The sequence below is a fragment of the Odocoileus virginianus genome, chromosome 20 (genome assembly GCF_023699985.2).
Source record: "Odocoileus virginianus isolate 20LAN1187 ecotype Illinois chromosome 20, Ovbor_1.2, whole genome shotgun sequence".
NCBI lineage: Eukaryota > Metazoa > Chordata > Mammalia > Artiodactyla > Cervidae > Odocoileus > Odocoileus virginianus.
This window is the reverse complement of record NC_069693.1, coordinates 9,939,639-10,076,718: the sequence shown is the minus strand read 5'-3', so window position 1 is coordinate 10,076,718 and position 137,080 is coordinate 9,939,639. Positions and strand designations below refer to the sequence as shown.

Below are 137,080 nucleotides of genomic sequence, written 5' to 3'. Positions count from 1 at the left end.
GCTGAGCCACTGAGATGCCCGAGCCGTAAAACACAGAGGTGCGTTTGGTTCTTTCTGCAACTGTGATGCCGTTTCGGCACACAGCTTATCTATCACCTGGGTCAGCTCTTTATCTCTGAGCCCTGAGCTCCTCTGAAGGGCTGAGGTGGCCCAGGGGCTAGGAAACCCTGGGGCGGCAACGGGAGCATCTGGGGCACAGATCAGCAGGGGGCCCACCTCAAGGCCCAGCTTACCTCATAGTCCTGCTCCCCGGTGCCTCCGGCCGAGCTGCCCACCAGCACCTCCACGAAGGCCGAGCCGTCATTCCCGATGTCCACGCTGTGGATCTGTTCCTCCTTCTCCAACTGCAGGGGAGGCAAGGCCCAGGTCAGTGCCGTTCTGCCCTGCCCCCCGCCCGGCTTCCCTGTGGGACCTCGGAAGACGGACAACCCCCATCCGGGCCACCTCGTCTCTTTGCCAAGTCAATTCGGTGACAGAGGGGGCAGGGCTGCAGGCTGCCCCCGTGTCCCCTGCACACAGCACAGGATGTGGAGTCAGAGTTGGAAAACAGACACTGACCGATTGCCTACACGATAGAACCCACGTTCCCGGCTCCACCAGAATCTGCCTGACCAGCTTCTAACCCAGCACCCCGGAGTTCTCCTTGGCGGTGCTATGCAGGCAAAGGGCACACAGGATCCCATGGATGCTCCCTGAGGGTAGGGGCCTGGTCTGGTTTTGCTCACCACGGACTCCAGGTTTGAGTCCCATCTCCGCCACACCCTAGCTATAGGGCCTTGTCAGCTCAGCTCCTGGAGCCTCAGTTTCCTCATCTGTAAAGTGGGGATGATCACCCTCTGTAGGATTATGCACATAAACACCACATTCACACGGCATGGCATGCAGCAGGCACCCTGTGGCTACCAGGCAAGAAGTGTTATCAGCCACTGCTTGATGATTATTTGTTGAAAGAAGGAAAGAGATGGTGGCTCGGGGTATAAGAGTTCGCCTGCCAGTGCAGGGGACAGGGGTTTGACCCCTAGTTCGGGAAGATTCCACATGCCACGGAGCTACTAGGCCCATGAGCCAAAACTACTGAGCCTGTGCTCTAGAGCCCTTGAGCTGCAACTACTGAGCCCATGTGCCGTAACTACTGAAGCCTGTGTCCCATGCTCCAAAACAAGAGAAGCCACTGCAATGAGAAGCCCATACACTGCAATTAAAGAGTAGCTCCTGCTCAATGCAACTAGAGGAAGGCCACGCAAAAGCGATGAAGACCTGGCATAGTCAAAAATACGAGCTGACTGTAGGAAGTCTTCCCCCAAAGTTTCTGCCAGTCCCATCTGACTTAAACGCATAGAAAGTCATGTGGGGGTGGAAGGCAGCTACAGGGGCTGAAGCAATCTCCTATTTTCCATCCTGGGGCTTTTATTATTATTATTTATTTGGCTACCTCGGATCTCAGTTGTGACACTCGGGATCTTTGCTGCAGGATCCTTCGTTTGAGTGACAGAGCTTAGTTGCTCCAAGGCAACTGGGATCTTAGTTCCCTGACCAGGGATCAAACCTGTATCCCCTGCATTGCAGGAAGGATTCTTAACCACTGGACCACCTGGAAAGTTTCTGGGGCTATTTTATTTGGCTCACAGAATGACAAGTGACTATGACCCCCAAAGGTTCCGAGTCCGCCACCCCACACAGCCAGGAACATTGATCTGCAATGTCACCCCCCAGCCGGGCGGTGGCCTGGAGACACTGCTGGCACACTGCCACAGACAGGAATGTCCCTATAGCAGAGGGAGGAGCCTGGGCTTGTGGGGAGGCCAGCCTGAGTTCAAATCTAGCCCTGGCACTGCCAAGCTGTGCAGCCCTGGGTGACATAAAACCTCTCTGAGCCGCAGTTTCCTCATGAGTGAAGGGGGGTGCTCCCCACTTCTGAAAGGAGTTGACGGGACACAGGATGCTAACCATCACAATGCACAGCCACTGTGGCGGCACCCAAGTGTAAACGGTGTGGCAGACCCATAATCCCAGTAAGACATGTCGACACCTCTGGGAGCCAGGAGCTATTTTGATCTCCATTTCACAGGGAGCGATTGAGACGGGAAGCACCTGTGTAACTTCCCAGAGGTCACGAGGCCAGGCTACAGCCAGCGTCAGCTGGGCTGCGTTCCTTCTGGACATTCTTGGGGAGAATCGTTTCCTCGTCTTCTCTCCAGCTCCTGGAGTCCCTGCCCTCCTCGGCGGCGGCCCCTTCCTCCGTCTCCAGAGCCAACAGTGGCATCGCTCCAGCCTCTGCTTTCATCCCCACAGCTCCTCTGACTGGTTCTCCAGTCACCCTCCTCCCCTGATAAGGACCCCTGTGATAACACTGCTTCCCCCCAAATCATCCAGGCCCATCTGCCCACCTCGAGATCCTTACAGGGACTTCCTGCTGGTCCAGTGGCTAAAACTCTGCCCTCCCAATACAGAGTGTTTGCGTTTGAACCCTGGTCAGGGAACTAGATCCCACAAGCTGCAGCTAAGAGTTCACATGCTACAGCTAAAAGATTCCACACACTGCAACAAATCTAGAAGATCCCGCATGCCCCAACTGAGACTCAATGTGGCCTAATAAATAAATATTTTTAAAAAATCCTCACAAAGTCCCTTTATCCATGTAAAGGACACATGTACAGGTTCTGGGGATTAGGATGCAGACAACGTGCGAGCGTGTGTGTGCGTGCGCGCGTGTGTATGTGTGTGTTAGGATGCAGGTGTGTGTGTGTGTGTGCGTGCGCGCGTGCACACATGCACACTCAGTTGGCCAGTCATGTCCAACTCTTTGCGACCCCACGGACTGTAGCCCACTGGGCTCCACTGTCCATGGGATATCCCAGGCAAGAATACTGTAGTGGGTTGCCCTTTCCTTCTCAGGGGATGTTCCCAACCGAGGGATTGAACCTGCGTTTCCTGCATCAGCAGGCAGGTTCATTACCACAGAGTCACCAGCAAACACTGAGACACCTTAGGGGGCCGTTATTTTGTCTACCACACTGAGCAAAGCTCTTCCTGGGCTGGGCATCACTGAAGCCTCCAGACCACACGGGGAGGCAGGGTCAGCTGACTCTCCCAGCTTTACAGACGGGGAAACTGAGATGCAGACAGGAAAATCAATGGCTCACATGTCACACACAGTGAATGACTGGCAGAGAAATTCAGACCCAACTCACTGACTACAAGTCAACAGGGCTTTCCAACTCCACAATTTCAATCCTGGTGGTAAAACCTCAACATCTTGGGACTTCCCTGGAGGTCCAGGTTCTGACCCGGGTCCCAGTGCAGGGACCCAAGTTCCATCCCTGGTCAGGGATCTAGATCCCACGTCCAACAACTAAAGGATACTGCATGCCACCACTAAGACCCAACTCAGCCAAATAAATAAATAAAATTTTTTAAAGTCAAAAACCCCATTCCACTGACTCCTCTCCCACTGGAGGCATTCCTCATTCCTCCTAACCATGTAATTTTCTCCCCAGCACGCAGCATCTGACATACATTTGACTTACTGATCTGTCAGTCTTTCCTTGCCAATATAAAATCCCCACAGGTCTGATATGCCTGTCTTCTGATGTCTGCGGCACTGTGTGCCTACAACAGTGCGGGGCCCACAGAAGGTGCTGCTATGAATGAAGAACAGATGAATCCATCCGCTCTCAAGTCTCAGGGTCTGTTTCTGTGCTGACACTCCTACAGCTCTGCCCCGGCTCCAGGCCCATCCCAGCTGTCCCTTGGATACTGTTCCTTGAGTGTCCCAAAGTCACAGCAAACCTGGACATCCCAACCAGCGGGACCGTCTCAGGCTGCACCCCTGCTCTAGGGCCTGCATTTCAGTGACAGAGGCCACGTCCCCCTCGGTCTCCCAGGCCAGAGAAGCCGGAGGCTCGTTTGGTTCCTCTGGCTCTCTCACTCCCCACTTCCTGTCTCTCCTTGCTCCCACTCCAACAGCACTGCAGAATGAAAGGGGATGCTCCTGATCATAAAAGAGCCCAGCAGGATCATGCACTAATACACACGTGCATCCCCCCTTTACACAAACACCTGCGTGGTGACAGTGCACTTTTGCAAACATTATGTCACCAGATTTTCAAGGTAACCCAGGGCTCGGATCACATGATCTTCCATGGACAGATGAGAAAACAGCTTCTGAGAAATGAAACCATTTGCCTGAAGTCACAGGGAGAGTAAGAGGGAGAGATGGGGACTTGAATTCCACCTGAGATTAACTTGTCAGCCACCTGCATCTCTCTCTGTTTAAAATACTGGCTCTAGGCAAATTTCATAATCTCTCCGGGCCTAGTTTCTTCATCAAACAAGGGGATAATAATAGATTTGAGGTCATGGGATTTTTATGAGGATTCAGTGAACTAACCCATATGAGGCATTTAGAATGCTGACTGGCAGTTTTGTTTTTTTGGGGGGGTGGGGGGCATTTTCCCAAGTTGGGCCTTCAACCTAGGCCTCGTGGCATGGAGTGGAAACCTAACCACTGGCCCACCAGGGTATTCCCAAACAGTTGTAACTGTGAAGAAACTGTTAGCTCTCATTAGTATGATGTACTACGTTAGGGAACTATGAGATATTTAAAGTCCAAAAATAACTCACAAAATCTGTGGTTTGTGTATAATTCCTGGGAGGAGAATTCTCAGCTTCTCTCTAAGTTGCAAAAAGGTCTATGAACCAAAACATTTTCAGAGCCACTGGGTAAGACAGACAATAATATATTTAACACAATCCGGTAGGCCTAGTCCCCACCATCCTTCCCCAAACAGCCTTACATTGGAGGGATGAATGTGGCCAAAATCAAGCAGTTGAGCACTTCCATGGTGGTCCAGTGGTTAAGAATCCATGCCTCCAATGGAGCAGAGGGCTGGGTGGCAGGTTCAATCCCTGGCTGAGGAACTAAGGCCCCAAAATGTCATGTGGTGTGGGCAAAAATAAAGAAAAAAAATTTTTTTTTTTTAAAGACTGAGACATCCCAGGAGGTCCAATAGCTACGACTTCATGCTCCTAATGGAGGTGGTCCAGGTTCCCAACTCTGGCCAGCTAACCAGATCCCACACGCTGCAACTAAGACCCAACGCAGCCAAATATGAATAAATATAAAAAAGAAAGGAAGTCAACATACGGACACAAAGAAGCAAGAAAAAGGTGGCGAGAGCACCCACACTGGGGTCAGGTCTCAGCACCACCATGTGTGAGGCGTTATAACAGCTCCAACGTCATCTGACTCCCTGGAGAGCCAGATCACGCAGGGGAACACCCAGGCAGCACCTGGGAACACTCTACCTCGCTTCTCCCACAGGGAACCGCCTGCTGGGAATTCTGTCACCATTCTGGGTCACACTCCCCTCTCCCTTGGCTCCCTCCAACCTCACCAAGCATGTACCAAAGCACTGAGCAGTCCACAATGGTCTCTAGGACTGACCACTGCACTTTGGCCCTTCCCAGGCCTCAGTTTCCCCATCTTTAAAATGAAGCTGATTGGCTTAGATGATGAGACATCTTCCAGTCCAAAGCCCTTTAGAAGGCAGAATTCATGGCAATGGTTTACTGTGTTCCAACTGAGGATGATAAGGCTCTGAAAAGAGCAGCAACCAACCTGGACCACACATAGATTCATTCCTGACCTAGTCATTGGATCACCTATCTCCCCTGCTAAGGGCACAGGGACCACAAGGCTCATTGTCCAAGTGAGGTGGTGAGGACCGAAGAGAAAGTGCCTCAGCTCATTGCCAGTTAACCCCAAATAGGGTCTGGAGCCTGGACCTACAGATTTCTATTAAGGAGATGGAGGGAGGGAGACTTCTCTGGGGGTCCAGTGGTTAAGACTCTGAGCTTCCAGGGCAGGGGGCTCCAGTTGCATTCCTGGTCAGAGAACTAAGATACCTCATGCCACCCAGCAGAGAGGGCAAAAAAAAAAAAAAACAAAGATGGGGGGGCTGGCAGAATCACCTGGAGCACCACAGAGATGGTCTTCTCACCCGCCTTGGCTGCCCGCCATTTACGGTAAGTGTCTGCCTTGAGAAGGTTTTCTGCACAGTAGGTCTGAGGAGAAGAGTAGAAAAGGGAATGTTAGGGTTCAGAGATGACAGCCATGACCCCAGCTCTCAGATGACTCTGAGAGTTCTCTCAAGCCCTCTGACATCACCCAGCTTGAGGTTTCCTTATTAATCCCCACACACTCTGGGCTCTGGGGAAGAGTGGATACATGTATATGATTGTCTGAGGCCCTTTGCTGTTCACCTGAAAGTCTCACAACATTGTTATCTGGCTCTTACCCCGATACAAAACCTTCCAGTGTTAAAATAATAAATCCCCCCACACTCTACGTGGAGTCCCCTCCAACATTTTCCACTGGAAATTCACCTCTGCTCCTTCCCAGGAAGCAAAACCCCTCCTTTTCTCTCAGCAAATTTCTCTATCCCACATCTCTCCAGAATTCCCTATGGCCTCCCAGAAATTCTCCCGTGATACTCCTTAGAATTCCACAAAGTCCCCTCTGTGAAAGGAAAACCAAAACGAACTCCGCACTGCTAGAAGTGTTCTCTAAGATTGACCGGGGGGCCACTTTGGAATTCTGACCAAGCCGGTCCCAGCTACAGTGGAATCTGACCTTTTGACCACTTATTGTATTCACACAAGCATCCAGAATATGCGCCAGAAACTCCAGGTACTTATCAGACCCTTACCCTCCTGTAACTCAGGACAGTTTCTTCTTTAAAGCCAATATTTCTTTAAGTGTATCACAGTCAATTAGAATTCTCTCCACACGACTTTTAACAACCTGCTGACCTCTGTCCTCATAAGCCCCTGATTCCCTCTGCCAACACTCCGTTGATCGGAATCTGTGTTTCCCAAACTGCAATTCTTAAGAACCCCAATCAAGCTCTTTCTTGGCACCCCGCAGACGGATTAGTTTTCCACACCTTTCAGACTCCAAAAGTTCTCCTAGAACCCCTGACGAATTCCTTTACTTCTTCCACCCTCCCCCACGCCAGTCCCTCACCGAGTCCTGGCTACTGCAGGACACCACATGGCGGAGGCGGATCTCCGGCATGTCAACGTCGTGTGGGCTTCGCCTGACCCAAAAGATGCACGAAGGGCTGAGTCTGGGAGGCTCACAGGGGGTGCGCCCCGTGCGGCCTTCACTGCGCAAGCGCACGAGGCTCGGGCCTTTCAAACCGCGGCGCGCCGCCGGTTACGTCACCACTGCGCATGCCTAGTGCGTCTGTCCGGAGATCGGCCCGAGGCGCCGAGTTCCCTAGCAACGAGCTTTTCCCGCCTAGCTCGGGCCAAACGTCTCTCTAGCCCCTCCTCCTGGTCACTTTCACACCAGGATTTCTAGCCACAGGCTTGGCCTGCAGGATTGGTCCCTAGCAGAAATTCGCCATCCTCAGCGCCCCAACTGAAGCCTGGAAAGCAAGAGGCCATCAAACTTGAGTGGATTCTTTCAGGAATCCGGGAGCCTACCGCAACAAGATACCCTGCATGGCTGGCTGGCTGGCTAACTTCCCCATGCCCAGCACAAACAGACACACAAACACACACACACAGACACACACACACACACACACAGACACACACACACACACACACACACACACATACACACACATGAGAAAATCTCTGATCCCTGAAGATCAGGCCTGAGGTAGACAGAGTGTTTAAAGGACCTCAATAAAACACAAAGTATGTGCCCGAACCAGACACACACCCAGTCTTGACTGCTTCCAGCCATGCGTCACTTTTCCAATGTGAACTCTGGGCATCTGTTTCCTACCATCCCCATGCCCTGAACAAGCACCCCTCTGTTCAGTCTCCGAGAGACCCAAGTGCATCCTGGGTTGGGGTCGGAGATGGAGACAAACCAAACACAGAAAAGCGAGTATGAGCCAAGCATGCTCTGGCAGAACAAGCCTGGACTTGCTTGGCGCTCACAGGTAGGGCCTCACCCACACTGGGCACCTCCTTGGAAAAGGAGAGAACGGGGTGGGGTGGGTACCTGAGTCCTAGCACCTGCTCTACCCTAAAGGAAACAAAATGACCTGATTCTGATCTTGGGCTTCAGGGAAGAAAAAAGAGGGTGAGGGCGGGGCAGTGGGACCTGATGCAAGAGAGGATTGGAAGATGAGATGCCTGGGGCTGCGTGGAGGAGGGGCCTGGGCACAAGATGCCACTGCTCCTTTTGGATTCTGGTTCAGTCTCCCCCACTCAGAGCTGCAGAGACCTACCCCCAGGGCTTTCATCATCATTTCTTAGCCTAGGGGTAAGGTAGGTCCAGACCCACCCCTTCTTAGCTTCCTATAAGAACAGCTGGGGACCTGGGAATGCAGGGTCAGTCATCCATCCATCATGAAGCCTTCCATGAAACCTGAGACCTTCCTGCTGGCCTCTGCCCTGCTCTGCACCCTCCTGGGTCTGGGTAAGTGACTAGGGCTCTGGATTCCTAGGACCCTCAAAACAAGGAGTATGAGAGAACATTCTGCCATGTCCTCAAGGGAGAAGGGAAAGAGGAGGTGTCCTGGGAACTGAACTTCATGGAGAAGGCAGAGGGTAAAGGGCAGAAAGCTTGGGTCCCCAAGGGAGGAAGAGCTAAAAAATGTGGGTTTAAATCTCTGTGAAAGGATGGGTTTGGATGTGTCCTGCTCCCTGTATCCCAGGCAGTGTCTCAAAATAAGACACCTAAATTCTGGAAAATCAGAGTATGATTAGTATTTGTCATCAGTATGAAAAAACATGAGGCGAGGGTGAGAGATTTCCTTTCTCCCAGGACTCTAAGAAGTTCAGGTCCCTAGTGTTCTCCCTCAGATATAGGAGTTCAGGCAGCTCCACTTTCCCCAGGACCAAGTTACCTTGTGCCTGGACCCCCGCTGCCTCCTCTCTCAGGACCAAGGAGTCCAGGCCCTTATCCTCTTAGTCCTCGATCTTTCTTCTTGACCTGGGATGCAGATCCCCTCTCTGGTACCCATGCCTGAGCACCCACTGCCTACCAGACTTAGACAGCCTGGTACCCACACGGAAGGTGATCCCACTCCCGAGCACCAGGTGGACGGGAAGGTTCACACAAGTCCATGAAGGACTTCCCCTTTGCTTCAGTGCAGAATCTGCCTGCCAGAGCGGGGACACGGGTGCAATCCCGGGGCCAGGAAGCTTCCACATGCATTGGGGTGACTAAGACCCTTCACCACAACTACTGAGCTCATGCTCTAAGCTTGTGCTTTGCAACTGGAGACCAACACAAATGAGAAACCCAGAACTGCAACTAGGGAGTCGCCCCTACTCACCACAACTAGAGAAAAACCAACAGGAAGCAGGAACCCAGCACAGGCAACAAGAGAAAAATAAAATTAAAAATATTAAAAAAATTTTTTAAGTCCATGGAAAACTTCAGCAGGATCCCTCAAGGTGCCTTAGCTTTATCAGGTGGTCTAGCATCCCAAGTCCCCAGCCTTGTAATTACATAAACTTGCTCCCTGATCGGACTTGTTTCTGCCTTGCCCCAGAAAGCAGCTTTGCTCTCAGCACCATTGCATCCCTGCCGAGCTTCCAACATATCCCTATTCAGCGGCCACTGTCCTGCCCTTGAATAACCAGGGAGACCCCAGACTTTTCCTTCAGAACCCGCAACGCCATCCCCGTCTGGATTCAGAAGTCATGGCCCACAGACTACGTACAGCACCTTTCACTAGAGCCCCGTTCTCTAACTGCAGGGTACCCGCTAAGCTGTGAGGTGTGTACCAGTGACGGTCCCAACTGCAGTGGAAAACTGCAGACTTGTGCCCCGGATAAAGACTCCTGCCTGGTTGTTGTGACTGAGAGCAACGGAAGTAAGTGGGCAGGGGCTGCTATCAGATGCTGGGGAGGTGGGCGGCAGTGCCTTCAGGGTGGCAGATACTGCCATGCACTGGGAGGAACCTTTGAGTGATGATTATGTCAGGAAAGAGGGAAAGGCAATATCAAGGTGGGTGTTGAACAGAGAATCTGGTGGAATGACGGAAACCACTATGGCCAAGGATTTCTGAAGATGAGACTCCGAAGAGAGAAGGAGGAGGGGCAGATACAGACTTTGTTACCAAAGAAGGAATTAGGAAAGCAAAGGACATGGGGGAGGAATGAAATCCAGAAAAGGGGGAAATCTAATATGTAAAAGGTGAAAGGGTGGGTGCACAGCAGACTTGGATGAGTTGCAAAGAATGTGATCAGGTTGATTCTCTGGGGCTGCGAGGGGTCTCCCAGAGATGTGGGCTGCAAGCTACTGTTCCTGAAGAGAAAGAGGGAGATACGGGGGCTGGTTGAGTTGGGTGCAAGCTCAGTTGTATCTGACTCTTTGCAACCCCATGGAGTGTAACCCACCAGGCTCCTCTGTCCATGGGATTTACCAGGCAAGAATACTGGAGAGGCTTGCCATTTCCTCCTCCAGGGGATCTTCCCCACCCAGGGATGGAACCTGCATCTCTTGCATCTCCTAAATTGGCAGGGGGATTCTTTACCACTGCACCCCCTGGTGCTGGGAGCTGGCACACGAGATACCACCCATGATAAGGTCATGAGGGAGAAAACCTGACAGGCAAGGCAGATCAGGTTTTCAGGGGTTTTGAAAAGGCCAGCTCACGAGATCCCACCCATGACGAGGTCATGAGGAGAAAGCCTGACAGGCAAGGCAGATCAGGTTTTCAGGGGTTTCGAGAAGCTGCCCCCAGCGCTCACCTTAAAGATGATATCTGTCTTTCTGATGCCTGCCTCAATAGACTACTCCCTAATTTCTGTGACACAGGCAGAAGGCCTTCCCTGATCTCTTCCGAAATAAGAATCAATTTAGAACTTTAATGAATAAGTTTCCCAGGTGGTGGTATTTTATGAGATTATCCAGGGTGAAAGCAGTATTTTAATTTAAACTCCTTTGCTGGTAGTTTGTTAGCCAAATGCATTTATGCCCTTGGTACTAATATGCATGATTGCTTATAATATCCTAATCATAAAATAGCATAAAGAACCTGATTATATAAAAGCCCTAATAGACATAGAGCATTTTTGAGCAGTGAAGGAGTCCTATTAGAAAACATAAGAAAAATTATTCTAAAAGTAGCTATTGGGTTAATATTTGCTTGCTGTGTTTTGCTTGCTGTGTTTTGCTTCCTGTGTTTTTGCTGTTAATGTGCTAAGGTTGTGTTATAGAAACCATTGTTAATATAGTTAAAGATCTAGAGAAATAAGAACTTAGCCCTAGTGTGGGAACAATGAGATGGTTGTTAATTGTCAGCCAAGAGTGCTAGGCAGAAGCTGCCTCACCAAAGTCGTAGTCAGTCTGGGGTAAACTTCTTAGATAAATGCAACTGACAACTTCTGCAGAAGGATTAATTTTTGTGTTAACAAGGTTATACTTCTACTCTATACTGTTGCCCTGTGAGATTTCTACCTTTCAGTTAAGGTCACCATAGAAACAGAAAATAGGTTAACATTCACCTGACCTGCATAAAGTATTAATAGGTCCCAAGGCCAGAAGATAATGTACAAGACCCTCATAAACAAAGAAGTATGCAGAAAACACCCTGGTTTCATGAAGAACAAGCTGATGTAATGTTAAACTATCTTCCCCTGAGAAATGTACTAATTTAGGGTATAAAAGCCACGGTAAAAAAATACAGCATTGCCAGACTCTGCTGCACCCCCCGTCTAGTCTCTCTCTCTCTCCCTCGCAGACTTGGCCCTATCAAGGCTGGTCTCACGTGTCTCCTCTCTCTCTCTCGCTGACGCCGTTCATCCTGAGGGTACCCCCTGGATCCTGTCGAGGCTGGACCCTGGCACCCTGGGATTCCCAATATTGTCATAGAGAGAGAGACACATAAGGACAGAGGATCCCTGGGCACAGTCCATGAGGTCACAAAGAATCAGGCACAACTGAGCCCTACCCACCCAAGCACGTGGTGTACAGAGCAGAAACCCTGGGCCTGGAGGAGACACCCTGTCTGTGGTGGGGAAGGGGAAGGCCAGGGAGACCGGAAGAGACCACTGCAGGCAAGACCTGAGAGTAGCCAAGGAGGGCAGCAAGAGACCGTAGGTCGGAAGTCTGGGGAGTGACCCTGGGAACCTGGAAGAGTCTGCCTTAGATGGAGACGGAAACGGTGTGACAGCGGGCGGGGACGGCGGCCCCGTCCCAGCATTCGGTGGAAGGAACTCCAGGGGTCAGGGAGGGCTGAAGACTGGGAGACCATCACAGAGGACTGGGGTTAGTCACAGGTGGTCTGGAAAAGCCCACTCCAGGTGCGACCCCTGCAGGGTGGCAGTGGGGTGGCCCTGGGGTGGAAGGGGCCACTCTGGAGAGTCCAGCTCAGCCTGGGGACAGGGGGAGGATGGGGTGCATACCTGATAATCCATTCAGACGATGGCCCAGGCAGAAAAGGGGCTTGAATATGGGGAGCTGGAAGAGACCTCTCTAGACAGCAGTGGGCTGGGGTGACTATAAGGTGGGGGAGACAACCCAGGGCAAGCGTCCATACCAGGAGCCACTGAGCCTTCTGCCCACGGACATCCTGCAGAGGGCTCCTTGGTGGTGACCAGCTACAAGGGGTGTGTGAAATCCAGCGAGTGTGACTCAGGATCCTTCACCATCACCATGAACACTGAGAACTACATGGGCTCCACGAGGCGCTGCTGCAAGAACGATGGGTGCAACCAGGACCCGCTGCCCGGTAAGCCCCGGCTGAGCCCCACAGCTGGAGCCCCTCCCTGCCCACCTTCCCCCGCCAGGGCCACCTGTGAGCACCCGTTCCTGACCTGGGCTGTAACCAGGGATGAGCATCCTCCTTGCGCTGAACCTTGGTTTCTTCTTCTGTAAACTGCAGTGTCCAGGGACTTCCCTGCTGGTCCACTGACTAAGTCTCCATGCGCTCTATGCAGGGGTTTGATCCCTGGTCAGGGAACTGGATCCCTCGGGCCGCAGTGAAGATCCAGTGCGGTCAAATACTGTTTTCTGAAGTGCAGTGTGCGTTAGCAACTGGTGTGCCCTGAGTGGCTGTGATGGTGGGAAAGGAACTAACGTCTCCGATTACCTTCCCCTCCACCCTCCTCTTCAGCGTTCGTGAGAAACCACACAGAGAATGGCCTTCGGTGTCCTTCCTGCATCGCTGCCTTTACGGAAACATGCACTTCGACTCACGAAGCGGTCTGCGTTGGTGAGGAAACCCACTGTGTCGCCGTGTCTGGCCTCGCACAGCCTGGTAAGGGGCACCTGGAATTCAGGAGGAGGGCACAGTGTTCCCAGAAGGTCCCAGAACTGGAGCCTCATTCTTCCAGATTCTAAGGGAGAGAGTGGCTCCAAAGATCTGGGGGAGAAGGTGGCTGGGGCACGTGACCCTGGACTAGGAGGAGGGAGGCATTGGAGATCCTGACTGTACTCTATAATCCCCTCCTGCAGGTATCAAATTTGCTGCCCAGGGCTGTGGTACGGAGACCACCTGCCACAGCAAGCCTGGGACCCTGGTGCCCTCAGGCTCTCGTTTGTTGACCATCAAGAAAACCAGCTGTCGTCCAAGCTCCCAGGTTTCTGGCAAGGCTGAGTGAAGAACTGAGGCCCACGTGGTGTTTGGTCTCCATTCATTCTCAGCTGTGTTTCTAGAAATTTCTACAGTTCCCATGTGTCTATAAATTAAACAAGTTAACAGAGCAATCCTGAGTCTTCGCGATGTGATGCATTTCGGGGAGATGGGATGAGAAAAGCAGGGGAACCTTGGGAACACTCTCTATGGAAGAAAGAAATGGAAGATGCTACCTTTTCTTAAGGGATTACTTCCTGCCTGGTCCCCATGCTAAGTGTTTTCCATGTAGTACCGCATTTCATAATCACATCTCTGTGAAGTTCTATGTATTGCCCCCATTTTATAGAAGAACACACTGAGGCACGGATTGTGGTATCACTTGTCTTCAGTCAAACAGCTGGGAGGGTCAGACTCCAGAGTCCATGGTCACCTCTCCTAGTTAACCTGTTTTTGCCCCAGAGTTCATGTTTGTAAAATGCGGAGATAATAGCTATGACCTCAAAGGGCTGTCTTAAGAGTCCAATGAAAGAAAGCGAGAAAAGGACTTAGTGCAGTGCCTAGCATATTTAAGGGGCTTCCCTGGTGGCTCAGACGGGAAAGAATCTGCCTGCCAATGTGGGAGACGTGGTTCGATTCCTGGGTCAGGAAGATCCCCTGGAGAAGGGCATGGCAACCCACTCCATGATCTTTGCCTGGAGAATCCACGGACAGAGGAGGCTGACAGGCTACAGTCCACGGAGTCACAAAGAGTCAGACCCCACTGAGTGGCGGAGCACCCTGCACTAGCGCCTTTAAGGCAGTCTGGGTTCTGGGACAGTGTGTCTGGCCAGAGTTACCATCCTAATAGCTGCCACTTCCTCAGTGGCCATGTTTGGCAGCCACTAGACTTTGGCATCTATCAGGACAGTCTGGGTTATGCTACAGTAACAAACCAGTCCCTAAACTCAGTGGTTTAAAACAACAAAGTTGTAAGTCTGTTAATGCTGTAGTATTGTTGTATAACAAACCATGTCCCAGTTAAGACTTGTAAAAAGAAACACTCTTCTTCCTATGGGTTTGTAGGTATCTGGGTTAGCTCTGTTTCTGGCTGTGCTCTGGTCGGTTTGGTTCCAGTCTGGGAGGGGGGTTCTAGTTCACCTCTGTAGGATTCCAGAGTCTTCTGGATCTGTGACTCCCTGGTTAACGTCCTTTTCATGGCAGATGACAGGCACACAAAACCCAAGTGCACCAAAGGTCCCTGCGGAGGTTTGGGGGTGTGCAGGAATTCTATCCTGCACACAACCCCACCATCCCTCCTCTCCAGGGACCCTGGAGTCCTCACCCTCCAGCCCTCCTCCCTCTGACCCAGAAGTCTAGGCTTCCAGCTGACAGAATCCCAAGCATCTTCCACCCCCTTGAAATCCCAAAGAACAGATACACAACAGAATTTCTACTTTTTTATTCGCTCCTCCAAGAAATATCACAGGCAAAGCCACCGTTGATTATCCGGGCTTTATGGTTCCTCACCTCAATGGACACAAATATATCGTTATCCAGACAAGTAGGAAATTCAGCTAAGCTGAGGAGGCTTTTGGACCTCCTCTGCTTCTGCCAGTGACAACACCAAGATTCACCTCGTTTCTGTGAATTTCTGCCTTCAAGGGCCTGCCAGCATGCAGGTGCCCCGTAGACTCACCCTGAGGGCAGCAAGTGATCCCTGCACAACGGAGTCTTCTGTCTTTTCTGTTGGGATGCTCCCAGAGACAGATGCCTCGCTACCAACTTGCTGCCTCCAGAGCCTAAAATTCAACCCTTTGAAAAGTCATGATTTAAAAGGCAACTGTTCCAAAAGAGAGTCGTGACACCAAGGGTGCTGACACACAGCTGTGTGAACAAGATCAGCACAGTGGGCGCTGACACATGAAAACAAAGCGGGTCTTGCTTTCTGAGGTTGATCCAGGCAGAAGGCCCCTTGGCAGGAGGGTTGATGGAATTTGGAAGAGGGAAGCGCAGGGTGGAGAAGTCAGACAGGGCCAAGTCAGAGATGGCGTCAGAGAGGAGGGCATCCTGAGCAAAGGCAAATGGTGAGACTAAAGTTTGAGCTCCCTGTGTTCCAGGCTTCCAGGAGGGGTTGCAAGTCTATTACTGTGCAAGAGAGACAATGCAGGTACAGGCATGCCTATGCGGAATGCTCACGATAACTCTGCATGTAGATGCCATTTGCTGAGCCACTTGTAAAAGGTCATCCCGATTGTCAAGGGGCTGTTGGCCCTAGGGCAATGAAGATGGAATTCCTATTCCCTAAGAGGGACCAAAGGTTCTCCACTTCTCTCACACAGACCCCAATTCCCTGCTCCACATTGAGACCTTCCACCAGCCATGAAGTAAGAAGCAAGGACCACAGCCCTCTGGGAAGCCAGGAGTTCTGAGACTCCACAGACCCATCCTGTCCCCATTGAAGATTCATAGCCTATTTTGGATGCAGGCCTATCCCCCAACTCTGGAAACCTACAGCTTATACTCTTTGTGGCTCAGAAGCCCAAGAATTCCAGCTCCCTGGGGAACCCAGACTCCCCTCCTTTATGTCACAATCCTCAATGGGAAGGAGACTACCTTCATCAGCAATCAAGGCATCCACCTCCTCCTCCGCAAGCGGACTAGAAACCTATTACATCTACTCTTGAAAGACCAAGATAGGCCCCTTCGAGGAGTCCAAACCCTCAACCCTTGAGGAGTTCCGTAGTCTGATGGTCCCCAGAGAAATCAGGAATCCCATCCCCCAAACTGTGTTTCCCTTCAGGACCCAGGAATCCTGGTGACCACACATCACCCACTCTAACCCTTAGTCACAGCCCTGATTCCCTTCAAGTAACCAGGATTCTGACTGGCCGATCCCTCGCCCCATGATCTCTCAGGCCCAGACATCCCATGCTAGAGTCTGGACCCTGCGTCGTGTTGGACTCTGCGACCCCATGGGATGTAACCCGCCAGGCTCCTCAGTCCATGGAAGTCTCCCAGCAAGAATACTGGACTGGGCTGCCCTTTCCTTCTCCAGGAGATCTTCCCACACCAGGAATCCAACTTGTGTCCCCTGCACTGAAGGCATTCTATACTGACTGAGCCACCTCCTTACTAATTCCTTATATTAATTCTCTGGTAAACTAACTGGTGTGATTTCAGTCTCCTGGTGGGACCCAGACTGATACAATGGGTAGCATTGATGTTGGTGTCTGCCTTGTCACTGATTCCGGGTGGCACGGAGCTTGATTTTCAAAGGGCTCTAGGTGGTGGGAATACTTTGGCCATTGGATGTGAAGAGCTGACTCACTGGAAAAGGCCCTGATGCTGGGAAAGGCTGAGGGCAGGAGGAGAAGGGGGTGACAGAGGTTGAGATGGTTGGATGGCGTCACCGACTCAATAGACATGAATCTGAGCACACTCTGGGATATCGTGAAGAAGAGGGAAGCCTGGCGTGCTGCAGTCCATGGGGTCTCAGAGAGTCAGACAGGACTTAGTGACCGAATGACAATGTGGTGGGAACAGAGGGAAAGGGAAAGAAAGCATGGGCTCCAGCTCAGGAAGAGAGGCCTCTCAGGAGACGCCCCTGAGCTCCTGGAGTGCAGAGCTGAGCGCTCCTCCTGAGGGTAAATGAAGGGGAGATGGGCCTGGTGGGGGAGTCAGTGGGAGGCCTGAGCTCTGGGGGGACACGAGAGGAAACATGGAAACTCCTCTTGGCAGACTCCTAGCCAATACTGGCTTCTCTCGGGACTCTAAAGAATCTGCCTGCAATGCAGAAGACCTGGATTCGATCCCTAGGTCGGGAAGACCCCCTGGAGAAGGGAATGGCAAGCCACTCCAGTATTCTCATCTATGATCTCTACTGTCAACGACTTGGAGCAAAATTCCTAACTAGTCATCAGTGTGGAAAGACCCAAGTTGAAAACTCTAAGTGTTCCCATGTATGTAGTATCACCTGGTGAGAGGGCAAATCCTCTTTGGAGGAAGGTACTTCAAACCAGCCCCTCAAAGAATCTCCACTGATACATTACCCAGGAGTGGAATTCACACACACACACACACACACACACACACACACACACACACCCACACACCATTAAGCATCAGGGAATGCGATTCCATGATTAAGGGTCAGTAGAAACCACAAACTGCAGACTCAGACACACAAAGATTGCATATATTGATGGGGGAAAACTGGAAAGAGTGACAGACTGTAATTTCTGGGCTCCAAAATTGCTGCAGATGGTGACTGCACCATGAAACTGAAAGACACTTGCTCCTTGGAAGAAAAGCTATGACAAACCTACACATCGTATTCAAAAGCAGAGACATCACTTGGCTGACAAAGGTCCATATAGTGAAAGCTATGGTTTTTCTAGCAGTCATATACAGATGTGAGCTTTGGACCATAAAGAAGGCTGAGCACCAAAGAGTTGATGCTTTCAAGCTGTGGTGCTGGGGAAGACTCTTGAGAGTCCCTTGGACAGCAAGGAGATCAATCCAGTCAATCCTGAAGTAAATCAACCCTGAATATTCATTGGAAGGACTGATGCTGAAGCTCCAATACCATGGCCACCAGATGTGAAGAGCTGACTCATTGGAAAAGACCCTGACGTTAGGAGGGCTTCCTTGGTGGTTCAGATGATAAAGAATCCACCTGCAATTCGGGAGACCTGGGTTCGATCCCTGGGATGGGAAGATCCCCTGGAGAAGGGAATGGCTGCCCCCTCCAGTATTCTGGCCTGGACAATTCCACAAACAGTCAATGGGGTTGCAAAGAGTCAGAGACAACTGAGTTACTTTCACTTTCGCTGATGCTGGGAAAGATTGAAGGCAAAAGGAGAACAGGGCCGCAGAGGGTGAGAGGTTTAGACGGCATCGGGGACTCACTGACTCAAGGGACAGGAGTGTGAGCAAACTCCAGGAGACCATGAAGGACAGGGAAGCCTGGTGTGCTGTAGTCCATGGGGTCACAAAGAGTCAGACATGACTGAGGTCCTGAACAACAGCAAATTGATGTTATGGAACACACAGTATAAAAGTAAGTGGGTAACAGATTGGGTACATGAGACAAGTGCTAGGGCCTGGTGCACTGGGAGGACCCAGAGGGATCGGGTGGAGAGGGAGGTGGGAGGGGGGACTGGGATGGGGAATACATGTAAATCCATGGCTAATTCATTTCAATGTATAACAAAAACTACTGTAATGATGTAAAGTAATTAGCCTCCAACTAATAAAAAAAATAATAATAAAATATACAAAAAAAAAAAAAGTAAGTGGGTAAGAATCTCCCCGCCATTGCTGGGCTCTCAATTTCCATCCCACATGCCTCAGGGCAACTGAGCCTAACCACCACAACTACTGACAGTTGGCACCAAAAGCTTGTGCTCCGCAGTCAGCAAGGCCCCTGTGATGAGAAGACCGCACACCGTAACCAGAGTGAACGCCGCTGGCTGACACTAGAGATCGCGCACGCACAGGAGTGAGGACCTGGTGGAATCAAAGCTGATAATTAAACTGTAGTAATAATTTAAAAAACCTCAAGGGAATGGAAGACTACTGACATAACAGTTTCCAGATTCTGCAAACATAAAGGCCTGAGCCGACCACTCCACTTTTCTAGGTAGATAAGAGATGAATAATAAAGATCCACATACCAGATTAGATACAGTTTTAGCCAAAAATGCATTGACTCTTCTCGTTAAGGTGAAATTTTGATCTGAATCTGTTTGCCAAGAAGTTTTTTTCTTTTTTAAATTGCCCCAAAGACGGTTGATTTTATGTAAAATTTTAAAGAAGGACACCATTAGACTGGGTGACTCTAAAGCCTTAGGTAGCTTCAGGAAACCAATCAAAATTTAAGCAAGAGTTGATGAACTCAAATCTACGAAAATGAAATCAACTAATTGTGAATAGTCAAGTCCCTCGATTTTCCCAAGGAAGAAAATCCTTTAAGCTCCGGGGAGGTGGGGGCGGTTGGGGCACTGGGACTGACGTACATATCCTCCTGACACCCTGTATGGCAGAGATGCTGCCGAGAGCCTCCTGCAGAGACAGGGCGCTGACTCAGCGCTGCGCTGACCTCAACGGGAAGGAAACCCGAGTGCGGGGTGTGTGTACATACGGCTGGTTCACGCTGCTGCCTAGCGGAAACTAACGCAGTATTGTAAAGCAACTAACCCCAATAAAACTGATTAATTTAAAATGTTCAAGCTCAAGTCAATTAAATAATTGCTCTGCTTCCATGCTTTCTCTCCAAAAACTTCTGTCCTAGCCCACCCACAAAGCACCTCTAATCATTTCTCAGTTTTGGCTGTCTGATTTGAATTCTCTGCTTCAATGAACTCTTCAAACTATAATGTGCCTCAGTTTATCTTTTTATAACTGATAGGACCTTTATTTTATTATTATTATTTTTCTTTTTGGTCACACTGCTCAGCTTGTGGGATTTTAGTTCCCCAACCAGGGACTGATTTGAGTCTGGGCCCCTGGCAATGATAGAGTGGCATCCTAACCACTGCACCGCCAGGGAACTCCCTAGGACCTTGAGAATAAGAATGTGCGTTCAAGGACAACCTCATTGGTTAGAATGTATTTTGTAAGGTGGAAAAAGCACTTGATAAAATTCAACCCACGTCAGTTAAAAGACTAGTGGGGCTTCCCTGGCGGTCCAGTGGCTAGGACTCCGCACTTCCAATGTAGGGGGCCCGGGTCTGATCCCTGGTCAGTGAACTAGATCCTCCTGCATGTGCAGCTGCAACTAAGACCTGGCCCAGCGAAATACATCAATAAAGACTGGCAATATCAAGTATCAGTGAAGATGTGAAGCTCACTTACTGCTGAACAAAATGTAAAATGGATCAACCACTTTGGAAACCAGTCCATTTCTAATAGGTAAAACACACATCTGCCTGCATGCTAAGTCACTTCAGTCATGTCCGACTCTTTGTGACCCTACGGACTGTAGCCCGCCAGGCCCCTCTGTCCATGGGGCTCTCTAGGCAAGAATACTGGAGTGGGTTGCCATGCCCTCCTCCAGGGCATCCTCCCAACCCAGGGGTCGAAGCCACCTCTCCTGTGTCTCCTGCATTGCAGGCAGATTCTTTAACACTGAGCCAACAGGCAAGTCCTGGATCTAACTGAAGGCCCTGCAATTTCACTCTTTTAGATAGTTATCCCAAAGAAAGCTCTCTACAGAGGCTTGTACAAGAAGGTTCACAGCAGCTGTGTTCATAATAGTCAAAAAGCGGTGGGGCCTTCCTGGGCAGTCTAGTGTTGAGGGCTTTTCACTTTCACTGCTGGGGTCTGGGTTCAATCTGTGCTTGGAGAACTAAGATCCTGAGAGCCTCGAGGTGCAGACAAAAAATGCCACCAAAAAGTGGCAACAGTCCAGAGGCCAGTCAACAAGAGAATGGATGAACAATTTGAGATCTATGCTTGCAGTGAAACTCCTCAGCAGTAAGGTGGAACAGACTGCAGACGTACACTCGATATGTTAGACCCCGTGTTCCTGGCTCCACCAGTCTCTGCTGGACGGGCTTCTAACCTGGCACCACAAGCTCTCCTTGATGGCACTATGACAAACCGCCTATCTGTCACCCCTGCCTGCAATCACACAGGACACTGTGGACGCTCCCTTAGGGTAGGAGCCTGGTTTTGTTTTGTTCACTACGGGTTCCTGAGCTTGAGCCCAGCTCTCCTGCACACTAGCCATAGCAGCTTGTCGGCTCATCGTCTGGAGCCTCAGTTTCCTCATCTGTAAATCTGTAAATCACCCTATGTAGAATTTATGTGCATAAATACCACAGGCACAGGGCACAGCCCATAGTGGGCACCCTGTCACTGCCAGTCGGGAGGTCACTGCTCAATGACTGTGTTGAAAGAAGAAAAGAGCTGAACTCCCTTGATGGCGCAGTGGATTAGAATCTACCTGTCAGGGCAGGGGACAGGGGTTCAATCCCTGGTCTGGGAAGATTCCACATGCTACAGAATAACTCAGCCCATGAGCCAAAACTATTGAGCTTGTTCTCTAGAGCCCTTGAGCTGCAATGACTGCGTGCACATGCAATACCTACTGAAGACCATGTCCCATGCTCTGCAACCAGAGAAGCCCACGCACTGTAACTAGAGAGGAGCCCCCACTCCCTACAACTAGAGAAAGCCGATGCAAAAGCAATGAAGCCTCAGCACAGCCTAAAATAAGTAAAGAGATGCCTGTAGGAAGGCTTCTCCCATAGCTTCTGCATTGTTTGACATAAAGGGACAGAAGGCCACATGGGGGTGGAAGGAAGTTACAGGGGCTGAAGCACTCTGGGGCTCTTTTCTTAAATTTGTTTATTTGGCTGCCTTGGATCTCAGTTGCAACACTCGGGATCTTTATTGCAGGATCTTTCATTTGGGTGACTGGGCTTAGTTGATCCCGGACATGGGGGATCTTAGTTCCCTGACCAGGGATCAAATCTGTGTCCCCTGCATTTCGAGAAGGATTTTTAACCACCAGAACACTTGGAAAGTTTCTGGGGTTGTTTTATTTGCCTCAAAGAATGACAAGTGACTATGATCCCCAAAGATTCCTAGCCCTTAAAAACGGAAAAAAAAAAAAAATTCCTATTCCGCCACCCCACACAGCCAGGAACATCCAATGATCCGATCTGCAATGTCACCCGGGCGGTGGCCTGGAGACACTGCTGGCACACTGCTACAGACAGGAGCATCCCTGCAGAGGAGGGAGGAGCCTGGGCTTGTGGGGAGGCCAGCCTGAGCTCAAATCTAGCCCTGGCACTGCCAAGCTGTGCAGCCCTGGGTGACATAAAACCTCTCTGAGCCGCAGTTTCCTCATGAGTTAAGGGGCTCTCCCCACTTCTGAGAGGAATTGACGGGACACAGAATGCTAACCATCACAATGCACAGCCACTGTGGCGGCACTGAAGTGTAAACGGTGTGGCAGACCTATAATACCAGTGAAAGTGAAGTACTCAGTCGTGTCTGACTCTGCGATCCCATGGACTGTAACCTACCAGCCTTCTCCGTCCATGGGGTTTTCCAGGCAAGAGTACTGCAGTGGGTTGCATGTAGGACCAATCAACACCTCTGGGAGCCAGGAATTATTTTCATCTCCATTTCACAGGCGAGGCATTGAGACAGAAAGCTGCTTTATAACTTCCCAGAGGTCATGAGGCTGGGCTAAAGCCAGTGTCAGCTGGGCTGTGTTCCTTCTAGATGTTCTGGGGGAGAATCATTTCCTCATCTTGTCTCCAGCTTCTAGAGTCCCTGCACTCCTTGGCGGCGGCCCCTTCCTCCGTCTCCAGAGCCAGCAGTGGCATTGCTCCAGCCTCTGTTTCCATCCCCACAGCTCCTCTGACTGGTTCTCCAGTCACCCTCCTCCCCTGATAAGGACCCCGGTGATGACACTGTCTCCCCCCAAATCATCCAGGCCCATCTCCCCACCTTGAGATCCTTACAGGGACTTCCCTGGTGGTCCAGTGGCTAAGACTCCACCATCCCAATGGAGGCAGTCTGAGTTCGATCCCTGGTCGGGGAACTAGATCTCACAGTCTGCAGCTAAGAGTCTGCACGCAACAACAAAAGATCCTGCATGCCACAACTAAGATCTCAGTGTGGCCAAGTAAATAAATAAAAATAAATAAGTATTTTTAAAAAATCCTCAGAAGTCCCTTTCTCCATGTAAAGGACACATGTACAGGTTCTGGGGATGTGGACAACTTTTGTGTGTGTGTGTGTGTGTGTATGTGGTGGTGGCTCAGTTGTGTCCAACTGTTTGCAACCTCATGGACTGTAGTCCACCAGCCTCCTCTGTCCATGGGATGTCTGAGGCAAGATTACTGGATGGGTTGCCATTTCCTCCTCCAGGGGATCTTCCTGACCCAGAGACCAAATCTACTGTCTCCTGTACTGGTAAGTGGATTCGTTACCGTTGAGCCACCAGGGAAGCCTGTGACATCTTTGCTGCTGCTGCTAAGTCACTTCAGTCGTGTCCGACTCTGTGTGACCCCATAGACAGCAGCCCACCAGGCTCCCCCATCCCTGGGATTCTCCAGGCAAGAACACTGGAGTGGGTTGCCATTTCCTTCTCCAATGCATGAAAGTGAAAAATGAAAGTGAATTCGCTCAGTCATGTCCGACTCTTCTCGACCCCATGGACTGCAGCCTACCAGGCTCCTCCATCCATGGGATTTTCCAGGCGAGAGTACTGGAGTGGGGTGCCATTGCCTTCTCCGTGTGACACCTTTAGGGGCCCATTATTCTGTCTACCATGCTTAGTAAGTTCTTCCTCAGCCAGGCATTACTCAGTCCTCATGACCACATTGGGAGGAAGGCTCAGTAACTCTCCTGGCTTTACAGATGGGGAAACTAAGACCAAGACAGGAAAATCAATGGCTTGCATGTCACACACAGTTCATGACTGGCAGAGAAGTTCTGAAGAACTGTCTGAGTACAAGCCAACACTGCTTTCTAATTCCACAAGTTCACTCCTTTGGTAAAATCTCAACATCTTGAAACTTTCCCGGTGGTACAGTTCTTAGGACTCCGAGCTTCCACTGCAGGGGCCCAGGTTGAATCCATGGATAGGGAACCAAGACCCCACTGCTACGTGGCATGGACTAAAAAAACGAGACTCAACACCTCTGCCTCTCCCACATTATAAAGCATGGAGCCCTTCATCCGGTAGGACGTATACATTTATATTTTAATGACTGTTTCTTATTTCTCACATGGGTTCCCTTGTCTTCCTTTTTGATAAATAGAAAATTTCTGATTAAAAACATTGAAACAGCCCAAATGTCCATATGAATGGATACATATTGTTTGATATTTTCTATAATGGAACAGTGAAAGTGTTAGTTGCTCAGGCCTGTCCAACTCTTTGTGACCCCATGGACTGTAGTCCGCCAGGCTCCTCTGTCCATGGAATTCTCCCAACAACAATGCTGGAGTGGGTTGCCATTCCATTCTCCAGGGGATCTTCCAGACCTAGGGACAGAACCCAGGTCTCACCCACTGCAGGCAGATCCTTTCCCATCTGAGCCAATGGAACAGTATTTAGCTGTAAAAAGGAATGAAAGACTGATTCAAATTTCAATGTGGAGGAACCCTGATGCTAAGTGAAAGCAGCCAGACACAAAAGGCAGCATATTGTATGATCTTATTTATATGAAATGTCCAAGACAGACAAATTTGTAGAGACAAGTACATCAGTGGTACACATACACACTAGTATATAAAGTAGACAATCAAAAAGAACCATTGTATAGCACAGGGAACTTGCTAGGGTCCACAAGGGGCTCAGAGTGTATTAGTTAAAAATGTCCCACTCTTATGACCTGACAAACAAGGGATGAAGTCACAGTGGCCACACTGCCCACGTGGCATCCTGTCTTTTCCTTAAGGTGATATCCTGTTTTTCCCTGCCAGTGCCAGTTTCTCAAGACTACCTGACCACCTGACCATGAGACCCCTCCGCCTAAAGGATCATGAGACTCCAGGTACAGATTAAAGATAAACTAACATGGCTAATTCATTTCAATGTATGACAAAAACCACTGCAATGATGTAAAGTAATTAGCCTCCAACTAATAAAAATAGATGGAAAAAAAAAAAAAAGATAAACTAAGACACCTCCCCCCTTCGGGGCACGATTTCCCAACAAAAGAGTGTGAGAAGTGCTGGCCGTAAAGGGAGACACTGATTTCTCTCAAAACCAGTCACTTTCTCTCTTCCTATAATAAATCTTTCTCTTCCTGAATGCCCAGCTCACTCTCTTTTTTCTCTGTACTCGCCTTACAAACTATACTCAATATTTTGTAATAACCTATTTGGGAAGAGAATCTGAAAAAGAATACATATAAACCCAAAGGTATAACTAAATGAATCACTGCTGTACACTTGAAATGAACACAACATTGTTGAATCAACTCTACTGCAACATAAAATAAAAATTAAAGGGACTTCCCTGGTGGTCCAGCAGTTAAAACTCTGAGCTTCCACTGGGGTGAGTTAAAACTCTGAGCTTCCACTGGGGTGGGCACAGGTTTGATCCCTGGTCAGGCAACTAAGATCCTACATGCCTTGCAGCGCAGTCAAAAAACTAAAATAATACAGAAAGGTTCCACATCCATGACAGGCAATGATATGAATCATTTGAAAGAATAAGGTAGACCCTGATGCCATAACAACAGACCTCTAAGATAAGGTTACTTGGAAAAAAGCAAGTGAGAGGACCATGGACATACAACATACTTTTAAAAGTGGGGTAGGGTGCTTCTATGTGGACACAGTGACTTGAACCACCTGAGAAGCTGCTCACAGTGATTGCCACTGTGAAGACCTGGGGAGCAGAAAAGGGAGGGGAAGGGCAGGAGGGGATTGAAGCAGGTGGCTGACGAGGAGGACATCCTTTTCAGTGTATACCCTCCCTTTTGTGCCTTTCTGAGTTAAGCACCATATGCACACAACACCCATTTGAAAAGTAAAGCTAATAAAACTACAGGACTTATCTCCAACAATGGAATCCTAGCCAGAAATGAGAATGAACCTCTAGAGCCACACCCAGCAAGGAAGATGAAACTAACAGAATGAAACTAACACACAAAGCTGGTAAAGAACAGACCAGTCAGGGGCGAAAGCACTATATGCCCACTAGATACTGTGTGACTCTATTTGCATATAGGCAAAGTTAATCAGAGCTGTTAAAAATCAGGGCTATTGTTCCCCTTGCGGGGGTCAGTGACAGAAAGGAGCTCAAGGAGACGCGGGTGGGGGAGGCGGGTTCTGTTCCTTGGTCTGGTGCAGAGGACGGGGGCTGCGCTTGGGTCGGTTCCCTGGACTGTGGCCCTGCTGTACACACGTGTCCTGCCAGAAGCAGGCAGGAAATTTAAAACACCACGATGGGGAAAAGGGTGAAGAGAAAACACTGAAATACAGAAATGGAACATGTTCACTTGCTACTGAACAATTCCTCTAAGAATGTCCCTCCAGCAGGAGACTGGAGCCAAGCCTCTGGTGCAGGGGTGGTTAGCCAAGAGGCTGGAACTGCCAGCCTGGGAGCAGGTGATGGGTTGGTGAAAGACTCTTTTGGTCACTGCAAACCAAAAGAGCCCCACTGTGTGGGGCTTTCACGAGCTGAAACCCAGATGGTAATACACAGGTGCTGCGAGATATTATTTGAGGGAAAAAATACAGAGTAGAAGGAAAGCCTACAGATCAGTCTATGTGTCCTGAATTTATGGCTTATCTCTTGCTTGAAAAGAACCAAAACTAGATTCAATGAGTTTGAAGTCACCCTGTGTACTGCTGCTGCTAAGTCGCTTTAGTCCTCTGGCTTCCTCACTCCCCACATTCTGCCTCCTCTTGCTCCCACTGCAGCTATGGTGCACAATTAAATGGGATGTTCCTGATCATAAAAGAGCCCAGCAGGATCATCCAGCAATACACACATGAATCCCCACCCTTTTTTTTTTTTTCAGTTCTACCACTTTATTGCTACCAACCCATCTCCCTCCATCCTCGTGCACACATGCTCAGTCATGTAACCCCATGGACTGCAGCCCGCCAGGCTCCTCTGTCCATGGACTTTTCCAGGCAAGAATACTGGAGTGGGTTGCCATTTCCTTCTCCAGAATCCCCACCCTTTACACAAACACCTGCGTAGTGACAGCGCACTATTGCAAACATGATGTCACCGGATCTTCACGATAACCCTGGGCTCAGATCACATTATTCCCAATGGACAGATGATAAAACAGGTTCTGCGAGATGAATCCATTCGCCTGAGGTCACAGAGTGAGTAAGAGGGAGAGATGGGGACTTGAATCCAGGTATGAGAGATTAACTTGTCAGCCACCTGGATCTCTCTCAGTTTAAAATACTGGCTCTTGGCAAATTGTATAGCTTCTCTGGCTCTAGTTTCTTCATCATATAAGGGGATAATAAATAGAATTGAGGTCACGGGATTTTTATGAGAATTCAATGAATTAACCCATATGAGGTGTTTAGAATGGTGACTGGCAGGTTTTTTGTTGGTTGCAGTTTCCCACCTGGGCACTGAACCTGGGCGCTCAGAGAGTAGGGTCCTAACCACTGGACCACCAGGGTATTCCCAGAGAGTTGTAATGCTGAATAAGTTATCTCTCACTATTCTTACTGTACCATGTCAGGGAACGATGAGATATTTAAACACCTAAGGTCATTCAGTAAATCTTGGGGGTTTGTGTATTATTGCTGGTAGGAGAGTTCTCAGCTTCTAATTCTCAAAATGGTCTATGAACCAAAACATTTTCAGAACCACTGGGTAAGACAGACAATAATATATTTAGCCCAATTCCGTAAGCCTCGCACCCAGCATCCCTCCCCAAACACCCAAACATTCAGAAGGGAGGAACATGGCCAAAATTGAGAAAGCCAGGACTTCTTTGGTAGTCCAGTGGTTCAGAATCCATGTTGCCAATAGGGGGCTTGGGGTGGGGCGGGGGGCGGTGGGCACAGGAGGGAAGAGGGGCCCAGGATCACTCCCTGGACAAGGAACAAAGGTCCCAACATGTCATGTGGTGTGACAAAAAATTTTAAATGACTTAAAAAAAAAAAAAAACCAGAGACTTCCCAGGTGGTCCAGTGGTTAAGACTCCGTGCTCTCAATGAAAGGGGCCCCAGGATCCAATCCCTGGCTAGAGAACTAGGTCTCACCTGACGTAATTTAAGACCCAACACAGCCAAATATAAATAAATATAAAAAGGAAAGAAAGTCAACATATGAAGACAACGAAACAAGAAAAAGTTGGCTAGAGCACCCACACTGGTTCAGGTCTTAGCACCACCACATGTGAGGGCCGAAAACAGCTCCAACATCCGACTCCCTGGAGAGCCAGATCATGCAGGGGAACACCCAGGCAGCACCTGGGAACACATTAGCTCACTTCTCCCACAGGTTTCTTATGCCTGATGGGAACAGCCTGTTGGGAATTCTGTCACCATCCTGGGTCAAACTCTCCTTTTCCCTTGGCTCCCTCCAACCTCACCAAGCATGCACCAAAGCACTGAGATATCCACAATGGTCGCTAAGACTGACCACTGCACTTTGGCCCTTCCCAGGCCTCAGTTTCCCCATCTTTAAAATGAGCTTAATTGGCTTAGATGATATGAGACGCCTTCCAGTCCTAAGCCTTCAGACTTCAGAAAGCAGGATGCGTGCCAATGATTTACTCTGTTCCAACTGAGGATACTAAGGCCCTGAAAGGAGCAGCAACCTACACAGGCCACACACCGATGCATCCCTGGCCTAGCCTTGCATCACCTTTCTTCTCTGCCAAGGGCACAGGGACCACACTGCTCACTGAGTATGCTGAGGCCCAAAGGGAAAACTGCCTCCGCTCACTTCCAGTTAACTTCAGAGCAGAGTCTGGACCCTGGACCTTCAGACTTCTACTAAGGAATGGGGGCAGGGAGACTGCTCTGGGCAGGTCCGTGATTAAGACTCAGAGCTTCCACTGCTTGGGGTACAGCTGCCGTACCTGGTCAGAGAACTAACACCCTGCATGCCACATGGCAGAGAGGCCAAAAAAAAAAAAAAAGATGGGGTGGTGGTGCGCAGAATCACCAAGGGCACCATAGAGATGGTCTTCTCGCCTGCCCTGGCTGCCCGCCATTTACAGTAAGTGTCTGCCTTCAGGTTTTCTACACAGTAGGTCTGGAGAAAAGAATGGGAAAGGAAATGTTAGGGTTCAGAGATGAGAGCTAGGTCCCCAGCTCTCAGATTAATCTGAGAGTGCTCTCAAGCCCTCTGATATTCCCTAGGTTTAAATTGCCCTATTAATCCCCACACACTCCAGGGTTAGAGGAAGAATGGATACTTGTATGTGTATACAATAGCTAGGTTCCTTCGCTATTCATCAGAAACTATCACAGCATTGTTAATTGGCTGTACCCGAATACAAAATGTTTTTAGTGTTAAAATAATAATTGGAGAAAGAAATGGCAACCCATTCTAGTATTCTTGCCTGGAAAATCCCATGAATGGAGGAGCCTGGTGCGCCCCAATCCATGGGGTCACAGAGAGTTGGACGTGACTGAGTGACTAACATGCACCTCACCCTCACCATTATTATTGTACTTTTGAAAAGCGTAAAGGGGATGCATAAAAAGTGGGTTTATAGAGCATAAACAATACATTGGGAACACTTTAAAGCTCTTTCCATATGTGGAGTCTCTCTACCTTACGAACAAATTCTTTAAAGCTTGTAACCTCTAAGCACGTGTTGGCTACTGGACACTTGATTTCGTCACCAATTAACTGGAACTGAATTTTAAATTTTCTTTCATTTTAATTAAGCTAAATAATTTAATTTTTTCTCGTTGAAAAATAATAATAATAAATCCCCCCACACTCTGCTTGGAGTCCCCTACAACATTTTCCTCTGGAAATTCACCTCTGATCCTTCCCAGGAAGCGCTCCCTCCCTCCTTTTCTCTCTGGAAAATCTTCTGTTCCATAGCTCTCCAAAATACTCTTACGGCCTCCCAGAAATTCTCCCATGACCCTCCTTAGAATGCCACAAAGTCCCCTTGTGAAAGGAAAACCAAAATGAAGTCCGCATTGCTAAAAGTATTCTCTAAGATCAACTGGCCAGGGTGGGGGGTGGGGGGCACTGAGGAATTCTGACATTGCAGATAAGATCGTTTGGGATCTGATCAGATCAGACCACAACGGGATCTGATCGTTTGACCACTTACTGTATTCACACAGGCATCCAGAATATGTGCCAGAAACTCAAGATACTGATCACACCCTTACACTACAGAAACTCATGACAGCTTCTTTAAAGCCAAATATTCCTTTACATGTATCATAGCCAATTTGAATACTCTCCACACGACTTTAACAACCTGCTGACCTATGTCCCCACAAGCCCCTAACTGGCTCTGCCAACACTCAAGAGTTTACCGGAATCTGTGTCTCCCAAACTGCAATTCTTAGGAAACCCAATCAAGCTCTTTCTTCTTGGCACCCGGATACGGATTATTTTACTTTTGAGACTCCAAAAGTTCTCGTAGAGACCCCTCACGAGTTCCTTTATTCTTCCAACACCCCACGCCAGTCACTCAAGGAGTCCTGGCTACTGCAGGACACCACATAGCTAAGGCAGATCTCTGGCTTGTCAACGTCGTGTGGGCTTCGCCTGACCAAGAAGACGCAGGAAAGCGACAGTTTAGGGGACTCAGCTGGGGCGCCCCCCACGGACTTCAATGCGCAAGCGCACGAAGCTTGGGCCTTTCAAACCGCGGTGCTTCGGCCGGTTACGTCACCACTGCGCATGCTTAGTGCGTCTGTCCGCAGAGCGGCCAGAGGCGCTGAGTCCCCTAGCAACGAGCTTGTCCCGCCTCGCTCTGGCCAAATCGCTCTCTAGCCCCTCCTCCCGGTCACTTTCACACCAGGCTTTCCTAGCAACCGGCTTGGCCGGCAGGATAGGTCCCCAGCAGAAATTCACCATCCACAGTGCCCCAGCTGAAGCCTGGAAAGCAAGAGGCCAGCAAACTTGAGTGGATTTTTTTCAGGAAGCCAGGAGCCTACTGCAACAGGATTCCCTCCACCGATGGCTGGCTATGCTCATAATGCCCACCACACACACAGACACAAACACACACAGAAACATACGAAAAAAATCTCTGACCTCTGAAGATCATGCCTGAGGTAGACCGAGTGTGTAAAGGACCTTAATAAAACACAAAAGTATGTGCCCGAACCAGACACCCACCCTTGACTGCTTTCAACCATGTCTCACTTTTCCAATGAGACTTCTGGGTATCTGTCTCCTACCATGCCCATCCCGGTCTGATGACAACCACCCCTCTGTCCAGTCTCCAAAAGACCCAAGTGCATCCTGGAGTGGAGGCAAAGGTGTAGACAGAGGAAACACAGAAAAGGGAGCATGCCCATCCCGGTCTGATGACAACCACTCCTCTGTCCAGTCTCCAAAAGACCCAGGTGCATCCTGGAGTGGAGGCGAAGGTGTAGACAGAGGAAACAGAAAAGGGAGTATAAGCCAAGCATGCCCCTGCGGAACGAGCCTGGACTTGCTGGGCGCTCCTACAGGAGTGGGGCCTCAACTACACTGGGCACCTCCTGGGGAAGGCAGAGAAGGGAGGCGGTACCCGAGTCCTAGCGGCTGCTCTACCTACAGGGGAAAAAATGACTTGATTCTGATCTTGGGCTTTAGATCAGGAAAAAAGGGGACACAGTGGGTGAGGCCTGACAGAAAGAGGGTTGGAAGCCCAGACTCCTGGGGTCCTCATGGAGGAGGGGGCTGGGCACAAGATGCCCTTGTTCCTTTTGAATCCTGGTTCTGCCTCCCCCACTCAGAACTGTAGAGACCAACCCCTAGGTCTTCAAACACAATTTCTTAGCCTGGGGTAAGGTGGGTCCAGACCCGCCCCTTCTCAGCTTCCTATAAGAAGAGCTGGAGACCTGGAACTGCAGGGTCACTCATCACTCCATCATGAAGCCTTCCATGAAACCTGAGACCTTCCTGCTGGCCTCTGCGCTGCTCTGCACCCTCCTGGGTCTGGGTAAGTGACTAGGGCTCTGGACTCCTGAGACCCTCGATATGAGGACTATTATAGAGCACTGTGCCAGATCCTCGAGGAAGAAGGGAAAGAGGAGGTGTCCCAGGAATTTAGATTCTTGGAGAAGGGCAGGGGGTAAAGGAGGAGACAAACCCTGAGTCCTCAAGGGAAGAAGAGTTCAAAAATGTGTGGTTTTGAATCTTTGAGACAGGAGGGGTTTGGATGGGCTCTGCTCCTCTCCTCTTCGGCAGTGTCTCAAAATAAGACACCTTTATTCTAGAATATCAGATGAGAGTATGATTAGAAAAAAGAAAAGTGAGGCAAGGGGGAGAAATTTCCTTGCTTCCAGAATTCTAAGCAGTTCAGCTTCCCAGTGTCCTCCTCCCTTAGATGCATTTCAGGCAACTCCATTTTCTGCAGGACCCAGTTGCCTTGTGTCTGCGTCCCCAGTTTCCTCCTCTCTCAGGACTGAGGAGCCAGGCCCTTGTCCTCTTAGTCATTCATCAGTTTTTATCTGGGATGCAGATCTCAGCCTCAGGTACCCCTGCCTGAATTTCCACTGTCTACAAGACTTAAGTGTGGTACCCACGAGGAAGTGGGTTCTGCTTCTGAGAACCAGCTGGACCTAATGGTTCACAAAATTCCATGAAGGACTTCCCCAGTGGTCCAGTGGTTGAGAATCTGCCTGCCAACGCAGGTGACATGGGTTCGATCCCTGGTCCAGGAAGATTCCCCATGCCCTGGGGCAACTAAGATGTTTTACCACAACTACTGAGCCCATGCTCTGTGCTCTGCAGCAGAGCCACCACCAATGAGAAGCCAAAGCTCAGCAACCAGACACTAGACTATAACCGCTACAATTAGAGAAAAACCCACAGGAAGCAAGAAGACCCTGCAAATCAAAAATAGAAAAAAAAATTAAAAGATGAGAAAAAATGTCTAAGTCCATGGTAATATTCAGCAGGACCCCTCACTGTCCCCAAGCTTGCTCAGGGGGTCTCGCGTCCAAAGTCCCCAGCCTTCTAATTAGGTAAATTTGCTCCCTGGTCGGAACTGCTTCTGCCCCCAACCCAAAAGCAGCTTTGCTCACAGCACCATGGCATCCCTGCCAAGCTTCAGACAGATCCCTGCTCAGCAGCCAATGTCCCGCCCATGAATAGCCAGGGAGACACCTGTCCGTCTTCCTTCACCGCCCCCGCAGCCCCATTCCCCTCTGGACTAGGACGCTGTGACCCACAGACTATATCCAGCTTTCGCTCTCTATACCACAGGGTGCTCACTAAGCTGTGAGGTGTGTGTCAGCGACAGTCCCAACTGCAATGGAAAACTGCAGACTTGTGCCCCGGACGAGGACTCCTGCATTGTTGTCGTGACTGAGAGCAACAGAAGTAAGGAGGCAGGGGATGGCATCAGATGCTGGGGAGATGGGGGTGCTTCAGGGTGGCAGATACTGCCATGTACTGCAAGGAACCTTTGAGTGATGATATGTCAGGAAAGAGGGAAAGGCAATCTTGAGGTGGGTGGCAGACAGAGAATCCAATGGAATGACAGAAACCACTATTGCCAAGGATTTCTGAAGATGAGACTCCAAAGAGAGGATAGGGAGGGGCAGATACAGACTTTCTTACAAAAGAAGAAATTAGGAAAGGACACGGGGCAAGAGAGAAATCCAGAGAGGGGGGAAATCTAATATCCAAAAGATGGAGGGGTGGGTGTAGAGAAGAGGCTAGGGTGAGGTGCAAGGAATGTGATCAAGTTGACTCTCTGGGGGCGTGAGTGATCTCCCAGGGATGCAGGCTGCAAAAGACCTTTCCTGACAGGAGAAAAAGGGAGATACTGGGGCTGGTTGAGTTGGGTGTATGCTCAGTCGTGTCTGACTCTTTGAGACCCCATGGAGTATAGCCCGCCAGGCTCTTCCGTCCATGGCATTTTCCAGGCAAGAGTACTGGAGTGGCTTACAATTTCCTCCTCCTGGGCATCTTCCCACCCTGGGATGGACCCACGTCTTTTACATCTCCTGCATTGGCAGGGGGGTTCTTTACCACTGCACCACCTGGGAAGCCCCAATATTGGCATATAGAAAGAGTATATAAGGACAGATGATCCCTGACTCAGTCCATGAGGTCCCCAAGAGTCAGACACGACTGAGCACACTTGCACCCACACATGTGTCGGGTGAAGAGTGGAAACTCTAGGGCTGGAAGAGACCACCCTGTGGTGGGGAGGGGGAAGTCCAGCGAGAACAGAAGAGACCACTTGAGGCAAAACCTGAGAGTAGCCAAAGAGGGCAGCAAGAAGCCATAGGTAGGAGGTCTGGGAAGTGACCCTGGGAACCTGGAAGAGACCACTTTAGATGCAGAAGGAAACGGGTGTGACAGCGGCCGGGGATGGCAGCCGCATCCCAGCATTTGGTGGAAGGAATTCCAGGGGTCAGGGGAGGGCTGAAGACTGGAAGAGACCATTCATACAGGCATGGGCGTAGTAACAGGTGGTCTGGAAAAGACCACTCCAGGTGCGAACCCTGCAGGATGGCAGCGGGGTGGCCCTGCGGCGGAAGGGGCCACTCTGGAGAGTCCAGCTCAGCCTGGGGACAGGGGGAGGATGGGTGCATACCTGATAAACCACTCAGACGATGCCCCAGGCAGAAAAGGGGCTTGAATATGGGGAGCTGGAAGACACTTCTCTAGACAGCAGTGGGCTGGGGCAACTATAAGGTGGGGGAGACAACCCAGGGCAAGGGTCCAGACCGGGGGCCACTGACCCTTCTGCCCACGGCCATCCTGCAGAGGGCTCCTTGGCGGTGACCAGCTACAAGGGGTGTGCGAAATCCAGCGAGTGTGAATCAGGATCCTTCACCATCACCGTGAACACTGAGAACCAATTGGGCTCCAAGAGGCGCTGCTGCCAGGACGATGGGTGCAACCAGGACCCCATGCCCGGTAAGCCCCGGCTGAGCCCCACAGCTGGAGTCCCTCCCTGCCCACCTTCCCCCGCCAGGGCCACCTGTGAGCACCCATTCCTGACCTGCACTGTAACCAGGGATGAGCATCCTCCTTGCGCTGAGCCTTGGTTTCTTCTACTGTAAACTGCAGTGTCCAGGGACTTCCCTGCTGGTCCACTGACTAAGTCTCCATGTGCCCTATGCAGGGGTTTGATCCCTGGTCAGGGAACTGGATTCCTCGGGCCGCAGTGAAGATCCAATGCGGTCAAACACTGTTTTCTGAAGTGCAGCGTGCGTTAGCAACTGGTGTGCCCTGAGTGGCTGTGATGGTGGGAAAGGGACTAACGTCTCCGATTACCTTCCCCTCCACCCTCCTCTTCAGCGTTCGTGAGAAACCACACAGAGAATGGCCTTCGGTGTCCTTCCTGCATCGCTGCCTTTACGGAAACATGCACTTCGACTCAGGAAACAGTCTGCGTTGGTGAGGAAACTCACTGTGTCGCCGTGTCTGGCCTCACACAGCCTGGTAAGGGGCACCTGGAATTCGGGAGGAGGGCACAGTGTTCCCAGAAGGTCCCAGAACTGGAGCCTCATTCTTCCAGATTCTAAGGGAGAGAGTGGCTCCAAAGAACTGGGGGAGAAGGTGGCTGGGGCACGTGACTCTGGACTAGGAGGAGGGAGGCACTGGAGATCCTGACTCTATAATCCCCTCCCGCAGGTATCAAATTTGCTGCCCAGGGCTGTGGTACGGAGACCACCTGCCACAGCAAGCCTGGGACCCTGGTGCCCTCAGGCTCTCGTTTGTTGACCATCAAGAAAACCAGCTGTCGTCCAAGCCCCCAGGCTTCTGGCAAGGCTGAGTGAAGAACTGAGGCCCATATGGTGTGTGGTCTCCATTTGTTCTCAGACAGGTTCCCAGGTGTCTACAAATTAAACCAGTTAAAACAACAAGACTGAGTCTTTGTGATGTGATGCATTTCTGGGAGATGGGATGGAAAAGCTGGGATCTCAACCCTGGGGAACCCCCTCTTTGGAAGGAAAAGAGAGAAGAACATACCTTTTGTTAAGGGGTTACTTCCTGCCTGGTCCCTATGCTAAGTGTTTTCCATGTAGTACCTCATTTCATAATCACAACTCTGTGAGGTTGAAAGTATTGCCCCCATTTTACAGAGGAACAAACTGAGGCACAGATTGTGGTGTAACTTGCACTTTTAAGGGGGCTCCCCTGGTGGCTCAGATGGGAAAGAATCTGCCTGCCAATGCAGGAGATGGGGGTTCAATCCCTGGGCTGGGGAAGAGCCCCTGGAAGAGGTCATGGCAACCCACTCTAGTATTTTTGCCTGGAGAATCCCATGGAGAAAGGAACCTGGTGGGCTACAGTCCATGGGGTCACAAAGAATCAAACCCAACTGAGTGACTGAGCAAACGCACTGTTAAGACAGTGGTGGCTCCAGAGACAATGTGTCTGGCCAAATATTTACATTCGTAATAGCTGCCACTTACTGAGTAGCTATTTCTGATCAAGCAGGTCTCTGCCACAAAGGAATCTGACCTTTAGACTACTTACTGTATTCGCACAGGCATCCAGACTACGTGCCAGAAACTCAAGATGCCTATCAGACCCTTACCCTCCAGTAACTCATGACAGCTTCTTTAAAGTCAAATATTTATTTGTATCAAATATGACATGTATCACAGTCAATTATAATTCTCTCCACACAATTTTAACAACCTGCTGACCGCAGTACTCATAAGCCCCTGACTCCCTCTGCCAACACTGTTAAGTTTTACGGGAATCTGTGTCTCCCAAATTCCAATTCCTAAGAACCCCAATAAACTCTTTTTTTCTTGGCAGCCCAGATACGGATTATTTTTCAACACCTTTAATATTCCAAAAGTTCTCACAGAGCCCCCTCATGATATCCTTCACTTCTTCCAACTTCCTCCACGCCAGTCTCTCACCAAGTCCTGGCTCCTGCGCCGGACACCACATGGCAAAGGCCGATCTCCGGCATGTCAACGTCGTGTGGGCTTCGCCTGAGCAAGACGCAGGAAGGTCTGAATTTAGGGTGCTCACAGCGGGTGCGCCCAGGGAGGCCTTCACTGCGCAAGCGCACGCACGAGGCTCCGGCCTTTCGAACCGCTGCGCACAAGGGGCTACGTCACCACTGCGCATGCCTAGTGCTTCTCAGCAGAGAGCAGTGAGAGGCGCTGAGTTCCCTAGCAACGAGCTTTTCCCGCCTCCCTCTAGCCAAACAGCTCTCTACCCCTTCCTCCTGATAACTTTCACACCAGGGTATCCTAGCAGCCCATTCGGCCTTCAAGATTGGTCCCCGGAAGAAATTCGCCAATCTCAGCGCCCCAACTGAAGCCTTGTCATCCCATAGAAGAGAAAACAGAGCAACCAAGTGTGACCAAACCCATAAAGTGACTCAAGTGGGCCCATCCCCGCCCAGCCCCCTCGGTGCCACACCAGCCCTGCCCCCGCCCCCTGCCCGGAAGGCACAGATCCTGTGCTCCCCTCCCAGAGCCGAGCCAGGGCCCCGGAGTGGGTGGCCTGTGTGCTGTGTCCAACAGAGGGTCCAGGGGGCGACCAGCTTAGAACTCGGTCTGCACCCCCGCACTGTCCTCGGTGGTGGTGTGGATGGGGGGGGGCAGCCGCCTGGGCCGGACACCTGCTCGCCGGTCTCCTGGTCACTGGCCTTGGGAGGCTGGAGGCCCACGAGCTTGAAAGCGAGAGGACAGCAAACTTGAGTGGATTTTTGCAAGGAGCCAGGGGCCTACCGCAACAAGATCCCCTCCACCTATGGCTGGCTACCCACCCACAGCCACCTTCCCTACCCTGCCACACACGAAAAATTACACCCAAAAAAATACACACACACACGAAAAAATATATATACACATGTTAAAAAATACACACACAGACACAAAATCTCTGATCTCTCAAGATCATGTGCCTGAGGTAAAGGATCTCAATAAAACACAAAGTATATTTCCAAACCAGACACACACCCAACCTTGAGTCCTTCCAGCCGTGCCTCAGCTTTCCAATGTGGTTTCTGGGCATCTGGTACCATGCCCATCCTGGCCCAATGACAAGCACCCCTCTGTTCAGTCTCCGAGAGACCCAGAAGTGCATCTTGGGGTGGGGTCAGAGCTGGAGACAGACCAAACACAGAAAACCGGGTATTGAGCCAAGCAGCAGAACAAGCCTGGATTTGCTGGGTGCTTCCCGGTAGGGCCTCAACTGCACTGGGCACCTCCTTGGGAAGAGAGACAAGGGACAGGGAATCTGAATCCTAGCACTGTTCTATCCTGCAGGAAACAAAATGACCTGATTCTGATCTTGGGCTTCAGGTAAGAAAAAAGGGGGGGGGGGCGGGGGGATGAAGGTGGTGAGACCAGATAGAGGGTTGGAAGCCCAGATTCCTGGGGTCCCCATGGAGAAGGGGGCTGAGCACAAGATGCCCATGTTCCTTTTGGATTCTTGTTCCACCTCCCCCACTCAGAGCTACAGAGACCTACCTTCAGATCTTACATCATCTTTCTTAACCTAGGGGCAAGGTAGATCCAGATCCGCCCCTTCTCACCTTCCTATAAGATGAACTCCAGACCTGGGACTGCATCTTCACTCATCCAACTATCATGAAGCCTTCCACAAAACATGAGACTTTCCTGCTAGCCTCCATGCTGCTCTGCACCCTCCTGGGTCTGGGTAAGTGACTAGGAGTCTGGACTCCTGGAATCCTGAAACGAAGACTATAGGAAAGCATTTAGCCAGGTCCTTGAAGGTGAGGGGGAAAGAGGAGGTGTCCTGGGAATTCAGATTCATGGTAAAGGCAGAGGGTAAAAGAGAGAAAGCCTGGGTCCCCAAGGGAGGAAGAGTTCAAAAACATGTGGGTTTAAATCTCTGAGAAAGGAGGGGTTTGGATGGCCTCTGCTCCCCTCCCTCCAACAGTGTCTCAAAATAAAACACCTGAATTCTAGGAATTCAGATGAGAGTATGATTAGAAAAAAGGAAAGTGAGGTGAGGGGGAGAGATTTCCTTTCTCCCAGGACTCTAAGGAGTTCAGGTCCCCGGGGTCTTCTTTCCTTAGATGCAATTCAGGCAACTCTGCTTTCCCCAGGACCCAGTTCCCCTGTGTCTGGGCCCCAGTTGCCTCCTCTCTCAGGACCAAGGAGCCAGGCCCTTGTCCTCCTAGTCCTTGGTCTTCCTTCTTGAGCTGGGTTGCGGATCCCAGCCTTAGATACCCCTGCCTGAGCGACTATACTGTTTACCAGCGTTAAGTGTGGTACCCACAAGGAAGAGGGTCCCGCCTCTGAGAATCAGCTGGACCTGAAGGTTCACAGAAGTCCATGAAGGACCTCCCCCGTGGTCCAGTGGTTGAGAATCTGCCTGCCAACGCAGGTGACATGGGTTCGATCCCTGGTCCAGGAAGATTCCACATGCCTTGGGACAACTAAGCCCTTGCGCCACAACTACTAAGCTCATGCTCTAGAGCCTATGCTCTGCAACAGGAGGAGCCACCACAAGTGAGAAGCCCAGGCACTGCAACGAGAGAGTAGCCCCCACTCACTACAACTGGAGAACACCCACACGAAGCAAGGACAACCCAGCACAGTCTAAAACAGCAAAAAGAAAATTAAAGGATAAATTTTTAAAAAATGCATGGAAACCTTCGGCAGGACTCCTTACTATCCTCCAGCTTTCTCAGAGGGCCCTAGTGTCCAAATTCCCCAACCCTGTAATTAGGTAAACTTGCTCCTTGATGGAGTTGCTGTCCACCCCTGGAAGCAGCCTTGCTGGTGGCACCATAGCGTATCTGATGGAGCTTCAGATAGTTCTCTGTTCAGTGGCCAATGTCCCACTCGTGAATAACCAGGGAGACACCTTTCCCTCTTCCTTCAGATACCCCTTCCCCATCTCCTTCTGGACTTGGAAGTCATGGCCCAGAGACCACACCACTTGGACTAGAGCCTCTCTCTCTATACCTCAGGGTACCCACTGAGCTGTGAGGTGTGTATCAGGAATGGAGCCATATGCACTGGAGTAATGAAGACTTGCGCCCAGGACGAGGACTCCTGCATCTCCGTCATGACTGAGACTAACAATAGTAAGAGGGTAGGGAATAGAGTCAGATCCTGGGGAGGTGGGGGATGCCTTCAGGGTAGCAGATACTACCACGCACTGGGAGGAACCTTTGAGTGAAGAGGGGGCGGGAAAGAGGGATAGGAGGAAAGAGAATCCAGTGGAATGACAGAAACCACTGTTGCCAAGGATTTCTGAAAATGAGACTCCAAAGACATGATGGGGGAGGAGCAGATATAGAGAATTTCTTAGGCAAGAAGGGATTAGGAAAGAACACAGGGGAAGAGTGAAATCCATGGGGGGGGGGGAAATCTAATATGCAAAAGTGTAGGGGTGGGTGTAAAGAATACTGGGGTGAGTTGCAAAGAATGTGACTAGGTTGACTCTGTGATCAGGTGTAGCCTGTCCATGGGATTTTCCAGGTAAGAATACTGAAGTGGCTTGCCATTTCCTCCTCCAGGGGATCTTTCCAACCCAGGGATCGAACCAGTATTTTGTGTCTCCTACATTGGCAGTGGGGGTTTTTACCACTGCACCACCTGAGAAGTCCAAGTATTGGAACAGAGAGAGAGAGAGAAAGAGAGAGACAGAGAGAGAGATAAGGACAGATAATCCAAGGACTCAGTCCATGAGTTTGCAAAGAGACAGACAGGACTGAGCACCCACCCACCCAAGCACTTGGGGTACAGAGCAGAAACCCTAGGCCTGGAGGAGACCACCCTATCTATGGTGGGGAAGGGGAAGTGCAGGGAGACTGGAAGAGACCACTTCAGGCAAGACCTGAGAGTAGCCAAGGAGGGCCACAAGAGATCATAGGTAGGAGGTCTGAGGAGTGACCCTGGGAAATCTTAGATGAAGGAGGAGACGGGTGTTACAGGGTGGTGGCTGAGGGCTGCATCCTAGGATTTGGTGGAAGGAATTCCAGGGGTCAGGGGAGGGCTGAAAGTTGGAAGAGACCATTTCACACAGGTCTGGGGGTAGTCATAGGTGGCCTAGAAAAGACCTCTCCAGGTGTGACCTTTAGAGAATGGCAGTGAGGTGGCCGTGGAGCTGAAGGGACTACTCAGGAGAGACCAACGCAGCCAGGGGCAGAGGAAGGAAGGGTTGGGTACAATACTCAACCCTCCAGGCCTTGCCCCAGGCAGTTAAGGGTGTATAACTCTGGGGAGATGAAAGAGGCCTCTCTAGACAGCAGTGGGCTGGGGAAGCTGCAAGGTGATGGAAATACCCCAGGACCAGGGTCCAGACCAGGGCTCCTGAGTCCTCTGTCCACCCTCATGATGCAGAGGGCTCTGTGGAAGTGACCAGCTACAAAGGGTGCTCGAAATCCAGTGAGTGTGACCCGGCATTCCTCTCCATCACCGTGGCTCCGGAGAACTACATGGGGTCCGACACTCGCTGCTGCCAGAAGGATGGCTGCAACCACAAACCCCCGGCCGGTGAGCCCCAGCTGAGCCCCACAGCTGGAGTCCCTCCCTGCCCACCCCTCCCCCCGCCAGAGCCAGCTGTGAGCACCTGTCACTGACCTGCACTCTAACCTGAGACAAGCGTCTTCCTTGCGTTGAGCCTTGGTTTCTTCTCCTGTAAACTGCAGTGTCCAGGGACTTCCCCGATGGTCCAGTGACTAAGACTCCATGCGCCCTATGCAGGGGTTTCATCCCTGGTCAGGGAACTAGATTCCACAGGGTGCAACTAAGATCCAGTGACATAAATATTATTTTCTAAAAATGCAGTCTAGGTTAGCGACTGGTGTCCGCTGAGTGGTTGTGATGTTGGGAAAGGGACTAATGTCCCCGTGCACCTTACCCTTCACTCTCCTCCCCAGCGTTCAGGAGAAATCTGACAGAGAATGGCCTTTGGTGTCCTTCTTGCTTCAGCGTCTCTACGGAAACATGCACCCCAACTCAGGAAGTGCCCTGTATTGGCGAGGAAACCCGCTGTGTCACCGTATCTGGCCTCGCACAGCCTGGTGAGGGGAACCTGGATTTCAGGAGGGCGCAGGGTTCCCAGAAGGTCCCAGAACTGGAGCCTCATCCTTCCAGATTCTAAGGGAGAGAGTGGCTCCAAAGAACTGGGGGGAGGTGGCTGGGGCATGACCCCTGGATTGGGGTCATGGATTGGGGAGGCATTGGGGATCTTGATTCTAGTCTGAAATCCCCTCCCACAGGCATCAGATTTGCTGCCCAGGGCTGTGGCACAGAGGCCGCCTGCCACAGCAAGCCTGGGACCCTGGTGCCCTCAGGCTCTCGTTTGTTGACCATCAAGAAGACCAGCTGTCATCCAAGCCCCCAGGCTTCTGGCAAGGCTGAGTGAAGAACTGAGGCCCATGTGGTGTTTGGTCTCCATTCATTCTCAGCTACGACTTCCCATGTGTCTATAAATTAAACAAGTTAACAGAACAGTCCTGAGTCTTTGTGATGTGATGCATTTTGGGGAGATGGGATGCAAAAAGCAGGGGTCTGAATCCTTGGGAACCTCTCTTTGGGAGAAAGAAAGGGAAGATGCCAACTGTTGTTAAGGGATTACTTCCTGCCGGGTCACTATGTTAAGTGTTTTCCATGCAGTACCTCATTTCATAATCACAACAACTCTGAAGCTGAAAGTATTGTCCCCATTTTACAGAGGAACAAACTGAGGCACAGATTGTGGTGTCACTTGCCTTTGGTCAAACAGCTGGGAGGGTCAGACTCTGGATTCCATGCACAGTTCTCCTTATTAATTTCTTTTCGGTTACCAACATCAGTATCTATGTTTGTAAACTGTGGATACTAACAGCTATATCCTCAAAGGGCTGTCTTAAGAGTCAAATGAAAGAAAATGAAAAAAGGACTTAGTTCAGGGCCTAGAACCATTAATGGGGCTTCCCTGGTGGCTCAGATGGGAAAGAATCTGCCTGCCAATTCAGAAGACATGGGTTCAATCCCTGGGTTGGGAAGATCCCCTGGAGGAGGGCATGGCATCCCACTTCGGTATTCTTGCCTTGAGAATTCCAGGGACAGAGGAGCCTGGTGGGCTATAGTTCATGAGATCACAGATTCGGACACAACTGAGTGACTGAGCACACACACTACTGACTTTAAGACTTTGCTGGTTCTGGAGACAGTGTGTCTGGGCAAATAGTTACCGTCCTAACAGCAGCCACTTACTGGGTAGCCATTAGTTAGAAGACACTAGACTTTGGCAGCTATCAGGATAGACTGGATTATGCTACAGTAACAAATAAATCCCCAATCTCAGTAGCTTAAAACAACAAAGTTGTATTAGTTGATGCTGTAGTAATGTGTAACAAACCATGCCCAAATCGAGACTTGACAAGAAGCATTCTTCTTCCTAAGGGTCGGTAGCCATTCCTAAGGGCAGCTCTGTTTCTGGCTGTGCGCTGATGGGTTTGGCTGCAGTCTGGGAGGGAGACTCTAGTTCTCCTCCGTGGGGTTCCAGTCTTCTGAGATCTGTGGCTCCCTGGCGAATGTCTGTCTCATGGCAGATGACATGGGGCACATAAACCAAGTGCACCAAAGGTCCCTGCGGTGGTTGGGGTGCTAACCTTCCGTGGAGTAAAGTAAATCATATGGTTAAAGCCAGCCTCAGTGGAGCAGGGAACTATAGTCCACTTCAATGACCCTAGCAAACCCCAGGGGGAGGGGCACAAGAAGAGCAGTCTGGCCCCCTATGGCCCCGCCCGCACCCCTGCCAGACAGGTTTCATTACCAGCATGACCTCTGAGGGTCATGAAAGGAAAATAACAGATTTAATCTTCACCACTACTCCTTGTGATAGGCACTATTATTCTCATCCCTGTTTTCAGAAGAATCTGAGGTTCAAGAAGGAATACCACATTGGCGATCGTGCGGCTAAAAAGTGGCAGATCTTCAGATTTTAATCATTGAGTCACGTTGAGAAGGAGAAAGAGACCACATCCCGGAGAGAGGGGACACGCCTGTATCAGTATGGATACATTGCTACATAACAAGCCCCTCCAAACCTCAGTTGCTTAGAATAATTGCCTATATAAACATCCTTATATGCATTTATTTGGCTGCATTGGGTGTTAGTTGTGGCAGACAATATCTAATAAGTCATGCAGGATCCCTTTGGTGGTGCATGGACACTCCAGTTGCAGCTCCCAGGCTCAGATGATGGGCAGCATCTGGGATCTTCATTACCCCCCAAGGGTTGAACTTCAATCCTCTGCATTGCAAGGCAGATTCTTAACCACTGGGCCACTAGGGAAGCCTCTAGAATAATTGTCTTGTATTTACCTCATTCCATGGGTTGGCAATTTGGTCTAGGGTCAGCTGGAGGATGGTTCAGCAGCTCCCTTTCAGAGGGGTGACATTGGTTGGGGTGTCCTGGCTGACTGGGCCACATGTATCTAATCACCCTGCAGGTTAGCCTGGACTTCCACATGTGGTCATGGTGGAAGGGGTCCCCAGGGCAGCGAAAGATCACCCCAATCCATGAGTACTTGTCAAGCTTCTGCTTGCATCACATTTCCTGTTAGTCCAGTAGTCAAGCAGATCCAAAGACCAGGTCTAAAGTCGGGATGAGAAGGGTCTCTCCAAGGCCATGGCTGCAGGAATGCTGAACAGACTGGGGGCATTAATGGGCCATGCTAGTTCGAGAGCTAAGAAGTTTACTATCACAGCCCCCAAGGTTAAACAATTACTAGTCCACCCGACCTCCTTCAGGGTGGCAATACTCTATTAAAGTCACTGGACTGCAGCCCAGGGAATTCTAGCCTGCACACACCCCCACCATCCCTCTTCTCCAGGGACCCAGGAGGCCTCACCCTTGGACCCCTCCTCCATCAGACACAGGAATCTAGGCTTCCAGTTGATAGTCAGAATCCCAAGCATCTTCCCCCTCCTTTTAAACCCAAAACAAACACACACACACAATGGAATTTCTACTTTTTTATTCACTCTTCCAAAAAGCACCACAGGTCAACCCACCCCTGAATCTCCCAGCTTCATGGTTCCTCACGTCAATGGACACAAGTCTATCATTATGCAGACAAGTAGGAAATTCATCTAAGTTGATGATGTTTGTACCACTTCTGCTTCTGGCGATAACAACATTAGGATTTATCAGATGTTTTCTACAATTTCTGCCTTCAAGGGCCTGCCAGCCTGCAAGTGCCATGTAGACTCACCCTGAGGGCAGCCAGTGATCCCTCCACAAGGGAATCCTCAGTCTTTTCTGTTTGGATGCTCCCAGAGACAGATGCCTCACTAGCAACTTGCTGCCTCCAGAGCCTAAAATTGAATCTATTTAAAAGTCGTGATTTAAAAGGCAACCACTCCAAAAGAGAGTCGTGACACCCAAGGGTGCCGAAATACAACTACTTAAACACAATCAGCACCCTCCACGAGGGACAGTGACACAAGAAAACAAAACTGGGTCTTGCTTTCTCAGAGTTGATCTCAGGCAGGAGTCCACTTGGTGGGAGGAGAGAGGAAATTTGGAACAGAGAAGCATAGTGTAGAGATGTCCGACAGGGCCAAGTTAGAGATGGTGTCAGAGAGGAGGGCACCCTGAGCAAAGGCATGGGGGTGAGACTAATGTTTGAGCTCCCTGTGTTCCAAGCTTCCAGGAAGGGCTGCAAGTCTATTACCATGGACCAGAGAGAACAAACGTGCCTACATGGAATGCTCACGATAATCCTGTGGGTAGATGCCATTTGCTGACTCACTTGCAAAAGACCACCCTATGGTCAAAAGGCTGTCTGGCCCTATGGCAACGCACACAGGATTTCCTGTGATACTAGCGCTGGGTTATCCAATACTGTCAATATTCAGTACCTGTGGCTGCTGCAACTGGGAAACTGAAGTTTACCTGTGAATTACTTCTGATTGATTTAAAAATTGCTCTTCATCATCCTGACTAGTAAACTATTCAACATCATTGGGACGACCTGGGTACAGGAATCGACTTCTCCAAATGTGAGTTTCATGAAATCTAAACAGAGGCCAAGTATTTCAATGAAAATTTATCATCTGAATTGAGATATGCTAGGAGAAATATGCACCAGATTTCAAAGACTTAGCATAAAAAAGAATGTGGGATATCTCATTAGTACTTTCCTATATTGATTACATGTTAAAATGACAGTATTTTGGATATATTGACATGAGACATATTAGAATTGGTGTCACCTATTTCCTTTTCCTTTTTAAAGTGACTACTAGAAGATGGGAATGACCCATGTGGCCTTTGGGCTCCCCAGAAGGTTCAGTGGTAAAGAACTCACCTGCCAACGCAGGAGAGCCAGGTTCAATCACTGGGTTGGGAAGATCCCCTGGAGATGGAGACTGAAACCCACTCCAGTATTCTTGCCTGGAGAATTCCATGGTCAGAGAAGCCTGGCAGGCTACAGTCCATGGGGTTGCAAAGAGTCGGACACAACTGAGCGACTATCACATACATACATATTTATATGAAATGTCTGGGATAGACAAATTCATAGAGACAGAAAGTACATCAGTGGTACATATACACACTAGTATAAAGTAGACAATCAAAAGGACCTACTGTATAGCACAGAGAACTACAGTTAATATTTTACAATAACCTATAAAGGAAGAGAATCTGAAAATATATACACACACACACATACACATAACTGAATCACTATGCTGTACACCTGAAACTAATAAGACATTGTAAATCAACTTTACTTCAATATTTTAAAAAATCAGAAAAGGTGAGTTTAAACTAAAGTAATAATACAGTTTTATCTCAAGGATTTAAAAATTAAAAAGGTTAATATCATGTTGATTTACAGATGACATGATCCTCTACATAGAAAACCCTAAAGACTCCACCAGAAAATTACTAGAGCTAATCAGTGAATAGAGGAAAGTTGCAGGATATAAAATTAACACACAGAAATCCCTTGCATTCCTATACGCTAACAATGAGAAAACAGAAAGAGAAATTAAGGAAACAATTCCACTCACCATTGCAACAAAAAGAATAAAATACTTAGGAATAAATCTACCTAAAGAAACAAAAGACCTATATATAGAAAACTATAAAACACTGATGAAAGAAATCAAAGATGACACAAATAGATGGAGAAATATACCGTGTTCATGGATCAGAAGAATCAATATAGTGAAAATGAGTATACTACCCAAAGCAACCTATAGATTCAACACAATCCCTATCAAGCTACCAATGGTAATTTTCAGAGAACTAGAACAAATAATTTCACAATTTGTACAGAAATACAAAAAAACCTTGAATAGCCAAAGCAATCTTGAGAAAGAAGAATGGAACTGGAGGAATCAACCTGCCTGACTTCGGACTACACTACAAAGCTATAGTCATCAAGACAGTATGGTACTGGCACAAAGACAGAAATACAGATCACTGGAACAAAATAGAAAACCCAGAGATAAATCCACGCACCTATGGACACCTTATCTTTGACAAAGGAGGCAAGAATATACAGTGGAAAAAAGACAAACTCTTTAACAAGTGGTGCCGGGAAAACTGGTCAACTGCTTGCAAAAGAATGAAACCAGAACACTTTCTAACACCATACACAAAAATAAACTCAAAATGGATTAAAGATCTAAACGTAAGACCAGAAACTATAAAGCTCCTAGAGGAAAACATAGGCAAAACACTCTCTGACATAAATCACAGCAGGATCTTCTATGACCCACCTCCCAGAGTAATAAATAAAAGCAAAAATAAACAAATGGGACCTAACTAAACTTAAAAGCTTTTGCACAATGAAGGAAACTATAAGCAAGGTGAAAAGACAGCCTTCAGAATGGGAGAAAATAATAACAAACAAAGCAACTGACAAAGAATTAATCTCAAAAATATAGAAGCAGCTCCTGCAGCTCAATTCCAGAAAAATAAACAACCCCATCAAAAAATGGGCCAAAGACATAAACAGACATTTCTCCAAAGAAGACATACAGATGGCTAACAAACACATGAAAAGATGCTCAACATCATTCATTATCAGAGAAATGCAAATCAAAACCACAATGAGGTACCATCTCACACCGGTCAGAATGGCTGCTATCCAGAAATCTACAAACAGTAAATGCTGGAGAGGGTGTGGAGAAAAGAGAACCCTCTTACACTGTTGGTGGGAATGCAAACTAGTACAGCCACTATGGAGAACAGTGTGGAGATTCCTTAAGAAACTGGAAATAGAACTGCCATACAACCCAGCAATTCCACCACTGGGCATACACACTGAGGAAACCAGATCTGAAAAAGACACGTGTATCCCAATGTTCATCACAGCACTGTTTATAATAGCCAGGACCTGGAGGCAACCTAGATGTCCATCAGCAGACAAATGGATTAGAAAGTTGTGGTACATATACACAATGGAATATTACTCAGCTATTAAAAAGAATGCATTTGAATCAGTTCTAATGAGATGGATGAAACTGGAGCCTATTATACAGAGTGAAGTGAGTCAGAAAGAAAAACACCAATACAGTATATTAATGCATATATATGGAATTTAGAAAGATGGTAACAATGACCCCATCTGCGAGACAGCAAAAGAGACACAGATGTAAAGAACAAACTTTTGGACTCTGGGAGAAGGTGAGGATGGGATAATTTGAGAGAACACCATTGAAACATGTATATTAACATATGTGAAACAGATCGCCAGTCCAGGTTCAATGCATGAGGCAGGGTGCTCAGGACTGGTGCACTGGGATGACCCTGAGGGATGGGATGGGGAGGGAGGTGGGAGGGGAGTTCAGGATGGGGAACACATGTACATCCATGGCTGATTCATGTCAATGTTTGGCAAAAACCACTAGAATATTTTAAAGTAATTAGCCTCCAATTAAAATAAATTAATTTTTTTAAAAATCGTGTTGATTTAAATGTACACCAGCAGCGTTAAATGCAGATTAAGTTCATTTGAGTAATAAATAAATAAATAAACAATTGAATTCCCTATTAAAAAAAAACCAAACAAACATCAACAGTTGCCAGGGAGCAACGTGGGGATAGTGGAATAGGGAGTGAATGCTTAATGGTTCTGGGGTTTTGGGAGGTGATGAAAGTGTTCTGGATTAGACACTGCAATGAATGCTGAAGATTGTACATATACTACTACTAATGCTACTGCTACTGCTAAGTTGCTTCAGTCGTGTCCGACTCTGTGCGACCCCATAGACAGCAGCCCACCAGGCTCCGCTGTCCCTGGGATTCTCCAGGCAAGAACACTGCAGTGGGTTGCCATTTCCTTCTCCAGTGTGAGTATACTAAGCCCCTTGAATTATATACTTTCAACGGTAAAAATAATTCACTTTATGTTATGTGAATTTTATCTCATGAAGAAAGAAAAGAATGTTCGAAAAAAAAAAGAATGTTCGGTGTTCAGTAAGTATCAGCTGTTAGGAAAAAGGCTTAAGGACACGCTGACTCATCTGTGGCCCAGGTCTGTGTGCACCTTTCTCAGGAAGACAGGATTCACAACAGTGGAATAAATGAGACATGAAAGATTTGCAAAGTCTCCAAGACATCTTGTTAAAACAGCTGTTTCAAGATAAATATCACTTGATATTGTTTCCATGCAGAATCTAAAAAAAAAAAAGAAAAATGATACAAACGACTTATTTAGAAAACAGAAACAGACACACAGATTTAGAAAACAAATCTATGGTTACCAGGGTGAATGTAGTGGAGGGGGAGTGACAGATTAGGAGTTTAGGAACAGATAACCAACAAGAACCTACTGTACAACACAGGGAACTCTACTCAGGACTCTGCAAGAACATGAGTGGGAAAAGAATTTGAAAAAGGATACACATATATGTATAACTGAATCACTTGGCTGTACACTTGAAATTAACACAACACTGTTAATCAACTCTATTTCAAAATAAAATAAAAGGAAACAGGACTTCCCTGGTGGTCCCCTGGTTACGACTCAGAGCTCCCACTGTGGAAGAACAGGTTCAATGCTTGGTTGGGGAACTAAGATGCGCATGCCACCCGGGGCAGCCAACATTTTTCAAAATTAAATTAAAAATTTTAAAGAAAGGTTCCACATCCATGAAAAGCTATGTCATTCCTCATTTGAAAGAGTAAGATAGAACTTGACACCATAAGAGACCTCTAAGATACAGCTTCTTGGAAAAAAAAAGCAAGAGAGAGGAACATGTACATACTATGAACTTTTAAAAGGGGGGACGGGTGAATACATACGCTTGTATATGGACAGAGTGATCTGGGGAAGCACATGAGAAACTGCTCACAATGACTACCACAGGAAGGAAGACCTAAATAGCAGGGATGGGGGGGGGGGGGCGCTGGAGGGGACTGAAGCAGGTGGCCTGTGATGAGGACGTCCTTTTCAGAGTATACCCTCCCTTTTGTGCCTTTTGAGTCGTGTGCCATATGCAAATAACACCCATTTGAAAAGCAAAATTAATAAAAGCACAGTGGTTACCTCCAACAAGGGAATACCATGCAGAAATGAGAATGAGCCCTCTAGAGGCACACCCAGCGAGAAGGATGACACTGACTGAATGAAACTAACACACAAGGCTGGCGAAGAACAGACCTGCTGGAGGCAAAAGTACTATATACTGAAATGATCATATACCATGTGACTTCATTTATATACAATTCAAAACCAGGCAATCAAAGCTGTTAAAAATCAGGGTTAGGAAGGAGCTCAAGGAGACGCGGGTGGGGGAGGCGGGTTCTGTTCCTTGGTCTGGTGCAGAGGACGGGGGCTGCGCTTGGGTCGGTTCCCTGGACTGTGGCCCTGCTGTACACACGTCCTGCCAGAAGCAGGCAGGAAATTTAAAACACCACAATGGGAAAAAGGGTGAAGAGAAAACATTGAAATACAGAAATGGGACATGTTCACTTGCTACTGAACAATTCCTCTAAGAATGTCCCTCCAGCAGGAGACTGGAGCCAAGCCTCTGGTGCAGGGGTGGTTAGCCGAGAGGCTGGAACTGCCAGCCTGGGAGCAGGTGATGGGCTGGCAACAGAGCCTGTCTTGGCCACTGCACACAGAAAAGTCAGGTGAGGGCTGTAACGAGCTGAACCCCAGATGGTAATAGACAGATGTTGCCAGGTATTATTTGAGGGGGAAAAAAAAGGAGTAGCAGGAAAACCTACAGATCCACCTACATGTCCAGGTGTCCCAAAGCTTCTGCTCATCACTTGCTAGAAAAGAGCCAAAATTAGCATTCGATGAGTTTGGAGTCACCCTGTATACTGGCAGCTGCCAAATGCCATCAGCTTGTCGGAAGGATCTCAAATGTGAAACAAACTGACAAGTGAGGTTGCAGTGCTGCTTCTCCATGCACTTTCCCCTGCGGTTTATTCTCAGCCGGGAACCCTACAGAGGATTATGCCAGAACCTGACTCAGAGTCTGTGCTCCTCTGCTCCGAAGCCTTCCCCAGCTCCCACCTCATGCAGAGCAAAAGCTTAAATCCTCACGGTGGCTTTCAGGGGCCTCTACCCCACTGTGTCGGCTCCCGCCCCCTCCCCCGTCAACTCCGCGCACCCACACCAGCCTCCGGCCTCCGTGCAGTCCCTCCAGCCCAGCAGGCACCCACCCACCAGGCAAGACACCAGCCCGCCAGGCACCAGCCTGCCTGGGAGTCTGTTTCCATCCCAGACATTCGCAAAGCTCGCTCTCCTTGAACGTCAGCTTCTCAGGAGGCGTCCCATGACTCCCTATTTAGGTAAAACAACCTCTTGGGATTTTCCTGATGGTCCAGGGGCTGCGCCTCCACACTCCCAATGCAGGGGACCCAAGTTTCATCCCTGGTCAGGGAACTAGATCCCACCACCCACAACTAAAGGATACTGCATGCCACCACTAAGACCCAACTCAGCCTAATAAATAAACATTTTTTAAAAAATGTCAAAAAACCTTTGCCACTGTCTCCTCTCCCACTGGAGGCATTCCTCATTCCTCCTGACCGTGTAATTTCCTCCCCAGCACTCGGCATCTGACATACATTTGACTTACTGATCTGTCAGCCTTTCCTTGCCAATATAAAATCTCCACAGGTCTGATATGTTTGTCTTGTGATGTCTGCTGCACTATGTGCCTACTTGATAACAGTAGATCAAGGTCATGGGTTTTTAATGAGGATTCGATGAATTAACCCATATGAGGTGCTTAGAATGGTGACTGGCAGGGTTTTTTGTTTTGGTCACAGTTCCCCAACCAGGTATAGAACCCGGGCCCTCGGACTGTGGAATCCTAACCACTGCACCACCAGGGAATTCCCAGGCATTTGTAGTGCTGAATAAATTGCTAGCTCTCATTATTCTTACTGTACTACGTTAGGGAACTATGAGATATTTAAACGCCGAAAATCATTCAGAAAATCTTGTGGGTTTGTGTATTTTCCCTGGGAGGAGAATTCTCAGCTTCCTTCTAATTCTCAAAAGGTTCTATGAACCCAAAGTTTTTCAGAACCACTGGGTAAGACAGACAATAATATATTTAACACAATTCCGTAAGCCTTGCCCCCAGCATCCCTCCCCAAAATCACCTACTTTCAGGGAGGAATGTGGCCAAAATTGAGAGATTCAGGACTTCCCTGGAGGTCCAGTGGTTAAGATTCATGCGTCCAAAACAGGGGCCAAGGTTCAATCCCTGACCAAGGAGTTAAGGTCCCAACATGTCATGTGGCAGAGCCAGAAAAAAAATTTTTTTTTTTATTTTAAAGAGACAGACTTCCCTGGTGGTCCAGTTGCTAAGACTCGATGCTCCCAATACAGTGGGCCTGAATTCCCATCCCTGGCGAGGGAACCAGATCCCAATGCCGCTACTAAGATCCAATACAGCCAAATAAAAATAAATATAAATAAGAAAGAAAGCCAACATATGAAGTCAAAGAAGCAAGATAAAGGTGGTTAGAGCATCCACACTGGGTTCAGGTCTCAGCATGGCCATGTATGAGGGGTGATAACAGCTCCAATATCACCCAGCTCCCTGGAGAGCCAGATCATGCAGGGGAACACCCAGGCAGCACCTGGGAACATGCTAGCTTATGTCTCCCACAGGTTTCTTACGCCTGATGGGAACCGCCTGCTGGGAATTCTGTCCCCATCCTGGGTCAAACTCTCCTTTTCCCTTTGCTCCCTCCAATCTCACCAAGCATGTACCGAAGCACTGAGCCATCCACAATGGTCGCTAAGACTGACCACTGCACTTTGGCCCTTCCCAGGCCTCAGTTTCCCCATCTTAATTTTTAAAAAAATTTTTTTAGTTCTACCACTTTATTGCTACCAACCCATCTCCCTCCACCCTCATGCACACATGCTCAGTCATGTAACCCCATAGACTGCAGCCCGCCAGGCTCCTCTGTCCATGGACTTTTCCAAGCAAGAATACTGGAATGGATTGCCATTTCCTTCTCCAAGTTTCCCCATCTTTAAAATGAGGTTGATTGGCTTAGATGATATGAGACACCTTCCAGTCCTAAGCCCAGGGCTTTTAGAAGGCAGGATGCACGGCAATGATGTTCTCTGTTCCAAATGAGGATACTAAGGCCCTGAAAGGAGCAGCAACCTACCTGGGCCACACACGGATTCATTCCTGGCCTAGTCCCTGGATCACCTTTCTCCTCTGCTAAGGGCACAGGGACCACACTGCTCACTGTTCAGGTGAGGAAGCTGAGACTCAAAGGCAATGTGCCTCAACTCACTGCAAGTTGAATGCAGAGGAGAGTCTGGACTCTGGACCTTCAGACTCCTATTAAGGAGACAAGGGGAGGGAGACTTCACTGGGGATCCACTGATTCAGACTTCAAGCATCCACTGCAGGGTACACGGATACCATCCCTGGTCAGAGAACTAAGATCCTGCATGCCACACAGCAGTGAGGCAAAAACAAAAACAGATAGGGGGCTGGAAGAATCACATGAATCCCTACAGAGATGGTCTTCTCGCCCACCCTGGATGCCTGCCATTTACAACAGGTGTCTGCCTTGAGAAGGTTTTTTTGCACAGTAGGTCTGGAGAGAAGAGTGGAAAAGGGAAAGTGAGGGTTCAGATATGAGAGCTAGGTCCCCAGCTTCCTGATTATTCTGAGAGTTCTCTCAAGCCCTCTATCCCCCAGATTTAAGTTTCCCTATTAATCTCCCCACACTCTGGGGTTTGGGGACAGAATGGATACATTTATATGTATGGATGAGTCCTTTTGCTGTCCACCTGAAACTCTCACAACATTGTTAATTGGCAATAGCCCAATACAAAATGTTTTTGGTGTTAAAAATAATAATAATAATAATAATAATAATAATAATAAATCCCCCCAGACTCTGCCTGGAGTCCCTTACAAAATCTTCCTCTGGAAATTGACCTCTGATCCTTCCCAGGAAGTGATCCATCCTTCCTTTTCTCTCGGAAAATTCGTCTATTCCACATCTCTCCGAATTCCCTTATGGCCTCCCAGAAATTCTAATGACCCTCCTTAGAATCCCAAAAAGTCCCCTTTGTGAAAGGAAAATAAAAATGAAACCAATGTTCTCTAAGATGGAGCCGCTGGAGGAAGGGGGGAACCACTGAGGAAATCTGACCATCAGTCAAAATGGAATCTGACATTTTGACAACTTATCACATTCACACAGGCATCTGGAATACATGCCAGAAACGCAAGATACTTACTGAACACTTACCCTACAGTAACTCATGACAGCTTCTTCTTTAAAGTCAAATATTTCTTTACATGTATCAGAGTCAATTATAGTTCTTTCCAGGTCCATGAATCAAGGTAAATTGGAAGTGGTCAAACAGGAGATGGCAAGAGTGAACATCAACATTTTAAAAATTAGTGAACTATATTGGACTGGAACATGCAAATTTAATTCAGATTACCATTAGATTTACTACTCTGCGCAACAATCCCTTAGAAGAAATGGAGTAGACCTCACAGTCAACAAGAGTCCAAAACGCAGTACTTGGGTGCAGTTTCAAAAACGACATAATAATCTGTCAGTCTCCAATGCAAAACCATGCAGTATCACAGTAATCCAAGTCTATGCCCCAGCCGCTAATGCCGAAGAAGCTGAAGTTGAACTGTTCCATGAAGACCTACAAGACCTTCTAGAACGAACACCAAAACAACATGTCCTTTTCATCATAGGGGACTGGAATGCAAAAGTAGGAAATCAAGAGATACCTAGAGTAACAGGCAAGTTTGGCCTTAGAGTACAAAATGAAGCAGGGCAAAGGCTGACAGAGTTTTCCAAGAGAATGCTCTGGTCATAGCAAACACCCTCTTCCAACAACACAAGAGATGACTGTATACATGGATATCACCAGATGGTCATTACCTAAATCATATTGATTATATTCTTTGCAGCCAAAGATGGAGAAGCTGAATACCGTCAGCAAAAACAAGACCTGGAGATGACTGTGGCTCAGATCACCGGTTCCTTATTGCAAAATTTAGGCTCAAATTTAAGAAAGGCCATTCAGGTCTGACCTAAATCAAATCCCTTACCTTTATACACTGGAAGAGACAAACAGATTCAAGGGAGTAGATCTGATAGAGTGCCTGAAGAACTATGGATGGAAGTTTGTGACACTGTACAGGAGGCAGTGATCAAAACCATCCTCAAGAAAAAGAATGCAAAATGGCAAAATGGTTGTCCGAGGAGGCCTTAGAAACAGCTGAGAAAAAAAGTGAAAGGCAAAGGAGAAAAGGAAAGATATTCCCATCTGAATTCAGAGTTCCAAAGAATAGCAAAGAGAGATAAGAAAGCCTTCCTCAGTGATCAGTGCAAAGAAATACAGGAAACAACAGAGTGGGAAAGACTAAAGATCTCTTCAAGAAAATGAGAGATACCAAGGGAACATTTCATGCAAAGATGGGCACAATAAAGGACAGAAATGGTATGGACCTAACAGAAGCAGAAGATATTAAGAAGAGGTGGCAAGAATACACAGAACTACACAAAAAAGCTCTTGGGATTTGCCTGGTAATCCAGTGGCTAAGATTCTGCGGTCCCAATGCAGGGAGCCTGGGTTTGATCCCTGGGCAGGGAACTAGATCCCACATGCTGCAACTAAGAGTTTTCATGCCTCAACGAAAGATCCCATTGTGCCAAAAGTAAGCTACGGTGCAGTCAAATAAATAAATGCTAAGAAAATAAAAATATTTATATTTTTAAAAAAAGCTATTAATGACCCAGATAACCATGATGGTGTGGTCAGTCACCTAGAGCCAGACATCCTGGAGTGTGAAGTCAAGTGGGCCTTAGTGGCCTTAGTGGTCCTAAGTATGAAGGAAATTAGTGGAGGTGATGGAATTCCAACTGACCTATTTCAAATCCTAAAAGATGATGCTGTGAAAGGGCTGCACTCAATATGCCAGAAAATTTGGAAAACTTAGCAGTGGCCACAGGACTGGAAAACGTCAGTTTTCATTCTGTCCCAAAGAAAGGCAATGCCAAACACTGTTCAGCTACCACACAATTGAACTCATTTCACCCCCTAGCAAAGTAATGCTCCAAATTCTCCAAAGAAGGCCTCAACAGTAATGTGAACCATGAACTTTCAGATGTTCAAGATGGATTTAGAAAAGGCAGAGGAACCAGAGATCAAATCGCCAACATCTGCTGGGTCATAAAGCGAGAGAATTCCAGAAAAACATCTACTTCTGCTTTACTGACTACGCTAAAGCCTTTGACTGTGTGGATCACAACAAACTGGAAAATTCTTAAAGAGATGGGCATACCAGACCACCTGACCTGCCTCTTGAGAAATCTGTATGCAGGTCAAGAAGCAACAGTTAGAACTGGACATGGAACAACGGACTGGTTTCAAATTGGGAAAGGATTACATCAAGGCTGTATACTGTCATCCTGCTTATTTGACTTACATGCAGAGTACATCATGCGAAATGCTGGTCTGGATGAAGCACAAGCTAGAATCAAGATTGTGGGGAGAAATATCAATAACCTCAGATATGCAGATGACATCACCCTTATGGTAGAAAGTGAAGAGGAACTAAAGAGCCTCTCGATGAAAGTGAAAGAGGAGAGTGAAAAAGCTGGCTTAAACTTAACATTCAAAAAACGAAGATCATGGCATTTGGTCTCATCACTTCATGGCAAATAGATGGGGAAACAATGGAAACACTGACAGACTTTATTTTCCTGGGGTGACTGCAGTCATGAAATTAAAACACACTTGCAAAAAAAAAAAAAAAAAAAAAAACACACACTTGCTCCTTGGAAGAAAATATATGAGAAACCTACACAGTGTATTAAAAAGCAGAGACATTACTTTGCCAATGAAGGTCTGTATAGTCAAAGCTATGGTTTTCCCAGTAGTTATGTATGGATGTGAAAGTTGGACCATAAAGAAAACTGAACACCGAAGAATTGATGGTTTTGAACTGTGATGTTAGAGAAGACTCTTCAGAGTCCCTTGGACTGCAAGGAAATCAAACCAGTCAATCAAGGAAATCAAATCTGAATATTCATTGGAAGGACTGATGTTGACTCTCCAATACTTTGGCCACCTGATGTGAAGACCCAACTCATTAGAAAAGACACTGATGCTGGGAAAGATTGAAGGCAGGAGAAGGGGAAGATAGAGGATGAGATGGTTAATGACATCACTGACTTAAAGGACATGAGCTTGAGCAAGCTCCAGGAAATGGCGAAAGACAGGGAAGCCTACTGTGCTGCAGTCCATGGGGTCTCAAAGAGTCGGACACGACTGAGCGACTGAACAACCGCCACCACACAACTTTAACAACCTGCTGACCTTGGTCCTCAAAAGCCCTGACTCATTCTGCCAGCTCTCTTTCAGTTTTATGCGAATTAGTTAGTTAGTTAGTTAAGTCACTCAGTCGTGTCCGACTCTTTGCAATCCCCTGGACTGTGCCCACCAGCCTCCTCCGTTCATGGGATTCTCCAGGCAAGAATACTGGAGTGGGTTGCCATTTCCTTCTCCAGGGGAATCTTCCCGACCGAGATAGAACCCAGGTCTCCCGCACTGCAGGCAGATGCTTTAACCTCTGAGCCACCAGGGAAGTATCTCTCAAATTGCAGTTAAGACCCCCCAGGGAAACTCTTTTTTCTTGGCAGCCCGGATACGGATTATTTTTCAACACCTTTGAGGCTCCAAGGTCCTCAGAGACCCCTCTCACGAATTTCTTTACTTTTTCCACCCTCCCCCACGCCAGTCTCTCACCAAGTTCTGGCAACTGCAGGACACCACATGGCGGAGGATGATCTCCGGCCCGTCAAAGTCGTCTGGCTTCGCCTGACCCAGAAGATGCAAGAAGGTCTCTGTTTAGGGCGCAGAGAGCAGGTACGCCGTACTCGGGCTTCACTGCGCAAGCGCGCAAGTCTTGACCATTTCAAACCCAGGCGCGCCTGCGGCTCCGTCGACCACTGAGCATGCCTACTACGTCTCTCCGGAGAGAGGCGTGAGGCCCTGACTTCCCTAGCAACGAAGCTTTTCCCTCTTCCTCCAGGTAACTTTCACCAGGCTATCCTAGCAACCCAAGCGGCCTGCTGGATTGGTCCCCAGAAGAAATTCGCTGTCCTCACCGGCCCAAATGAAGCCTGGAAAGCAAGAGGCCAGCAAACTTGAGTGAATTTTTGCAGGAAGCCAGGAGCCTACCGCAACAGGATCCCCTCCACCGATGACTGGCTACCCTCCCCACGCCCACACACAGGAAAAAAAAAAAAAACAACTCACTGATCTCTGAAGATCATGCCTGAGGCAGAGAGAGAGTGTAAAGGACCTCAGTAAAACAAAAAATATGTGCCCAAACTAGACACATGCCCAGCCTTGAGTGCCTCTAACCTTGCCTCAGTTTTCCAATGGGACCTGTGGGCATCTCTCGCCTAACATGCCCATTCCTGCCCGATGACAAGCCCTCTCTGTTCAGTCCCCGAGAAACCCAGAAGTGCATCTTGGGGTGGGGTCGGAGCTGGAGACAGACCAAACACAGAAAAGGGAGTAAGAACCAAGCATGCTCCAGCAGAACAAGCCTGGACTTGCTGGCGCGTCCAGGTAGGGTCTCACCCACCTAGGCACCTCCTTGGGAAGAGAGACAAGGGAGAGGGTATCTGAGTCCTAGCAGCTGCTCTACCCTACAGGAAACAAAATGACCTGATTCTGATCTTGGGCTTCGTGTCAGAAAAAAAGGGGGTGAGGGCAGGGGTGGTGGGATCTGATGGAGGAGAGGGTTGGAAGCCGAGACTCCAGGGGGAGGGGTTGGTTACAAGGTGCCCATGTTCTTTTCGGATTCGAATTCTGCCTCCCCCACGCAGAGCTGCAGAGACCTACCCCCAGGTCTTACATCATTTCTTAGCCTGGGGATAAAGTTAAGGTAGGTCCAGACTTGCCCCTTCTCAGCTCCCTATAAGAACAGCTGGGGACTTGGAACTGCAGGGTCACTCATCCATCCATCATGAAGCCTTCCATGAAACCTGAGACCTTCCTGCTGGCCTCCACGCTGCTCTGCACCCTCCTGGGTCTGGGTAAGTGACTAGGGCTCTGGACTCCTAGGACCCTCAAAACAAGGACTGTGAGCCAGCATTCAGCCAGGTCCTCGAGAGAGAAGGGAAAGAGGAAGTGTCCTGGGAATTGGAATTCATGGAGAAGTCAGAGGGTAAAGGAGAAAAAGCCTGGGTCCCCAAGGGAGGAAGAGCTAAAAAAACGTGTGGGTTTAAATCTCTGAGAAAGGAGGGGTTTGGATGGGCTCTGTTCCCTGTATCCCAGGCAGTGTCTCCAAATAAGACACCTGAATTCTAGAAAATCAGATGAGACTATGATTAGTATGATTATTATTTTTCATTAATATGAAAAAACATGAGACGAAGGCGAGAGATTTCCTTTCTCCCAGGACTCTAAGCAGTTCAGGGCCCCAGTGTCCTCGTCCCTCAGGTGTAGGAGTTCAGGCTACTCCACCTTCCCCAGGACCCAGTTTCCTTGTGTCTGGTCCCCCGGTTGCCTCCTCTCTCAGGACCAAGGAATCCATGCACTTACCCTCTTGGTCCTTGATCTTCCTTCTTGGCCTGGGATGCAGATCCCAGCCTCAGGTACCCCTGCCTGAGTGCCCACTATGTATCAGACTTAAGTGTGGTACCCAGAAGTAAGAGGGTTGCACTTCCAAGAACCAGCTGGACCTGAAGGTTCACGAAAGTCCATGAAGGACTTCCCCAGTGGTCCAGTGGCTGAGAATCTGCCTGCCAAATCAGGGCACGAGGGTTCGATCCTTGGTCCTGGACAATTCCACATGCCTTGGGCAAACTAAGCCTTTGCACCACAACTACTGAGCCAATGCTCTAGAGCCTGTGCTCTGCAACAGGAGGAGGCGCCACAAGTGAGAAGCCCAAGCACCATAGCGAGAGAGTAGACCATACTCACTGCAGCTAGAGAAAAACCCCGGCAAGCAAGGAAGATTCAGCATAGCCAAAAAATAGAAAAAAGAAAGATAAAAAATTAAAAAAAAAATCTCCATGGAAACCTTCAGCAGGGCCCTTCACTGTCCTCAAGCTTTCTCAGAAGACCCTAGTATCCAAAGGCTCCATCCTTGTAATTAGGTAAACTTGCTCGCTGGTGGGGTTGCTGTTTATGCCTGGAAGCAGCTTTGCTGGCAGCACCCTGGTGTCCCTGCAGGAGCTTTGGAAAATTCCCTGTTCAGCAGCCAATGTCCCGCCCTTAATAACTAGGGAGACATGCGTACCTCTTCCTTCAGACCCCCCACCCCATGCCCCTCTGGACTCGGAAGTCGTGACCCACAGACCACACCAGCTTTGACTAGAGCCCCGCTGTCTTCTGCAGGGTACCCACTAGACTGCTGGGTGTGTATAAGCCCTGGTCCTTTTTGCCAGGGAACGATGCAGGCTTGCGCCCCCGAAGAGGACACCTGTATGGCCGCCATATATGAGACCCATAGAGGTAAGAGGGCAGGGGATAGCATCAGATCCTGGGGAGGTGGGGAGTGCCTTCAGGGTAGCAGGTACCACCAGGCGCTGGGAGGAACGTTTGAGTGATGAGGGGGCAGGAAAGAGGGAAAGACAATCTCAAGGTGGGTGGAGGAAAGAGAATCTGGTGGAATGACAGAAACCACTGTTGCCAAATATTTCTGAAAATGAGAGTCTAAAGAGAGGATGGGGGAGGGGCAGATTTAGGGACTTTCTTAGGCAAGAGGGGATTAGGAAAGGACATGGTGGGGGTCGGGGAAGATGGAAATGGGGGGGCATCTAATATGCAAAAGGTGTAGGGATGGGTGTAGACAAGACTGGAGTGAGTTGCAAGGAAAGTGATCAGGTTGACTCTCTGGGGGCACCAGGCATCTCCTAGGGATACAGGCTGGACCAAAGGTTTCCGGACAGGAGAAAGAGGGAGATATTGGGGTTGATTGAGTTGAGCGTGAGCTCAATCGTGTCCGACTCTTTGTGACCCCATGTACTGCAGACCGCCAGGCTCCTCTGTTCATAGGATTTTCCAGGCAGGAATACTGCAGTCACTTGCCATTTCCTCCTCAAGGGATCTTTCCCACCCAGGAATCAATCCAGCATTTCTTGTGTCTCCTGAATTGGCAGTCTGTTTCTTTACCAATGCACTACCTGGGAAGCCTCAATATTGGGATAGAGAGAGATAGATGTAAGGACAGATAATCCCTGGACTCAGTCCATGAGGTTGCAGAATCAGACACCCCTGAGGACCCACAGACCCACGCAGGTTGCATGAAGAGCAGAAACCCCAGTGTTGGAAGAGACCACCCTGTGGTGGGGAGGGGGAAGGCCAGGGAGGCTGGAAGAGACCACTTCAGGCAAGACCTGAGAGTAGCCAAGGAGGGCAGCAAGAGATCATCCGTAGGAGGCCTAGGCAGTGACCCTGGAAGAAGGAGATGGGTGTTACAGGGTGGTGGCTGGGGGCTGCATCCTAGAATTTGGTGGAAGGAATTCCAGGGGTCGGGATGAGGGATGAAGGCTGGAAGAGACCATTTCACACAGGCCTGGGGGTAGTCACAGGTGGCCTGGAAAAGACCTCTCCAGGTGTGACCTTTAGAGAATGGCGGTGAGTGACATGGGGCTGAAGGGACCACTCAGGAGAGACCAACACAGCTGGGGGCAGAGAGAGAAAGGGTTGCTACCTAATAAACCGTTCAGATGATGCCCCAGGCAGATAAGGGGGTCTGACTTTTGGGAGCTGGAAGAGACCGCTCTAGATCACAGTGGATTGGGGAAGCCGTAAGGTAGGGGAGACACCCCGAGGCCAGGGTCCAGACCAGGGCCCCTGAGCCCTCCGCCTGCCTCCATCCTGCAGTTGGCAATGTTTCAGTGAGCTCCAAGAAGGGGTGCACGACATCCAGCGATTGTGACCCGGGATTCCTCTCCTTCAATGACGGCCCCGAAAGCAACGTAGGGGCTACCACACACTGCTGCCAGACCAATGGCTGCAACCAGGACCCGCTGCCCGGTGAGCCCCGGCTGAGCCCCAGAGCTGGAGTCCCTCCCTGCCCACCCCCTCCTCCACCAGAGCCAGCTGTGAGCACCTGCTCCTGACCTGCGCTGTAACCGAGGCCAAGTATCTTCCTTGCGCTGAGCCTTGGTTTCTTCTCCTGTAAACTGCAGTGTCCAGGGACTTCCCCAATGGTCCACTGACTAAGACTCCATGCACCCTATGCAGGGGTTTGATCCCTGATCAGGGAACTAGATTCCACAGGCCGCAATTAAGATCCAATGCAGTCAAGTAAACATTAAAAAAAAAAATGCAGCGCAGGTTAGCGACCTGTGTCCCCGTGTCGGCTGTGAGGTTGGAAAAGGGATTAATTTCCCATGCACCTTACCCTCCACCCTCCTCCCCAGCGTTCAGGAGAAATCTGACAGAGAATGGCCTTCGATGTCCTTCCTGCTTCGCCTTCCTCAAGGAAACATGCACCCCGACTCAGGAAGCACTCTGCGTTGGCGAGGAAACCCGCTGTGTCACCATGACTGGCCTCATGCACCCTGGTGAGGGGAACCTGGATTTTGGGAGGAGGGCACAGTGTTCCCAGAGGGTCCCAGAACTGGAGCCTCATTCTACAAGATTCTAAGGGAGAGAGTGGTCCAGAGAAATGGAGGAAGGTGGCTGGGGCATGACCCCTGGATTGGGAGCGGGGAGGCATTGGAGATCCTGACTCTAGTCTGAAACCCCCTCCCACAGGCATCAGATTTGCTGCCCAGGGCTGTGGTACGGAGAACACCTGCCACAGCAAGCCTGGGACCCTGGTGCCCTCAGGCTCTCGTTTGTTGACCATCAAGAAGACCAGCTGTCTCAAGCCCCCAGGCTTCTGGCAAGGCTGAGTGAGGAACTGAGGCCCATGTGGTGTTTGGTCTCCATTCTGTCTCAGCTACAGCTTCCCACGTGTCTATAAATTAAATGAATTAACAGAACAAGCCTGAGTCTTTGTGATGTGATGCATTTCAGGGAAATGGGTTGCAAAAAGCAGGGGTCTCAACCCTGTCGAACCCCTCTTTGGGATGAGGAGAGGGAAGATGCTACCTTTTGTTAAGGGATTACTTCCTGCTGGGTCCCTGTGCTAAGTGTTTTCCATGAGAGTGCTCATTTCATAATCACAACTCTGTGAGGTTTAAAGTATTGTCCCCATTTTACAGAGGAACAAACTGAGGCACAGATTGTGGTGTAACTTGCCTTTGGTCAAACAGTTGGGAGAGTCAGACTCCAGAGTGCATGATTGCCTCTCCTGGTTAACCTCTTTTTGCCTCAGTTTCATGTTTGTAAGCTGTGAATATTAATATTTATAACCTCACAGAGCTATTTGAAGGGTCGAATGAAAGAAAACTAAAAAAGGACTTAGTGCAGTGCCTACCATCTTAAAAGGGGTTCCCCTGGTTGCTCAGATGGGAAAGAATCTCCCTAACAATGCAGGAGAGGCAGGTTCGATCCCTGGGTCGGGATGATCCCCTGGAGGGCATGGCAACCCCAGCATTCTTGCCTGGAGAATCCCGTGGACAGAGGAGCCTGGCAGGCTACGGTCAGTGGGGTCACAAAGAGTCGGACACGAATAAGTGATTGACACATGGACTAGCACCTTTAAGACAGTGTTGGTTCTGGAGACAACGTGTCTGGCCAAATAGCTACTGTCTTAATAGTTGCCACTTACTGAGCAGGCATTAGCTGTCAGGTGCTAGACCTTGGCATCTATCAGGATACACTGAATTATGCTAACGTAACGAACAAGTCCCTAAACTCAGTGGTTTAAAACAATGTTGTATTACTGACAAAGGTCTATAAAGTCAAAGCTATGGTTTTTCCAGTAGCCATGCTGGATGTGAGAGTTGGACCATAAAGAATGCTGAGTGCCAAAGAACTGATGCTTTTAGAGTGTGGTATTGGAAAAAACTCCTCAGAGTCTCTTGACTGCAGGAGATCAGACCAGTCAATCCTAGAGGTAATCAACCCTGAATATTCATCGGAAGGACTGATGCTGAAGTTCCAATATACTGGTCACCTGATGTGAAGACCTGACTCACTAGATGAGACCCTGATGCTGGGAAAGATTGAAGGCATGATGAGAAAGGGGCGACAGTGGATGAGATGGTTTGATGGCATCAATGACTCAATGGACATGAGTTGAGCAAGCTCCTGGAGATGGTGAAGGACAGGGATGTCTGGAGTGCTGCAGTCCACGACGATGCAAAGAGTCGGACACAGCTGAGTGACTGAACAAGAACATTAGTCAATTAACGCTGTAATAATGTTGTATAACAAACCATCCCCAAACTGAGACTTGTAACAACAAGTATTCTGCTTCCTATGGTTTGTAGGTATCTGGGGCGGCTCTGTTTCAGGTTATGAACTGGTGGGTTTCGCTCCAGTTTGGGAGGGTGATTCTAGTTCTCCTCCATGGGGTTTCAGTCTTCTGGGATCTGTGGCTCCCTGGCTAATGTCCTTCTCATGGCAGATGACAGGGGCACAAAACCCAAGTGCACCAAAGGTCCCTGAGGAGGTTGGGGATGCTAACATTCCATGGAGTAAAGTAAATCATATGGTTTAAAGCCAACCTCAGTAGAGTAGGGAAGGATGCTCCCCCTTCCATGGCCCTAGTGAACCCCAGGGGGAAAGGCGGAAGAAGAGCAGTCTGGCCCCCTTGTCCCCACCCCCACCTCTGCCAGACAAGTTTCATAACCAACATGATCTCTTAGGGTCGTGAAATGAAGATGATCCACTTTATCGTCACAGCCACTCCTTGTGATAGGCACTATTATTCTCAACCCTGTTTTCAGAAGAATCTGAGGTTCAGAGAAGGAACATCACATTGGCGACCATGCAGCTAAAAAGTGACAGAGCTTGAGTTTAATCACTGGGTCCTGTTGAAAGGGAGAAAGAGACCACATCCCGGAGAGAGGGGACATGCCTGTATCAGTTATCCATCCTTTGCTACATAACAAGGCCCTCCAAACCTCAGTTGCTTAGAATAATTGTCTATATAAACATATTTATATAGTTTTATTTACTTGGTTGTATTGGGTCTTAGTTGCAGCTCACAAGGCCTCTGTCGACTCTTGCAAGATCTTTTTTTTTTTTTTGGCAGATCTCATTGCGGAGCATGGACTCTGTAGCTGCAGCTCACAGGCTCAGCTGCTCTGCGCCAGGTGGGATCTTAGTTCCCCTACTAGGGACTGAACTTGAATGCCCTGCATTGCAAGGCAGATTCTTTTTCTTTTTAAAAGAAAATTTATTTATTTGGTTATTTATGTAAATTTATTTACTTTTTAAAGAAAATTTGTTTGGCTATACCAGGTCTTAGTTTTGGCATGTAGAATCTTTAGTGATGGTATTTGAGACCTATTGCTGCAGCGTGTGAACTCTTAGTTGTGGTATGTGGGATCTAGTTCCCTGACCAGGGATCTAATCTGGGCCCCCTGCATTGGCAGCACAAAGTCATGCAGGATCCCTTTTGCAGCACATGGACACTCTAGTTGCAGCTCCCAGGCTCAGATGATGGGCAGCATCTGGGATCTTCGTTACCCCCCTCCCCCCAGGGATTGAGTTTCAATCCTTTGCATTGCAAGGCAGATTCTTAACCACTGGACCACCAGGGAAGCCTCTAGAATAACTGTCTTGTATTTACCTCATTCCATGGGTTGGCAATTTGGTCTAGGGTCAGCTGGAGGATGGTTCAGCTGCTGGTCAGCTAGGCAGCTCCCTTTCAGAGGGCTGATACTGGTTGGGGTGTCCTGGCTGACTGGGCCACATGTATCTAATCACCCTGCAGGTTAGCCTAGACTTCCACATGTGGTCATGGTGGCAGGGGTCCCCAGGGCAGTGAGAGATCACCCCAATCCATGAGTACTTGTCAAGCTTCTGCTTGCATCACATTTCCTGTTAGTCCAGTAGTCAAGCAGATCCAAAGACCAGGTCTAAAGTCGGGATGAGAAGGGTCTCTCCAAGGCCATGGCTGCAGGAATGCTGAACAGACTGGGGGCATTAATGGGCCATGCTAGTTCGAGAGCTAAGAAGTTTACTATCATAGCCCCCAAGGTTAAACAATTACTAGTCCACCCGACCTCCTTCAGGGTGGCAATATTCTATTAAAGTCACTGGACTGCAGCCCAGGGAATTCTATCCTGCACACACCCCCACCATCCCTCCTCTCCAGGAACCCAGGAGGCCTCACCCTTGGACCCCTCCTCCATCAGACACAGGAGTCTAGGCTTCCAGTTGATGGTCAGAATCCCAAGCATCTTCCCCCTCCTTTTAAACCCGAAACAAACACACACACAATGGAATTTCTACTTTTTTATTCACTCTTCCAAAAAGCACCACAAGTCAACCCACCCTTGAGTCTCCTGGCTTCATGGTTCCTCATCTCATTATCCAGCCTATCATTATCCAGACAAGTAGGAGATTCATCTAAGTTGATGAGGCTCTGTTCTTCCTCTGCTTCTGGTGATGGCAACACCAAGATTCATCATAGGTTTCCTAGAATTTCTGCCTTCAAGGGCCTTCCAGCCTGCAGGTACCATGTAGACTCGCCCTGAAGGCAGCCAGTTGTCCCTTCACAAGTGAGTCTTGCGTCTTTTCTGTTTGGATGCTCCCAGAGACAGATGCCTCACTAGCAGCTTACTGCTTCCAGAGCCTAAAGTTCAATCCCTTTAAAAGTCATGATTTAAAAGGCAACCACTCCAAAAGAGAGTCGTGACACCCAAGGGTGCCAAAATACAACTACTTAAACACAATCAGCACACTCCACGAGGGACAGTGACACAAGAAAACAAAACTGGGTCTTGCTTTCTCAGAGTCGATCTCAGGCAGCAGTCCCCTTGGCAGGAGGGCAGAGAAGCATAGTGTAGAGATGTCCGACAGGGCCAAGTCAGAGAGAAGGGCACCCTGAGCAAAGGCACGGGGATGAGACCAATGTTTGAGGGCTCCCAGGAGGGGCTGCAAGTCTATTACTGTGCACAAGAGAGAACCAGGTACAAACGTGTCTACATGGAATGCTCAGGACAAGCCTCCAGGTAGATTCCACTTGTTGACTCACTTGCAAAAGGCCAGTCAAAGGGCTGTCTGGCCCTAGGGCAGTGCAGACAGAATCCCTGGTGATTCTAAGGTGGTGGTTGTTGTTTTTTTCAATGTTGTGCCTACTCACCATGTTTGGCTGGTGCAACTGGGGAAAAGTTTACCTGAAACTTACTTCTGATTAATTTAGAAAATGCTTGTCATCTCCATTATTGGAAAACTATTCATCATTGGGACAGCGTGGGTATAGGAAGAGACTTCTCCAAATGTGAGTTTCATGAAATCTAGAGGTCGAGTATTTCTGATGAAAATTCATTATCCGAATTGAGATGTGCTATAGAAATATACACCAGATTTCAAAGATATAGCATAAAAAAGTACTTTCCTATATTGATTACATGTTGAAATACTATTTTGGATATATTGACATGAGACATTAGAATTGATGCCATCTGTATCTGTTCCCTTTTTGTTTTTCACTGTGGCTACTAGAATATTTTAAGCTACCTGTGTGGCTCATGAGCTTCCCAGGTGGCTCAGGGGCCAAGAACCTACCTGCCAATGCATGAGACGCAGGTTCAATGCCTGGGTCGGGAAGTTCCCCTGGAGAAGGAAATGGCAACCCACTCCAGTATTCTTGTCTGGAAAATTCCATGAACAGTGGGGCCTGGTTGGCCACAGTCCATGGGGTTGCAGAGTCAGACATAACTGAGTGATGAAACATGTGGCTGATGTTCTGTCTCCACTGGACTAGCTGCTCTGTGCATTCCTGTCTCTGCCCATGGCACGCAGGCTTGATGCAAAGGCTTGAACTGCAGTTGAGGTGGGGAGACAGTGTTGAGCTGGGTATCTTAGAGACGGATGAGGAACATTTTCCTAAGGCTGAGAGAGCTTTGAGGACAATGCCTGGAGCCATTCAGTATAGTGTGAAGTGCTTTCCTCTATCTGGGCTATCTCAACTTTGATGGGACAAACGGTGCCAGTGGTGGGAATTTTAGTTAGACCTGGGGGTACCACCCCTTAGCTACCTGCCCCTCAGATTGGTTACCCTTGTCTTCAGCTGTCAAAGGAAATAAGGCCTCAAGAGTGTTTATGCTTGTTCTCCGGCCCTTTCGTTTCACAGGTAGGAACACAAGGCACTGGCTCAAGTCACCCAGAGTGACATGGCAAAGCCGTGCTGGCTTCCCCTGACCTCTGACGGGCGCTTCCTCTCCTAGGAGATGCTTGTTTCTCCTCCATCTCCCACCTTTTCCCTGTCTCGGAGCAAGAGGCCGATGACCTAAATTCCAGCCCTAGTTCTGCCACTGATTAATGAATTAAATATTTACTAAGCACCTTCTGTATGTCAAGCACTATTCGAGGGGCTCAGAGTGCCGCATGGGGATAACAGCCAATACACAGGTAAATAAATAATTTTCTAAAATCATAATTGCTGCAAGGAAAAGAAAAAAAAATTCAGTGGAGATGAATAATAAGGGTGGGATGTGAGCTACTTCGGTTACAATGGTCAGGAAAGGTCCCTCTTGAGGGGACATTTGTGCTGAGATCTGATTGGCAGGTAGATCTGGGAGCAGAGCATTCCGGGCAGAAATAACGGAAACTATAAAGGTCCTGAGGCATGGCCCCAGGTGGCCCACTCAAGCATCAGAAGGAAGATGAGGACGAGACGGGGCAGGAAAGGAAAACAGGCAGGGAGGAAACTTGCTGTGTGCTGTTGGGCCTAGAGCCTGCCCCCTCTGTGTTTCCCTTTCCCCATCTAACGTAACAGAGATTCTGCTGGATGGCCTCTCAGCTGCGCACCCCCCCTCCCCCCTGCCATTCTCTCTTCTTGGCATTAAAGAGTTCTGTGACCTGTCGCTTCTCTTCTACTGGTAGCTGGCAGCCTAGAACATTCCAGGCACTGTGGTTTCTGCCTTTGCCTCCCTGCGGCACAGTCCCATGGTCTGGAACACCTGTCCGGCTGTTCTGTGGGCCCCTGGCTCACTGCGGCCTTCTCTGTGTCTCTCTTGGGGACACCTGAGGGAGCCAACACAGAGCGTTTGGATTAGTCCAATAGTACGGCTGCTTTTCCCAAAAGGCGGGTATACAAAATAGCAAGGCCGAAACGGTTCAGGTTTAATGACAGAAGAAACCAAGACCCAAGAAAGATAGAAACCCCTAAGGGAGAAAGGGACAGAGTCCCCACAGAGCCCCATAATTGCCCAGCACCTAGAAAATGGGGTCAGTCACATCCCCTTCCAGTCAAACTCAGAGGAGGGCAGCCACCAGGATTCCAATCCACTAGGGATTCTGGGGAGTTCCCTCTGAGAGAACCTGCCCTTCCACAGTCAGAAAACCTCATTCCTGGTCTCTGGCTATTCCCCAGCCCAACCATGCCCAGAACACTCTTGCTTCCTCTCCCGTTTTGTGGTGCCATCCTCCCCTACAACAGCTGGGAAAGAAATCTGCGCCCCCAGGCTTCTGGAGGGGCAAATATTACACCCCTCTACTTCCCAAGAGGGACCACAGAGTCTCCAACTCTCTCACACAGCACCCGATTCCCTCCTCTACATGGAGACCGTCCACCACCCATGAATTAGAAAGCAAAGACCACAGCCCTCTGGGGAGCCAGGCGTTCTGAGAGTCCAGAGAACCGTCCTTCCCCCACCCCCGGAAACCTACATCTTATACCCTTTGTAGCTCAGAAGCCCAAGGATTCCAGCTCCCTGGGGAACACAGACCCCCCTCCTCCATGTCAGAATCCCCAGTGTGAAGGAGACCACCTTCATCAGCAATCAGGGCGTCCACCTCCTCCTCCACAGGGGGACGAGACACCTATTAGATCTAGTTTCTACTCTTGAGAGACCAAGATAGCCCCCTTCCAGAAGTCCAAACCATCAACTCCCTTGAGGAGTTCCGTAGTCTGATGGTCCCCAGAGAAATCAGGAGTCCTGAACCCAGAACTCTATTTCCCTTCAGGAGCCAGGAATCTTGGTGACGAGACGTCACCCACTCCAACCCCTAGTCAGAGCCCTTCAAGCACTCAGGATTCTGACTGGCCAACCCCTTGCCCCGTGATCTCTCAGGCCCAGACATCCCATGCTAGAGTCTGGACCCCGCGCCCTCTCCCTCTCACCGGGTCTTGAGTCCTCCGCCTGGCAGAGCCAGGCAGGTGGGACCCTGGGCACACCCGGAAGCCCCGGCCCTCAGCCCAGCTCTCACTGCGCAGGCACCTGTGGCGCCAGCACTGCCTCCGCGTCCGTGCACATCTCGTCCAGCGCCTGCAGCAGGACGCCGTGCGCCGCGCGGTAGCCCAAGCCCCCGGTGGCCGCCGCGCCGCCCGCCGGCCACAGGAAGGAGAGCGCGCCCAGCGCCGCGCCCCCGGCGGTGCCCTCGCCCGCCCACGAGCCCAGCCTCGCCTCCACTTCGGCTCGCGTCACCGGGCCTGGGAAGCTTGTCCGCTGGGCCAGCTCCCCGGGCGCCAGGCCCAGCGCGCGCTCGCGTCGAGCCAGCGCCGCGGGTTCGAGCCCCAGCGCCCGCCGCCACTCCGCTAGCTGACCTCGCAGGAGCGCCACGTCACACGCCCAGCCCAGCCCTGGGACTGGGGCCGCCGCCGCAGCCAGGCTAGCCAGCAGGGCCGGCCGCCAGGCCCCGGCCCGCAGCGCCGCAGCCTTGGTCCGGGCCGCGCGGGGAGACGCAGGCGGCAGCGCCAGCAGCAGCGCCCCCGCCTGGGCCGCGGGGAGCGCGCGCCGCAGCCACTCGCACAACCCCGGGAGCCCGCCCGGCCGCAGCGGGAACACAGGCGGTGGCGCCTCTTCCAGCACCTCCCAAGTCTCGTCCTCGGGGCTCAGGGCGGCCGCGCACTCCGAGTCCCCGCCGCCGGATTTCTTCGCGCCGACGCCCACCGGCTGCAAACTCTCTGTGCCTGCTTCCTCTGAACCTTCCCCACTCCCTCCCTTTTGCAATCCGGGGCTGCATTTCTCGTTTCCATCACTGCGGGAATTCTCAAACCCCTCTCCGCCTGCGTTCTCTAAGCTCTCGCCGCCAGACTTCTCTGCCTTTTCCTCTTCGTCCAGAGACTCCGGGTCCTCGCCCTCGCCGTCTGTTCGCACGCAGACCAGCGGTGTATCCGGTAGCACCAAAGGCCGGACCTGGGCCCAGTCCTTCTCAGTGGGAGCCCCAGGGGTGACGAGGATGAGAGCGTCGTAGTGGGTGGTTGGGTATGGGGTGACGGTGGTGTCCGCGGAGCCCAGAGGCACGCTCCAGAGCACCACGTTGGGGCGCTCTGGGGCCGGGTAGGGCGTGGGCCCCGCAGGCGCCGCAGCAGGCACTGCACCCAGATCTTCAGGATCTAACCCGAGGAGCACGTCCAACACAAGGCCCACGTCAGCCCTACCGGCCACGGCCAGGTCCAGGCGCGCGCTGCCCAGTCGCTCCAGGCCTGCCCGAACCCACGACAGGGCCGCCTCCAGGCCCCCTGTCTCAAAGGCCTCCCGCACAGCCTCCAACTCCGCTGCGCCCAACACCTCGAAGCCATCCTGAGCTGGTGGAAGGAGCCTGCGGGGACAGGGAGGGATAGGGTCAAGGGCAGAAGAGGGTCTAGAGTCTGGAGAGCTAGTCTAGGGGGTCAGACCAGGCTAAAATGACAAGGTGGAGTTTGAAGCAAGAAAAGGAGGGGCCACATCAACAGCACCTAGGCTAGGCAGGAAAAGTTGAAGTCACTCAGTCGTGTCCGACTCTTTGTGATCCCATGGACTGTAGCCTACCAGGCTCCTCGGTCCATGGAATTTTCCAGGCAAGAGTACTGGAGTGGGCTGCCATTTCCTTCTCCAGGGGATCTTCTGACCCAGGGATCGAACCCAGGTCTCTCTCATTGCAGATAGACACTTTACCTTCTGAGCCACCAGGGAAGCCCAGGAAGGAAAGGTAGGGGCCTAAAGCAAGGGAGGGACGATGGCTGGATTGAAATCTGGCTTCCAACAGAGCTGAAAATGGGGAACCGGCTAAGTCTCCCCCCACCCCGCCCCTGCCCCGAGGTTACACTTTTTGGGAGCTGGGCCTTCCAAGGGACCTGCAGGATTAAGAAAAGGCCATGCTGGGCGGGGCAAAACTCAAAGTGAGTGAGCCTTAGGGCCAAAGAATGAATTGAGGGATTAAATGAAAATGCTCTAGGAGGGCAAGGTCACCAAGGGCGCTTTTTTTAGAGCAGTCCAATGAGGGGAGAAGCCTCATCTAATAGTTCTTAGCAAGGGCATGAGGCTAAGGAAAAAAGATGGGTGGTGGGCTTGGAGGAGCGACTGCCCCTCCCTGAGCCTCTTTCATCCTCTACTAAAGGAGGCCAGGCCGCTTAGGGTGGGGGGAGAAAAGACAGGAGATAGCCAGCAGGTGGGCACAGAAAGAAGAGGGAGGGGATCAGAGAAACGAAATGGGGGAGGGCCCCCTAAAGGACAAAGCTCACTAAGGGTGTGGTTCTCTGGAGACTCAGATCCCTTGAGAACCAAGCAGATGGTGAGGAGGAAAGTGAAGACTGGAGTCTTCGGGTACAAATTTTATGGGGATAACCAGTTTGGAAGCAGACAGCAAGCCCTCCTTCACACCTTGGCTTGGGGGCAGCGTTTGGGCTTTTAGGTCCGGGCCCCTCCTAGAATTCTGGCGGGGAAGCAGGACTTTTGACCTCAGAGTGCTAGCAGGAGCAGGCTGGGACTTCTAGCTGACCCTTGGATGGGGCCTAGATGACAAAAAGAAAAAAAAGCACAGAGCGCTAGCTTGAGGTGGAGCCTCGGGGACCTCACAACCTGCACTGAAGGGCAGGATCTGGAGCAGGGCTTTTAGCAGAGATCTCTTTAAGGTTGGTCCCAAACTCGCTGCGGGCTGACTTCAAAGAGCACCTTAGGGTGGAGGTATCGAGTAAATAAAGCTCCAGGCCTCTTCCACCCACCCAGAAGCTCCGCGCTTACCTCTGCAGCGCCTCGGCCTGGCTCCGCAGCGCCGCTCGCAGGCGCTCCAGCTCCTCGCAGCCGTCGGTGCTGAGGCAGTCGGTCCGTGGCACGAAGAGAGCGGCGGCGCCCAACCCGGCGCTGTCCAGCAGGGCCGCGGTCTGATCCCGGGCCTGGGCTTCATTCTGCGACTCCTCGGGTCGGAGGTTCCGCACAGCCAGCAGCGGAGTCCCTCGGGCCACGGCGGCCCGTGCTGCCTCCCCCAGCGCCGGGGCCAAGGGCTCCTCATTGCCCTCGGGGCTTGGCAGCACCAGTACCAGCACGTTGGCCTCCGCCGCCCAGGGTCCCGGCTCAGCGGGGGGGCAGCTCAGCTCGCCCAGGAAAAGGCCTGGGCCTGCAGCTCGCAGGCTGGGGAGCCCGGAATCCGGCCGGCCGTCGGGGATCTCGACCGTCTCCACATCTTTATCGCACAGCGCTGCGATCAGCGCAGATTTTCCGGAGCCCGGAGGTCCCAGGAATAAGACGGTCACGTCACCTCGCGGCGGAGGCATAGCTGGGAAGCAAGGAGAGAGGAAGACCTGGGTCACGGAGCACCCAATCTTATTCTTTCCTAGCTTCCCTACTCCGGTCTCACATTTCAGCCGATTATTCTGTCCCTTTCTTTCGTTCTCGGGTACCACTCCCAGCCAGCCAGAAATCTGGCGCCCAGCCTCTATTCCCCAGGGACCCGGGAGTGCCGTCCGCCCTCCTTCTGGATGGCTTTCCTTTTCCGCCTCAAAAACTCAGAAATTGGCCTCCAGCTCCCAACCCCTCTGGGATACAGATGTTTTTAACCCCTCACTCCTCCCTTCCAAATCACCAACCGAGCAAACAGCCGGCACAAGGGACGGCGCAGTCGATAGCAGCCGGTCTGCCGCTGAGAAGCCCCCGCTCTGGGGTCCGGGGACTGAGGCCCAAGAAGCTACAGCGCCGGGATTCGGGGACGTCCAGACGCTTTCCAGGGGTTCTAACCTGACGTCATTCCCTTTAGTAGGGGGTGTGTATTGAGAGCGTGACCTCAGGGAGACGGCCCCGTGCGGCGCCTGCGCAGAACGACCGATGGGCCCTCCCTCGCTCTCAGCGGTCGCAGGGCGTAGAACAATGAGGAAGCCAAAACGCGTGCGCGCCGGGAGCGCCTAACACGCTTGCGCAGTAAGCACAGGTCTGCAAAGCGAGAGTTGCTTGCAACGTCATCATTACGCACCCTAGTGCGGGGAAGGACCCCTCGCGTTATTTTGAGGACCGAATTCGTGGGACTGCATCATTGTAATCGAATGGCAATCCAAGATCCGGGCTCCGAAAGGCTCATCAGGCGAAAGGCCGTGGAAAAGCTCGTGACTTTGAGACTCGGTGGGCCCTACCCCGTTTCCCTTCGGGTGACGGCGCTGTGACGAGCAACTGACTGGCGCAACGAAAGGCAGCCCCTCTGCTGTCTTGGAGAAAAGCAGAGACCTGGGCTACTGGCCTCGGGAGGGAGCCGAGGGCAGTGCTTGGGGGCAGCGGGTCACAACGGCTGAAAGCGCGCGTGGGAAGCAGGGTCTCAGAATGGAATGAGTTTCGGGATGTCAGAGAAGTCTCCCGGGAGGAGGCGGGCTAAAGCGTGGGTACCACTACCTGCCTCAAGACAGGTGGGAGAGAAGGGGATGAAGCTGGTGTCCAAAGATCAGGAGTCCCTAGCTCTGTATTCAGGGAGTTAGTTTGATGTAGCAGGCATAGGTCAGAGGTCTCACGCAGGTGCGAAGGCGCTAAGAGAAGTCACAAAGCTGGGGAGTTGAATCTTTTAGAAGATTGATTTCTTCTCTAGTGAGAGCTCTCAGGTTATAATTCAAAGAGATGTTATCTCATGCAAGTCAAAGACTGGCAAAGTAAGCCTGTCAAAGGTCACAGGATTAGCGGGCCCTCTAAATTTGGTTATAGATAAGCGACTTCACTTGATTTACTATTCTGCCATGCGTGCTCCTCTCTCGACCAGAGGGGTCCCAGTCACCATGGAGGACCGGCACTCCAAACAGACCATGGAGCAGCAGGATTCGTCCAAGGAGAGAAGTTCCCGAAGTCCGGGAGGTGACATCTGTGAGTACTGCTGACCAGAGGAGGGTGGGTTGCAGGTTCTGTGATGCTAAAAGGATTTCTATAGCATCTCAGTGTTCAAAGCGTTGTGGGGACTTGCCCATTAGGAAGGAGCTGTTAATGGTCCCTGAGCTGCCCTCTCAGGACCCCCAATCCTTGTTACCCTCAGAGGTAACAGGAGCAGAGCACCCTGCTCTGTCCACATAAATATGAAAGGGATGCACTTCAGAGGCCAAGAGTGGCATCCAGAGAGGCTTGGAGTGGGAGAGTGGGAGAGATGACTAGGAAGAGCAGTGAGCCCCAGTCCCAACCCTGCCCCAGACTTTTAGTGTGCCTTGGACCTTGGTGTCCCTCTGTCAAAAGGGGTGTTCACTCCTCACCTCACAGGGCTGGCTGGTATGAGGATTAGTGGCAGAAAAGGGGAAAGCTTAATAATAATATAGTCAATTTGACATAGAACAGCAATAGCTTCTAACTGAATGCTTATTATGTGTTAGGTGCATTCTAAGATTTTAACAGTTGTCTCAGTCTATCCTCCTAACAAACTCTATGAAATTGGTAATTATCCCTTTCATACGAGGTGAGGGAACTGAGGCAAAGACAGGTTAAGTATTTAACAGTGAAAGCCACACTGTCAGGGCTCTCTAGCCGGAGCCCTCCAGGAACACACGTGGAGTTGAACAAATCAGGCATATTGTTCATTGTGCTGAGGAAGTACACACACTGTGGGGCATCTCATAAGAAAGGACTTATTATAGAATCTGGGTTTGTGGTAGGTGCATTGGGGAAGAGTTTGAAAGGTTGTTGCTGAACGATAAGACGTGGGATTCTTGGCCTCCAGAGGAGACGAATTCAATCCGGGGCCAGAGACGAGGCTGGATCTCTCAGAGCTTTTTGTGTAATAAAGTTTTATTAAAGTATAAAGGAGATAGAGAAAGCTTCTGACATAGGCATCAGAAGGGGGCAAAAGAGTACCCCCCTCCTAGTCTTTAGCAGTATGTTATATAGTCACTCACAGTCTGTTAATGAAAAGAAAGGAATGTCATAAAATTTAGAATGGCACCAGATAATTCATCCCTGGCCATAAAACGATTGACTTGAATCTTGTAGAAGGGCAGAATACCAACAAATAGTTTCGTTTACATAGATTAGGGGAACAATACCTGAGTAAGTAAGTTAGGCCGTTTGGCGGAACCAACTTGAAGATAAGAGTCTGGGGTTCATTAACATATCTTAAGACAACATTTCCATAGGAAAAAGAAATGTATTGGTTAACTCAAGGTTTGAGGGTAGTTAGCTTTAGGTGAGACCAGGTGTCATGGCAACACAGCTTGTTAAGAGAAACCTCCTTTTAAATTTGTGTAGAGAAGGAAAAACATATCGCTGGTTTGTTTCTTCCTGCCGCTTAAGAGAAATAAAAATGTCTGGCACCTGCAGCCTCTTTCCTCCCTTTGGAGACCTCTGGCCTTCCTGCCTGTTACCCTCTCAGGTTCAAGAAAGGGGTTTTGCTCTGGGTAGAGGTTGCCAGGAAGCAGGGCTCTTAGATGGAGGGCTCACTTAATAAATCTGACCTAGGAGGAGGGAGGAACAAGGGAACGCTCCAGCTCTGACTGGCCAAGCAGCAGCAGGCACTCATGTAAGCCAGGACAGGGGGCTGTCTGGCCATCTCTCGTGGCCATTTCACATTTTGTCTGTTGTCAGAATGGCACCATGGCGTGGTCTTGATTCGCTTCAGTCACAGCACGGCCTTGTTTGACAGTGTACTTTGGAATTGTTTATGCTCACCAGGAGAACGCCAAGGCCTAGCTGTGAGTGCCAGGCCAGCCCCTGGCTGTGGGGTTTCTTCTTTCTCAACAATAATTATTGCAAAACATTGTGTAGCACCATTCTAAAGACTATAAGTTCATCTATTCCTTCCAACAACCCTATGAGGTGGATACTAATATAGTGATTACCCCATTTTCCAGATGAAAACACTGTTTTTACTTGCCAGGGGAGTCAGTTCCAGGCAGTCTGGCTCCAGAGGCTGTGCCCTAATCATACAGCTCTGTAGGAAAGGCAGACTGCCTGGGTTCCAGTCCTGAATCCACCATTTCACTTCCTAGCCTCATGAAAGTCAGCAAGTTGCCTAACCTTTTTCAGCCCCGGTCTGCTCATTCACAAAATAGGTCCAGTAAGTCTGCTGTCCAGGCCTGGCATAACACCTGGCACAGAGCAAGTCAAGCCCTGCATGCTGGTTGTTGGCATGATTCTGGGGCTGGGAGAGGCCCTCGCCACACCTGCTGGCCTCCCCCAACCTCTCCCCCACATCCTCAGGCCACCTGGGGGCCCTGCAGTGCACCCGCTGCCTCATCACCTTCGCCGATTCCAAGTTCCAGGAGCGCCACATGAAGCGGGAGCACCCAGCGGACTTCGTGGCCCAGAAACTGCAGGGGGTCCTCTTCATCTGCTTCACCTGCGCCCGATCCTTCCCCTCCTCCAAGGCCCTGATCACCCACCAGCGCAGCCACGGTCCAGTGGCCAGGCTCTCCCAGCCGGCAGCACCCACCACCACACCGCCCACCTTTCCCTGTCCCGACTGTGGCAAGACCTTTGGGCAGGCTGCTTCTCTGAGGCGACATCGCCAGGCACATGAGGCCCGCACCCTTCCTGGCCCCTTTGCCTGCACAGAGTGTGGTCAGGACTTTGCCCAGGAAGCAGGGCTGCACCAACACTACATCCGGCATGCGCGGGGGGAGCTCTGAGAGTGGCTTATACCCGCCCCAGGGCCATGGGAGCTCTTTGGCTGGTGGGACGGACGTCTGATATGGGATGGGAGCCTTGGACTTTCCTCCCTGGAAAGGCAAAGGACTCCTGATAAACAGGACCCAGAAGATGCTCATTTGGAGCTTCAGTCTTTGGAGGACATAAAAGACTTCAGGGAAAGTCAAATCAGACAATAATGAGGTCTATTGTTTAAAAAGAAATTAACAAGAGGGAAAACTGTTATTTGTATCTCCCTCATCCCCAATTAAAATAGTCTGAAATTGCAACTAGCTGCAGATTGTGTAACCACCTTTAATTCATCCCAGATGGATGCTGTGGGGCTGTAGGTGCCGAGTGACTGGATTTGGGCCTGACTGGGGGCAGGGAAAGTGAGGCGTTGCCCACCTGTAACGCCACCACAACACAGGTCCCACACACGGAGCGACTTGGGCCTTTGAGGATGGGACAGCAAAGTCAGAGTCTGTACTGAGTCATGTGGGGGGTTGCAATCTGAGCTAGTATCTCTTCCCACCCCCCTGCCAGTCTTTCCCACTCAAGGAAGGCCACAGCATTGGACAGCTCTGCCCCCCTCCTCCCCAGATGACTTACTGTTTAAATAATTTTATGTACCATTCTGGTCATGGATTATTTTTCTATATGTGCAGGTGAGATGGCATGAATAAACTAACAGAAATAGTATCTAAAAACAAAAGGTCCGTGGGACTTCCACTGGTGGCCCAGTGGTTAAGACTCCGTGCTTTCAATGCAGGGGATATGGGTTTTCAATCCCTGATTGGGGAACCAAGATCCCACATGCCTCACAATGCAGCTGAAAGATTAAAAAACAAAAGGTCCACATTAAACTGTCTAAGCACAGACCTCTGGCTTTTGAGTAGGAATTCCCAGAGAACAGAAAGGCACAGGGGGGTGGGGTACGCAGGGTAGAGCTGGCCCTGTAGGGGAATTGGTTTGGAGTCAAACAGAGATACCTTCTGTTTCCTGTTGTATTTGGCCAGCACTGGGAGATAATTCTATTAAGATCCTATTTTCAGCTCTTAAAAGGTCCCATTCTGGGCTGAGTTCCCTCACATTACCTGCTCTGCCCCAGAGACAATGGTCAATGCTTTACACACAATAGTTAAAAGACTCTGAACTGAGGGATATTTTGAAAGCCCACAGAGACTGAACCATCTCCCAGTTTTTAGCTAGGCACATGCTGGCTACAAAGACAGCATCTCCCACATTTCCTTGCAGCTAGACGTGGCCATATGATACAGTTCTGACTAAATTCCTGGGTAGAGTCTTCAAGCTTCAGAAAGGAACCTACTTCTCCCTCCACCTTCCCACCTGGAATGTGGATGTGGTCTCTAGCCATCTTGAACCAGGAGAGGGGACCCCATGGTGGCAGAGCAAGAAGACAAAAGGAGGCAGGTTCTCCTATTATTACTGCTCCCCCCAACCCCCACCTCCCAGTCTCTTTACTACAAACCACCCATTGTGTATATGGAAATCAGCTTACATCACTCATTCAAAACTCTCCAACAGGGGACTTTCCTGGTGGTCCAGTGGCTAAAACTATGCTCCCAATGCAGGGAGCCTGGGTTTGATCCCTGACTGTGGAACGAGATCCCACATGCTGCAGCTAAGACCCAGCACAGCTGAATAAATAAATATTTTAAAAATTAAAAAAAAAAAAAAAAAAAAAAAAAAGGAAGACTTTCTGAGGCACAGACCTGGGGCAAAGTGCCTGCATGTCCAGGTCTAAGAGTAGTAGTTTGGGGAAGAAAAAAAAAAAAGACTTACCCTCCAATGGCATCCTGTAACTAACATTGAAAGACCTTAACCAGGACCACAAAACCTAACAGTGCCAAGGCCCCAGCCCCCAAAGCAGCCTCAGCTCCAGGGATGGAGCTGTCGTCTTCCCTCCACTCCAGCCACACTGGCCAGGCTGACATCTGCCTCGGAGCCCCTGCACTCTCTGCTGCATCTTACCCAGAACTTGGCCAGGCTGCCTCCTTGTTACCCAGGTCTCAATGCCTGCCACCTCAGAGAGGTCCTCCTTGGCTGCAACAGCACCTCCAACCCGTACCCTGATTCAGTTTCTTCCCAGCACACTTCACCACTTGGAACTGTCACCCCTGTGTTTATATCATCACCTTTGTCCTTCCTCTGGAATCGGAGCTCCTGAGGGTGAGTGTTGGGTCTTCCTCACGGCTTCATCCTCAGCACCTAGGACAGTGCTTACCACTGCAGCTCAAAAAAGAACTCCCTGACTGCCCACTGGCTTACTTCACGCTCAGCCTCAGCCCATCCTTCCACACTGTTCTGTCAGCCTGGGCTTTTGGCAGCTGTACTTCCCAGACTCCCTGGAGAGCTGGCTTCCTTCATCCCATAAGACCTAAGGGCAGAAAGAAGGTCAAAGAGGGAAGAAGGGGTCCTGCTGGGGCCCTTCCAAGAGCAGTTCAAGCTCCAGTATCTCCTCACACACTCAGCCAGAGCACTGTGCCCCACTTTGGGTTTAAGCAGGAGCTGTGGGGTCATCAACCCCTGTACCAGCCACACACGTGGCTCCCACTGGGTTCCGGCCATTGTACTTCTCTTTCTGCATCGCAGTCCTAGAGGTGGGAGCTTCTTGCAGACATTAATTTCTCAGCTACCATACTTTGAGCATAAGTTTGTGCTCTTAGCTTTCTAGTACTTGTGTGACCAACTCCCAGTACAGAATCCTCCGGGATTCCTCACTTGGCCTCTATTTCCTCTAGGCTCTGAAGAACTGGAGGACTCCGCTGGCAGCAGACCAGGTCTCCTGATTCCCAGTCTCTCATGATCCTCAGGAACTTTTGCTGATGAAGGGGTAATTCTCTACTTCTGTGTTTAGAACGCCCCGTCTTAAGGCAGAATAGGGCTTAGGCATGCTGCCCCCAGGAAATAAAATCCATCTGTGTTGTTTTAATGAGCTGCAAGTTTCTACTGAGTTGGCCAAAAAGGTCATTAGGATTTTTCCATAACATCTTGGCTCAGCTACTGAGATTCTGAGGTGGTTCTGCGGTGGTGGTTTAGTCGCTAAGTTGTGTCCGACTCTTTGCAGACCCCATAGACGGTAGCCCACCAGGCTCCTCTGTCCATGAGATTCTCCAGGCAAGAATACTGGAGTGGGTTGCCATTTCCTTCTCCAAAGGATCTTCCTGACCCAGGGTTTGAACTCTTGTCTCCTGCACAGCAAGCAAATTCTTTACCACTGAGCCCCTAGGGAAGACCTCGTAACATCTTACAGAAAAACCTAAACGAACTCTTTGGCCAACCCAATGCTTTGATGATTCTGAGACTCACTGATGTTAAGCTAGAGTGGTTATGAAAGTCTCAAAGAGTGGATAAATGTCAGATTCTGAGCTTCCAGGATGAACAGTATTGGGTTTTGAAAGATGCTTTGGTCATGATCCTGTAACAGACATCAAAACATAAAATTACCTTTTGGGGCCAAGCAGGGACCACAAATTGGTGATGCAAGCTGGGTATGAGGGGTCCAGATGCCAGATGGTGGGGACGGGCATGCAGGATGGAATGCCTTGTTAATAGGAGGTGACCCCCACTCGACTCTAGCAAACTATCACCCCGTGGGATTGTGAGTTCAGCCATCAATCTCACAGGGATGCCGGAAACTTCCATTTCTATTCCAGATCTGCCCAGTTTTTCCATGTTGTTGACCAACATGATTTTAAAAACCTCAATAACTCTGGAGACCAAATGCACTCCTGCAAGTCAGATGATGGCTGTGGACAGCCATTTCTGGTGTGTGGCTTAGTGGCTAAGAATGTGTGCCCTGCACCCAGTTGTCTGGATTCAAACCTAGCCTCTGCTTCTTTCTAGCTGTGTGACCTCTTGCAGATTACTCAGAGATTGAGTAATCTCAATCTCTGTGCCCCAGCTGTAAAATGTCATGATCACAGCCCCTATAGCTCTAAGGATTATGAAGACAGACTTGGAGAGAAAGTCAAAGTCGGTATTACACCCTATGTGACGTGGCCCTCTGCCCCTACGCTCCCACCAGTCTCCCCACTGCCTTCCTCAGCAACAGCCTCTTGGCCCCAGGTGCACTGCCATGAACATCCAAAGCAGGATCCCACCTCGGGGCCTTTGCACCTGCTGTTCCCACAGCCACATGGCCTGCTCCTCCTCCTCTAGGTCTCCTCTGATGTCACCTTCTTAGTGGAGCCTTCCCTGACTACCTCATTTGAAACTGCTTCACACACAAGAGCCTCCCATTCCTCTTCTCTTTTCCTCCACAGCACTTATAACCTCCTAACACTCTATACATTTTTTCGTTGTTGTTTGTTTTGGCCATACTCAGTCTTAGTTGTGGCTTTTGGGTTCTTTCAGTTGCAGCATGTGGGATCTAGTTCCCTGATCAGGGATTCAACCTAAGCCCCCTGCATTGGGATTGCAGAGTCTTAGCTACTCAACCATCAGGGAAATGCCCATTCTATACATTTTGCTTAAATATTCAAGTATCTGTTTTCACTGTTATAACCACCACAAGGGCAGAGATTTTTATTGTGTTTACCACTCTGTTCCCCGCTCCCCAAATAGCACCTGTACCACCTACGTGCTCAGTAAATCAGTGCTGAATGAATGGGAATAAATAACAGTCCCTACCACATAAAGGATCCGATGCGATTGTCCCTATAGAGCGCTTAGCCCAGGGTCTGGTCCGTCATGAGCCATTATGGTAATTCAGGTTCTATTCTGGAGGGTTCTTAGTTGCCAAGCTTCTGTGAGTTAACACATGTAAAGCGCCTTAGGACAGAGCTTGGCACACAATAAATGGTAGCTATTATTATAATTAAGCTTCTATTTTCAAAGAAGCTTCAGTGCCAAGCTTCTGGGAATTCGTATTTCCCATCTCAGAGCGAGAGCTGGTGTTTCCACACAGCTGTCACGAGCTGACCCTCTACTCCTAACTCTGACCTCATCCCTCCAGTCACTCTGGCCTCCTTGATGCCCCACCCCCTCACCTAGATGGCTTCCTTCCTCCCCTTCTCTGATCTCTGTTCACCTCAGGGAGGTGACACCACTGTTTAAAACTGCATCCTCTTCCAGAACTGTTCTCTTCTCTACTCTAGTTTCCTCCACAGCGCTTAGCCCCATCAAGCATGTTACGCCTTTCTCGTCAATTTCTTGTTTACTACCTGTCCCCACCAGGGGCCCCTTCTCACTTCCAGGTAAGCTCCATGAACACAAGGATTTTATCTTATTCATTGGTGTGTTACAAATGCTTAGCACACAGCCAAGGATTGAAAAGATATTTGTTAAATGAATTAATGGCTCACAGTCCCTACCTTGCAGAGTTATTCTAAGGGCCTGATGATCTCATGCAGATAAAATGCAGCACTCTGTTAAGTGCTGGGAAAACGGCAGCTGTAATTATAATTAAGGTTCTATTTTTGTGTGTTCCTAGATGCACAACTTTTCTGAGTCAATACACTGAATACATAAAGCTCTTGGACTGGCGTTTGGCACTCAGGAAGCGCTCAGGAAGCAGAGCTATGATTATAATTAAAGTCCTCTTTGTGAAGGTCTTGGATGAAGTGGCAGAGCATGCTCACTGTCTTCCACAAACGTTTTCTGCTTTCTGGGCACTTGGCGAGAACGCCTTTCCCACACTCCCTTGCAGCAAGCTGTGGTCATGTGATTAATCTCTCAGCCATAGAACGTAAGTGGCAGCGGTATGTGCCCCTTCTAGGCTGGGGCTTCTAAGTAAGCATGTGTACCTCTCCTCTTCCACCCACAGAGCTCCAGCCAGGGACATCCAGCCATGACCATGTAAATGACAAAAGGATGGCCGGTGTCTCCCTAAATCACCATATGGAGATTACCTGCCAACCTGAAACACCCGCCCTTGGACTATCATGTGAGTGAGAAACAAAATCCTCGTGTGTCTGAGCCTGCACATCATAGGGTCTGTGATAAAATACGTGGAAACCACATTGAACTATGCACTTAGTAAACATTAATTATCGTGGTAACAGTGATCCTAAGGTTTCCCCAAGAAGGAGCCTGGGGATGGTGAGGTAATGTCCAGGCGCATGCCTCACACACTTGAGCTTACACACACACACAGGTGCATGCCTCACACACTTAAGCTTACACACACACATATACACACACTGGACCGACACACAGAATCTGGCTTTTATTCTGGCCCTCACATGTCTACTGCTAAGACGACACAGACTGGAGGCGCCCCACCCGCTCCCACCCCAGGGTCCTCAGCGCCCGCCCGCCCCTCCCGCCTCTCCCAGGCGCCCGTGGGCTCTGCCTACACCTCCCCGCGGGCGTGCAGCATGAAGTGCCCGTGCAGCTCGCCCAGGCTGTCGAAGCAGTCTTCGCACTCTGTGCAGTGGTAGGTGCCCTCCTCCTCCTCCTCCTCCTCCCCCCGCCCGGCGGGTCGGCCCTCCCCAGCCCGAGGCGCCCCCCGCCCTTCCTCCCCGAGGGCCCGGCTTTCAGGGGCTGGTGCTTCTTGGGGGGCTACTGCAGGGCAGCAGAGCCGGCAAGGTGGGGTGCCCGGCGGGGCCTCCCCGAGGGGCGAGCGGCCGCAGAGCTGGCAGGGCTGGGCTGGGGGGCCGGGAGGCTGGGCCGCACGGGGGGCCCGCCGGGACGGGCCCCCACGGCCCCCACCCAGGCGCTGCTTCACCTTGTAGCCGGGGTCATACTCGGGGTCGTCAGTGGTCTCCTCCTCCTCCTCTTCCTCCTCGTCTTCCTCCTCGGAGTCTGGCTCTGAGAGAGTGTATTCGGAGTCAGAGGAATGCTCAGGGCCTGCGGGGGTGGTGGGTAAGGAGACAGTGCGTCACTGGACAGAGTGCTGCGCCTCGCTGTCCCCTCGCGGAGACCCATGCAGACTCGCCGCAGTATTGGGCCCAACCCTGCTCTCCGCACCAATGAACCCTCATCGCACAAAACAGTCCGGCACACCAGAGGTGCTAGGAATCTGTGCATCAGGCAAATGCACATCTTTTAAGAACTGCATCTTAGGGGGTTAAAAAGAACAAAGTAGGAGCGGTAGGAATAGTAAAAACAACAGTGATAGTGTCCACTGCTATTTTAAGAACTTTGGGGTTTTTTTTGGCCATGCCATGCAACATGCCGGATCTTAGTTCCTTGACCAGGGATCGAACCTATGCCCCCTGCAATGGAAGCACTGAGTCTTAACCACTATACTACCAGGGTATTCCCAAGAACCTTATTTTTTATAAATACTAACTCAACTCATCTTTACAACAACCCTGAGGGAGTTACTAGTATTATCCCTAAGTGACAAATGCGGAAACCGAGGCATGGAGGTGCAGTGACTCACTGGCCTCCAATCACACAGCTAAAAGGGAGAGCTAAATGTGGGTGATGGCCTAGCATGGCTCATTTTAGGGAGGCAAACACTCGAGCAGATACTTCAGCAAATTAAAACACATACATATACATACTTTGAAATACATGGTTTTATATTAATATATATGCATGAGTGCATGCTCAGTCACTTAAGCTGTGTCTCTTTGCGACCCCGTGGACTGTAGCCCACCAGGCTCCTCTGTCCATGGGGCTCTCTAGGTAAGAATACTGGAGAAGATTGCCATGCCCTCTCCAGGGGATCTTCCTGACCCAGGGATCGAATCATATCTCCTGCATTGTAGGCAGATTCCTTACCGCTGAGCCTCTGGGAAGCCCAAGAATACTGGAGTAGGCAGCCTATCCCTTTTCCAGGGGATCTTCCCTACCCAGGAATCGAACCCACATCTCCTGCACTGCAGGCAGATTCTTTACTGCTGAGCCACCGGGAGGCCCTTTATAAATAAATAAATACATACATACATACATACATACATACATATATATAAGCCCTTTATATACACATACATATATATATGTATCTATGTATACAAAAAACATCTAGTAAAGTGAGTTAAAATATGTGTAAAAATAGGTGTATTACTGTGACTTCATGGGTGTGAAGGACATGCCTAGGACAAATTTACGTTTAAATAAAGTAAGAAGTGTAAAGTGGATATACAGGGGAGGGTGACACCAACAGCTGTTATGGGGGGGTGTGGACCCCAGCCCCAGAGGGAGCCCCTACTGTGGTAGGGGTGGCAGTGTGGGAAATACCGGCTGCTTTAGGAGTGGTGGCCTGAGCCTGCCAAGGACATCTCCTAAGACTGCGACAGCTCAGCCCTGCATCCATGGCCCTCCGCCTTAGTTTACCCCAGCAGCGTACAGGGGCCCCATTACAACTGGGCCAGCCACATTCCTCACATCCCTCAACACCCAGGCCAGACCCCAGCTCAGGGCCGTCACCTCCCTTTCTGCAGATGAACTAAGGCTTGATCCCTCCCTTCTGTCACATCTCTGCTCAGGTGTCATCTCGGTGAACACCTGGTCAGTAAGTCTGACTGGCAGTCCCTCCCGAGCACTCCCTATGCCCCTCACTCGGCTTTATCTGTCTCCTCAATTTACCGCATGCAACTCTTGCTATGTGTTTACTGCCTGTCCCCGAGAGCAGGGGCTTTGTCTCATTCATAGCTGTGCCCCTAGCATCTAGAACACTTTCCTTGTGCCTGGCATACAATTTGACATCCTTTTCTGTGGCTTCCCCATGTGCTGAGAATGTCTCCTCTGTTAGCCTTAGGACCTTCCTCTCTGATGAGGGCACCCCAGATCTCCTGATCCCAGGCAGCCAGTCACTTCTGCCCTCTGGCTATCCCAGTCCTGAATCCTCAGGGGGGTGTCCATCCAAAGTTCTTCCCCACTGATCAGCGGACAGGCCTGGGCTGACTCACTGCTGGGTCCCCAGCATCACCCAGCTTGGAAGCCCAGGTTATGAATGTCTGTCCCTCCCTGCGGCTCCCTCCATCTCTTACTTGTTCCTGCCTCTGTCCTGCTGTCTCTCTGTCAGCCTTGGCATGGGCTGGTCCCTCGGCCTGGAATGCTGTTCCCACTCTGTCTGCCTGGCGACCTCCTGCTCATCCTTCAGGACCCAGCACAGGCTCCGTTCTCCCTGAAGTCACCACCCTGATGACTTCAGGCGGGGGGTCTCTGCCCTGTTCCTTCCACCCTGGCTCCACCTCCCCGTCACTGTCCTAAAGGCTGCAGCCAGCTGGGCCCCAGCATGTCTCCCCGATCAGGCTAGGAAGCCCTGGGGCAGGGCTGACTCATCTGGGGTCCTCAACAGGACGCGTGGGTGGGATGAACAAGGGCCGCCCTGCTCTCTCCCCTCCGGGCCTTTGCCTCTGCTCCCCTCCCACCTGGGACAACCCTTTCCTTCTTGACTAGCAAACTCCTGCTCCTCTTTAAGGCCCCAGCTCCATGTCACCTCCTCTGTGAGGGCCTCCTGGACTGCCCAGGTGGTCAGTGCCTCTCTCGTCTGGGCTCCCCCTACCCCCAATATACCCTGACCGCCTGGCCTGGGCAGTGACCATCTGGGTGTGGAGACTGGAAACTCCTGGAAGGCAGGGCCTGGGTCTCATCGCTCTCTGCATCCTCTCCTTATCCTGAGCATAAGGCAGCCTGAGGAGGCATATGCTGAAGAGCTGTGAAGCATACTTCCAGCTTTGGGCTGGGGGGCTGGGGCCCCACCCCTCTTTCTCCTCCCACCTCTGACTTCACACCACCCCTCCAGGGTCTTCACTGCCCACTGTGACTTCACAAAGTTGGCTTGAGCAAGGCAATCAGGTAGTAACCTGTGGCTACCAGGCCTTTTGTGTCCACCGTGACTTCCAGGCCCACGAGCCCTTTCACGGCCACCATGCCTTCTCCACCTACGAGAGCCCCAAAGCCCAGCACATCTCCGGCACCCACTGGACCCCCGATGCCCGCAGAGTCTCCCAAGCCTCCCGCCTCCTTGAAGACCCCCAAATCAGCAGTGCCCAACAGCCCCTCGGCATCCACCAAACCATCCACAGCCCCCAACTCGGTCACAAGCCCAAGCAGTTCCAAATCTCCCAAATGGGCGAAGACCAAGACAGCCCCTTCTAACCAGCCCAGCCACAAGTCGCGAGTCCACAGCCAGGCACGCACGCCCAGCAAAGCCAGCACTGACACCCGGGCCAGCACTGACACCAGGGTCAGCAAGGCCAGCAAGGCCAGCGGGGTAAGACGCCCCCAGCACCAAGGCACCCGCAGCCGGGGCAGAACTCCTGGCAGAAAGGGAAGCCGCAGCTCCAAGCGGTCAGCCAACAGGGCCAGCACGCCGAGCAGGATACGAACTCACGGTGCCAAACCAGGCATGCCCAGCAAGGTGAGAACTACTTCCCAGCAAAAACAGGGTAGGGGGAAGAGTTACAGCAGGCCTAGAACCAGCAACCAGGAAAGGAGTGAGAGCCAGCCTAGAAGTGTGAGCCGAAAGAAGAGCAACAGCCCCCCAGGAACCTCTGATATGGGAAAGAGTTCCAGCCCGGCTGCAGCCCCCAGCAGGGCAAAGAGTTACAGCCCCACTCGAACTCCCTTCAAGGAGACAGGTTATAGCCAGTCTCCCTCATTGTCGCGGAGGGTGAAGAGTTACAGTCAGATGATTACCCCCAGCAGGGAATGGAGTTACAGCCCGACTGAAGCGTTCAGCAGGGTCGAGAGTTACAACCAGGGTAGTATGCCCAGCCGGCCCCAAAGTCACAGCAGGTCTAGCAGCCCCAGCCGGCCCCAAAGTCACTGCCGGTCTAGAACGCCGAGAAGGGCAAGAAGTCACAGCCGGGAGAGGGCCCACAGCAGGGTGAGAAGTCACAGCTGGAAGAGAAACCACAGCAGGGCAAGAAGTCGGACCCGCAAGGGAACTCCCAGTCAGACGGGAAGACAGAGTCCGTCAAGAATCCGCAGCAAGGGGAAAAATTATACCCAATCTAGAAGCCCCAGAAAGGAAAGAAGTCACAGCCAGTCTAGAAGCCACAGCAAGGAGAGAGGTTATAGGCGATCTAGAACCCACAGCAAGGAGAGAGGTCGCATATGGTCTAGAACCCCCAGCAAGGAGAGAGACCACAGCCGATCTAGGACCTCCAGTGAGGAGAGAGACCACAGTCGATCCAGAACCCCCAGCAAGGAGAGAGAGTACAGCCAAACTAGAACCCTCAGCAAGGGAAGATATTACAGCCGATCTAGAACCCCCAGAAAAGAGAGAGATCACAGCCGATCTCGAACCTCCAGCAAGGGGAGAGATCACAGACAACCTAGAACCCCCAGCAAGGAGAGCGATCACAGCCAAACTAGAACCCCCATCAAGGAGAGAGATCACAGCCGATCTACAACCCTCAGCAAGGAAAGAGATCACAGCCAAACCAGAACCTCCAGAAAAGAGAGAGATCACAGCCGATCTCGAACCTCCAGCAAGGGGAGAGATCACAGTCGAACTAGAACCCCCAGCAAGGAGAGAGGTCACAGCCGATCTACAACCCTCAGCAAGGAAAGTGATCACAGCCAAATCAGAACCTCCAGAAAAGAGAGAGATCACAGCCGAACTAGAACCCCCAGCAAGGAGAGAGATCACAGCCGATCTACAACCCTCAGCAAGGAAAGAGATCACAGCCAATCTACAACCCTCAGCAAGGAAAGAGATCACAGCCAAACCAGAACCTCCAGAAAAGAGAGAGATCACAGCCGATCTCAAACCTCCAGCAAGGGGAGAGATCACAGTCAACCTAGAACCTCCAGCAAAGAGAGAGATCACAGCCAAACTAGAACTCCCAGCAAGGAGAGAGATCACAGCCGATCTACAACCCTCAGCAAGGAGAGAGATCACAGCCAAACCAGAACCTCCAGAAAAGAGAGAGATCACAGCCGATCTCGAACCTCCAGCAAGGGGAGAGATCATGGCCGATCTAGAACTCCCGGAAAGAAGAGAGACCACAGCCTGACCAGCACGTCCAACCAAGAAAGTGACCCCAACAAGGAGAGCAATTCCAGCCAATCTACAACCCCCAGCAATCTCAGCAGGAAGGGATCCCATAGCAGAGCACAGAGTCCTAATGAGAACACAACACCTAGCGAGACAAGGAACCACTCCCGGTCAAGATTTCTTAGCAGAGCCCCAGGCCCAAACCAGGATGATACACAAGCCGACACTACCGCCTCTAAGCCCATCTCACCTGGAGAAAGGTCCTCGTCGTCTTCTTCCAAGCTGGCGTAGCCCCCAGTCTCAGCTGGCTCACGGGTCTCTGTCATGGCCGGGGGAGGGGACAGGAGACAGGAGCAGAGCAGAAGCTGGGCAGTGTCCCTCGCTGGCCAGCTTTCCACAGCCACACCTCGGCCACAGGTCCTCTAATGCGGATGTCGGCTTGTAGAGAGGGATACTGGATCGGGAAGGAAAGACCTGTGGCAACAATAAATTTTTACATAGCATCTGCCTCCGCAGGACTCCGTGTGCTCAGTGTGGGTAAGGCAAAGATGATCCCAGCTCTGTCCTAGGCTGTCTACAGGGCCTTGACTGCAGGCTCTGTCCCTCTTATAGGCTTTACTTTCCCCATCTGGTTCTCATTCAATGGAGTGTGAAAGGGTAATATTCCAAATTATTTAACAAGGAGTACTAACACGAGCGCCAATCAGGACTGAGAATGGAACACGGACCTCTTGCCAGGCATTAATCCTTTACTTGCTGGGCTCTGGGTAAGCCTGGAGTTGGAAGAAGACTCCAAATTGGCAAGCAGGATTACTTGGTATACTGGTAATACACCAACCAGTCTAGAAGTCATTCTGTATTTAAACAACTAGTATGGCTGCACTGAATTTGTGACTATCAGCCCTAATTCTTTACCAGTTTACACCTTGGCAAGAGGATGTCTAGGTCTGAATCGTAAATCTGCCACATTCTAATTGTGCAGCCTCAAGCAAGGGGCCTACTTTCTCTAGTATATTTCCTCCTAGGTACAAAACAAATCTTCCAGAGCTTAATTTATGTACTTGTAACCATACTGAGACAGATTACTATCTCCTTTGTACAGATGAGGAAACTGAAGCACAAAGAGGATTAACAAATAGCCCAAGGTCAAATCGTGGGTGGGTGAACTCGGATTTAAAGCCATGTCATCCTACCTCTCAAAAACTGATCCTTCAGCTGAAGAGATTTTTTGAAAATTCAGGAGATTCATTGTATCAAATGCTGGTATGTGGCAGGTACTCCATTAATGGTGGCTATTACTATCTCCACCCCCAACCCTCTATAAACCCCAGTCATTTCAGACTCTCACCTCTCCCTGTGAACACCAAGGTTTTTCACAACTGTGTGCTTAGTCACTCAGTTGTGTCCAGCTCTTTGTGACCCATGGACTGTAGTATGCCAGGCTCCTCTGTCCATGGGGATTCCCAGGCAAGAATACTGGAGTGGGTTGCCATGTCCTCCTCCAGGGGATCTTCCCAACCCAGGGATCAAACCCAGGTCTCCCCCATTGTAGGCAGATTCTTTACCAGCTGAGCTACCAGGGAAGGCCCTTCTTCACAACTGTGGGGCTTAGTAATCCTGCAGTTGCTGTCTAGAATAGGATCCTTCCCGACTCTCTGCCTGGAGAACTCTTCATCTCTCTCTGAACCCACCTCAAATACAAGAAACTCTATACTTCTCCGCAGCCAAACACCACCTCTGCCTCTTTGAAGACACCTTCTGACTCCTCTACTTTCTCTCCCTCTTCATCAATACTACACACATACACACGGCACTTCTTTTGTCTCTCACTGTGCTTCTTGACAGCAGAGTGCCAGGCTGAGCAAATTATGAAGGGGCTGGCAGCCTCAGCTGCACCTCTTACCTGCCAAGGCCAGTGCCAGGTAGTGGGTAATATGGTGGAAAATACATGATCCCTTCAAAGCCTAAAGGGTCATGTTTAATGCTGGGGGCTAAGGAGAAAAAGATTAAGATGGAAGCCTGGAGGAGGCTGAGGAATGGTAAAGCTGGCATCAGTGGCAGGTGAGCTTTCTAAAGACACCTGGATTGGGCTTTAAGGACAGAAAGAATTCATAAATGGCAGAGAAGAGATCTTTTTTTTTTTTTTTAAAGAAGAGTTCTTATAATACTCTATTGCCTATAGTGTTAGCCGCTCAGTCATGTCCTACTCTTCGCTACCCCATGGGCTGTAGCTCACTATACTCCCCTGTCCATGGAATTCTCCAGGCAAGAATACTGGATTGCCATTTCCTTCTCCAGGGGATCTTCCCAACCCAGGAATTGAACCTGGATCTCCTGCATTGCAGGCAGATTTTTTTTTTTTTTTTTTTTAATCATCTGAGCTACCAGGGACGCCCACTGCCTATAGGGCCCCATTTAATTTGGGAATTCTACTTCATACCAGGGTAGGTTGCCAAATTTAGTAAATGAAAATATAGAACACCCAGTTAAATTTCAATTTCAGATAAACAGATGGTATTTTAGAAATGTACATCTCAAATACTGCATGGAACATAGGCATATTAATCAATTCTTTGTTTATCTGAAATTCAAATCTAACTGGGTGGTCTATATTTTAACTGGGAACCATACACCAGGAACAATCAGCTTCCTATGGGATTACCAAGAGACATTGCTCAGCAGTCCTGCCTACCCTTCCCCAAGCCCACAGCACACTAAGCCCCTTCCAGAGTATTCCAGATGTCAGACGGAAACATTCCTTGGTGCTCAAGTCCCATTCCTACAATGACAATGGGGGCCAGACTGACTTCCACAATCTTAGAGGGGAATAAATGAGACTCCCTCACTACCATAACACAGTGCTGGAGACCCCACAATGTCCAAATCCCAAGACGCCAAGCGCGAACATAATGGGCGCCTGTTCCCACAATGCCAGGGAGAGGAAGCAAGAGCAAAACCTTAGGACTATAAGGAGCAGTCCCCACAGAGCCCTGCTACTGCAATTTCTCCCATGATGCCTTGGGCCTGTAACGACCACCTTCCAAGGCGCTCTCCGTCAAAGCACTCCAAGCTCCCAGGACGCTCAGCGGAAGGTGTGTGACAAAAGAGACGGTTCCCCGCAAGAAGCTAGGATAATCCTAGAATGCTCCAGACCCATTAACGACTAGTAGCCAAACTCCCACAATGCTTTAGGGCACGGCGTCCGGTTTTCCCAGGATGCCCCCAGAGCGGCACAGAGCCGCGTGGGGGGAGAAAAGGGAGCCTGGGTCTCGCCTTCGAGTCATCACGGCCCAAGACCGCTGCCGACTCCTCGGTGACGGGAGCCGTCACTCCCATCATGCAGCGCTGCCGTAGTGCCCGCTTCCCAGCATGCCCCGCGCACCTCCATCCCGGACACTCACCGGCGCTGGCGGCCCCAGTTCTGGCTCGGCGGCAGCGGCTGCACGCCCAGGCTCTGCGCCTGCGCTGCGAGTGGGGTAGGAGGGAGTGCGAGGGGCGTGAAGAGCCTAGGGCGCTTGCGCGACGAGATAGACCATTCCTGTCGCAGAGTGGGAAAGGGGGCTCTCTGGGTCGGGCCATCGATGAGGCTCGCGCAGGGGGTTCCGGGCTTTGCCCCTCGCTGTCCGGGTTTACTTGGTACAGTCCGCAGCCGGACCGAACTAGAAAAACGGCAAGGCTCGCGCGTGCATGAGCGCTCGCATGAACGCGCCTACGGATAATAGGAGAGAGTGGGGTGGGGGTGCCGGATCCTGGACCTGAGGCCTGCTCATTTGCATAATCTTAGTGTGGGAGGCTACGGCGACAATGGGAGGCCTAGGCCGCTGGAGGGGTTGATTTGCATATTCCCCTGAGGGGCCATACTCCGGAGCGCAGAGATTAGCATATGCGGGGCGTACTGGGGTAGGCATGGGGCGGGGCGGCTGACTTTAGCGCATGCGCAGAGGGACTGCGGACTAGCGCGAAGCGGGCATCCTCGGTGTAATCGGGATCAGTTTGCATTCGGTGTCTGGACACAAGGGACGAGACCCTTACCAATCCTCACAACCCTCCCTTCCCATAAGCAGGATAAACATTTATTGTTCTCTTGTGCTCGAGGGCACTATGGTTTCCGCAGCGAGCGTACCCAGCATCTATGCTGATGGCCTCCCAATCAAAGGAAGGAGATTCACATATAATCAGGATCACAACTGAGTGTTTAGGCTTGGGATGAGGTAGAGCAGAGGAAGCTGTGGGAGTCAAAGGAGGCGCACACCCCAGGAAGTCTTTGGCACAGGGAAGAGCAAGGACAAAGGCCTAGAGGCAAATTAAAAAAAAAACAAAAACAAACGTTGAATGGTTTGAGGAAGTGAAAGCAGTTTAGTTTGCCAGGAACACAGTCAGGGAGGGGAAGTTCCTCCAGGTGAAGTTAAGAGCTCAGACTTTACGTTGAGAGTATAGGAAGCTATTGCAGCATTCTTAAGTCTTCCTCAAAATGACTCACTTTCCAATTGAAAACTCTCCAATGAGATCCCATTACACTTGGAAAGAAAATCAAAGGCTTTATCAGGTCCCTGGGGCTTCCCTAGCGGCTCAGAAGTTAAAAAATCTGCATGCAATGCAGGAGACCTAGGTTCGATCCCAAGGTCAGGAAGATCCCCTGGAGAAGGGAATGAAAACCCACTCCAGTATTCGTGCCTAGAGAATTCCATGGACAGAGGAGCCTGGTGGGCTTCAGTCCATAGCATCGCAAAGAGTCGGACCGGACTGAGCCACTAACACTTTCACTTCCCTGGTAGCTCATCGGGTAAAGAATATGCTTGCAATGTGGGAGACCTGGGTTTGATCCCTGGGTTGGGAAGAACCCCTGGAGTAGAAATGGCTGGAGAATTCCATAGAATGGGGTCTCAAAGAGTCTGACAGGACTGAGCAACTTTCACTTTTCAGGGGCTATACACCTGGTCTAACCCCACTCATCTCTGACTTCACCCCCATCCCCTCCTCTATCCACTGGGGTCCTGTCTACCTGAGCCTTACCATCTTAGGCACTTGCCGTTGCTGTTCCCTTTGCCTGAAAATGCTTTCTCCTCTGATCTTTGAGTAACTGTTTGCTCATCATTCATATCCTGTCAGAGGTGTCAATCTGAGAGGTTTTCTCTGATGTTTCTGAGATAGCACCTCTGGATTGACTCTAGAGAAGTGAGTGGGTTATAAATAAAGCAGGATTGGCTCTCAGAGCCAGTGAGATGATTGCTGAAGCTGGGATTGACAGATGCATGGGGCTTAATTGTCCTGTTCCACTTTTGTATGTTTGATGTTTTCTATAGTAAGAAGTTAAAACAGTACCCCATATCCCCCTACTCTGCCTTTTATCTTAACAGTACTTGTGTGTGTGTGTGTGTGTGTGTGTGTGTGTGTGTGTACGTGTGTACTCAGTCATGTTCAACTCTTTGCCACCCCCTTTGACTGTAACCCCACCAGGCTTCACTGTCCATGGAATTTTCCAGGCAAGACTACTGGTGTGGGTTGCCATTTCCTACTCCAGGCGATCTTCCCGACCCAGAGATCTAACCGCCACCTCTTGGTGTCTCCTGCAGGCAGATTCTTTACCATTGCGCCACCTAGGAAACCCAACAGTACTTAAGGCAACCTGAAATTGAGTTTTGTTTGTTTTGCTTCCTTGCTGGAATGTTTTCCTCATAAAAGGAAAGAAGGCAAGAATGGAGTCACTCTTTCTCACTTTGGGTGCTCAGTGCCTAGAACAGGATCAAGTCTGTAGTTAGCACTAAGCTGTCTGGAACATCTAGCTTTTGCCTGTTTTATTCACCGTGGCATCTCCAGCCCTTTGAGCAGCACCTTGTACAAAGTAAGGTTAATATATTTTTTACTTGAAAATAAGAATCACTTGTTTGAAATTTAGATGAATGAATGAGGGGCCAGGAATGCCAGGCTCAGGAGCTTTGACTTGGTCTAGAGGTGAACAGAGAGCTGGCAGGGACAGGTTTTGACAGGGCAAAAGGTCAGTAATTGAAAGGTCCTATGGAGATTGGTGTCAGGGGCGGGAATAAAGCAGGGGAAGTGTCCAGGCTATTGGGTGGGGATAGGGTAGCTCAGTGGCTACTGAAGGGACAAGACAGTGCTTTTTGGCTGAAAGACTGACCAGAAAAAAACCCAGGTTTCTTGGGAGGGTGGAGGTGTCCTTGGAGATGTAAGGACCCTCTCCTGACTTATACAGTCCACCAGCAATCATCACCCTTCCTCCCCCCCCCCACCCCTTAGTCCAGCACCCCTCCCAACACGGTGCAGGTCTGGGCAGAGGGACAGACACACAGCCACCCCAAAAACTTGTTCTCTCCTCAGTTTAATGGTGGTTAGTGGGATTGCCAAACCCCCTCCCCTTTCCCCTCCCCGCCCCATACAAAATGTGTTTTTTTGTTTTTTTTTTTTAAACAAGAAAAAGGGGGCAAAAGCCAGGAATGGGGGGAGGGGGTGCAATCTGATATTTTCATACAGATTTTTTATTTTTTTAATATATTATATATAAAACCATAGAGAGCAATGCACCCTCCCCCCAGACTCCTTTCCCCCTCCCCGGGGGGCCTGGAGGAGAGATGGGGAAGGCCCCCCCAGGAGTGGGTGGACAGAGACAAAAATGGATGGGACAGATGTGGGGGGGGAGGGGAGGAGAGCCCAGGAGCTGGGGAAAGGGGACTGGAGCAAAGTTGGGGCTGTCTCCCTCACCGCCCCCATCAAAGTTATGACACAAAGACACAGAATCCCTGTTTCCATGCCCTCCCCCCACCCTTACCCCCACCGTGCAAACATGGCTTTGCAAAGAGGTGCCCAGAGCTCTGTGAACTCCTACAATGGCTGGCATGGGGTCTGGAACCCCCAAAGAAATCTCTGTTCCCCTTCCCTGCCCACCCCACCCTTCCCAGAATGTGCCCCTCCCCACAAGACCTGGGACTGCAGCCTAGGGGCCTTGGCCTTCCCCCAGTTATCTTACCCCAACCCAATCCCTACCGCCCTCCCTGGACTTAGGGGGTCTGGACCTTTGGCCCTTGCCCCCACATCGGGGGACCCAGACCTCTGGGCCCGAGCTTCCGGCCCTTGTAGAGACCCAGGCAGCCAACACCCCCATCCCTGTCCAAGCGTCTGAGGTGTTAGTGGTGGGGGGAGAAGCCCACCATCCCAGACTCTGGTAAATGTCTTTGCAGCTGGCAGTGGGGTGGACCCCAGCCCAGGCCCAGGCCTGGGGTGGAGGTGGGGTCAGATGAAGAATTCTTCTTTCCTCTTGTGTCCATCGCTGCCATTGAGAAAGGCTTCTCTCGCTTCTCCCTGCTCATCTAGGCCACTGGCCTCATGGGTCAGATAGGAGCCTGAGGGGTGACAGACCCCCCCCCCAGGCAGAGGCCACAGATACGTGTGGACCCAGGAGTTGGACGGGGAGGCAGACAAAATACATCAGATGAAGATGAAGAGATGGAACATACAGGTTGAGGGTCAAGTCCAGGGAAGAGCAAAACGGGCAGAGAAAGAGAGAAAAGCAGAATTAGGAGGACTTCACAAGTTCACTGAAAGAGCAACCCTTATCCGTCCTCTAGGTGGTATCCCCTTGCTCTGCTCCCACCGAATTCGCCAATTAGGAATTCAAACGTACGCCCTTTATTCAGCTCCAACCCTTCACCCCTTTTAGGATCCTGGACCGAAAGACCCGCCTCTTTCGGGATCTGGGTCTCAATTTCCAATCCTGGGTCTAGGCTCCGCCCCCTTGCCCTGGCTCTACGCCCGCCCTCTGTCGAATCGGGTTCTAGGCCTCACCCCCTTCTGGACGCCACAACCAACCACACCCGTCGCTGAATTTGACCCCGCCCCCACTCACCCTTCTGCCGTACCGAGCACCAGACCATGCCCACCAGCACACAGATGATCAGAAACACCAGTAGCGCCAGGATGCCGCCCACAATGGCGTAGGGCACCGACGTCTGAGCCTCTACCACCGCACCAGGGTCTGCCAGAGGGACAGGGCGCAGGCCCAGGTCATCAGAGGATGGTCCCAGCCCGGGCCCATAGCTGGCAATGTCTTAAACCATTCTGCACGCCACGTCCAACCGCGCCCCCTTATGTGCCACGCCTCGCAAATTACCGCCACCTGGTGGGCCCTTCCCCTGGAGCCTTTTTTTTTTTTTTTTTCCAATTAGCAATAATTGCGCCTCGGATAAACCTCATTGGCTACAACACTGCCACTGAGCAGAGCTCCTGGCGCCATTCTTGATGTTCCACTTCTTCAAGGAATGCGTGTTGGTTTGTACACTGCCTGACTTGGGCCCCAGTCATTTCGCTAATACTTACCTGCCTCCTCCCCCCAGAGAAAAAGAAATAGCACATCCTTTTTCTTTGACTTCAGACCTAAGTCTCTTCGCATCTTGTTTAAAACGCTCCAGGTATTTAAACCGCTGATCTAGGGCCCAGCCACTCCAAAATTCCTGCCGCACCGTCATAGGAGCTAAGCACATAACACTTCTTTGTGCTAGCGACCTCCAACTGCTTTCTATATTTAGCTCAAAATTCTTTACAACAACCCTGTGAGGTAGGTGCTGTTGTTTATTTACACTTTACCGATGAAGAAACTAAGGCACAAAGTTACCTGCAACAGGACGCTGCAGAACTGAATCAACCCAGACAATCAGTCTGGTCCCAGAACTATAAGAACTCTGTGGGCTTTTGACCCCCTGGAATCATTCTTTGCATAGGTCGGCGCCTCAAACACCATCGAATCCATCCTGCCTGTTCCCAAGGCCCAGTCCCACCCAGGACGGCGAGGAGACCCTGGGGGGCCTCGTCCCTACGCTGAGCCCTGCCCTCAGGTCCTCACCGTAGACCACGAGCACGTAGAGCGCCCTCGCGTGGCCGTGCTTGTTCGACGCCTCGCAGGTGTAGGTGCCATTATCCGCGGATACCAGGCCCGGCAACGTAAGCGTCTCCCCGACTGCCTCCGCCCGCTCGGGCAAAGACTCATTACCGCGGTTCCAGCGGATCTGGTTAGGCCTGGGCGGGGATATAATGAGAGGTAGGGACGCAGGTGTCAGCACCCAATTCTGACGTCTCAGAAATCTAGATATGTGATATCTCCAAATAAGAGAATCCTTACTAGACCTTTCCTTCCTTGAAAACCAAGAGTCCCGAGCCCAACTTCCACCCATCAGCAGGATCTCAGGAAGCCTAGCCCCACCCCCACCCCCAGCCTCTTCCACCCTGAGAACCCAGGACACTGGGGACCCACAGCCTCCTTCCTCACCATCTAGCCCCAGATCCCTTCTTTCTCAGGATTCAGAAGGCTGGGTCTCAGCCCCCTCTGTTCTTCCAGCTTCAGGTGTCCAGGTCACCTATTCTCCGCAGGACCCAGGAATCTCGGACCCCAAAGCTCACCTGGGGTTCCCCGTCACAGCACACGTCAGCACCAGTGTGTCTCCCTCCCTCACCACAGCTTGGGAGGCATGGATCCGGGCCGTGGGGGAGTCTGTGGGCAGGAGTGAGATGGGAAAGTGGTTATCTGGGTTATGCAGGACTAGGAATTCTTCCGGGGACAGGTGGCAGGCGCATTGAAACCCTCTTTCCCCGCCGGGCGCTGGCCTGCCAGGCACTTACACTGCACGTCCAGCACGTACTGCGTCTGCTTGCTGTGTCCAGAGGGTAGCGCCTGGTTCTGCGCCTCGCAGATGACGATACCGCCATCATCCTTGCGGTCTACACGAAACCTCACTGTGCTTGCCACGCTCCAGACCTTGCCATTTTCCTGGCCGCTGGTCACTCCTGCCAAGCCCCGCCCAGAAACCGTCAAGTCAGGGCCATGGCTCCGCCCACTGAAGGCACAACCTCCCACCTGGCCAATCCTAAAGCAGGCTATTTGCCAAGCTCCACCCCTTACCCACAGCCTCGCCTCTAGTCCTCCGAACCACGCCCCTCTCCAAATCAGGCCCACAACCCCGTGTCTCTTCCCAAAGCTCCTCGCTCTCTCACCCCACGCCCTCTCATCTAATAATTCATTCAATGGGTATATATTGAGTAGTGGTTTAGTCGCTAAGTCATGTCCGACTCTTGCGACCCCATGGACTGTTAGCGCGCCAGACTCCTCTGTCCATTGGATTTTCCAGGCAAGAAGAATGGAGTGGGTTGCCATTTCCTTCTCCAGGAGATCTTCCCAACCCAGGGATTGAACTTGGGTCTCCTGAGCTGCAGGTGTTCTCCTGCGTTACAGGCAATTTCTTTACCGACTGAGCCACCAGGGAAGCCCAATATATTGAGCAGTAGTGTCCGCCAAACCCATGCACTCTTCCTCAAGCCCCATCCATATATAAACAAGCCTTTCCCAAGCTACACCTCCTGGAACCCTGTCTCATAAGTCTCGCCCCTCTCCAGCCCACTCCCATCCCCACCACCAGGTTGTACCTTTCAGTTCCTTTCGGTCCCGGTACCAGCGCAGGAGAGCAGCCGGGCGGGACCGTGGAACAAGACAGCTGAGCTCCACCTCGCCGCCCTCCACCGCCTGTTCCCGGACCTCCACTATAGGGTTCTCCGGGGCCACTGCCACAGGGAGAAGGGGACAAGAGGGAAGTCAAGAGAGGGACCAAGGTGGGCTCAGAGTAACCGAACTGCAGGGTTCCAGGGAGCAAGGGGAACAAAGCGTCAAACACAGAGGCCAAGGGCCGGGGAGACCGGCTGTATTTACTGGGAGCAGATGTCCAGGAGGTTAAAAACAGCCAGGGTCAAGTCTCAGGATAAGGGATGAGCAAAGGAGAAAGGAGACAGGCTGGATCTGAGGAGGGGGAGGCCGATACCCAGTACAGTGAGCGTGGCAATCTGGTGGTGGGTGTCCTCCGTGTAGAGCTGGCAGAAGTAGCCCCCCTCGTCCTCCAGGCGAGCATCTGAGAGCCGGATCCGTACCCGGCGCGGGGAGAACTCCTCAAGCTGGAAACGCTCATCCTTCAGGGCTAGAGAGTGAAAAGGTGGGAGTGAACTTGGGGAATCCATACCTCAGAAGTCCCACCTTTCCTCCAGGAGCTTACAGTTTGTCCCTCTCTTTTCTCCAGCCACACCCAGGTGTCTAAGGTGCCCACCTAGTTACTCTCTTGGGTACCCAGAATGTTTCAGGCCCTCTCACCCGACCAGGAGTCCAGGCCCCAGCCTCCTCCTCCCTCAGATCCAGGAGACCAGAGTCTCAGCTCTGTCTTCAGTCAGTCCCAGCCCTCTCCTCTTCCAAGACTCAGGCTCTGGAACCCCAGCACGCACCACGGGTACCATTGAAGAAGAGGGTCTGCCGGGCGGGGTTCTGAATGACAACTATGGATCCATCATACTGGTGCAGTCGGCAGGTTATCTCGGCCACCCCGCCCTCAGCCACTGTCACATTCTCCGTCTGTACTTCCTGTCCTGCCCCTGGACCAGTAGACAGAGAAACAGGGTAAGAGACTCATTGAGGGGTACAATTCAGTCTTTGCTCTCTCCCTCGGATCCTCACCCATCCAAACTTCCAATACCTCTCCTTCCCCTCCCATGCAGTTCATTACACCCAACGTTTCCTGTGGGCTGGAATCCAGGAGACGGATAAAACCTGCCCCCTGCTCTAGAGGAGCTGCAGTCAAGATCCAGTGGCTCTAAGGAGTGGGTGGGTGGGGAGCACAGGTCATACTGGGAGCCCAGAGGAAGTGGAGACTAAGAGCACCCAGGGAGATAGTGATCAGAGAAGATTCTAGAAGAAAGCTCCACTGGATCCACATTTTAAAGCGTGAGCAAATATATAAATAAATAAAGAGTGAGCAATCCACTGGGTATGGGAAACTGTTGTGTGTTCACCAAACCCTATCTTTCACACCTGAGCACATGTTTTAACTTGTCTGCAGAGATGGGCAAGATATTCTTCCCATTCCTGTAGAGTTAAGTTTGCTGCTCTTCCCATTTTTTTTTTTTTTAAGGCTATGTAGCACAGCTTGTGGGATCTTAGTCCCCCAAACAGGGACTGAACCCCCACCCCCTGCAGTGGAAGTGTAGAATCTTAACCACAACCACTGAACCACCAGGGAAATTCCTGCTGCTCTTCCCATTAACAAAGCACTCTGACCCTGTGAATCTGGGGAGGGCTTGTGACTTGCTTTGATCAACAGAATTTGCTAGAAGTGATACTGAATGAGTTCTGGAGCCTAGATCTCAAGAGACCTCACAGCTTCCACTCATGCCCTTTCGCTGCTCTGACACTGTTGGGTGAAGATGCCCGGGCCAGCCTCCTTGAGGACGAGAGACCACATGGAGAGAGAGAAGCCCAGCACCAAATGCCAGCCAAGGGAGTCAGGCCATTCTGGACTATCCAGCCCCTGTGGCATCACCGGGTGACTGCAGCCACATGAGTGACCCCAGTTCAGACCAAGAGAAGAAGTGTCCAGTTGATCCAATCCAAACTGCTGACTCCCAGAGTCATGAGCAAAAACATAATTGCTGTTCAAAGTCACAATGTTTTGGAGGGACTTCCCTGGTGGCTCAGATGGTAAAAGCATCGGCCTACAATGCAAGAGACCTGGGTTCGATCCCTGGGTTGGGAAGATCCCCTGGAGAAGGAAATGGCAACCCACTCCAGTATTCTTGCCTGGAAAATTCCATGGACCGAGGAGCCTGGTAGGCTACAGTCTATGGGGTCGCAGAGTCGGACACGACTGAGCGACTTCACTTCACTTCACTTAACATGGCTAAAGTTTAACTGGTACAACACACTGAAGTAAAAGTCACTCAGTCATGTCCAGCTCTTTGTGACCCCATGGACTGTACAGAATTGAATTCTCCAGGCCATAATACTGGAATGGGTAGCTGTACCCACTCCAGGGGATCTTTCCAACCCAGGGTTCAAACCCAGGTCTTTCACGTTGCAGGCAGATTCTTTACCAGTCCCTTCAAGGGGCAACACACTATTAGGCTACATTTCCTAGGATCCCTTGCGCTTCCGTGGGGCCCCATGACTGATTTCTGGCCAATAGGCTGTAGGCAGAAGAAAAACACCTCCTCCAGCCTGGTTCATCTCACCCGAAATCCTTCATGCTGGCAGAATGGGGGGGACCCCTAGGAGCCCAGAGGAGAATAGGATTATGAGCTGGAAGGAGTCCGAGGCCCTGACCTTCTGCCCCATGTTACCTACCTGCAGAGGACTTGTAGCATGAGCGAGAAATACATTTTTTGGTTAAGCCATTGAGATTGCAGGGCTGTTGTTACAGCACTTAACTTACTCTGATTAATCCATCAGAGGAATGAAGTAAGGGATTAGTAAGGGGGTGTTTCCAGCCAAGTAAACAGTGCAGAGTAAAGCTCAAAGCTGAGATTAATCATCACCAGCATCATCAATGTCACTGTCATCTTCAAAATAACAATAACCATCATAGCAACTGTTTATTAGGCAATTTCTGTTCCAGGCTTTGTGCTAAGGGCATTACCTATATAATTTCCACTTAATCATCACAATACCTGAATAAGGGAGGCACTATTATCAATCCCCATTTTTTTCTTCAGTTCTCATTTTTTAGGTGACAAAATTTGTTCCAGAGCGAGAAAATGACTTGGCCAAGGTCACAGCCTGAGAGTCTCCCAATTCTGCCTCGAGGTCTCCCAATTCTGCATCCTGCACCCACACCCACTTCTGCTTGTCTGGGTGAAAGGTGTCCAGCATTGGTGAGGACTATGGCATGTGCTTGTGAAGGGTCTCAGCCAAGCTACAAGATCAGCTTTTATCCTGAAGGCCAGGAACTGAAGCAGGAAAGGGCCATGATCAGATTTGATTATTCACTTTTTTTTTTTTGGCCATGCCATGCAGCACATGGGATCTTAGTTCCTTGACCAGGGATCAAACTTGTACCCCCTGCACTGGAAGCAGGGAGTCTTTTTTTTTTTCACAGTTCTACCACTTTATTGCTACCAACCCATCTCCCTCCACCCTCGTGCATACATGCTCAGTCATGTAACCCCATGGACTGCAGCCCACCAGGCTCCTCTGTCCATGGACTTTTCCAGGCAAGAGTACTGGAGTGGGTTGCCATTTCCTTCTCTGAAGGCAGGGAGTCTTAATCACCAGACCACCAGGGAAGTCCCTGGTTATTCACCTTTAAATTCTGGATAACTATTCTTTCATATCTCTTACATTCTGTCTCATTCATTCATTTGTGCTGCAGGGAGGTTTTTGGGGGCTAGGTGCCCAGGGATGAGTCAGGTGAGGTCCCTGTCCCGGAAGGCCTTCAAGATTTATGGGGAGGTAGACATAAATCACTGTAAAATCCCATCAGAAGTGTTTCAGTCCCTGTAAGAGGGATAGGTAACCTGATTTGGGGGCTGAAGGGTGGAAAAGATTAATTCCGGAGGGCAGGAAGAAAGCAGAGACAGCTAGCTTCCTAGTCAGTATACACTCTTCCCTTTCTCTTTAGTAAAAGAATCCTGATTGTATTTTATGGTTGCCCTGTGCTGTGCTCATCAGCTAAGTCATGTTCAACTCTTTGCAGCCCCACACCATGGACTGTCCAGTCCACCAGGTTCCTCAGTCCATGGGATTTTCCAGACTAGAATACTGGAGTGGGTTGCCATTTCCTCCTCCAGGGGATCTTTCCAACCCAGGAATTGAACCCATATTTCCTGTGTCTCCTGCATTGGCTGGTGGATTCTTTACCACTGAGCCACCCGGGAAGCCCTTACGGTTGCCCTACATCCAGCAGAAAGAGAATTTTCCCAGACTCCCTTGCAGCTAAGTGAGGCCGTGTGATAAGTTTTGTCCGACTAGATATCAGGAAAAGTGTCCTGTGATCATTTGAGGGGACTTTTAAAAAAATTATTTTTGCTATGCCAGGTCTTAGTTGCAGCAAGTCAACTCTTAGTTGTGGCATGTGGGATCTAGCCCCCAGACCAGGGATCAAACCCAGGCTCCCTACATCAGAAGCATGGAGTCTCAGCCACTGGATCACCATGGAAGTTGCAAGCAGACTTTTTAAAGAAAGGGGACAAGTCCTTTTTCCACCTGGTCACCTTTGTGCTGCCTGAAACTAGGATGTGATGGAGTTTGGGAACTGAGAACTGGAAGATGCCTGGGTCTCTGGTGATGATGTGGAGCTGTCATAAAAGCCTCAGATACCAACTTCCAGCTTCTTTTACCTTTGAATGTAATGTTTTGTGAATTTAAGGCCCTCTTAGGGGGTTATCTAGCACTTTCCTGAAAAGCAATCTTAATATGTCCAATCCTGGCACCAAACATTTTCCTTCCCATGTTTTCTCAGTCTCAGTAAATGTCACAACCTGGTTGCTCAGGCCAAAACACCTAAAAATCATCCACGTTTTCACCCTTTCCCTCATCTCTAACACCCACTACATCAGCAAGATCTATCCATTCTGCTTCTAAAATATATCCCAAACCTGTTCACCTTTGTCACATCATCCAGTGACACTATCTCTGACCCGGTCCTTCAAGAGCTACTTGTGAGTCTCCCTACTTCCACACCTGCCTCCCCACAAGACCAGTCTTAACACATCAGCTGGATAGTTGCAGTGCGTGGGCTTTTCCTGTGGTGGAGCACAGGCTCTAGAGTGCGCAGGCTCAGTAGTCACAGCTCATGGGCTTAGTTGCCCCGAGGCATGTGGAACCTTCTCTTAGACCAGGGATCAGACCCAGACCTCCTGCATTGGGGGCGTGGACCACCATGAGCCACTGGACCACCAGGAAAGTCCCCAGAACTCTATTTCATTACCACTGTTTTATATCCTGTATGGAACTTTCACTGAAATTGTTTTATTCATTTGCACACTTGCTGGTTGTCCCCCATTACTCGAATATACACCCCATGAAGGCATGATTGTAATCTCTTGGGTTTGTTGATGCACCCTAGTGCGTGGAAGTGTGCTTGACCCTTGATAAATGTCTGGGGAGACTGATGCCTGAATCTCATGTGCTAGGCATTTCAGCCTCACGACAACTTTGTGACATGACATTATTCTCATCTTAAACACTTGGGTTGATCCCAGCTGGACCACTTGCCATCTGTGTGACCTGGGACAAATGGCTTAAACTTCTTGAGGCTCAGATGCCCCGTTTGTAAAGTGGGGATGACGCCAGGGCCTGATTCACAAGAATCAGCCCAGAACCTGAGGCTCAGGGAGCCCTCTGTGCTGCTGTTATTACAACCTCCAGAAACATGCTTATTCCTGTGAAAACTGAACTGGCCTGTTTGCACATCCAGGCACTTTTTAAAAAAACATCTTGAAGGCTATTCGTGGATCCTGGTCCTCAGGACTAGCCCTAGGGCTAGCCCCCCATTTTACAGATGCAGAGAATGAGGCTCAGGGGTCCCAGACAAGTCAGTGGCAGAAACTCAACATCTCTTGGGAGCCTTCAGGACCTCTGGGTCTGCAACCCACCCCCCAAACGTATCCCCTGCTCTCTGCTTGAGGGAGCACATGGGGTAAGGGTGGGGGGCTTTTGTTTTATTCCCTCCCCCTCCTGAGGAGTCAGTAACCAACAGTGTCTGTGCCTGGAATATTAATGTCCCAGGAGCTTTTGTTTCGGGGTTGGGGGGTGGTGAGGCAAGATTTTCTGGTCAGCGAGGGGTTGAGCTTTGGTGACTGGGGCACTGGCCCTTTAAACTGCCTGGAAAAAAGGGACTAGGGAGGGTTTGGGAAAGAGTGGCTGAGCAGGTGATGTGTAGAGACCCAGAATCCAACACTCTCCTCCTTTAGACCCAGGAATCCAGACCCCCAACTGCCTCCTCTCCCAGGATCCGGGAGTCCCAGGTCCTAGCTTCCTTCTCCATCAGGATCAAGAATCTGGGTTCTCAGCATCTCCCCTCAAATCCAGGAGTCGCAAGCGCCCAGCCTTCTCCCTCCTCAAACCCAGGATTCTGGGCCCTCAGCCCCCTTTTCCTTCAGGAACCAGGGGTCCAGACTACACAGCTGGTGGATGCTTCCACGGAGACTAAAGAGAGTGGGGGGAGCACTTCCTGGGTCCTGAGTCAGCGAATACCCAAGGGAGTCTCAAGGTCACAGTTCCGGGAAGGTCACAGCCGCCCCCTCCATAGCCTCTCCCCAGGGGGCTCATGGCATCCTGCCTCCTCCCCCCCATCCTCCCCTAGGGAGGTGGTACATCCCTGCGTCCTGACCGAACCCCCCCCCAGCCCCCCATCAATGGCGGAGTCCGAACATCCTCACACAAAGCATCAATTCTTCCCCAGCTCAGCCTTGTGAAGGCGCCTGTATTCGCAGGACCTAGGCATCAGGGTCCCAGCCCCTCCTCCTCCCTCAGAAACCTGGAGTGGGACCCCCACCCAGGACTTCCTCTCTCCAGACTCAGGAGTCTGCACTCGCGCCCCACCCTCCATCAAGACCCAGGAGTCTGGGATCCCAGTGCCCATCTCTCTCTGGACCCAGGAGTTCAAGCCCCCCAGCCCCCTCCTCCCTCAGACCTAGAGTCCAAGACCCCAGCCCCTCCTCACCCTAACACAGAACCCCTAGACTTCTGCTCCCTCAGACCCAGGACTCTAGGCCCCCAGCTCCAGGATCTCCTGGGAACTTTTGGCTCCAGGGCCACAGCTGTCAGCCCCCCAGAACCACAGCCTTGACTCCCCAGGCCTCTTGTCCCCCTTCCCTCTGTGAGGCAAGCATCAGGTGGGGGCGTTGGGGTGAGTCAGCAGCCTCGCATACAAAGTTCCCCCTGTGGCCCCCACGTTCCTGGGATATTCAGAACTCCCTGGATTCCGGGCCTCCAGCCCAGTCAGGGGGTGGGAGAGTCCTCCGGAGGTTCCCCCTGGGTGTGGGGTCAGGGGAAGAATTCCTGCTCCGGGAAGGGTGCACTGAGCCCTGGCTGTCTTCTCTTCCACCCCCAGCACCCTCTATATTCACCCCAGTCCAGAAGAACCCGGGCTCTGCCGCCGCCCTCTTGCCCCACTAGGTGTCTGCTCAGGCGCCTCTGTGCCTGGTCCCTCTAGAGGACCTAGGGGCCTGGGGTCTGCACAGGCGGGAGCCAGTGGGTGCTCGGGTCGTGCTGCCACAGGCCACTGGGCACTGGCGAGTCCGGCCCCCCACCCCCACCCCACCCAGAGAGAGAAAGCTGCCTTTGTGTTCCCCAAGACGGGGACAGGCCAGGCTCGCACGACATTAACCCACCCCGGGCCCCAGCCCTGCTGCGTCTAAGGTCTTGGAATCCCTCGGGGAACCTGACCCCCTGCTCTGGGGACACAGGCATCCAGCTCATGGGTGGGTGGAGGCCAGAGGCAAAACCCTGCTTCTCAGAGTGGCCGGCCCAAACTTTACGAGGTGGGGAAGAGTGAGTCCCTACGGTGGGAAACATTATTCAGGATTAACAAACTCTCCCTCCATCAGCACCCCCCACCCCACTCTTAATAGCCTCTTCATCTTTTCTTTGGATCTGGAGGTCTGTTTCCCGTGCTCCCTTCTGGGCCATCCAGTCCCTGGCCTGTGGGTCTCTGTTTCTGCCTGCCTGCATCTCTGGGCAGGCAACCCATCCATCTCTCAACCCCTCTTGCCCGCCCACCCTGGACCCTTCTTTCTATTGGCATACATATCATCATCCTTTTCTGATATTGCTGGTAGATAAGGGAACCAGGGAGAAGAGAATACATTTTTGAAAGGGTGTAAATGAACCCCAGCTCCTGTCCCCACTCCTGCTGGCTGGCCAAGGTGAGAGGGGAAGGGGAGTGACAAAGAGGGGAAGGTGAGGACCACGGACACCACCAAGAATCCGGTGGCCAAAGCCATTCAGAAATAGCCAATGAAAAGGAAAGCAGGCAGGGCCCCCTGGGATCAGATACTTCAGCTGCCTACCCCACGCTTTACAGGAGGGGAAGTGAAGCTCAGAGTGGGGTGGGGCAGGGGCAGACCCAGAACTACACCCTAGCCGGTTGCAGAGTGCTTCCCATGACACCTAGCTCTCTCCCAACTGGTAAAGTCCCCCGTCATTTCATCTAGAGAAAGTTGACAGAAGGGATTAGGGCACCAGGAAGCAGAGACTTTAAAACCACAGGAGGGACAAGCCTGGAGAGCTCCCTCCCAGAAGAGCTGGTGAAAAGATTCCGGACCTGGGGAGGTGGTCCTCTTAGGCAGTATTCGGATTCTGAGAATCCAATCTCCCACGATTCTAGACCTCAGATGTGTCAAGATTCGGGATCTCCGAGAGGTAAAGGTTTCAGAGTTTTGAAGGTGTCAGGAGGCTAGAATGCAAATGCCAGCGAGGCTCTAGAATTTTAAAGGTGTCAAGAGTCTAAAGACTTTGGGCTTCTGGAAGCCAGTGGTTCTAAAACCTCAGATTCTCTGTTCACTGGATTCAATGGTTCTAGGAGTCTATGAGCTGGCCTAACAAAGAAAGAGAAACAGAAGTGGATGGAGATGTAGCTTAAGTACTAAAGTGCCCATCTGGGAAATTGTGGCTTGTCTGCCACAAAGCAAGGAGGTAATTGTGAAAGTTCTGAAGCGATGACAGAAGACTACAGCAGAAAGCAAGGTGGAGGGTGACAGGCCCACTCTCAGCCCGTCACTTTGCCCTGAGGAGGGGAGAAGCACACACAGCTCTGAAGTGGGGAAGGTGTCACTGCACCCAACTTGCCAGCAACTCCTTCGCGTGTCCAAGCTGGAGTTCCTTTCCTTTCAGGTCACCGAGTTCAACACCCTCACTTTACAGAAAGGCAAACTGAGGCCCCAAGAGAGAAGGGTGCTTGCCATTGACTATGCTGGCAAATGGCATGAGCCAGAATTTAAACCCAGGCAGGCCCCCAAACCTGTGCCATCTGGTCACAGCTCCCACATTTCTACAGGACCTCCGGCCCTCCCACTTCTGCTCAGCTACCTCCCTGTTATCCGTTCCCCACCACCCCAAGTGGCTTCCCCCACCAGGGAGAGGGTGACTGGTGGCAGGAACCAGGCACACACAATGTGAGAGTGTGAGTGTGGGGGGTGACATTTCCTGACCTTGTCCTGGGTCTCAGGGTCACCCTGTCTTGGAGGACTCCAGCTTTTCACAGTGCATGATAAGGGTATGTGGAGGGCTCCCTGGATGTCCTGGAGGGGGCTTTTCTGTAGATAGTGGCCTGGGTGTGTGAATGGTTGGGGAGGGGCAGCGTTTGGAAGGCATCTGTTGGATCCACGTGTGTGCCCACATGCCAAGGTTCCCCACACACTTCTTCTCATACACACACACACACACACATATGCACACATTTCCCTCCAGGGCCCTTCAGGATGCCCTGCCTGACTCAGTTCCTCTCCAGGGGCACAGAGAGATGCAGAAATGAAGGATGGTGATGGGGAAGTCCAGGATGGAGGATGTGACGGTAGACAGGGGCAGCAAAGAGACCGGGGACAGGGACACAGTGGGACAGACAGACAGGAGAGAGTGGGGAATGAGGCAGACAGATGACAGGGAGGGCTAGAGAACCAGGAATGACAGAAGGAGAGGGGACGAGGGAATGGGACAGATGGGGGACAGAGCAGCAGGGGTGACAGAGACGGGGCAGGGAGGGAGGGCAGAAATACAGGGGCACAGAGCAGGGAATGGAGAGGATGCTGGGGGCGGGCAGAGTGACCCAGTGAAAAGGGACAGGGACCAAGGGACAGAGGTGGGGGACAAAGACAGGCTAGAGAGCCAGGGGACAGGGAGACAAGGAGACAGGGGGACAGACGGAGAGACGGACAGTCTTGGAGACAGAGGGACAGAGGACAAGGGTAGGGGGACAAGGAGAGAGACTAAGGGACTCAGAGACGGGCGGACAGAGGGACACTGGGATCGGACAGAAGGACAGCAGGGCCGGCCTCGAGAAGGCTGGCTTGGGGCTGGAGGGGGGTCTCGGGCCCTTTGTCCCTGCCGGGATCAGGGCCTGTGCGGGGTTGGGGGGGCTGCGGCACGGTGGCCGGGCCTGCGCCCCCTCCCCCGCTCGCGGCTCCCGGCTCGCGGCTCCCGGCCCGCGCTGCGCTTTGTCCCGGGGAGGGGGGCCCGGCCCGGCTCCGCGCGCATTGTTCGGCCTCTGCGGCCCCGCGACCGCCCGGCTGTCACCGCGGCGCGCCCCCCGCCACGACCCGGCCAGCCGGCCGACCCCGGCTCCCGACCCTACCTGGCCCCGCCGCGGCCGCCCACAGCAGCAGCAGCGGCCACTGGAAGCGCCGGGCCCGGCCCATGGTGCCGCCGCCGCCGCCGCCGCCGCCGCCGCTCGCTCCCGGCCCGGCACCTGCACCGCCCGCGCCGCCCGCCCCGCCCCCCGCGCCCCGCCCCCTGCCCGCCCGGGGGGCGGGGCGCCGAGGCCGGGGCGGGGCGGGGCCGGCGCGGGGGCGGGGGCGGGGAGACGCGGGGAGGCCCCGGGCAACGCGGGAGAGGGCACCTCTAGAGGATGTGGGGAGTCGGAGGGGGAGCTGCGCCCGAGAGCTCCGGGGCCCCGGGGGCGGGGGCGAGCAGGGGGCGTGTGTCGGGGGGACCCGCGGCCAGAGAGTGCGGGCGCTGGGTGAGGACAGAAGTGGTGGGCGATGATGCGGAGGGGAGCGCGGGCAGGTGCTGTGAGGGGCAGTGTGTCGTAGGAAAGGTGGGGGTGCAAGGATGCGCCGAGGTGCGGGTGGGTGCGGAGGGGAGGGAGTTGAGTGAGGATGTGTGTGAGGCTGTGAGCGTCCAGGGAGAGGGAGTTTGCTGCGGAGAGTGGGAGAGGTGCTCCCTGGACAGGTAGAGGTATTCCGTGGGTGAAGGTGAAGGGGGGTGCACATATTCCACAGGGGAAGTGAACGTATTCTGGAGGGGTAGTGAAGGTGAAGGTGTGAGCATGGAGTGGGGTATAGGAAAGGTGAGAGTGAGACGTAGTCTGTGGACAGGTGAGTGTGAGGTTGAGAGTGTCATGTGACAGGCTGTGAGCTGAGCCACCTTGAGAGCGAAGGCAACAGCCTGCTGTCTGGGCAGGTCCTGGACCTCCCAGGGCAGGGCTAGGCTGGGCTGGGGTCAGGTCTCACCCTTCCACCGGTCCTCACCCGGAAACTCCGTGTTTCTGCATCATTCCTGGGGTGGGAGAGGCTCTGGTGGACGCCCAAGCGTCTAGCCTCCCCACCCTGTGTCCCTACTCTTCCAGCCTCGACTGTCTATGCGCTCTCCCATCGTTGGTGCTGACTCACTCCTCCAGACTTGGGTCCCTTTTCCCTCCTGGGAGGTGAGTCTCCCCGAGCCCCCTTCTGTGGGACTTTGTAGACCTGGTGCAGGGTTATCAATCACCCGTATGAGCCAGGAAGAGTGAGAAACCATAGAAGGTAGGAGACTTCAACCTCTTCTACCATCATTTGACAATCAGGGAAACTGGGATATGCCAAGTATGAGAATGCTTTATCTCCATCACTACCCCAAACTCCTCCATTCAGGCACTCCATCGGACTTCAGCTCCTGGTATCCTTCCTGTTCTCAGTCCCCAGCATCCTCTCTCTCAGTGGGGCCCAAGCTCCCATCAGTCTCTATGTGCCCAGGACTACAGCTCCAAGTGACTTCTTTCCAATTCTCAGTTTACCTTTCTGTAAACTGGAGAAGTGTGTTGAGTTGGATAATCTTCAGTCCTCCCACAGCTCACAGTCTGTGTGTTGAGATAGGTGGGAGAGAGGTGTCCAACCTGGATTTAGGATACTGGGTTACGGAGTAGCTAAGGGTTGTCTTTCCTCTCAGGAACCTATAGGTCCCCCACTCATGGTTCTAACCAGTGTCTCCTACTCCAACTCCAGGGAACCCTGGAGGATGTTGGTTTGGCTCTCATCTGTCTTTTTTGGGCCCCACCTTTTCTTCCACATGAGGTTGTCCTGTTCCAGTCCTACTCCAAGTTACTGTATCCATTGGGATTTTCATGCAAGTGACGGAAAATTCAACCCAACTGGCTTAAGAAAAAGAGGATTGTTTCACATATAAAAAAGTCTTGGGTATGATTGACTCCAGCATGATCTGTCCTAAGGATAAATGGCCCCCTTATGTAGTAGGGTGACTGGTCAATACCCCTGGGACCACATATTTGGGGCTTCTTATTTGCAGAGGGGTAGAGAGAGAAAAGGGCTTTCCAGGTGGCACTAGTGCCTGCCAATGCAAGAGATGCAGGTTTGATCCCTGGGTCAAGAAGATCCCCTGGAGGAGGGCATGGCAACCCACTCCAGTATTTATGCCTGCAGAATCTCTTGGACCTCTGAGCCTGGCAGGCTACAGTCCATGGGGTCGCATAGAGTCAGACACGAATGAAACCACTTAGCACACACTCACATAGGTATATACCTGAGCTTCCCGGGTGTCGCTGGTGGTAAATAATCCGCCTGCCAATGCAGGAGATGCTAGAGATGTGGGTTCAATCCCTGGGTTGTGAAGATCTCCTGGAGTAGGAAATGGCAGTATTCTTCAGTATCCTTGCCTGGAGAATCCCGTGGACAGAGGAGCCTGGCAGGCTATGGGTCATAAGGTCGCAAAGAGTGGGCCACGACTAAAGCGACTTAGCACAGCACATAGCACAGAGAGAAAAAGACAGGCAGACTGAGAGAGCCAGGCTGTGGGATCCTGAGCAGAGATAAGAGACTTGAAGAAGCTCCTTCAGCAGAATGAGGAAATATTTTTTTTCCTTAGAACCCTCCTTGAAACCTTCCATTGGGTCTCCTTGGTCCAGATAATGCCACCTGCCTATTACTGAACCAACATCAGTGGCCAGGAGATGAGATGAAACTGATTAAATTAGATATGAGCCACAGGCTTCCTCTACCCCCAGGTCAGAGGTGAAATTAGATTTCTCAAGCAGAAGTAGATACTGGGGAGACAGTTGCTGTCCCTGCTATTTTGGGTGGCAGGGTGGGCTGCGCACTGTGGGCTTGACCATTCTTGGGTTTTTGAAGTCTTGGGATGGTTCAGAATTTGTTATTTGTTTTCTCAGCATCGTTCTGCAAGATAATAGAAAATATATTGGCCTCTGCCCCTGGTTCCTGACACAGAGCTCCTGAAACCCTTGTAATTACGTAAGTGATAAGAACACCAGGAACAGCTTTTGTTCTAATATTTAGTCTTTGACCCTAGCTCTCCTAACTCAGGTCTCCTGAAAGCCTTGTCATTTCTTGGGTGATTAGAGTGTCTTTTGTTCTAATATGTGACTTATGGTGGACTCCTAAATGAGGGCTGGTACCCAAAAAGATCCAACTATGATAACAAACTTGAGATTTTCAGCTCCACTCCCCATTCTCTTGAGACGGGAGAAGGAAAATGGAGCAAAGGATCCATGATGCCTTCGTTATGAAGCCTCTGTAAAAATCCCAACAGTATAGGGTTCAGGGAGCTTGTGGGTTGATGAAGTGACACGCATGAAAAGAGAATGGAAGCTGTATGCCCCTGGGCACAGACCTTGCCCTGTGCATCTCTTCCATCTGACTGTTCATCTGTATCCTCTATCATATTCTTTTATAATAAAGGTAAGTCACTATTTTCCTGAATTCTATGAGCCACTCTAGTGGGTTAATCAGACCTGAAGAGGGGATCATGGGAACCTCTGGTTTGTAGCCGATTGGTCAGAAGCACCGCAGTCTGGACTTCTGATTGTCATTGGAAGTGGAAAGTATGGGACTGAGTCCTTAATCTGTGGGATCTGAGGCTACTTCTGGGTAGACAGTGTCAGAATTATGTCATAGAGCAGCCAGCCAGGGTCACAGAGAATTTCCTGGTGTGGGGAAGCACTCCCCACATTTGATGACCTGAAGTGCTGTGAGTGTGATCCTAGTGTGAGAGTCAAGGAGAAACACAGAAGAAAGACACAGTAGGGAAAAACCGAGTTGTTCCCTCTACAGAAAGAAGACTGGGTGGGCATTTCCCCCCAGTACACGTTCCCTCCTCCTTTGTCCTTTCCTAAGAGAATCCTGATTATGTTCAGGCATCAACTTTTCTTTAACAGCCAGCTGATGTGCGGGAAGTCCTAGGAGTAGGGTCTGAATATACTTTGTTAAATAGTGTGGCTCCATGCCCACTTCCAGTGCAAGGGGTGGGGCATGAAACAAATCAGGCAAATAAAACGCGGGAAAGGCAAGTCACCCTGGAAGTTTGGGGATAAGCTTTCTTTGTTTTAAAAAAGAAGAGAAGAGATGGCCCTTTGTTATTGCTTCCAAATGTGGGTGTGATGCCTGGAACTGCAGTGGCCTTCTTGGGGCCATGAGGCAGATATGCTTGAATGGATCCTTTAGGACATAATGGAAACATTGAATAAGTCAAGCCAGGAACTGCTCTAACTCATGATCTCTTCTATGAGATCATCAATTTCCTCTTTGTTTCAACCATCTTGAGTTGGGTATCCTTTTAAATACAGCCCTGACTGCCATATTGCCTGCAATTCAGATAGAATACATGGAGGCAGCCCTGCTTACAGATTAAAACATTTTAAGTGGTAGTTTTCTTTTTCAGTTGCTTCCCCATCCTTGTGATAGGATCTCTCTCATAGAGGTTGTTTTCTCAGCTCCGCCTGAGTGGGTTGCCTACCATGAGAATTGCCTGAGTGGTAGATGCCTATTTACAACATGCACAACTGTATGTTGTGACTTTGATATAAACTTCCCTGGCCATAGCAGAGGAGGTTGTTGGCAGAGTCCTGACCCAAACTGGACTCCACCAGAGAAGAGTGAGAAGAGTCTGTTCATTAAAATATCATAACCAGACAGAAGTAGTTCTTAGTACTTGACATTTCAAGGGCATGTTTGGCTACTGTGTTTGAGGCAGGAGGTAGTCTGTGAGGAGATAAAAAGAAGGTGAAAGCCTAGTCCATGAAGGAAGCCACACACTCAGAGTAAGAGAGAGTGACACAGAGAGGGAGATTTTGCAAAAGGGAGACAACAACAATTGAAAAGCCCAGCTTTTCAATTCTGTTTCTTGTCCCTGATGCAGCCCAGAGACCTAGCTCTTGCCTGGATTCTAAACTTCCAATAATGCTGTCGTTTTTCGCTTGAGTCAGCTCAAACAGATTTTATTTCTTGCAACTGAGATCCCTGAACAAAAACTTGGGAGCCATTAATGATGAGGTCCTGATCACAAGGTCTGGTGTAGAACCTTATGAGAAATTTATCTCTAGCTTCAATAGCTGCACCATGGGACATGTATTTCCATCCTTTGATCCCCAGTGTAGGGCATCATGGGAGACACAATCCTACCCTCCAGTCTCTGCCACAGGGTCTCATGGGAAATGCAGTCCTAGCCTCAATTTCAGCTGTAAGTCATCGTGGGAAATGTATTCCTAGCCTCCAGTCTCTGCTGTGGGCGTATCATGATGAATGCAATCCTAGTCTCCAGTTATCACCTAGGGGAGCAACCTGAGGGTCCCTAACCCACACCTCAGCTGTCTCAATAAAACAAGTACACTTCCCTTAGACAAAAAGGTAAGGAAGTCATACTCCCTCTCATTTCTAATAAAAACCTCACTCCGGGCAAACTTGTTAAAAACACACAACACACACACACACACAGAATTGATTATACCTTCTAGCTGCTTTTTCTTTTTCTTTTCTGTTTTTTACAAGACAGGAACAAGAGAGCGTTAACCACAAGACACCGGTATAAGCTGATGGGTCTTCAAAATTGGGACAAGGGTTGCTCTGCAGCTCATTACCATCTCATTGTAATATTAAGATCTCCGCCCCGGGAACCATATTGGTACAATCCAATTCCTGTCCAGCCTCCAAAGGGCCACCCAGGGGCAGAAAAGAGGAGTGCATTCTAGGAAATCAGTACTTATTTCCACAAATCAGTGTGACACGAGACCCCTGCCCCTAATAACTCTTCTTCACACTTTTCTATAAAAAACTTGTCCCCAACTTGTAATCTGGGAGAAGGTATATTTAGAGCATAGGAGATCCAACCAGTCAATCCTAAAAAAAGTCAGTCCTGAATCTTCATTGAAAGGACTGATGTTGAAGATGAAACTCCAACACTTTGGCCACCCGATGTGAAGAACTGACTTGTTAGAAAAGACCCTGATACTGGGAAAGATTGAAGGCAGGAGGAGAACGGGACAACAGAAGATGAGATGGTTGGATGGCATTACTGATTGGATGGACATGAGTTTCAGCAAGCTCCGGGAGTTGGTGATGGACAGGGAAGCCTGGCGGGCTGCAGTCCATTGGGTCCCCAAGAGTCGGACATGACTGAGCAACTGAACTGAACTGACCCCTTCTCCATTCCTGGACCATTGAATAAAAATCTGCCTTGCAACAAACTTCTGGACTCACTGGTGCGGGAGGGTAGGGGGGTGGCGGAGTGGGAAGTGGGGGTCGCTTTTCAGTAAGTTTCTGCTGCTGTAGGGAATCACAGCAGAATGGTGAAAGTAGCCTCAATTTTAATTATGCAGCATCTCAGAAAATGTCATCTTAGCCTCATCTCTGCTTAAACGTATCATGGGAAATATAGCCTTAGGCCAGGTTTTGTTGTAAGGTACCACCCAGGATGTCCTCTTTCCTTCCCTCCCTTCCTCCTTTGTTCATGTCCTGGGCTCTAATATAGAAAATGGGAATACAGTAGTGAGCAAGTAAAAGGATTGACTCTTTATGGAGATTCTTGTGGGGAGAGTTAGCAAAAACCAGACAAACAAGTGATTATTCCAGCCAACCATTGAAGCATAACAAAATACCCCAAAACTCAGCCATGTGAAACCACAACCTCTTTATTTTACGATTCTGTGGGTCAGGAGTTTGAACAAGGCACAGTGAGGTCAGTGTGGATTGACTCCTCAATGGACTGGGGCCAACAGCCAGAGATGGATGAGCTGCTTCATCTGGGGCTATATATCAGAAACCTTGGTTCTGTGTGGGTTGAATTGTGTCCCCCCAAAATATGTTGAAATCCTAACTCCCAGGTTCTATGAATGTGACCTTATATGGAAATAGGGGGACTTCCATGCAGGGGGTGCAAGTTCGATCCGTGGCTGGGGAACTAATATCCCACATGCTGAGGGGTACAGCCAAAAAGTTAAAAAAAAAAAAAAAAGGTAGATTGGTATATTAAGATGAAGTCAAAGTGGATTAGGGTGAGCCCCTAAATCCAATGATGGGTGTCCTCATACAAAGAGAGAGATTTGGAGACTCACAGCCATATTGACAGGAAAGAAAGTCATGTGATGACAGGCGGAGACTGGAGTGATGGATGCAGCCACAACCCAAGGACTGCTGATGATTGCCAGCAAAGAAGGCTGAGTGCCGAAGAATTGATGCTTTCAAACTGTGGTGCTGGAGAAGACTCTTGAGAGTCCCTTGGACAGCAAGGAGATCAAACCAGTTAATCCTAAAAGAAATCCACCCTGACTGTTCATTGGAAAGACTGATGCTAAAGCTGAAGCTCCAGTATTTTGGCTGCCTAATTCGAAGAGCTGACTCATTGGAAAAGACCCCGATGCTGGGAAAGATTGAGGGCAGGAGGAAAAGTGGGTGACAGAGGATGAAATGGTTTGATGGCATCACTGACTCAATGGACATGAATTTGAGCAAAATCCAGGAGATAGTGAAGGACAGGGAAGCCTGGCGTGCTGCAGTCCATGAAGTTGCAAAGAGTTGGACATGACTGAGCGACTGAACAACAGTAACCCAGAAGCAAGGAAGAGGCCACAAAGGATTCTTCCCCAGAGCTTTAGAAGGAGCATGATTCTGCCAACACATTAATTTTTTTGTTTCTGACATCCAGAATTTCTGTTGTTTGAAGCCACCTCGTTGAAGCTTGTAGTCACTTATCATGGCAGTCCTAGGAAATGAAATCAGTTGGGTTTCTCAGTTCTCCCACACTTTGCATCTGCTAGGGTTGCCATGTCCAGGGTAGCTCCTTTGTTCATTTGGCTGGTGCCTGGGCTGAGATGGCTTGGAACATCTGGGGCTGTCTCTCCATGTGGCATCCATGCACAAGTAGCTTGGGTGTCCTCAGAGCATGGCAGTCTTAGTGCAGGAGAACATGGCGATTGGCTTCCCATGGTGCCACTTCCACCATATTCTAGTTTTGTAAAATTTATTATTATTTATTTGGCTGTGCTGGATCTTAGTCGTGGCATTTGAACTCTTAGTTGCAGCATGTGAGATCTAGTTACCTGAGCTGGGATCGAACCTGGGTCCTCTGCATTGGGAGCATGTAGTCTTAACCACTGGATCACCAGGGAAGTCCAAGAGGTGATATTGACCCCATCCTTTTAGGTCACCACAATGACAGTTGGTGATATATGATTTGTGTGTGAATGTGCTCAGTCATGTCCAACTCTTTGTGACCCCATGGACTGTACCCCAGGCTTCTCTGTCCATGGGATTTCCCAGGCAAGAATATTGGAGAAGGTTGCCATTTCCTACTGCAGGAGATCTTCCTGATGCAGGGATTGAACCCTTGTCTCTTGCGTCTACTGTATTGGCAGGTGGCTTCTTTACTGCTGAGACATCTGGGAAGCCTGGATATATGATTTGAGGAGATCTTAAAAAAGAAATCCTGTCCCTTGGAGCGGGGACGAAGGGATCGGTTGGGAGTTTGGGATTAACATATAACACCACTATATTTAAAATGGGGCTTCTTTAGTGGCTTAGATGGTAAAGAATCTGTCCGTGATGCTGGGGACCTGGGTTCGATCCCTTGGTCAGGAGGAGCCCCTGGAGAATGGCTCCCCATTCCAGTTTTCTTGCCTGGAGAATCCCATGGACAGAGGAACCTGGTGGGCCACAGTTCATGGGGCCACAAAAGAGTCAGACATGACTGAGCAGCTAACACTTTCACTTTCATGTATATGTATAACTGAGTTATACCGCGGTACACCTGAAACTCACACAACATCATTAATCAAGTATACTCCAATAGCAAATAAAAATTGAGAAAAGAAACCCTGTCCTCCACCTGCCCCCAGATACCATGGAAAATGTTCTTTTCTTCATTAAACCATAGGGTCCCGGGGAAACACAATTTTGTCTCTGCAGACTTGCCTCAGTAAACCATGGAAAACATGAATTCTGCCACGTGGTACTCAAAGAGTACCATTGAGATGGTAGTTCTCAAAAAAAAAAAAAAATTTAAAAAAGAAACAAAAGAAATGGTAGTTCTGGCTTTTTCTCAGTTGGCCTGAGAGCATCCTAGGAAATCTAGCCTAGCCTTTATCTTCTGCCCACAGAGCAGCAGGGGGATGGAGTCCTGTCCTTAGTCCTCATGGCAGGGCTCCCAGGGTCATCGCCTATTCATCTCCTGTCTCAGAGCCCCCTAGGAAACGCAGACGTGTCCCCTTAGAGCAACAAAATAGTCTTGACCTTTGGATGTGGGAGAAGAGACTGGAAGGTTAATGCTTGGGTCGGTGAGTTGGAAAGTTGCATTTGGAGGCCAGAAATAGATGTGGAGGTGGCTTTGGGTGGAAGGCTGCGTGGAACAGCTCTCAAGGCCGGGGTCTCAAATGCCTGGGTCCTACCATATGACCCCCTAATTCCAGGAGCCTGTGAGAAGTTGCCCCCCCCCCATTCATCCTCTCTGGAGAAGGGCAGATCTGGCCTTGTTCACTGGCTCAAAAATCTTTATTTCAGTATAAAATATTAAATAAAACAAATATTAATTAATAATAACAATAGCCACAACACTATCAATAATCACATGAGCTCTCTCCTGCTGGCCCGCAGCCTTTTGTTAGCTTTTCTCCTTTGGTTCTCACAGTTCTCTCTCTGGGCAGCTGGCAAAATTGAGGCCCAGAGAGGGCAGCCCGCTGGCCTGAGGTCACACAGCAAGTTGGTACAGCTGGGAGCTGAGGGAAGGGCAAAGGGGTCCCCTGGATCCAGCCAGTGTGGTGGGAATGTGGGGTTCAAGTGCAGAGGAGAGTGGCTCCCCAAAGTCTGGCAGTCAAGATCAGGCTGACAAAGAAGCTGAGGTGGGCAGGGCTGGTCTGGGAGGCACCCCCCTTGCGGGGATGGGCGTCCCCGGCTGGATGGTTACAGCCATGTCCAGTACAGCAGGAGACGTTGACATGGGTGAGGTCGAAGGCTTCAGCCACGTGGAGGCTTTGGCACCACGAGGGGGCTGCGCAGCCTCTGATGGTGTAGCTTGGGCTCCTCAGTCCTGAAGAGAGAGATGGACCATGTGAGACTCTGCGCTCTCGGGACCGGAAACTGGAGTGCTCCCTGGGTGACGTGCCACCTCGTGGTGGGTGCCACCTGGAAAAAGCAGTTCTAAGTCTGGTCCGGAGACCCTTGGGCTTGCCCTCAGACCCTTCCAGGGGCTCTGTGAAGTCAAAATTAGTCTCATAATAATGCTACAACTTCATTTGCTTTTTTTTTTTTCTCTCACAAGGGGTTTCCTAGAAACCCAAGGGCATGCGATCTTGCAACAGACTGAATGCAGAGGCAAATATGAGGGTCCAGCTGTTTTCTATTAAGCCAGACATTAAAGAGATTGCAAAGAACAATGTCCATCTTCTCACTCACTTTTTTTTCATTTTGGAAAATGTCTCGTTTTTTTTCCCCCATAAAAATATGTTCACATGTCATGAGTTTTCAATTGTTCTTTTAAGATGAATAAATACATTTTTAAAAATCTCTTGGTTTTCATTTCTAATGCAGTAAATAGCTACAGATGTAACTGACACAAACAATAAGTTTTAAGAGCATCAAGGAATTTTGAGACCCCAAAGTTTGAAAAGCTCGGGAATAGAGGAACCTGCCCAGGACATCCCAGGATGGAACCTCATGAGGTCCACTGAAGTCCCATCCACCCACAGAAGTTCCACTCCCCCACAAAGAAATCCACTTGTCTGTAGTGCAGATATCCGCTTCCTAATGAAGGAGTCTAAAGTCCTTGCTACACTTTGCACCCTCCTGAAGGAAGTCCTACCTTTTCCAACAAGATGATCCACCTCAATTAACTCCAGTTTCATAGGAGGTTACCTCTTGCAGAACCCCACCCCCCCCCACCCCCCATAAGTATCCAAGTATCCTCACCTTTAGTGCCTGTCGCTTCCAGACATTGATTCATAGGGCCGCGGCAGTCAATGAGGAAAGTTTCTTCAGAGGAACACTCGTGGGTGCTGTTCCCCTCACAGCTATAACACTGCAAGCCGTTTGGTGGCAGGTTTTGAAGCTCCAGGACTTGGGAGAAGATCAATGACAGAGAAACCAAGGAAATTAGCCCAAGGGGTTTCCCACCATTAGGTCTCCAGGACTCCCGCCTCTCAGCCAGAGATGTCATGGCGCTCCCTTGTGGTCAGACCTTGGAACAGCACCCTCTTTGGGCGGGGGTTGCGGTTGGGGGGGGGTGGGTGGTTCCCTGAGGCTTGTGACAGAAATCCTGACTCCCAACTCCCCATGAACCCTCACCTGCCTAGACTCTGGGTAAAGTGAAATAGTCCCTGCCTTCAGAGAACTTACGATTTAGAGCTACACTGCCCCCGGACTTTCCTAGTGGCCCAGTGGTTAAGAATCCACTTGTCAATGCAGGGTACCTGGGTTCGATCCCTGGTCCGGGAAGATCCCACATGCCGCGGAGCAACTAAGCGTGGGCGCCACAGCTTTGGAGTCTGGGCTCTAGAGCTGGAGAACCACTGACTACTGAACGCTGCGTTCCCTAGAGCCCGTGCCCCGCAACAAAAGAAGCCACTGCAATGAGAAGCCCACACACCGCAACTAGAGAGTAGCCCTGTCTCTGCAGTTAGAGAAAGCCCATGGGCAGCAACAAAGATCCAGTGCGGCCATAAAAAGAAATAATAAATAAATAATAGAGCTACACTGTCCCATATGATAGGCACTAGCCACATGTGGTTGCTTACGTTGACACTAAAATGAATACTAAAATGAATATGGAATGAAATCCAAAATTCAGTTTAAGTGCTCAACAGCCATTTGTAGTAGAGGCTTACTGCATTGGGCGATACAAAAATTTCCATCACCATGGAAAGTCCTATTGGCCAATAATTGTTTGCAGAGACAGAATAACACAAAGGATCTAGATTATACTCGGGGAGGGCAGAGTTAGGGACATCTTTCCTGAGGATGATGCTTTAAAACTGAGATCTGATGAAGGAGAAATAGCCAGCCAGGCAAGCTCCTAGGGGAGATGTGTCCCTGGTGGAGGGTACTGTATGTGCAAAGGCCATGAGGCAGACACATGCTGGGTTACAGAGAGCATAGTAGAACCTTCTGACAGCATTTTAAAAGCAAGCAGAAGGCATTGAAGTGTTTGAGGAAGAGGGACATGCTTTGATTTACATTTAAAAAAAGTCACTCTTGCTGCTGCGTTGAATGTAGGCTGTAGGTTAGCAGGAGGGGCAGCAAGGTCATTGTAACAATCTAGGCGAGAGGCCATGATCGCTGGGACCAGCGTGGTGGGCAGTGGAAGGATTCAAGAAGATGTAGAAGCATAAAGCACAGGTCTTGGTGAGGCTTTGATGGTCTCCTTGAATTCCCACAAAATCTTTCTTGAGAAAGGGCTTAATAGGCCCCCCCACTTTTTTTTCAGAGGAGGAAGCAGAGTGGAGGGTTTACCTGTGAGCAAGCAACCTGAATGCACCTCTCTGCCCCAATCCTAGGTCTTATGCCAGGTCCCCTGGCCCCTTACCTGGGCCCACATTGCATTTGGTGGTGTTGCAGCACTGCAGGAAGTGGAAAGTGTGGTTATTGTGGAATCCGGTGGGGCCTGGGCAGCCAGGAAGGATGCCACAGCCTCTCACGTGGCGCTCATCCCCTGGACTCTCTGTGGGGACAGAGGAGGTTAGATTGTTGCTGAGGAGCTGGGACTGGATTTGTCACCTGTCCATCTTCTTCATCCTTCACTATAGGGCTCTTACTGTATGAGGGGCAGCCACATATCTAACCAAGATTCCAGCCTGCATGGGTATAGTCGGGGCTTCCCAGGTGGCACTAGCGGTAAAGAACCTGCATTGCCCGGCAGTGCAAGAGACATGAGAGACGCGGGTTCGATCCCTGGGTTGGGAAAGTCCCCTGAAGGAGGGCAACCCACTCCAGTATTCATGCCTAGAGAATCCCATGGACAGAGGAGCCTGGTGGGCTATGGTCCATAGGGTCACTAAGAGTCGGACATGATTGAAGTGACTTAGCATGCACACATGGGTATAGTCATGTGGCTAAGTTCTGATCAATATGATCTAAGTAAAAAGGTTTACAGAACTTGCAGAAAGGAGAGACTTTACAAAAGCAGGGCCACCCCCTTTTTGCCCCTTCTTTCCTCCCTTCCTCCTTCCTGGAACTTGGATATGAGGTCTGGAGCTCAGGCAACCATCTTGGACCATGAGGCAAATGGAAGGAACATGTAAGAAATGAGAAGGCATCTGGTGACTGTGGAACTGTCTTAGTGGCCCTAGACTTCCCATCACTGGGCTTCTTGTGTGAGTACTAACTTTCTACCTTGCTTATCTCCCTGTTATTTGGGGGGTTGTTGTTAAGTGCAGCCTTTGGGAGGAACAAAGCTGGGAAGGGGAGCTACTGGCACGTTGGGGCTCACCTTTCAGGCTCTGGTGGGTTATCACATCCACGCACTTATCTCCAGAGTTGCGGCACTGCAGGCTCTGGTCCCAGCCCCTCTCACAGCTGAGGTCCGTCGAGGCACAGGAAGCACATTCGAGGTAGCGGGTTCTGGGAACAGTAGCATCTGGGCCTGTTTGGGGAGAAGCAGGAGGGTGAGACCCCACGGGAGGAGTCCTAGAGACCCATCTTGCTAGAGGACTCTCCTGCACACGCGTTCTTCCTTATCCTACTCTTCAGCCAGGCAACAAGTTCTGCCCATCGTATCTCCTAAATTTTCCTAGGATCCCTGCCCTCCTTTCCAGCTCCATGACCCGGTCAGACCTCCTTCAATACCAGCTTCCTCTCTGGCTTCCTCATTTCCATTCTTGCCCTTCCCACCCCAGTGCCTCCCACATGGCCCTAGAAGGATGCTTCCAACACTCAAATTGAACCCTGTCTCTCCTCTGCTCAGCTCTTCCATGGGTCTCCAGTGCCTCAGAATAAAATCCAAGAAACTCAGCGTGGCATTCAAGGCCCATCAGAGACTGGTTCCTGGCCACCCTTCCTGCCTCATTTCTCTCCCCCACCTGCTCGGACTCTACACCGGCTTCTCTCAGTCCCCAAGTGTGAGTGCTGACTCCCACCCAGCCTTTGCTTCTACACAACACTTTACCCTGCTCCCTAATTTCCCTATTTCCTACTCATTCTTCAGGAGTCATCTTCCCTAATTTTTACCTCCTCCAAGAAGCCCTCCTTGACCTCCCAGGCTGAATTAGGTGCCCCTCTGGGCTCCCTAATCCCAGCTCTGTCTCCTCCGGATCATCTCTGTTTGGACTAAGTCCCAGGTAGGGCCTCGGCTGTCTTGTGTGCCAACATGACCCAGCACAGGGCCAGGGCCAGAGAAAATATTCAATAAATATTTATCAATTATTTTTTGTTTTTGGCTGTGCTATCAACATATGGGATCTTAGTTCCCCGAACAAGGATCAAACCCGCAATCCCAGCACTGCCACTGAACCATCAGGGACGAGTCATAGGTCAAAGTCTCACTTGACTAATCTGTGATAACTTTGCCTCTCACATGGACCTTCCCGTCCAGGCCAAGTGGATGAATTACTTTTTCCTGGAAACACTGGAGTCATTCCTCTGCCCAGACCTTGGCTCACACCATCCCCAAACCTGGCATGCCCTCTCCTTCCTGACCCCAGATATCCAAGTTTGAGTTTGAGCCAAGTCTTAGAGAAATTAGAGAACTGTTTCAGCCAAGACACTTAACCGGCAGGCCAGCAGCTGTAATTAGGTGAATCACTTACCTTCAAAGCCAAATCTTCCCCACCCCCTCCCCAAAGAAAAATAACTAGAAGAAGGCCAACAACCCATGTCTTCTCATATGAACCACCATGAAAATGAAAATATAAATCGCCGTCATTGCCAACATAACTGTCTCATACCACCCATGGGTCTCCTTTGTGAGTTATTCTTATGTCACTCTTCTAAACGTGGATGATATCCAGGCTCTGTCTGAGGTCCTTTTTTCATTTCTCATGGTATATACTCTCGCCCATTGAATGTTATCCATTGACATTGCTTCATCTTCACCTATCTGCGGAGAAATCACAAATCTCTCTCCAGGCAAGACTTTCCTCTGAACTCCACACCTGTACGCCCATGGGCCTCCTGGCGGTCCCCTGGCTATCTGTCAAACACCTGAATCTCTCCCTGTCCCCAACAAGACTCTCCATTTCTCCAAACGGCTGCTTCTCCTGAATTCCATGTTTCTGAGGTGGCCCCATCTGGTCTCCCAGAGTAGAAACTTGGCAGGCTCCTTGATCTTCCATATCTAGCCATCAATCTAATTACTCCCACTTCCCTATCTTCTGTAATCCTTTTGCCATATTGCTTCTGATCTCCATTAAGCATGTCCTATTGAGCTCTTAATTTTAGACCCTGTTCTCTATTTCCTGTTGGACTCATTTTAAAATGGATTCCAGATTTCTGCTAAAAATTATCCTTTCCTCTATTTTCTTGAAAATATTGATCATAGCTGTCTTAGACCTCCCCTGTCTAATAACTCCAATATCTGATTCACAAGTCTGTTTCTGTTATGGGGTTTTTCTTTCGGTTTCCCCAGTCGATTGGTCCTTTCTATTTTCTTCAGGATACCTTGTATGTTTTGATTAGATGCCAGACATAGATAACAACTTGTAAAGGCTTTAAATGATTTTATCTTCAGCCAAAGAGAGATTAGGTTTTCTTCCTGTAGAAACTGGATGTAGGCATTTTTGTGCTATGCTTAGTCACTCAGGCATGTCCAACTCTTTGCGATCCCATGGACTGCAGCCCACCAGGCTCCTCTGTCCATGGGGATTCTCCAGGCAAGAATACTGGAGTGCGTTGCCATGTCCTCTTCCAGGGGATCTTCCCAACACAGGGATCAAACCCAGGTCTCCTGTATTGCAGGCGGATTCTTTATTGACTGGGGCTGGTCAATTTCTGGTTTTGCCCTTATTCTTAGGGTGTAGTCTCAGAGGAAAGCCTGAAACTTCTCTTTCCAATTTGGCAACTTCAGTCTCCCAGCATCACATGCTCGCTGGAATTCCTGCTCAGTTCTGTAGTTTCCCAGATACTATTTTCTGTGGAGTTTCTTGGAGTCTAATGCTATGCACGTACGGCTTGCCAATGACTTGAAGGAAATCTGCAGATTTGGGGACTCCCTTTTCTGTGGTTCCATGCATTCCAGGATTTGACTTCTCGTTTTCCAGACACTCTGGCAGCCCCAGATTTCAACCTCTGCCTTCTCAGTCTAGCGACAATCTCTTTCTATCTGCGTTCTACTTCCCTTCCAGAGTAGTGAATTGGCAAGTGCACTCAAGGTAAAAGCCAGCTTGTCTGTGGAATTCAACTTCTGTGCTTCCCTTATTTCAAGGATTGGAGCACCTCTATTTCCTCTCTACATTTGCTGCTCTTGAGTGACTTCAGTGATTGCTTATAATTTATCCAGCTTTTGTAACTGTCATTGGTGGTGGATAGCGGGGTGGGGCAGGGGAAGTTGGTCTGAGACAAGTAACTCCACATGACCAGAACTGCATATCTGCCCTCACCATCTAACCCATCATTAAGTTATGCTTATCTGCCGGCTAAATAGCTCTTAAACCCATCCACTTTTCTCCATCTGCTGATCAGACAGACACTGTCTTCTTCTTTTTTTGTTTTTAGCCACACCATGTGGCATGTGGAATCTTAGTTCCCTGACCAAGGATTGAGCCCATATCCCCTGCACTGGGAGCATGAGGTCTTTGCCAAGGAAGTTGTACACTCCCTTCTTTATCTGGACAACCTCACACACTTCCAGGTTGGTCTCCCCTAATCTACCTTCCTCCATCATTTCTTCCTTCCAATCTGTCTTCCACTCTGAGGTCAGAATGCGTGCCTGCTAAGTCGCTTCAGTCTTGTCCGACTCTTTGCGACCTAATGGACTGTAGCCCACCAGGCTCCCCTGTCCATGGGATTCTCCAGGCAAGAATACTGGAGTGGGCTGCCACGTCCTTCTTCAAGTGATCTTCCCGACCCAGGGACTGAGCCCATATCTCTTACGTCTCCTGCATTGGCAGTTGGGTTCTTTACCAATAGTGCCTCCTGGGAAGCCAGAGGTCAGAATAACTTGTCCATAAATACAAATCTGATAGTGACCCTGTAGCCTTTCATGACCTCCCAGTGTTCCCCAGATGAAGTCTATGTTCCCTACCACAGTCCAAAAGCCCTTGTATAATGTGACCTTGCCAATTTCATCAGTTCCTCTTGCCCCATCTGTCCTTCCTCCAGCCATGCTAGTCTCACTCTCTCCTGTTGCTTTTGTATCTGCTGCTCCTTCTGTCTGGAAAAACTCTTTCCACTGTCTTTTTAACAGCCTGACTCCTCCTCCCTCAAGATCCAGCTTAGCTGTTGCTTCCTGTAGGAAACCTCCTCTGGCCTGAGTCATTTATCTCCTCTAGGGTCCTACAGCCCCTACTCATAGTTATCCCAGCTCTGATCACTCTCTGGTTCCCGCGTCCCCCATCTTAGCACGGATGATTCTGGAGTGTGCTTCCCTATTACAGCTCCGACTTCTCTGGTCTCTGTTTCCTGTGTCAGGGTCTTGACACTTTTCTCTGTGCTTCCCTGATCCCAGCTCTGACTGGGGGCAGGGCAGTCACCATCTGGTGATGCTCTGTCCTGCCCCCTCCCCCACCTCCCACCCCTGCCATATATACAAACACTACTGGACTATGAGCCCCAGAGGGGCAGGACTCAAGGCTGTCTTGGCCATTGCTATGTCCCCAGCATCACAGAAGAACAGTTGTGTCCGACTCTTCGTGACCCCATGGACTGTAACCCACCAGGCTCCTCTGTCCATGGGATTCTCCAGGCAAGAATACTGGTGTGGGTGGCCATTTCCTTCTCCAGGGGATCTTCCTGACCCAGGGATTGAGCCTGGGTCTCCCACATTGCAGGCAGACTCTACCTACTGAGCCACCAGGGAAGATCTCCCAGAAGAACAGGATTTGGTTTAACCAACCATTCTAGTCACCAGAAGCAAGGTAAAATGGCTTTAGAAATTGGGCTGACATAGGTATATCAGTTATTTTTTAGAGGTTTGTTTTTTTTCCAGCACCTTGAGGCATGTGGGATTTTAGTTCCCCAACCAGGGATTGAACCTGCACCCTCTGCAGAGGAAACGTGGATTCTTAACCACTGGACCATCAGGGAATTCCCTCAGTTATTAAGTCACTGGATTGACAGCTGCTGCCTAAGCTCCCTGGTGGACCCCTGACCATTCCCAACCTTGTCTTTAGACCCCTTGCCTGCATGCTAAGTTGCTGAGTCAAGTCCAACTCTTCGTGACCTCATGGATTGCAGCCCACCAGGCTCCTGTGTCCATGGGATTCTCCAGGCAAGAAAAATGGGTTGCCATTTCCTCCTCCGGGGAATCTTCCCGATCCAGGAATTGAACCCACGTCCTTTACATCTCCTGCATTGACAGGTGGGTTCTTCACCACTATCACCACTTGGGAAGCCCATTAAAATCCCTATGTCCCCAAGATCCACTAAAGGGGAAACACCAGGCCCAGTAGGAGGCCTTGAGGGAAATAGGTCCCGACTGGTCAATGTCCTCTGCACTGACCAGTATTGTTAAATATTTGGGTTGTTATCTCTGATTACAAGTGTTCCTGAGACTCAACTGTTAGTGTTTTCCTTTGGCAGATCTAACAGAAAGAGGAAGCCGACATCCTCTCTCTTGCCACTTCCTTGAAAATAAACATCTGATTCAACTCCCACCAACAGATGAAAGTTTGAGGTCAGGATCAGTGAAAATCTAGCAGAATCAGGGCAGATGAAAAACAAGGGAAAAACTCAGTGCAGACACAGGTGCTCTGTTTACTGATGTCATTGTGACTGGGCTGGTCTTAACACATTCCCTTTCTCACCAGGGCCAGAAAGAGGAATCTCTTGCCTGACCCTGCACCATGGTCTACTCCTTGCTATCCTTCCTCTCCTGTGAGAACTCGGAGGAATTTGAGCCTTTCTAAGTCTTTTTCTTACACTGACAGACCAGAGCCTAAAGTCATGAAACTCTACAAAAAGCCTTGCAAAAGTTTCTTCACATTCTTTTTTCATCGCCCTGCTCAAGGATTGATTCTAGGGAACTTTACCAGCCCATGGCAGCCTGTCTGGCTCCCTCCTCTTTTGACTTCCTTTAAGGACTTTGAGTCACTGGCATCTCTGATCTTTGTATCTTGGTCCCTTGCTAAGATACGAAGCATCTGTCACCTGAACCATCTCCTGTCCCATGAGAAGAATGAGATGGCAAAATGTCAGTGAGGTAACTCACCTACCACTCAAGTGGGTGTATGTATATACAACTTCTTAAAGGCCGGTGATGCATCTTACAAATCACAACCACACACACACAGACATACAAGCAGTACGGGATGGGATAGGATGGGATGAGTTTGTACTTGGGAGTGGGGCCGGTGACGGTTTGAGATGAGTTGGGGTTGATTGGAGGATGGGATTAGAGTTACGTTCAGGAGGAGGATGGGTTTGAGTTGGAGAGTGTTGGGGATAAAATGAAGCTGGGGAAGGAATTGGGGTCAGGGATGGAAATGGAGTCAGGCTGGAGATGTGTTCAGGATAAGGAAAGATTTGAGCTGGGGGATCGGTCCTGGGGTAAAGCATGGAGCTGAGGTTGGGGTGGCCCCAGACTGGGGATAAGACCAGGGTGATGTTGAGGTTGGGTGGGGATGTTTTGGGGTTGGGGATGGCAAGGACTGTCCTACTTACCAGGGTTGGGCTTGTTGCACAAGTCTGACCTGCACATGGCCTCTGAAAGGGTGATGATCTGATTGCCAGTCCGATAGCTCATGGACCTGTTGGTCTTCTCTGGATGGGTACAGCCTTTTTCCACCACATTCATCTCGTTGCCTCCTATGAGGAATGTCTCTTTGTCACCCCCAGAGCCTCCCTGGACCCAACCAGCCTCTGACTCTCCTGGTTATAAAGTCACCTGCTCCCAGGACTGAACCCTGCTAGGCCTCTCCTCTTACTTGAGTCCAACTCTGTCTTTTCTAGACTTACCCATCCTCCCCATCAACCTCTTATACCAGAAACCTACTCTCTTAGTGACAACATTATACCTGGGACATGCTAGATCCATCAACTCCTCCCTCCTAGCTTGGAGATCTTAACATAGAGAGGCTTCTAATAGGAATCTTTAAAGGAAAATGCTTACCAAAAAGTATAAGAGAATGATATAATAAATAATGTGCATTAGTTACAAAACTTTATAGAATATTAGTATTTTGTTATATTTGTTTCAGGTAAAAAAAAAAAGAGAAACCAAGTTTAAAAGATAGTTAAAGCCTCCTGCTTACTGCCCTCTTCCAAATCCCATTTCTCTTATTCCCTGTCTGAAGGCAACCACTGATACAGGTAATTCTCACACCTGTGTATGCAGAATATGTTATTGCTTATTTTGATTGTTAAATACTATTTCTAGTAAAAGGTGTCCAACTCTGCAACAAACTTTTTTTTTCCTCTTTTAATCTTACATTTTTGAGATGTATCCAGGTTAATACTGAGAGACCTGTGTGTGTGTGTGTGCGTGTGAGTCACTCAGTCCTGTCCAACTCTTCGTGACCCCTGTGGACTATAGCTCGCCAGGCTCCTATGTCCATGGAATTCTCCAGGTAAGAATACTGGAGTGGGTTGCCATTCCTTTCTCCAGGGGATCTTCCCAACCCAGGGATTGAACTTGGGTCTTCCACATTTCAGGCAGATTCTTTATCATTTGAGCCACCAGGGAAGTCCCCGACAGTCCTAGTTCCTTCATTTCAGCTGCTGTGGGGTATGTGTGATTATACTTTAAGGTTTCTCCTCTGCTGACTCTAACTTCAGTCTTTCCAGTTTTCCGTGTCACAAACATGAGGACTAGGAACATCCTTTTACATGTATCTCTAGGCAAGTGTGGCCAAGGTTCTTTGGGGTCTCTACGATTCCTTGAAGTTTAACTGCTGCTTGTAGGGTATGTTAATCTTTATTTGTATCAGGTATTGCCACGTGGTTCTGTTCCATGGATGAACCAAGTTACCTCCCTAACAGCAGAGCCCGCAGTTCCACAACCTCATCGATCTCAGTACTGTCAGATTCTTAAATGCTTGTTCATCTGATGGGCGTGTTAGGGGCCTCAGTGTCTTTTTTTCTTGCGTATTGCCCTGATGGCTCGTGAGATAAGGTTTCCAGGTCCCTCGCTTTCCCTGCCCCAGCTCACCTTCCCACACACGCAGGACGGTGGTCCTGCAGAGGTCCTGACCAGGAGCACACTCTTCAACGCTGCAGCTCCTCATGTTCTTACACTGTAAGCACCGCAGGCCCCATGAGGCTGGGGGCAGAGGGAGGCGAGGGAAAAGAGGTGTTACTGCTCTGAGCCAGGATCCCGCCCCACTCGCCCCCTCTGCCGCCCCCTACCCCGGCCCCCTTTAAGCCCCAACACCTGGACCGAATCTCCAGGCCTTGTGCACTCAGGTTCAGGCTCCACTTTTGCCCCGCCTGGGTTCCAACCCGCTATGCTATCTTTAGGCCAACGTTTTATTTTTGTCCTTTACCCTATCCCCCTCCCCCCGCTCCCCACCCCGCCCACAGGTCCTTCCTATGTCCAGTCCTCGCTCGCTTTCTCTTTAATTCTAACCGAGGGCCCGGGCCATCCAGAAAGTGAGATTCCCACCCTCTCGGAGGGTGCAGACTTCTAGCCTAGTCCTTTACCACCACCCGCCCCCCCCCCCACCCCACCCCCGGCCTTCCTGGGCCTATTCCACCTCGCGAGCTCTCCTAGGAGTGTTCTAACCTCACCGACTTCCGCCTATCTTTACGTTCTACCTCCGTCCCTGGAGTTCCCCTCACTAACGCCCTCTGGTTTTCCTTGCTTTCCCAACCTCTCCCCAGCTGGCTCCCGCCACGCAGCCGTCCGAGAACTTCTAACTCCTCCCATCAGCCCTGCGGAGATTCTAACCCCACCTACTGGGGCCTCCCCCGAAGCTTTCCCCCGCCCCCCAGCGGCTCTCGAGCTGCTTAAACCCCGCCCACTAGGGGCTCGGGACCTGTCAGCCCCACCCACTGGTTCCGCCCCGAAGTTATGACCCCGCCCACCACCTCCTTCGGGTTGCCATAGTTTCGCCCTCTGGCTCCCCCGCCGAGGCTCAACCTTGCCCCGCAGACCTCCCTTGTGGTCCCTTTCCCGCTCCAAATTCGGAGTCCCCTAAATTACTCATTCTAGGCCTCCCGCGGTCCGGAAAACCTTCTGGATGTCACTCAACTCCTACCCCCCCGCCCCGCCCTCAACTCAACTCAACTTCCAACTCAACTTCCTTTCATTTTTCGACCCGTTTTCCATTTTCCAAAGAAAGGATTTAAGGGGTCCCGTCGGCTAGAGTATAGTGAAAGGGAAGGAGCCTCGAAGTACAAGCCCTGTTTCCCTGGCCCCTGTCTCTGCCAGACTCAGCCTGACTCTCTTTAGACCTTGTGTAAAATGAGGCGCTGTCCTCCCTGTCTTACGAATGTGTGTGTGGCGGGGCGGAGGTGGGAGGGGGGACCTGATACAATGGAGAGGGCTCTAGGATCCACTTCGGGTCAGAATCCCACTTACAAAGGCTGGCTGTGTGGCCTCGGACAAGTTAGTTAACCTGTCTGTACTTGTTTCTCTGTAAACAGGGGTTAAAATAGTTCTGCCGCCACCCCCCCGCCCCCCGCCAGTCGGAAATTGCAAAGAAGAAGCTTAGAAGAGTGACTGGAATAAAGAGCGTGTTCACTAGATGGTGTCTGTCATTAAGCTCTTTTGCTCAACAAATATTTCTGAGCCGCTACTCTGTGCCCGGTTCTGTACCGCTGGGGGTGGGGGTGGGGCCGGGGAGCCGAGAACAGGAGAATTATTTGATTGTGGGGTGGGGACGGGGGACTGTCAGAATCCGAGTCGTCAGATTCTGAGCTCTCTTTCCCTCTCTTCCCCTCTCCCTTCCCCGCCGTCAGACCCCAGTCCCCAGCTTAGAGGTCCGGGCACCTTTGCCCCTACCTGGAATGTAGGCGTGAACCAACAGCAGTAGCAGCAGCGCTTGGCCCATCTCCGACGGTGGCTCCTGTTCGCGATCTCCCTGCACCTCTCAGTCTGACCCCCGGAAGGAGACAGTTTTGTGGCCCTGGGGGCTCCTCCCAGAAGTTTGCGAAAGAGCGAGTCAGCCCCAGAGGCGTAGGTCATTCCTTCTCCCCGCTCCCCCCCCCCACCACCCCGCCGCCCGCCTCCCCTACCCACCTCCCCACCCCTCCCGCACCTTCCTCAAAAACTTCCCTTACCAGGGTGTGGCCAGCCGGGGGTACAGGGGCTGACCCTGCTCTGACTCACGTTGGCGGCAGTCACACTGTCCCCGGACTGCCTGGGTGTGAATTCCAATTTTCTCTCAATGCCACATCATCTAGGGGAAGGGACCACACTCTTTAAACTAAAACTCATCCCTTTGGGAAATTTGACTATTAGATATTATAGGGCTTTCCTTAGTCTTGCTAGGAAGGATCGTGGTTATATGGGAAAGTGTCTTTCTCATTTAGAGCTGCAGACTGAAATATTTGGGGGTGAAATAATACAATGTCTCCAATTTACTTTAAAACACTTCAGACAAGAAGCAGATATTGCTGTTATGACAATGGTTTTGTGGTTATGCGGAAAACTTGTTCTTGTATTCTACAGATGCTGAAATATTTAGAGACTGAATGTCATTGTTGGATTTGCATTTGCCTTAAAATATTTTAGGGAAAAAAAGAAAGGCAAAACATCATTGTTTAGTTGCTAAGTCGTATCTGACTCGTTGCAACCCCATAGACTGCAGCCCACCAGGCTCCTCTGTCCATGGGATTTCCCAGGCAAGAATACTGGAGTGGGTTACCATTTCCTCCTCCAGGGGATCTTCCCAACCCAGGGATTGAACCCAAATCTCTGTACTGGAAGGCAGATTCTTTACCACTGAGTCACAGTTATTTATTTATTTTAATATTTATTTGGCTGCACTGGGTCTTAGTTCTGGCACGCAGCATCTCCAATCGTCTCTGTGGCATGAGACCAGACTGTGGGGGTTCTAGTTTCAGCTAGTCATTAGCTGTGCAACCTTGGGTATTTTACTAAACCTCTGAGATTTTGAGTTGTAGCATGTGGGATCTAATTCCCTGACCAGGGATTGAACCCAGGCTCCCTGAATTGGGAGCATGGAGTTTTAGCTGCTGAAACACCAGGGAAGTCCCCACAATAAGTTTTTAAAAGAGAAAAATAAAATACAGAACATGAAATAGCCTCTCCCTCCCAGTCAGAGCTATTTAATGAAGTAGAATTAAATGCCTGAAATGGTCACTGGCCCACATGGAGTGCCTCAACAACCTCTGTCAACATTTACCAAGGACCTGCTCTCTGCCAGGCACTTCAGAAGCTGTGGACCCAGCAGAAAAGTCCCTGCCCTTGTGACAGTAGGGAGTAAATATGTATTACCTGGTCTATCGCTGTCAGACTGTGATAAGTAAAATGCAGAAAAACAAATTGGGTTGAAGGAGGTGCAAGGGTACAAGTGAGGTGAGGTTGGTTTTAGGCCAGGTAGTCCTGGAGGGCTTTCCTGAGGAGGTGACATTTGAACAGAGGCTGAATGTAGTGAGAATAGCTGTTCAGACAGATGGTCCAGGAAGAGTTCCAGGGAAAGAAAACAGTGAGTACAAAGGCCCTGAGGTGGGAGCGGACCTCATGAGACCTAGAAACAGCAGAGAGGCCAGTGTAACTGGAACAGAATGAAGAGAGACACAGTAGTAGGCTGTGAGTAAGCGGTAGCTACCTCTACCACTGCAATAATGATTAAACTATTGTTATTCTTACTAATGCATCAAAGCCTTAAGGTATTCATTTTAAGATAAGATAAGAAAAGGACTTCCCTTGTGGTCCAGTGGTTAAGAATCTGACTGCTAATGGAGGGGACATGATTTCATGCCCTGGTCCAGGAAGATTCTACATGCTTTGGGGCAACTAAGCCCATGCCCTAAAGACAGAAATGTGTACATTCTTGCACAGTGCCTGGCACTGTGGTAGTGCTCAATAATAATAATAATAGCAAGTGCTCAATAAAAACCGTCACTGCCATTGTTATCCCTGTTGGGTCCAGATTCTAGACTCTGGTCCTGCGTTTCCTCTCTGTGGGTAGGATAGGACAGGAGGTAGAACTATCATGTTGACTCATGAAGACAGCAATTGTCATGCTGACGACAGCAGGATAGTACCAGCTCAACCGATATCCTCATTGCCAAGCTTCAGTCTCCTCATGTGGAAAATTCAGCCCCTCTTGGGGTTGGTGTGAAGACTGAATGAGATATTGATGCAGATGAGGCGGGGAGATAGAAAGCTGGGGTGTTAGCCCAGGTGGCCTTGAGACCCAGTTCAGCCCCCTTGCTCCTGGGGGACCCTGGGCAGGTGGCTTCACTCCATGGGTCCAGGAGTGAAATGGGTCTGGGGTAGGTGGAAGCATCTCTTGGTGAAAAGTAGCTTCAGGTTTGTAGGTTCATGGAGCTGTGTGGTCTGGCGCTGCCGCTTCCTGGCCAGATGACCTCATCGCTATGGACTATTTGAAGACAGAGAAATAACTCAGAGCCCTCCCATCCTCCTACCCCAGACTGCTCTAATTTCCTGAAATCTGTCCATCTGTCTCTCCCTTTCTGTGTCTTTGTCTTTTTTTATTTGGCAGCATATGGGACCATAGTTCCTGGACCTCAGCCCTGCAGTAGAAGCACAGAGTCTTAACCACTGGGTGGCCA

The 137,080-nt window shown here is 50.4% G+C and overlaps 11 protein-coding genes, 3 long non-coding RNA genes and 1 pseudogene across 21 annotated transcripts in view; 8 read left to right on the top strand and 7 right to left on the bottom strand.

Annotated features, from left to right (window-relative positions):
- Window positions 1-7,217, bottom strand: part of XRCC1 (X-ray repair cross complementing 1) — a 20,195-nt gene extending 12,978 nt beyond the window's left edge. For 2 of the 3 annotated variants that reach the window (XM_070450753.1, XM_070450754.1), the window contains exons 1-3: window positions 7,028-7,189; window positions 5,974-6,066; window positions 234-344 (exon numbers count right to left, since the gene is read on the bottom strand). In XM_070450753.1, the coding sequence (XP_070306854.1) occupies window positions 234-344; window positions 5,974-6,066; window positions 7,028-7,078 (255 nt within the window). In that variant the 5' untranslated portion in view covers window positions 7,079-7,189. Of the gene's footprint in view, window positions 1-233; window positions 345-5,973; window positions 6,067-7,027 lie in introns of all 3 variants that reach the window. The other variant, XM_070450755.1, reaches the window with a different exon arrangement.
- Window positions 7,218-7,278: 61 nt separating this feature from the next.
- Window positions 7,279-13,687, top strand: LOC110123302 (phospholipase A2 inhibitor and Ly6/PLAUR domain-containing protein-like). Its single transcript, XM_070450756.1, has 5 exons — window positions 7,279-8,443; window positions 9,732-9,848; window positions 12,558-12,710; window positions 13,095-13,238; window positions 13,436-13,687. Exons 1-5 carry the CDS (start codon window positions 8,374-8,376, stop codon window positions 13,579-13,581), a joined length of 630 nt encoding a protein of 209 aa, XP_070306857.1. The 5' UTR covers window positions 7,279-8,373; the 3' UTR covers window positions 13,582-13,687.
- A 17,839-nt stretch (window positions 13,688-31,526) lies between these two features.
- On the top strand, window positions 31,527-36,017 carry LOC110123301 (phospholipase A2 inhibitor and Ly6/PLAUR domain-containing protein-like). Its single transcript, XM_020871092.2, has 5 exons — window positions 31,527-32,128; window positions 33,397-33,513; window positions 34,912-35,064; window positions 35,449-35,592; window positions 35,785-36,017. Exons 1-5 carry the CDS (start codon window positions 32,059-32,061, stop codon window positions 35,928-35,930), a joined length of 630 nt encoding a protein of 209 aa, XP_020726751.1. The 5' UTR covers window positions 31,527-32,058; the 3' UTR covers window positions 35,931-36,017.
- Window positions 36,018-37,191: 1,174 nt separating this feature from the next.
- LOC110123315 (phospholipase A2 inhibitor and Ly6/PLAUR domain-containing protein-like) lies at window positions 37,192-42,559 on the top strand. 2 transcript variants are annotated; one of them, XM_020871131.2, is made up of 7 exons: window positions 37,192-37,474; window positions 38,391-38,426; window positions 38,627-38,784; window positions 40,067-40,183; window positions 41,445-41,597; window positions 41,984-42,127; window positions 42,326-42,559. In XM_020871131.2, exons 3-7 carry the CDS (start codon window positions 38,715-38,717, stop codon window positions 42,469-42,471), a joined length of 630 nt encoding a protein of 209 aa, XP_020726790.2. In that variant the 5' UTR covers window positions 37,192-37,474; window positions 38,391-38,426; window positions 38,627-38,714; the 3' UTR covers window positions 42,472-42,559. The 2 variants fall into 2 exon arrangements, with proteins under 2 accessions (XP_020726790.2, XP_020726791.2); XM_020871132.2 differs by having other exon boundaries at window positions 37,192-38,304.
- Window positions 42,560-59,544: 16,985 nt separating this feature from the next.
- On the top strand, window positions 59,545-63,552 carry LOC139030034 (phospholipase A2 inhibitor and Ly6/PLAUR domain-containing protein-like). Its single transcript, XM_070451906.1, has 4 exons — window positions 59,545-59,643; window positions 60,950-61,066; window positions 62,983-63,126; window positions 63,320-63,552. The coding sequence occupies exons 1-4, from the start codon at window positions 59,574-59,576 to the stop codon at window positions 63,457-63,459; spliced, it is 471 nt and encodes a 156-aa protein (XP_070308007.1). The 5' UTR covers window positions 59,545-59,573; the 3' UTR covers window positions 63,460-63,552.
- A 3,352-nt stretch (window positions 63,553-66,904) lies between these two features.
- Window positions 66,905-74,664, bottom strand: IRGQ (immunity related GTPase Q). 2 transcript variants are annotated; one of them, XM_020871079.2, is made up of 3 exons: window positions 74,566-74,664; window positions 73,576-74,107; window positions 66,905-72,175 (listed from the first exon to the last, which is right to left on the bottom strand). In XM_020871079.2, the coding sequence occupies exons 1-3, from the start codon at window positions 74,573-74,575 to the stop codon at window positions 70,837-70,839; spliced, it is 1,881 nt and encodes a 626-aa protein (XP_020726738.2). In that variant the 5' UTR covers window positions 74,576-74,664; the 3' UTR covers window positions 66,905-70,836. The 2 variants fall into 2 exon arrangements, with proteins under 2 accessions (XP_020726738.2, XP_070306852.1); XM_070450751.1 differs by having other exon boundaries at window positions 74,418-74,642.
- Window positions 74,665-74,786: 122 nt separating this feature from the next.
- Window positions 74,787-78,695, top strand: ZNF576 (zinc finger protein 576). Of its 3 annotated transcripts, none has more exons than XM_020871081.2 (3): window positions 74,787-75,221; window positions 75,566-75,666; window positions 77,980-78,695. In XM_020871081.2, exons 2-3 carry the CDS (start codon window positions 75,582-75,584, stop codon window positions 78,405-78,407), a joined length of 513 nt encoding a protein of 170 aa, XP_020726740.1. In that variant the 5' UTR covers window positions 74,787-75,221; window positions 75,566-75,581; the 3' UTR covers window positions 78,408-78,695. The 3 variants fall into 3 exon arrangements, 2 of the variants coding, with proteins under 2 accessions (XP_020726740.1, XP_020726739.1); XM_020871080.2 differs by having other exon boundaries at window positions 74,788-75,193; XR_011482096.1 differs by having other exon boundaries at window positions 74,812-75,666; window positions 77,832-78,072.
- Window positions 78,696-84,573: 5,878 nt separating this feature from the next.
- On the bottom strand, window positions 84,574-90,608 carry ZNF428 (zinc finger protein 428). Its single transcript, XM_020871083.2, has 2 exons — window positions 90,525-90,608; window positions 84,574-85,221 (listed from the first exon to the last, which is right to left on the bottom strand). Exons 1-2 carry the CDS (start codon window positions 90,598-90,600, stop codon window positions 84,725-84,727), a joined length of 573 nt encoding a protein of 190 aa, XP_020726742.1. The 5' UTR covers window positions 90,601-90,608; the 3' UTR covers window positions 84,574-84,724.
- On the top strand, window positions 85,221-90,785 carry SRRM5 (serine/arginine repetitive matrix 5). Its single transcript, XM_020871078.2, has one exon. It carries the CDS (start codon window positions 88,199-88,201, stop codon window positions 90,563-90,565), a length of 2,367 nt encoding a protein of 788 aa, XP_020726737.2. The 5' UTR covers window positions 85,221-88,198; the 3' UTR covers window positions 90,566-90,785.
- A 5,810-nt stretch (window positions 90,786-96,595) lies between these two features.
- On the bottom strand, window positions 96,596-111,488 carry CADM4 (cell adhesion molecule 4). Its single transcript, XM_070450752.1, has 9 exons — window positions 111,376-111,488; window positions 101,540-101,686; window positions 101,089-101,241; window positions 100,700-100,834; window positions 99,899-100,063; window positions 99,680-99,770; window positions 99,126-99,298; window positions 98,133-98,261; window positions 96,596-97,629 (listed from the first exon to the last, which is right to left on the bottom strand). Exons 1-9 carry the CDS (start codon window positions 111,437-111,439, stop codon window positions 97,520-97,522), a joined length of 1,167 nt encoding a protein of 388 aa, XP_070306853.1. The 5' UTR covers window positions 111,440-111,488; the 3' UTR covers window positions 96,596-97,519.
- LOC139030121 (U4 spliceosomal RNA) lies at window positions 98,427-98,508 on the bottom strand (annotated as a pseudogene).
- Window positions 101,630-106,113, top strand: LOC139029853 (uncharacterized). Its single transcript, XR_011482097.1, has 2 exons — window positions 101,630-101,711; window positions 101,810-106,113. It is a non-coding gene; the product is annotated as an uncharacterized lncRNA (long non-coding RNA).
- A 171-nt stretch (window positions 111,489-111,659) lies between the features above and the next one.
- LOC139029852 (uncharacterized) lies at window positions 111,660-117,489 on the top strand. Its single transcript, XR_011482095.1, has 4 exons — window positions 111,660-111,759; window positions 112,369-112,446; window positions 114,181-114,262; window positions 116,799-117,489. It is a non-coding gene; the product is annotated as an uncharacterized lncRNA (long non-coding RNA).
- On the bottom strand, window positions 113,846-114,897 carry LOC139029851 (uncharacterized). The gene is made up of 2 exons (XR_011482093.1): window positions 114,763-114,897; window positions 113,846-114,187 (listed from the first exon to the last, which is right to left on the bottom strand). It is a non-coding gene; the product is annotated as an uncharacterized lncRNA (long non-coding RNA).
- A 3,276-nt stretch (window positions 117,490-120,765) lies between the features above and the next one.
- Window positions 120,766-134,444, bottom strand: PLAUR (plasminogen activator, urokinase receptor). Of its 2 annotated transcripts, none has more exons than XM_020871166.2 (7): window positions 134,319-134,444; window positions 132,525-132,635; window positions 131,039-131,182; window positions 124,716-124,868; window positions 123,813-123,947; window positions 122,201-122,347; window positions 120,766-121,322 (listed from the first exon to the last, which is right to left on the bottom strand). In XM_020871166.2, the coding sequence occupies exons 1-7, from the start codon at window positions 134,365-134,367 to the stop codon at window positions 121,069-121,071; spliced, it is 993 nt and encodes a 330-aa protein (XP_020726825.2). In that variant the 5' UTR covers window positions 134,368-134,444; the 3' UTR covers window positions 120,766-121,068. The 2 variants fall into 2 exon arrangements, with proteins under 2 accessions (XP_020726825.2, XP_020726826.2); XM_020871167.2 differs by lacking the exon at window positions 134,319-134,444 and adding an exon at window positions 133,186-133,261.
- Between the last annotated feature and the right edge of the window lie 2,636 nt (window positions 134,445-137,080).

What these genes read in the sequence shown, in the direction of transcription:
- LOC110123302 (XM_070450756.1), top strand. Translation starts at nt 8,374, where the DNA reads ATGAAGCCTTCCATGAAACCTGAGACCTTCCTGCTGGCCTCTGCCCTG. An exon ending in TGTGACTGAGAGCAACGGAA is followed by an intron (nt 9,849 to 12,557) that starts GTAAGTGGGCAG and finishes GACATCCTGCAG; the next exon opens with AGGGCTCCTTGGTGGTGACC. An exon ending in GTCTGGCCTCGCACAGCCTG is followed by an intron (nt 13,239 to 13,435) that starts GTAAGGGGCACC and finishes CCCCTCCTGCAG; the next exon opens with GTATCAAATTTGCTGCCCAG.
- LOC110123301 (XM_020871092.2), top strand. Translation starts at nt 32,059, where the DNA reads ATGAAGCCTTCCATGAAACCTGAGACCTTCCTGCTGGCCTCTGCGCTG. An exon ending in CTGCACCCTCCTGGGTCTGG is followed by an intron (nt 32,129 to 33,396) that starts GTAAGTGACTAG and finishes TCTATACCACAG; the next exon opens with GGTGCTCACTAAGCTGTGAG. An exon ending in CGTGACTGAGAGCAACAGAA is followed by an intron (nt 33,514 to 34,911) that starts GTAAGGAGGCAG and finishes GCCATCCTGCAG; the next exon opens with AGGGCTCCTTGGCGGTGACC.
- LOC110123315 (XM_020871131.2), top strand. Translation starts at nt 38,715, where the DNA reads ATGAAGCCTTCCACAAAACATGAGACTTTCCTGCTAGCCTCCATGCTG. An exon ending in CTGCACCCTCCTGGGTCTGG is followed by an intron (nt 38,785 to 40,066) that starts GTAAGTGACTAG and finishes TCTATACCTCAG; the next exon opens with GGTACCCACTGAGCTGTGAG. An exon ending in CAACCACAAACCCCCGGCCG is followed by an intron (nt 41,598 to 41,983) that starts GTGAGCCCCAGC and finishes TCTCCTCCCCAG; the next exon opens with CGTTCAGGAGAAATCTGACA.
- LOC139030034 (XM_070451906.1), top strand. Translation starts at nt 59,574, where the DNA reads ATGAAGCCTTCCATGAAACCTGAGACCTTCCTGCTGGCCTCCACGCTG. An exon ending in CATATATGAGACCCATAGAG is followed by an intron (nt 61,067 to 62,982) that starts GTAAGAGGGCAG and finishes CCTCCTCCCCAG; the next exon opens with CGTTCAGGAGAAATCTGACA. An exon ending in GACTGGCCTCATGCACCCTG is followed by an intron (nt 63,127 to 63,319) that starts GTGAGGGGAACC and finishes CCCCTCCCACAG; the next exon opens with GCATCAGATTTGCTGCCCAG.
- IRGQ (XM_020871079.2), bottom strand. An exon ending in CAGGCCGAGGCGCTGCAGAG is followed by an intron (nt 72,176 to 73,575) that starts GTAAGCGCGGAG and finishes CTGTCCCCGCAG; the next exon opens with GCTCCTTCCACCAGCTCAGG.
- ZNF576 (XM_020871080.2), top strand. Translation starts at nt 75,144, where the DNA reads ATGAGTTTCGGGATGTCAGAGAAGTCTCCCGGGAGGAGGCGGGCTAAA. An exon ending in GGGAGGAGGCGGGCTAAAGC is followed by an intron (nt 75,194 to 75,565) that starts GTGGGTACCACT and finishes TCTCTCGACCAG; the next exon opens with AGGGGTCCCAGTCACCATGG. An exon ending in AAGTCCGGGAGGTGACATCT is followed by an intron (nt 75,667 to 77,979) that starts GTGAGTACTGCT and finishes CCACATCCTCAG; the next exon opens with GCCACCTGGGGGCCCTGCAG.
- SRRM5 (XM_020871078.2), top strand. Translation starts at nt 88,199, where the DNA reads ATGCCTTCTCCACCTACGAGAGCCCCAAAGCCCAGCACATCTCCGGCA.
- ZNF428 (XM_020871083.2), bottom strand. Translation starts at nt 90,600, where the DNA reads ATGACAGAGACCCGTGAGCCAGCTGAGACTGGGGGCTACGCCAGCTTG. An exon ending in CGACGAGGACCTTTCTCCAG is followed by an intron (nt 85,222 to 90,524) that starts GTGAGATGGGCT and finishes CCACCCCCGCAG; the next exon opens with GCCCTGAGCATTCCTCTGAC.
- CADM4 (XM_070450752.1), bottom strand. Translation starts at nt 111,439, where the DNA reads ATGGGCCGGGCCCGGCGCTTCCAGTGGCCGCTGCTGCTGCTGTGGGCG. An exon ending in GGCGGCCGCGGCGGGGCCAG is followed by an intron (nt 101,687 to 111,375) that starts GTAGGGTCGGGA and finishes CTACTGGTCCAG; the next exon opens with GGGCAGGACAGGAAGTACAG. An exon ending in CTTCTTCAATGGTACCCGTG is followed by an intron (nt 101,242 to 101,539) that starts GTGCGTGCTGGG and finishes TTCACTCTCTAG; the next exon opens with CCCTGAAGGATGAGCGTTTC.
- PLAUR (XM_020871166.2), bottom strand. Translation starts at nt 134,367, where the DNA reads ATGGGCCAAGCGCTGCTGCTACTGCTGTTGGTTCACGCCTACATTCCA. An exon ending in AACCCACCAGAGCCTGAAAG is followed by an intron (nt 123,948 to 124,715) that starts GTGAGCCCCAAC and finishes CTGTCCCCACAG; the next exon opens with AGAGTCCAGGGGATGAGCGC. An exon ending in GGAAGCGACAGGCACTAAAG is followed by an intron (nt 121,323 to 122,200) that starts GTGAGGATACTT and finishes CTCTCTCTTCAG; the next exon opens with GACTGAGGAGCCCAAGCTAC.